This window comes from Macaca thibetana, chromosome 18, assembly GCF_024542745.1.
Source record: "Macaca thibetana thibetana isolate TM-01 chromosome 18, ASM2454274v1, whole genome shotgun sequence".
Classification (NCBI taxonomy): Eukaryota; Metazoa; Chordata; class Mammalia; order Primates; family Cercopithecidae; genus Macaca; species Macaca thibetana.
Genome location: NC_065595.1, coordinates 47,950,472 through 48,094,650, shown reverse-complemented (window position 1 = coordinate 48,094,650; position 144,179 = coordinate 47,950,472). Strand labels below are relative to the sequence as shown.

Here is a 144,179-nt window from a genome sequence, read left to right as displayed (position 1 = left end):
AAATCTTGAATGGATGAGGCAAAAAGAAAACCCAAGAAACTCATCACCATGTTGTTCCTTGGTTCCTGAGGTCCCTAGTAGACCTGCCCTTTCCCCCTCCATCTTTTAGAGTCTTCTTATGTTTGTTTTACATATAACATCCAGGGCTTTTAGTTGTATTTTGCGGGAGGAATAAGGAAAAGTACATCTACTCCATCTTCCCTGAGGCAGAAATCAGGATGCCAAATTCTTTGGGTTTTCCATCTCAGATTTTAATATGTAGTAATTTCAAAGATTTTTTTCCCCCAACCCTTCATTCCAAAATGGTGTCTACAGAGCTTCAGAGTATCAGGGTTGAGGGCAGGTGTATTGGCTGTTCGTCACACTCTACTGCCAGGAGGGAATTTATTCTTTAGGACAATGATATATATGGCAACTGACATCTTCCCTGAAGCCCATGATCCTACAATAACCTCTGGTCAGCAGGTCCATTCAGGTCAGTCTGTCTTTCTTATAGCCCTTGCCATTCAGTTCTACTTGCATTTTTTTCAACTCTGTTTATTTTTTAACCTTTTGGTAATATAGAAAAATTCGTACTACTTGTTTCTTTTTGAGATGGAGTCTTGCTCTGTTGCCCAGGCTGGAGTGCAGTGGCATGATCTTGGCTCACTGTAGCCTCCACCTCTTGGATTCAAGCAATTCTTCTGCCTCAGACTCCCAAGTAGCTGGGATTACAGGAGCGAACCACCATACATGGCTAATTTTTGTATTTTTAGTACAGACAGGGTTTCACCATTTTTAGTACAGACAGGGTTTCAACTCCTGACCTCAAGTGATCCACCTGCCTCGGCCTCCCAGACTGTTGGGATTACAGACGTGAGCAACTGCGCCCGGCCCTACTTTTGATAATATAGAAAAATTACACTATTATGGGGCCCAGAAACTTGGGAATTTATTTGGATAGCATGGTAAGGGTGGAGAAACCAAAATTATATAAATAAGCCTAAATTTCAGGCCTGCTCATAGTATATGGGGGATGTGAAGGCCTACATATTGAATACACTTTCTTTTACTGAGACAATAGCAACTGGAATTACCAATCAAAAATTTAAAGCAACACTTAGATTATGAAATAAACACAAATTTTATCTATCACCTTTAAACACTACAATGGTTTTGCATATTATAAATTATTATTATGCAGTGTGTCAGTTAGGGGTCCATAAAAAAAGCAAAACCAGCACGAGATCTGTGTGTGTATGTGTGTGTGTATGTATATGGACCTATCTCTGTCTTTATCTCTGGATTGGTTTACAAGATTGTGGGGACTGATTAGGCAAGACTGAAATCCACATAGTAGGCTGTTGAAAAGGGCAGGCTGGAACCCTCAGGCACAAGCTGAAGATGCAGTTCACAGATAGAATTTCTTCTTTCTCCTTTTCTTCATTTTCCTCCCATTCTCTTCCTCCTCCTTGTCATCCTCCTTCTTCTTTTCCTTCTTTAAGAATTATTTTTATGGATACATAATAGTTGCATGTATTTATGGGGGTACATATGATACTTTGATACAAGAATTCAATGTGTATCGATCAAATCAGGGTAATTGGGATGTTCATCACCTTAAACATTTATCATTTCTTTGTGTTAGGAACATTCCAATTCCACTCTTTTAGTTATTTTGAAATATGCAATAAATAAGGCAGCTCAACTGATGGAATCAAGCCCACTATGATATCTAGGATAATTTTTCTAACTGAAAGTAAACTGATGATAAGTTTTAATCACATCAACAAAGTACTTTCATGGCAACACCCAGATTTGTGTTTGATTGAATAACTGGGGAGTGTAGCCTAGACAACTTGACACAAAACTGATCATTACATGCAGCAAGTATTAAATGTATTTTAATTGAATCACACACAGCACTATCCCTTATATTGCAATTGTCGCCATCTCTCAAAGTAACAGCTAGAGTGTATCTTAGGGTAAAGAGTTAGCATAAATTCATGCATGCACTCTTTGTTGTGAGAGCTATTCTGTGCCTTGTAGGATGTTTAGCAGCATCCCTATCCTCTATACACTGGATGCTAGTATCTTCCCCCACCAGTTGTGACAACAAAAATGTTTCCAGACATGTTGAAAGTTCTTTAAGGGGTAAAATCACTGCTGGTTGATAACCACTGAGCTAGATATACGTGTGTGTGTGTGTATATATTTCAAGAATAATACGAGTTGTTTAATGTTGTAAAACATCTCCCTGCCACTAGAAATACCACGAATTGGAACATGAAGAGAAATAAGAAAATTGTCACTTTGCAAAAGCAGGAAGCAATATTTTGTCCTGAAAACTAAATCTATTGCCACTGGTGAAGAAGAGTAAAACAAGATGATTAATCTGCCTTTTTTCCTAAGTGCTTTGCTGCTCAAAGCCTCCTAGCATGTAGAAGATTTAAAGCTACCTTTTTTGCTTTTTTCTTGTCGAATGAACACTGTTTTAATTTATTCAATAGTTTGTTTTCTTGACCTCAATTTAGCAAGCCGGTAAATTGAAGATTTTACAGTTATCAAAGAATCACAACAAGTACAAAAAATTTGCCTCCTATTTAAATGTGGTACTCAATTGATTTTGTGCAGTCAGGTGTCCTTGACAGTAGAGAAGATTCTGAAATGCTAGCTTTTAGATGGATATGACATGCCAACATCACGAATGAACAATGAAGATAGGTTACTGTATTAGTCTGAGTTCTCCAGAAAAACAGATCCAGTAGGATGTGTGTGTATATATATATATGAAGAGATTTATTTTATGGAATTGTCTCATGATTATGGAGGCTAGTAAATCCAAAATCTGCAGGGTGGACTGGCAGGCCAAAGACTCGCAAAAGGCCAATGCTGCAGGTCCAGTCTGCAGGTTGCTTGCAGAATTCTCTCTTGCTAGGCTAAGGTCAATCTTGTTCTATTCAGGCCTTCAGGTGATTGGATGAGGCCCACCCACATTATGGAGGGCAATCTGTTTTACTCAGTCTACCCAATTCAGTTGTTAATCTAATCCAAAAATACTCTCATAGAAATATCCAGAATGTTTTACCCCATATCTAGGCACCAAGACCCAGTCAAGTTGACACATAACATTATCCATCACAATTGCTCCATAGTTATTTTTATTCTTTGTTAATGTAAAGAACATTGCATTATGGACAAACATAAACTATGGAGTCTGAGAGAGACTTCATTTTCCTCTGCTGCTTTTTAGTTATGGGATATTGAGCAATTTACTTGATCTTTCTGAACCTCAGTTTATTGATCTGTATAATAATATTCCCTTCTTAGGGTTGTTGTTGAGAACTACATATGATAATGCATATAAAGCATGCACATCCCTGTTGGACTTTGGGCTATATATATACACACACACACATATATATATGTTTTAAAATAATTTTTAATTTTTTGGATACATAATTGGTGTATGTATTTATGAAGTACATGTAATGTTTTAGTACAGGAATGTAATGTGTAATCTTCACATCATGGAAAGTAAAGTATCCACCTCATCAAGCATTTATCCTTTGTTTTACAAACAATCCAATTATACTCGTATTTTAAAATGTACAATTAAATTATTATTGACTATAGTCACCCTATTGTGCCATCATATACTAAGTATTATTCATTCATTCAATTTTTTAAAATCCATTAAGCAGCCTCACCCCTCCCTATTCTCCCCACTACCCTTCCCAGCCTCTGGTAACCATCCTTCTACTGTCTCCATGGGTTCGATTGTTTCAATTTTTAGATTCCCACCAATAGGTGAGAATTTTGATTTTTGTCTTTCACTTAAGATACTGATCACCAGTTCTAACCATATTGTTGTAAATGACTGAATCTCATTTTTAATGGCTGAATAGTACTCCATTGTGTATATGTACCACATTTTCTTTATCCATTCATCTGTTGATGGACACTTAGATTGATTCCCAATCCTGGCTATTGTGAACAGAGCTGCAATGAATATGGGAGTACAGATACCTCGATATACTGATTTCCTTTCTTTTAGGTATATACCCTGCACCGAGATTGCTCGATCATATGGTAGTTCTAATTTTTAGTTTTCTGAGGAACCTCCAAACTCCTTAGTGGTTTTACTAATTTACATTCTCACCAACAGTATGTGAGAGTTTTCTTTTCTCCACATCCTCACCAGCATTTGTTATTGCCTGTCTTTTGGATATAAGCCATGTTAACTGGGGTGATTTGATATCTCATTGTAGATTTGATTTGCATTTCTCTGACAATCAGTGATGTTGAGCACATTTTCATGTAACTATTGCCATTTGTATGTCTTCTTTTGAGAAATATTTATTTACATCTTTTGCCCAGTTTTAAATTGAATCATTTGATTTTTTTTTCCTATAGAGTTGTTTGAACTCCTTGTATATTCTGGCTATTAATCCCTTTTCAGATGAGTAGTTTGCAGATATTTTCTCTCATTCCATGGGCTGTCTCTTGACTTTGTTGATTGTTCCCTTTGCTGTGCAGAAGCTTTTTAACTTGATGTGTTATCATTTGCCCATTTTTGCTTTTGTTGCCTGTGCTTGTGGGGTATTACTCAAGAAATTTTTGCCCAGACCAATGTCCTGGATAGGTTCTCCGGTGTTTTCTTGTAGTAGTTTAATAGTCTGAGGTCTTAGATTTCAGTCTTCAATCTATTTTGATTTGATTTTTTGTATACGGCAAGAGATAGGGGTCTAGTTTTATTATTTTGCATATGAATATTCAGTTTTTCCAGTTGAAGAAACTGTCCTTTCCTCTATGTACGTTCTTGGCACCTTTGTTGAAAGCAGGTTTACTATTAACATATGGATTTGTTTCTGGATTCTCTATTCTGTTCCATTGGTCTATGTGTCTGTTTTTATGCTGTTACCATGCTATGTTGGTTACTAAAACTCTGTAATATAATTTGAAGTCAGGTAATGTGATTCCACCAGTTTAGTTCTTTTGCTCAGGATATCTTTGTCTATTCTAAGTCTTTTGTGGTTCCATATAAATTTTAGCATTTTTTTTCTATTTCTGTGAAGAATGTAATTGGTATTTTAATATGGATTGCATTGAATCTATAGATTGCTTTGGGTAGTGTGGACATTTTAACAATATTGATTCTTAAAATTCATGAATGTGAAATATATTTTCATTTTTTGGTCTCCTCTTCAATGTCTTTCGTCAGTGTTTTACAGTTTCCAAAGTAGAGATCTCTCAGTTTTTGGTTAATTCCTAGATATTTAATTTTATGTGTGGCTATTGTAAATGAGATTACTTTTTAAATTTCTGTTTCAACTTGTTCATTGTTGGCAAATAGAAATACTACTGATTTTTGTATGTTGATTTTGTATCCTGAAACTTTACTGAATTTATCAGTTCTAATAATTTTTTTGTTGAGTCTTTAGATTTTTCCAAATATGAGATTATATCATCTGCAAAAAAGATAATTTGACTTATTTTTTTTCCAGTTTGGATGCCCTTTATTTCTTTCTCTTGTCTGATTGCTCTAGCTAGGACTTCAGTACTATGTTAAATAACAGTGGTGAAAGGGGACATCCTTGTTGTGTTCTAGATCTTAGAGGAAAGGCTTTCATTTTTTCCCTATTCAGTATAATACTAGCTGTGGGTCTGTTACATATGGCTTTTATTATGTTGAGGTGTGTTCCTTCTAAAACTCTTCTTTTTTTTTTATCATGAAGGGATGTTGAATTTTATGAAATGCTTTTTCAGCCTCAATTGAAATGATCATATGGTGTTTGTCCTTCATTCTGTTGATACGATACATCACATTGATTGATTCTCATTGAACCATCCTTGCATCCCTGGGATAAATCCCACTTGGTCATGATGAATGATCTTTTTAATGTATTGTTGAATTCAGTTTGCTGGTATTTTGTTAAGGATTTTTGGATCAATATTTATCAGACATATTAACCTGTAGTTCTTTTTTTTTTTTTTTTTTCTGCCTTTGGTATCAGGGTAATTCTGGGCTCATAGAATCAGTTTGGAAGTATTCCCTCCTTTTCTATTTTTCAAAGACGTTTGAATAGGACTGGTATTAGTTCTTTCTTAAATGTTTGTTAGAATTCACCAGTGAAGGCACTGAGTCCTGGGCTTTTTTTATTTTTATTTTTATTTTTAACTGAGAGACTTTTTATTACAGCCTCAATCTCTTTATGTTATTGGTCTGTTCAGGTTTTGGATTTCTTTCTTGTTCAATCTTGGTAGGTTGTATGTGTGTTTAGAAATGTGTCCATTTATTCTAGATTTTCCAATTTATTGGCATATAGTTGCTCATAGTAGCCACTAACAATCCTTTGCATTACTGTGGAATCAATTTTATGTCTCCTTTTTCACCTCTAATTTTATTTATTTGGATATTCTCCCTTTTTTTCTTAGTCTGGTTAATGGTTATCAATTGTGTTTGACTTTTCAAAAAAACCAACTTTTTGCTTCATTGATATTTTTTGTATTGCTATTTTCATTTCAATTTCATTTATTTCTGCTCTGATCTTTAGTATTTTTTTAATGCTAATTTTTGATTTGGTTTGCTCTTGCTTTTCTAGTTTTTAAAGGTGCATTGTTAGGTTGTTTATTTGAAATATTTCTTCTTTTTTGATGTAATCACTTATAGCTATAATCTTCCCTCTGAATATTCCTTTTGCTGCATCCCAAAGGTTTTGGTATGTTGTGTTTCCATTATCACATGTTTTAAGACATTTTTCAATTTCTTTCTTAATTTCTTCATTGACCCACTGGTCATTTAGGAGCTTATTGTTTAATTTCCATGTATTTGTATAGCTTCCAAAATTCCTCTTTTTGATTTTAATTTTTCTTCCATTGTGATCAGTGAACATGCTTGATATTATTTCAAATTTTTAGAATGTTTTAAGACTTGTTTTGTGATTTAACATATGGTCTATACTTGAGAATGATCCGTGTGCTGAGGAAAAGAATGTTCATTCTGCAACCTTGGATGAAATGTTCTGTAAATATCTATTACGTCCATTTGGTCTACAGTGCAGATTAAGTCCAATGTTTCTTTGTTGATTTTCTGTAGGGAAGATCTGTCTAATGCTGAAAGTGGGGTGTTGAAGTCTTCAGCTAGTATTGTATTGGGGCTATCTCTCTCTTTAGCTCTAATAACATTTCCTGAATGTATCTGGGTGCTCCAGTGTTGGGTGTGTATGTATTTAAAATTGTTACTTTTTTTTTGGAGACAGAGTCTCAGTCTGTTGCCCAGGGTGGAGTGCAGTTTCACGATTCCAGCTCACTGCAACCTCCGCCTCCTGGGTTAAAGTGATTCTCTTGCCTCAGCCTCCTGAGTAACTGGGATTACAGGCGTGTGCCACCACACCCAACTAATTTTGTATTTTTAGTAGAGATGGGATTTCACCATGTTAGCTAGGCTGATCTCAAAGTCCCGACCTCAGGCGATCTGCCTGTCTCGGTCTCCCAAAGTGCTGGGATTACAGGCATGAGTCACCGTGCCCAGTCAATTGTTACATCTTCTTGCAGAATTGACCCATTTATCATTATATAGTGACCTTCTTTGTCTCTTTTTATAGTTTTTGTCTTAAAATATATTTTGTCTGATGTAAGTATAGCTACTCCTGCTCTTTTTTGGTTTCTGTTGGCATGTAATGTCTTTTTCATTCCTTTATTTTCAGTCTATGTATGTCTTTATAAATATGTGAAGTGTGTTTCTTGTAGGAAACAGATGAATGGGTCTTGTTTTTTCATCCATTCTGCTACTCTATGTCTTTTGAGTGGAGAGTTTAGTCCATTTACATTCAATGTTATTATTGATAAGTAAGAACTTAATCCTGCCATTTTGTTATTTGTTTTCTGGTTGTTTCTTTCTTCTTTCCTCCCTTCCTGTCTTCCTTTTAGGGAAGGTGGTTTTCTCTGGTGATATGATTTAGTTTCTTGCTTATTTTTTTGTGTATCTGTTATATGTTTTTAGTCTGAGGTTAGCATGCTTGCAAATACTATCTTATAATCCATGATTTTAAGCTGATAACAACTTTAAGCTGATAGCAACATAGCACTTTTTACATAAAGAAACAGACAAATAAGTAAAATGAAAACAATAAAAACTTGCCTTAACTTTGCCCCTTCCCTTTTTAACTCTTTGCTGTTTCTATTTATATCTTACTGTAATGTCTGTGTCTTAAAAAGTTACTATTTTTGATTGCTTCATCAGTTAATCTTTCTACTTGAGTATTTTACACACCACAGTTATAGTGTGATTGTATTCTGTGTTTTTCTGTGTGCTTATTATTATCAGTGGGTTTTTTTTTTTACCTTCAGATGATTTCTTATTTCTCATTAACATGTTTTTTCTGATTGAAGTACTTATGTTAACATTTCTTATAGGACAGAACTGATGTTGATGAAATCCCTCAGCTTCTGTTTGTCTGGGAAAGTCTTTGTTTCTCTTTAATGTTTGAAGGCGATTTTCACCAGATATACTATTCTAGGGTAAAAGTTTTTTTCCTTCAGCACTTTAAATATGTCGTGCCACTGTTTCCTGGCCTATAAGCTTTCCACTGAAAAGTCTGTTGCCAGATGTATTGGAGCAACATTGTATGTTATTTGTTTCTTTTCTCTTGCTGCTTTTAGAATTCTTTCTTTATCCTTGGCCTTTGGGAGTTTGATCATTAAATGCCTTGAGGTAGCCTTCTTTGGGTTAAATCTGCTTGGTGTTCTACAACCTTCTTGTACTTTGATATTGATATCTTTCTCTAAGTTTGGGAAGCTCTGTTATTATCCCTTCGAATAATCTTTCTACCCCATCTCTTTCTCTACCTCCCCTTTAATGCCAATAACTCTTGCATTTGCTATCTTGTGGCTGTTTTCTAGATCTTGTAGATAAACTTCATTATTTTTTATTCTTTTTTCTCCTCTGTGTATTTTCAATTAGCCTGTCTTCAGATTCACTAATTCTTTCTTCTGCTTGATAAATTCTGCTATTAAAAGGCTCTGATGTGTTTTTCAGTATGCCAATTGCGTTTACCAGCTCCAGGATTTCTGCTTGATTCTTTTTAACTTAACAATCTCCTTGTTAAGTTTATCTGATAGGATTCCAAATTCGTTTTCCATGTTCTTTTGAATTTCTTTGAGTTTCCTCAAAACAGCTGTTCTGAATTCTCTGTCTGAAATGTCATATATCTGTTTCTCCAGACTGACCCCTGGTCACTTATTTATTTCATTTAATGATGTCATGTTTTCCTGAATTGTGTTGATACTTGTAGCATCTGTGTCTGGACATTGAAGAGTTAGGTGTTTATTGTAGTCTTTGCAGTCCGAGCTTCTTAGTAACCATTCATCTTGAGAAGGCTTTCCAAATATTCAGAAGGACTTGGGTGTTGTGATCCAAGCTGTATCTGCTTTAGGGGGGATTTCAAGCCTGGTAATGCTGTGGTTCTTGCAGACTCATAAAGGTACTGTCTTGATGGTGTTAGACCAGATCTGGAACAATTCTCTGGATTGCCAGGCAGAGATTCTTGTCTTCTTACCTCACTTTCTCTCAAACAAACAGGGTCTCTGTCCGTTCTGAGCTACTTGGAGCTGGAGGTGGAATAACACAAACATCCCTGTGGCCACCACCCTAGGACTGCCCTGGGTCAGACCTGAAGCTAGCACAGCATGGGGTCTTGCCCACGGCTTGCTGTAACTACTCCCTGACTAGCTACTGCCTGTATTTGCTCAAGGATCTGGGACTCTACAATCAGCAGATGGCAAAGCTAGCCAGGCCTGTGTCCTTCCCTTTGGGGCAGCAAGTTCCCCCAGGCCCTGGGTGAGTTCAGTGTGCCATCCAGAAGTCAGGGATTAGATTCAAAAACTTTAGAAGTCTTCCTGGTGTTCTCTTGTACTGTGGCTGAGCTGGGACTCAAACCACAGGACAGTTTTTCCCATCCTTCCTTCCCCTTTCAAAAGGCAAAGGAACCTCGCTTGATGGCCACTGACACCCCAGGCCCACAGGGAGTACTCCCAGACTACCGCTAATGTTCCCTTAAGGCCCAAGGGCTCTTCATTCAGCTTGTGGTGGTGCTTACTTGCCTGAGACTCACCCTTCGGGCGATTGGGCTTTGCTGTGGCAAAGGGCAAGTCCAGAAATGCCATCCATGAGCCAAGTCCTGGAATTGGGGACCCCAAGAACTTGCTTGGTACTCTACCCTGCTGTAGCCAAGCTGATACCTAAGGTACAAGACAAAGCCCCCTTTTCTTTTCTCTCTGCTTTTCTCAAGCAGGAGTCCTACCCGGCAGCCACCACAGCTGGGAATGTGCTGAGTCTCACCTGAAGCCAGCAAGTCTCAGAGTCTCACTCAAGGTCCTTGATGTAGCACCTAGGAATCATTGCTGGTTATTTAGGGCCCAAGGGCTCTTTAGTTAGCAGGTGATAAATGCTGCCAGGACTGATTCCTTCTCTTCAAGACAGAGGGTTCCGTTCAGGTTCAGGGTATGCCTAGAAATGTCATCTGGGAGCTAGGACCTGGAAAGGTGCTCTCATGACTCTGATTGGTGCCCTATCTTGCTGTGGCTGAGCTGGTCTCCAAGATGCAAGACAAAATCCTCCCCACTTTCTTGTCTTCTCAAGTGGAAGAAAGGGGTCTCTTTTGGAGCTATAAGCTGTGCAGCCTGGGCTTAGGGGAGGGGTAATGCTAGCACTCCTTTAACTGTCCAAACTAATGTCCCAGTAGTCCCAGTAAGTTATGTTTCCACCTTCCCCCCAAGTCCACTGGCTCTGGGCCCAGGTCAGACTGATGAACATAAGGAACTCACCTAGGTGTTGTGGTCTTTGTGGCCTAGATTGCCTTTCAAGTTTATTTCAGGCCCCAGAGCTCTTTAGCCTGCAGTGGTGAGGCTTGCAGGAACTCAAGTTTCCAGTGCGATTGGCAATTTCCCTCTAGCTGGGGCTGGTTGAAATGCTTCCTCTGTGGGCAGGGATCAGCTGAGTTTGGTCCAGTTTTGCTTTCTGCTATAACAAGGGCAGCAGTGAGTTCAATGCCTCACAATTGCTGGCTCTCCCTCTCCCCAGTGCATGTAAATGCTCTCCACACTATGCTGCCACTGCCGAGGAGTAAGAGAGGGGTGGCGTTGGCAATTCAATATGGTTTTTAATACATTTTCAGTGCCTCTTTCAGTGATGTGAAGTTAAAACCAGGTACTATGAGTGCTCACCTGATTTTTGATTCTTATTAAAATGCTTTTTTGGTGTGTGTAGACAGTGTCCCTGAGGGGTGGAGGATGATCAGTGGAGACTTCTATGTCACCATCTCGCTCTGCCTACCTCTGAGCTATATATTTTTACGGTTAATAGTTACCTTTCCTTTCTTGAAGGTTGAGTCAGGTCCCTTCATGCATGCAAGAATTCCCTCAGTTTTAAGTCCTGGAAAATTTACAAGATGTGTTTTCATTTTAATGCTGGTCATAGGACCTGGCCCATGGTATGCATGAAGTACAAGCTGGATTTTTGTAAGGTAGAACTGGGTGTCAATGCTCTTTTTTTTGGCTATATCTAAGTTGGTCAAATGAAACATTATGGATCTCAATGGTGATCTTTTAAGAATTGCAGATTTGCCATATTGATTTGCCATTAGTTTCAATTCATCAAATTCATTTGACTTGTAAAGTTCAATGAAAATGCATTGAAGAGAAACAGTTTGATAGGACAATTAGACTTGCCTTCAGTTTGTAGGAAGCTCAAGAAATTCAGTAAACTTTGTGAAGAGCCCATTTCAAGACAATATTTCAGCAAGGAAACTGCTTAACAATTTCTGACAATACATTTAATCTTTGTTTTTATTGCTATTATTCCCATCCTTTATGCTTTTTAGAAAGTATATATATTATATTTACCCTGTAAAGGTTCTATGGAGATGAAAAGGGTGCATTGTATCAAAAATTAATTTTGAGAGTCAATATGATGTCTATTCTCCTATTTACTAGGCTAACCCTGGAGCTCCACTCAGAATGGATATTGAGCCTTATCACCTTTGTACTCAAAAGCACAACACAGTCTTGCTAATAAAGGACAGATCAAAATGTCAATAAACTGAAGTAATAACACTAATAGTTAATATTTACTGAATGCCTCAAAATATTCTTGACAACGTTTTAGGAGCTTCACATAAAATTGACTCAATGTTCTGGTTTGCTTGGAACTGAGGGGTTCTCTGAGATGCAACACTTTCCATGGTAACCTCAGGTAAACTCTGATGGTTCGTTATTGTATCACATATCACCTGTGTTGACACCAAGCAATCTGTAGAATAATTAGGGTTATTAAATAATCAAACATTGGGTCTTATTAAAATATTGTCCTCAAATAATAGGGTGCTGGAAACATTCATTAACTTTCCCCAGGACCACTGAGCTGAGTCACCAGGTCTTCAATAAATTACTTACAGCTCAGCCGCACATCGTACTTATTCTAAAATTGACCACATAATTGGAAGTAAAACACTCCTCAGCAAGTGCAAAAGAATGGAAACAGAGACAAACAGCCTCCCAGACCACAGTGCAATCAAATTAGAACTCAGGATTAAGAAACTCACTCAGAACCACACAATTACCTGGAAACTGAACAACCTGATCCTGAATGACTACTGGGTAAATAATGAAATTAAGGCAGAAATAAATAAGCTCTTTGAAACCAATGAGAACAAAGACACAATGTACCAGAATCTCTGGGACACATTTAAAGCAGTGTTTAGAGGGAAATTGATAGCACTAAATGCCCACAATAGAAAGCAGGAAAGATCTAAAATTGACACCTTAACATCACAATGAAAAGAACTAGAGAAGCAACAGCGAACAAATTCAAAAGCTAGCAGAAGACAAGAAATAATTAAGATCAGAGCAGAACCGAAGGAGATAGAGACATGAAAAACCCTTAAAAAAATCAATGAATCCAGGAGCTGATTTTTTGAAAAGATCAGCAAAATAGACCACTATCCAGACTAATAAAGACAAGAGAGAAGAATCAAATAGACACAATAAAAAATGATAAAGGGGATATCACCACTGATCCCATAGAAATACAAACTACCATCAGAGAAAACTATAGAGACCTCTATGCAAATAAACTAGAAAACCTAGAGGAAATGGATAAATTCCTGGACACATACACCCTCCCAAGTCTAAACCAGGAAGAAATCGAATCCCTGAATAGGCCAATAACAGGTTCTGAAATTGAGGCAATAATTAATAGCCTACCAACCAAAAAAAGTCCAGGACCAGACAGATCCACAGCCGAATTTTACCAGAGGTACAAAGAGGAGCTGGTACCATTTCTTCTAAAACAATTCCAACAATAGAAAAAGAAGGAATCCTCCCTATCTCAAAAATAAGGCCAGCATCATCCTGATACCAAAACCCGAGAGAGACACAACAAAAAAAGAAAAATTCAGGCCAATATCCTGGATGAGTGTTGATGCAAAAATCCTCAATAAAATACTGGCAAACCAAATCCAGCAGCACATCAAAAAGCTTATCCACCACAATCAAGTTGGCTTCATCCTGGGATGCAAGGCTGGTTCAACATATGCAAATCAATTAACATAATCCATCACATAAACAGAACCAATGACAAAAACCACATGATTATCTCAATAGAGTCAGGAAGGCCTTCAACAAAATTTAACAGCCCTTCATGCTAAAAACTCTCAATAAACTAGGTATTGGTGGAATGTATCTCAAAATAATAAGAGCTATTTATGACAAACCCACAGCCAATATCATACTGAATGGGCAAAAACTAGAAACATTCCCTTTGAAAACTGGCACAAGACAGGGATGCCCTCTCTCACCACTCCTATTCAACATAGCTATTCAACATAGTGTTGGAAGTTCTGGCCAGGGCAATCAGGCGAGAAAAAGAAATGAAGATTATTCAAATAGGAAAAGAGGAAGTCAAATTGTCTCTGTTTGCAGATAACATGGTTGTATATTTAGAAAACCCCATCGTCTCAGCCCAAAATCTCATTAAGTTGATAAACAACTTCAGCAAAGTCTCAGGATACAAAATCAATGTGCAAAAATCACAAGCTTTCCTATACACCAGTAACAGACAAACAGCCAAATCATGAGTGAACTCCCATTCATAATTGCTACAAAGAGAATTAAATACCTAGGAATCCAACTTACAAGTGATGTTAGGGACCTCTTCAAGAACTACAAACCACTGCTCAAGGAAATAAGAGAGGACACAAACAAACGGAAAAACATTCCATGCTCTTGGATAGGAAGAATCAATATCGTGAAAATGGTCATACTTCCCAAAGTAATTTATAGATTCAATGCTATCACTATCAAGGTACCATTGACTTCCTTCATAGAATTAGAAAAAACTACTTTAAATTTCATATGGAACCAAAAAGCCCGCATAGCCAAGACAATCCTAAGCAAAAAGAATGAAGCTGGAGGCATCACGCTACCTGACTTCAAACTATACTACGAGGCTTACAAGTAACCAAAACAGCATGGAACTGGTACCAAAACAGATATATATAGACCAATGGAACAGAACAGAGCCCTCAGAAATAACACTACACATTTACAACCATCTGATTTTTGACAAATCTGACAAAAACAAGCAATAGGGAAAGGATTCCCTATTTAATAAATGATGTTGGGAAAACTGCTAGCCATATGCAGAAAACTGAAACTGGACCCCTTCCTTACACCTTATGCAAAAGTTAAGATGGATTAAAGACTTAAATGTAAGTCCTAAAACCATAAAAAACTTGGAAGAAAACCTAGGTAATACCATTCAGGACATAGGCATGGGAAAAGACTTCATGACTAAAACACCAAAAGCAATGGCAACAAAAGTCAAAACTGACAAATGGGATCTAATTAAACTAAAGAGCTTCTGCACAGCAAAGAAAATATCATCAGAGTGAACAGGCAACCTACAGAATGGGAGAAAGTTTTTGTAATCTATCCATCTGACAAAGGGCAATATCCAGAATCTACAAAGAACTTAAATTTACAAGAAAAAAACAACCCCATCAAAAATGGGTGAAGGATATGAACAGACAATTCTCAAAAGAAGACATTTATGCAGCCAATAAACATATGAATAAAGGCTCATCATCACTGTTCATTAGAGAAATGCAAATCAAAACCACAATGAGATACCATCTCATGTTAGTTAGAATGGCAATTATTAAAAAGTCAGGAAACAACAGATGCTGGAGAAGATGTGGAGAAATAGGAACACTTTTAAACTGTTGGTGGGAGTGTAAATTAGTTCAACCACTGTGAAAGACAGTGTAGCAATTCCTCAAGGATCTAGAACCAGAAATACCATTTGACCCAGCAATCCCATTACTGGGTATATACCCAAAGGATTATAAATCATTCTAAAGATACATGCAGATGTATATTTATTGCGGCACTGTTCGCAATAGCAAAGACTTGGAACCAACCTAAATACCCATCAATAATAGACTGGATAAAGAAAATGTGGCACATATACGCCATGGAACCATGGAATACTATGCAACCATAAAAAAGGATGAGTTCGTGTAATTTGCCGGGACATGGATGAAGTTGGAAACCATCATTCCCAGCAAACTATCACAAGAACATAAAACCAAACACCACATGTTCTCACTCATAAATGGGAGTTGAACAATGAGAACACATGGGCACAGGGAGGTGAACATCACACACTGGGGCCTGTCAGGAGGCAGGGGACTAGGGGAGGGATAATATTAGGAGAAATGCCTAACATAGATGAAGGGTTGAAGGGTGCAGCAAACCATCACGGCATATGTATACCTATGTAACAAACCTGCACGTTCTGCACATGTACCCCAGAACTTAAAGTATAATAATAAAAAAAATGAAAATAAAAAGAAAATTACTTACAGGCAGCAAATTCTTTAAAAGTGATTTTTAAATTACAAATTTGTCTTGTTTCCTCAAAATATAAATAGGATTACAGAGCACTAAATTTACTTTTTTTCTTGGGAATATAGTTACTATTTGTTGAGGTTTCTGAGGTCTTTAAATATATTCTTTCATTTAATTCTGAAAACAAGCTTTTGGAGTAGAAGTTACTATTCTCACTTATAGAGGAGTTAATTGTGACTCAGAGAAGTAATATAATCTACTTCAAGTCACAAATAAGTGGCAAGGCAAAGAACACTGTCATTGCACCACCTTTGCCCTTTGTGGGTTTACAAATCTGCCTCCCAAATAACAGAGAGAGCCGATGTGAAGAGGGTATATTTAACATGCACAAACCAGAAGTTCTTCAACCACGATCCCACTCCCAAGCTTCTCCAGATTAAAGGAAGGCACTGTTCCTTGGTGTTAGGTTCTGCTAAGGATACTCTTGCTTTCTGCTCTGGAAACAGGACTGGGCATGCTCTGTGTTCTGTATCTTAACAGCCAAGTAGCTTGGGGTAAGAAGGAGATGAGAATCTCAGCTTCTATCCAATCAAGATGGCTCCAATTTCTGAGTGTTCGGGAGGATGTGAAATGTCCCAGCACTCTTCACTGCTACAGATGCTCTTTGGAGATCTCCCTTTAATTAATTTACAGTCTTTGCTTTCAGAAGTGCTTGAAGGTTGTAGTCACTGGATCTGTTTGCCTACTTCTTAGCAAGTCTTCTGGGTATGTAACTCATATGTAGAAAATGTGGTGTGGTACCTGTGCAAATGTGCCACTCAGATCTCCTGCAGAAGGCATAATTGACTGACAATCCCAGCTACTTGTTCTGAATCCATCACTGCATTTGTGTCAAAGCCACAATTCCCACAGTTGACTCCCAGCCAAGCCAGTGATTGAATGTGTCAGGGATACTAAGACAGGCCTATTTCTACTGTGAAATTTTTGGAAGCATAACTTTGGTTTTAGGACTTCCCATTGGTCTGCTCCAGAACTAAGAGTTTTGCTGTAAGTTGAGTAACTTCCTATCCAACCCTTTGTTCCCTTTCTCCTTCACAGGAGTCAAAGCAGAACAGCATTTTCAAGGTTCTTTCTGTTTCCACTGGTGCCCTTTTTTTTTTCCCTAGTAGGCATTTCCCCCAATACATCTATTGCACATCTACGGTTTTCTCAGAGAACCCAAACTAACACACTGCTACTTAATGCCCACTGTCCTCTGTTTTGAAGACTTAGCTAAAATTCTAACTTGAGACAATAGAAAAAATCCCATTTAATGTCTTGCTACTTATGCTGTAGTTTCAAATTCTGGAATATTTGATTTAATGCCAGATTTTTAAAACGAAAACATTTTTGGGTGGTTGAATGGGGGAGTAAACTGGAATCAATAGAACATTTGAGACAAATAATTTTAGTATAGGTTCCTGAGATAATTCTCCAGGTTTTTAGTTCAGTTTACTTGTATAAATGGAAACTCAACTATAATGGAAATGGCACACTAACAGAAGAGGGTTGATTTGGGACTGAGACCAGCCACTTGGCTCCTGGATTTATCTCTTTCCCTTACTAACGATAGTTGTGAATGCATCCCTCCATCTCTCTGCATTATGCCTTCTTGATTTGGAAAATATGAAATTATTTCATTATACCCAAGAAGAAAGTATTATGACTCCCATTTTGCAGATGACAAAACTAAGGCTGAGAAAAAAGAATTTAACTTGCCCAAGTTAACCTAGCTAGGACACAATAGGATAAAAATTTGGATAGAAGGGTTGGTGGCTATATAGTGTTTGTTCTTTTCATCTATTTCAAACTGCATCCAGTAATCCTTAAGGTGTTTCCAATTATTAATGTTATGGATTTATACACTTGAAATTAAAAAATAACACTTTGTCTAAATACATATTTTACCTGTGCATGGATTTTCTGTTATGAAAGGAACCACCTTATTGGACAATTTTAGTTTATTTTTTATTGGCTGCTTTACTGAGCCTCATCAAATGTATTTGCTTTGCACAGCTACAGTGGATTAATCTTGAATAAGTAATTTGGAAATGTTTTTATTCATTTCTATGGAAACCATCTATTTGGATTTTCATATATCAAGATCATAGAGATTTGTCCCAGTCCAATTGCAATCTTAGTTACAGCAGTGTTGGCTTACATATTAAAGGCATAGTTTTGCTCTGATGGTCCTTCAGAAATCTGTAATTGGTGTGGAACACTGACACTAACAGAATGTGTCCTATGAAGTCCTACGAGTTAGACTTCTGCAGATTAGTGGAATCTTTCTTGATGGAACAAGCCCTTTGGAATTTATTAACATCATTTCCCCTCTCCTATTAGCTATTCCCTTCTCACACAATCCATTTGATGTGCCTTTGCTGGCATTTTAAAGGGTCAAACCTCTATCTGGGAGTCAAACTGATATCTGAGGTCATACATACCAGAAACATAGTTCTTGACTGTTGTATTAGTCCGTTCTTGCATTGCTATAAAGAAATACCCGAGACTAGGTGATTTAGAAAGAAGAGGTTTAGTTGATGCGTGGTTCTGCAGGCTGTACTGGGGAGGCATCGGGGAGCTTTTATTCATGGTACCAGGCAAAGCCAGAGCAGGCATCTTCACATAGGTGGAGCAGAGAACCCTCTCTTCTCTCCTGGAAGAGAGAATGGGGAGGTGCCACACACTTTTAAAGAACAAGATCTTGTGAGAACTCACTATCAAGAGAACAGTAGCAAAGGGATTGTGCTAAACCATTCATAAGAAACCCACCCCCATGATCCAATTACCTCCCACCAGGCTCCTCCTCCAACATTGGGGATTGCAATTCGATAAGACATTTCAGCGGGTACACAGATCCAAACCATATCAACTTTTTACTGTCAAATAGAACTTTTCTTTTGAAATTTTAGGATGAACGATATTTCCTTTATATATTTCTTTTCTGCAGAACAAACCCCTATCTTTTGATTCTCAGAATATGTCATACTGCCTCCAACATGACTTTACACCCTTGCCCCACCAGCTTTAGGGCTCTTTGTGCCAGGGTCTCCTTTGCTGAGGGGGCTGTTTGTGGAAAGGTAGGTGTTGGACTCATGCTGTTCAGACCTCCTGGAGGGTGTGCACTGTGGTTGAAGAAAGCATACTGTAGGGGATAGCCTCGATATCTAAGACTCATGTTAGAAATTTAAGCTGGCCAGGCACAGTGGCTCACACTTCTAATCCCAGCACTTTGGGAGGCCAAGGTGGGTGGATCAAGAGGTCGGGCGTTTGAGACCAGCCTAGCCAATGTGGTGAAACCCCGTCTCTACTAAAAATACAAAAATTAGCTGAGCATGGTGGTGTGCGCCTGTAGTCCCAGCTACTTGGGAGGCTGAGGCAGAAGAATCACTTGAACCCAGGAGGCGGAGGTTGCAGTGAGCCAAGATCACACCACTGTACTCCAGCCTGGTGACAGAGTGAGACTCCATCTCAAATAAATAAATTAATTAATTAAATTTAAAAAGAAAAGAAAAAAAAAGAAATGTAAACCTAAATTTCCCAGCTATAAATCCTGGAGAGTTTATAACAAATATTCAAGATTACCTGTGTCCATCCATCTCTCTCATCTATCTTTCTTGTTTCTTTCAAGTCAAATAATTATACAACATTATTTCTTAAAACATTGATTACCTACAACTGATTTATTATCCGTAAAACATCTAATTTGCCAAAATATTACATTACATCTCTATCAGTTCAAGGTCATGAGCTATTTAAAAAGTCAACCCAGAGGTCCTAGGCTTTCAATGTAGAAGAAAGGCCATTTTGATGAACTTTGTTTAGTCTTCCTTCATGCTATGCCGGATAGTATTATAATTATATAAGCTTTCATTTGGTCTATCTTTATATTTAAATGCTGTCTTTTATAAGCATAATTCATTTTTAAAACCAATCTGACAAACTTATTCTTTTACTTAAGACTAGTTCCTTTTTCTTTAATGAAATTACTGGTATGTTTGGTTTTACACCTCCCATCTTACTATTTGCTTTCTATTTTGTCTGTATTAATATTCTCTTTTCTCTACTTTCTTGATTTTTTGAATTAAATATTTACATTATTTCTTTTTCATTCTGCTCATTTATTAATTTTACACTTTATTCTTCTTTTAATATTTGTCCTAGAGAACACAACATACATCCTTGACATTACAAATTATTACTCTGAACTCTTTCCTAATGTTACTAGAAACCTAGAACCTTTGAGCTTTATCTTTCCCTCCTGCCTTTCGAATAATTCATGTTATACATTTTAGGTGCCTATAAACTTAAAATTTCACAAGAATTCACAGTTTTTATACAATCTATAGTTATTCACATGTTCACATATTTATCCTTTCCTGTATTGTTCTTTTCTTTTTTCTTTTGAGACAGAGTCTCACTTTGTGGTCCAGGCTGGAGTGCAGTGGCGTGATCTCGGTTCACTGCAAGCTCCACCTCCCGGGTTCACACCATTCTCCTGCCTCAGCCTCCCGAGTAGCTGGGACTATCGGCGCCTGCCACCATGCCCGGCTAATTTTTTTTGTGTGTGTGTTTTTAGGAGAGAAGGGGTTTCACCGTGTTAGCCAGGACGGTCTCCACACTTGGCCCCTGTGTTCTTAATTTTCTCCTGTTTTTTTTCCATGTTTCCATCTGTGATTATTTTCCTTTGCCTGAAAATCTTCCTTTAGTATTTCCTTTATGCAGACCTACTGACAATGAACTCCATTAGTTTTTTTTTTTTTCCCCCTTGAAATTGTCTTTTTTTTCAGTGATGAGAGAGTATTTTTACCAGATATTGAATTCTGGAGTGGTTTTTGTTTTCTTGCAGCACTTCAAAAATGTTATTCTAATGTCTCTGGCTTCTATCATTTCTGTTCAGAACTAAGTTGAAAGTCACGTTATTGCTCCTTTGAAAATAATATATTTTTCTCCAGCTATTTTTAAGAATCTCTGTTTTTTAGGAATTTTACTGTACTTTTATACAGTACATTTCAGAAATGTACTGTGTGGTTTCTTTGTCTTTATCCTGCTTGGTGTTTGTTGAGCTTCTTAAATCTGGGAGTCAATACCCTTTAATGGTTTTGGAAAATTCTTGGCCAATATCTCTCTTCTTGTTTTCTTGAACAATAATAATACATATGTTAGACATTTTGAGCATGTCGGAAGTCTCTTCCATTTCAATCTATATATTTTTTCTATTGTTTGTTCTCTCTGTGCTTCATTTTGTATACTTGGTTAATCTCTCTTCCAGTTTACCAATCCTGTGTCTAATTTGCCATTAATGCCATCCATTGAATTCTTAATTTAAGATACTGCGTTTTTTAGTTCTAGAGTAACTACTTGATTTTTAAAAAATAGACTCTAATTCTGTGGTTAGAGTCTTCATCGTTTCATTTATACTTTCTACTATTTTCTATTTAACATATTGATCATAGTTGTTTGTTTGCTGATTCAAACGTCTGGATCATCAGTGGGTCTATTTCTCTTCATTGTTTTATTCTGTAGATTATAATTCACATGACATTTTTTTCATGTGTAATGTTTTTTGGCTGAATGCAATGCTTTTGTGTATGGAATAACTGTAGGCTCCATATGGTTTTATCTTCTATCAGAAAAGGAGTCCCCTTTTGTGTTACGCTGATAGAGTGATGAAGTGATTATCTTAATTCATTCAGGGATCGAGCTTGCTTGAAACTTAGTAAGATTCAATCTATACTCGGTTTGTCCCTCTTCCTAGGGTAGGCCCTCCCAGGCTTTTGGCTGAGAGTCTAGTGTTTCCTCAGTCCTGCAGTTTGCAGGAGATTCAGATTTTCCCTTTAGAGGAGTTCAGCCTAACATGTATGTATTTATTTATTTATTTAGAGACAGGGTCTCACTCTGTTGCCCAGGCTACAGTGCAGTCATTATCTCGGCGCACTGCAACCTCTACTTCCCAGGCTCAAGCTATCCTCCTGCCTCAGGGTAGCCGAGAATACGGGCATGCACCACTATGCCCAAGTAATTTTTGTATATTTTGTAGAGAAGGGATCTTGCCATGTTGCCCAGGCTGGTCTTGAACTCCTGGGCTCAAGCAATTTTCTTGCTTCCATCAGCGTACTTTTTATCCTCACAAATCATGCTATTTTAATATTGGCAAATGTCTTTATGGGGTGAGCAGTCATGCATTTGAAATAGTTTTCTTCACCTGAAAATCTTTAATTTCTAAGCACTGTGAGATTGTAGGAGCTATTTTCTGCCTTTTGGAAGTTTTTGGCCTAGCTTTTTATCTTCCTGGGCAGTACCAGAACTCCAAAATTCCCTTCAAGGAAAACTGGCTATGTGCTTAAGGCTGCTCAAGTTTTCATTTTTGTCAGTCCAGTTTTGTGTGGCAGCTAACACTTTTGCTGGTTTCTCTTTCCAGTAGCATAGCCTCTTTCTGAGCCAAGGTTGATCAACTTTTGGTCAGAATTGGAAAATGTTCCTAGAGAAAAAATTAGTGGCACTATTCAGCTCATGTACGAACTCTGTTCCCCTCTGGAATTTTAATTAATCTAGTCCTAATTGCTTTTATAGATCTCTCATGCCTTTAAAAATATTAAATAAAATACTGTTCATCTTTTGCTAGTTGTCTTGTCACAGTGGAAGTCTTGGCCTGCTCTGGACTACTATATTCTATCTGGACATAAAGGTTCTTCCCCTCACACTTCATTATTCAAACGATCATTCAATACACTAATCTGGAAATTATATTATTTTTGATCTAGCACTTTGCCATGTGAAAATGGCTGTGTTATTACTTACTCTATTTTCAAGGACTACCTTACAAACACTAATTGAAAAATGTCTCTCGTTTTCTCCCTATTTTTCATGACCGACTTTGTATACAGCCTTTGCCTCAGTCTTCCTTGAGTCCCCTAGTTGGACATAAACTTCTTTCTGGAACTCCTGCAACACCTTATTTATATGATTTTATTGCACATATACTTTATATTATGGTTACTTAGGTATATTAAGAGCTTCATCCACACTGGAAGTAATCAATAAATAAAAGACTGACTATAATACTGGGGTTACATTTTGGGGATACCAAGTGAGTCTCTACATACTAATCCTCATTGTTTGCGAAGAGACCACCTAGGAAGCAATATTTGTGAATGTTTCCTGAGCTAGAGGCAAGAATCACACCAGAACCATCCATTTGCTTTTTGGAAAAAAGATTTTCATAATACTAGGGTTAAAATTCTGGTTTTTCACCGCCACTAAATAAGAGAAACATGGTTAATATGACAAAGGCAACTAGTCTTCACATACTTGCAGATCCTTGTATCAAAAGCTATCATAGGGCTTATTATATTGGTAGTGCGTCCAAAATTGGTGGGTTCTTGGTCTCACTGACTTGAAGAATAAAGCCGCAGACCCTCGTGGTGCGTGTTACAGTTCTTAAAGATGGTGTGTCGGGAGTTTGTTCCTTCTGATGGTTGGACGTGTTTGGAGTTTCTTCCTTCCCGGTGGGTTCGTGGTCTCGCTGGCTTTAGAAATAAAGCTGCAGACCTTCGCAGTGAGTGTTACAGCTCATAAAGACAGTGTGAACCCAGAGTGAGCAACAGCAAGATTTATTCCAGAGTGCAAGAACAAAGCTTCCACAGTGCCTAAGATGGCTACAGTGCGTTCCTACTGCTGCCTCAGGCAGCTTCCTTTTATTCCTTTATCTGACCCCACCCACATCCTGCTGATTGGTCCATTTTAGAGAGAGCTGATTGGTCTATTTTACAGAGAGCTGATTGGTCCATTTTACAAAGAGCTGATTGGTCCATTTTGACAGAGTGCTGACTGGTGCATTTACAATCCCTGAGCTAGACACAGAGTGCTGATTGGTGCATTTACAATCCTTTAGCTAGACACAAAAGTTCTCCAAGTCCCCACTAGATTAGCTAGACACAGAGCACCCATTGGTGTGTTTACAAACCTTGAGCTAGACACAGGGTGCTGATTGGTGTGTTTACAATTCTTGAGCTAGACAAAAAGTGCTGATTGGTGCATTTACAATCCTCCAGCCAGACATAAATGTTCTCCAAGTCCCCACCAGATTAGCTAGATACAGAGTGCTGATTGGTGCATCCACAAACCCTGAGCCAGACACAGAGTGCTGATTGATGCATATACAATCCTCCAGCTAGACATAAAAGTTCTCCAAGTCCCCACCTGACTCAGGAGCCCAGCTGGCTTCCTCTAGTGGATGCTGCTGGGACCTCGTTCAGAGCTGCCCATCAGTCCTGCACTGCCCACCCACACTCCTCCGCCCTTGGGCAGTTGATGGGACTGGGCACCAAGGAACAGGGGGTGGCACCCGTTAGGGAGGCTGGGGCCTCCTGGGAGCTCTGCAGCTGGGGCATGGTGGGCTGCAGGTCCCGAGCCCTGCCCCATGGGGAGGGGGCTGAGGCCCAGTGAAAATTCGAGCACAGCATGGGCAGGCCAGCAGTGCTGGGGGACCTGGTGCATCCTCGGCAGCTGCTGGTCAGGGTGCCAAGCCCCTCACTGCCTGGGGCAGGGGGTGCCTGATGTCTGCTCCCAGTGCGCGCCTGCAGAGCCCGTGCCCACCCAGAACTGGCGCTGGCCCACGAGCGCTGTGTGCCTCCCCAGTCCCGCAGGCGCCTCTCCCTCCACACCTCCCAGGAAGCAGAGGGAGCTGGCTCCGGCCTCGGCCAGACCAGAGAGGGGCTCCCACAGTGCAGTGGCAAGCTGAAGGGCTCCTCAAGCACCACCATAGTGGACGCCGAGGCGGAGGAGGTGCCGAGAGCGAGGGCTGCTAGCACGTTGTCACCTCTCAGTAGCAGTTAGGGTCTAGAATATCCATGTACAACTTACATTTTCAAGATTATGCACATAAAATTTCTTAGTCAGAAATGACTCTGCTACTCCAGGAATTCTAATACCTCTAAAATCAACCACCATTTGAGCAACTGAGCACTGCTGTGAGCCAAACACTGTGGGGAAACACAACATTCAGACGTTGCCCCTTCTACACCAAGAGGCATAGTTAAAACAAGGCATAAATATTACAAATAAAACAACATCAATATTAGAAAATATGTGACAGAAGCTAAGTGAATAATGCAGCTGGTAAATATTCTAAGGACGTAGAGGAGATGATGACCATTCTACGGGTGGTCCTGCCAGAGACCTGGATTATATCCTCTCACGGGACGTCATATAGCCTCATGTAGCTTATGTAGCCTCAAGGGACTTTGGCTTTAAAGTTCCTTTTCTTTTCTTTTTTTCTTTCTTTCCTGTAAGTTGGATTGATATAACCAATTGTGTTGGAAGAGAAATGAATAAACTTAATATGTCTTTCCATCCCAGCTGGCTTTAATAGTCTCAGTTGCTTTTAAGAAAAACTTGTAAGATAAGTAAAGAACTTCCTGGCAAAGTGTATGAATGCCATCCGGCCTGGTGTGGAAGCTTGGTGGTCTAAGTCTATTCATTTAAAAAGTACAATTCACCACAGCTATTCTGGAAGAGCCTGCAGGCGGAAGGAGCTGCAGTGTTTCTCATCAGAAATGTTAAATGAAAAAAAGGATCAGAGATGAACCAAATAAACAATGTCTCTGGAGAGCCAAAACTTAGAGATTTCAAAGTGTTATGGTGAAATTATATTAGTAGTTGGGTAGAACATGAACTGTAGAGTGAAACTGGTGAAAGGAAATCAGAAAAAAAAAACAGACATAAGAATGCTGTTTGAGGACTATCTGTGACACCAGGACGTAAATCAAAATTTGCCAATGTTTAAATATTCATTCAGCATATTAGTCTGGGTGTAGTGGTTCATGCCTATAATCCCAGCACTTTGGGAGGCTGAGGCAGGAGGATCACTTGAGCCCAGGAGTTCAGACAAGATCGGGCACTTTCAGGGTGATATGGCCATAGACTGAGCCCAGGAGTTCAATACCATCCTGAGCAAGATGGTGAGACCCTGTCTCTACACAAAATTAAAAAAAAAAAAAATTAGTCGGGCTTGGCAACTCGTGCCTGCAGTCCCAGCTCCTCAGAAGACTGAGGTGGGAGGATCCCTGGTTTGAGCCCAGGAATTTGAGGTAGCAGCTATGATCGCACCACTACACTCCAGCCTGGACCACAAAGCAAGGCATTATGCCTTAAAAAAAGAAAATAATTACTATAAAGACCACCTCATCACATGAAACCAGGGAACTATGTTGTTGTACTACTCAATTGCATAGAATTCAATTACACAGGATGCAAAAAGTGCAAACCAAAAACTGGGAAGAGTTCAGACCCCAGAAGATAAAAGTAGTGTTAGATGGTGGACTAAAGATAATTTTCTTCTCCCCCTATACTTCCTAAACATTTTGTAATTTTATTATATTAATAATTTTTAAAACAATACTTTTATTCAACAAATATTTAATGGCTTTATGGTGGACTCAAAGACGTAATAGATATTATTTCTACTTTCAAGGAACTCTAAAACTAGTAAGAGAGTAAGACATATAATATCTAACAAAGAGTGTGAAATAGATCAAGCCAGAGGAAGTCAGATAAAAAATATTCATGTAAGACTATTGTGATCATGAAGGCTTACTCAAGGCAGGAGAGTTTGAAACAGACATCGAAGGACAGGCATTTAATAGATTATTGTTGAGCATGAAATGGCATTCTTTGTGAAGAAAATGCACAAGCAAAAGGGGAAAGATGAAAAAAGCATTGCTATATTTGTGGAACAGCAAAGATCCACATTGCTCAATGAACAAAGTAGTAAAAAAAAAAAAAAAAAAAAAAAAAGTGACTTGAAAGTGAGGTAGAGACCAGATTTTAGATTGCTTGCATGCTAGGCTAAAAGTTGGACATGGTCATTGCATTCTAAGAGCTAATATGTGTATATTACAAGGTGTACAGTATTTTCATATACTTTACATGTGGTCTTCATAATAATGTTTTGGAGAAGAGATTATCACCCCATATACAGATAACAAAAACTAAAGTTGGAAAAACTAAATCACCCTCCAGAATCACAGAGCAAGTTTCTTCTCCTGTCCGTATTGTGCCTCCTAGTTGTTCACTCACACCAAAAATATATTGCATTTGTCATAATGCATCATAATTGATCACTTTTTTCTCTAGCACATCTATTTATGTGTGAAAAAGGCAGCCACCAGGAAATTCACATGACTTAAAATAATTGATTTAAGTTTTTTTTTTGTAGGCAGCCAAGTATGATGGCTAGAAAATGGCGTTAGAATAAAGCCTTGGTACTAATTATAGCTCCACTCTCAGCTGTTTAACATTATCTATTAACTATTTAGTTTACCTTTTCTGAGCGTAAGTGTCCTTACCTTCAATAATGCTTATCTTAGAAAGTTGTTCAAAGTAGCAAGTGGGAAAATGTAAAAAATGTTCAGCCTAGGACCTGATTCATAATAAGCATTAAGTTAATAGACATTTTATGTTGTTGTAGAAGATACTATTAAAATAACAACTTTGAATTATTAACTGAATCCCCTTCTTTTTATTTCTTTTTCTTAATTTAGTTCAGTCAGTTCTTAATGTTCCAGATTTCATGATGGTAGATATCATCCTTATGCTTCTAGATATAGCACTCCCTTAAGCATTTCTTATAGCTCCAGTCTAGTGGTAATGAATTCCCTCAGTTTTTGCTTGTCTGGGGAAGATTATTTCTTCATTTTTTTTAAAGGATAACTTTGCTAGGTATAGTACTCTTAGTTGGCAGTTTTTTCTTTCAGCGCGTTGAATATATCATCCCTTTCTCTCCTGGTCTGTAAGATTTCTCCTGAGAAACCCACTATTAGTCTGATGGGAGTTCTCTTATATGGGGCTAGGATGCTTTTCTCTTGCTGTTTTTAGAATTCTCTCTTTCTCTTTGACTTTTGACAGTTTGACTATAATCTGCCTTGGAGAAGACCTTTTTGGGGATTTTTGGGTACCTGGGGATTTTTGAGCTTCTTTTATCTAAATCTTTTGTTCAGGAAGTCTTTAAAATAAATTTTAAAGAAATCTATTGTTTCTCAACCAGGCATGGTTGTTCATGCCTGTAATCTCAGCACTTTTGGAGGCCAAGGCAGGGATATCACTTGAGGACAAAAGTTCGAGACCAGCCTGACCAATATGGTGAAACCCCATCCCTACTAAAAATACAAAAATTAGCTGGGTGTAGTGGCACATGCCTGTAATCCCAGCTACCCAGGAGGCTGAAGCATGAGAATCACTTGAACTTAGGAGGCAGAGGTTACAGTGAACTGAGATTGGGCAATTGCACTCCAGCCTGGGCAACACAGCAAGACTCTGCCTTGGAAAAAAAAAAAGAAATCTATTATTTCTTTATGAATTTTATTTATAAAAATCTATTTTTATCAATATAAACTTTTATAGACATGTATTAATATTTTTGTTATTTATATAAATTTGTATAGATTTATAATTATATATTATAAATATTTTATATATTCATAAATATATATAAAGATAAAGATAAAGATATTTATAAAAATCTGTTTCTAAATAGATTTTTAAACAATTTAAAAAATAAATTTAAAAGAAGTCTATTATTTCTTTAGATAGATTATCTATGCCTTTGCCACTCTCTTTACTTTCTGGAACACCCAAAATTTGAACATTTGGTCACTTTATGATGTCTGGTATGTAACATAGGCCTCTTTCATTCTTTTTTTTTTAATTGCTTTTTCTTTTTTTGGTCTACTTGGGTTATTTCAAAAGACCTGTCTTCAAGTTCTGAAATTCTTTCTTCTGTTTGATCTAGCCTATTGTTGAAGCTCTCAGTTGTATATTTTATTTCAATACATTGAATTCTTCAGCTTTAGAATTTCTATTTGGTCAATTTTTTATGACATGTACCTCTTTGGTGAATTTCTCATTCATATCCTGAATTGTTTTTCTGATTTCTTTATATTGTTTATCTGTGTTCTTTTGTATCTCACTGAGCTAGTTTAATATCGTTATTTTGAATTCTTTTTCAGGCATTTCATACATTTATTTTTCATTGGAATCTATTTCTGGAGAATTGTGTTCCTTTGGAGGTGTCGTATTTCCTTTTTTTTTTTTTTAATGTTTCTTGTGTCTTTATGTTGATATTTGCACATCTGGTATAACAGTTGTTTCTTCCAGGTTTTGGATTGCCTTTCATAAACAAAGACGTTTTCCTGTAGATGTATGTATGGTATTAGTTGGGTAGGGTACTTTAGTTTTGATTCTGGGTATGTGCAGTATGTTTATGTTTATGATTTCTTTGGCTGTAAGTAGTGTCAATGGTGTCTGTGATTTCCTCAGTGACTTAGGCTGAAGTTGTTAGTGGAGGTTGTGGTGAGATGTTACTTAGGATGGGGAGGCCAGGTGGGCCAGTCCTTGGGCCCCTGTAGTGGCAGTGGTGAGCTAAGTATACCTGTCCTTGGGTCCCCCTGGTGGCATACATGGGCACTGGTATTAGTGGGTCTAGAAAGACCCACTAATTCTTGGGCCTCCAGGCTACACGATGGCAGTGACAGCAATGGGCTGGGTGGCTGGGCAGGCCTCAGGTTGCTGGGCAGTGGGTATGGCATACATGATGGCAGTATCAGTAGTAAGATAACCTCAGGCTTTCAGATGGCATGAGCTGGTGTCAGTGGTGGCTGCTATGGCTGGGTGAGGCAGTCTCCAGGCCCCTGGTGACATGTGTGGGTGGTGGTGGTGGTGGTAGCAGGCTGGGTGGGCCTGTTCTCCGGCCTCCAAGAAGAGTGCACAGATGTCAGTGGTGGCAGATGAGGTGGGGTGATTCTCAGGTTTCGATGGTATGCTTGGGTGCTGGTGGCAGGTTTTGTGGGACTGGTATTATGGTGAACATGTGCACCTGAGGCGACTGATGGGTCAAATGTTCCAGATTTAAGCAACGTGATTGGAAGCAAAGAGCCTGCTATCTCCCTGCAACCAGATGTTCACCTTTCCCCGGCTTACCCCTACAGATCATTGTGTTGTATGTAAGGGATTTGGAAGGCCACAGAATAAGAGTCAGCTTAATAAGTAAAGAAGGGAAAGGGAGATTACAATCAAGGATCACTTTATTACTCTATCTGAAGTGATATAATTCTTCTGTGCTTGAGGAATAGACAGTCCCATACATTAATTTACTTCATTGTCCTGTCTTTAGCATCATTAGTGAACTAAAATACACTAAAATAATACTACTGCTGCTAATGTTGAGAATTAACATTTACTGGGTCCTTAATATAAGTTAAGCAACAACCTAGAATAGAATAGAATGAACAGAATAGAATAGGCCACTCAAGCTTCAAGTTACAGAAAATTTTTCTTATTCTAAACTTTGTGTTGGGTTCTTGAAGCACATTTTTACTATGCATATCTAGAAATGCACTTTTTGTTATTGCACCAAGCCTATGGAGTCAACAAATATAGAATACCTTTGCTATGGCCTGAATGTTTGTCCCCTCCAAAACTCATATTCAAATTTAATTGCCATTGTAACAATGTTAAGAGGTGAGGTCTTTCAGAGGTGTTTAGGTCACAGGGTCTCACCTCCGTGGGTGGAATTGGTGCTGTTATAAAAGGGCACTTTGGGCCTCTCTTGGGTCTCTCACTTTCTTGGTTTCCACCATGGGATGACACAGTAAGAAGGCCCTGGACAGATGGCAGAAACTTGGTATTGGACTTTTCAGCCTTCAGAATTGTGAACCAGTAAATTATGCTCATTATAAGTTACCCACTTTCAGGTATTCTGTTCTACCAGCACAAAATGGACTAAGATAACCTCCATAAAGACACCCCACCCTATATTTCGTGTATATTTATTCTACAATTCAGAGCAGCACTATATAGCTACAGCTACACAAAGCAAATATACTATGCATTTGAATATTTTATTCCTCCATAGACCCTTCTGCTTCTTCTTATTGGCATAATATTTCCCACCGAAGTTTTCATATCCTCAAGGTTAGGTGCTTCTAGAAAGTCAGGCATGATCAGTCATGATCAGTCCTTTCTGTGAGAACTCAGTCTATCAAGGTTCTCATCAGTGTGTATTAGTTGGCTTCGGTGTGCTTTACTAATCCTATTTTAGCTTATTTATTTGTTTTTTAAAACTCTTTTGACCTGAAGAATTAAGTTTAATCAGAAATCTGGCATTTATAATGATGCCCTTTGGGATATATTCAGTGAATACTTGATACTTACCATGTTGATAATGATATAGTTTGTTAAGTGATATAAGTGTCAAAGAGCTGGGAAAATATGAGTCTGACTGACTAGGATAGAACAAATGCAGACACTAATTTCAAGCTCACAGACACAGCTTAATTAATTTAAAAAATCTGGTCTGTAGTTTTAGCCAGTTTTAAGACGTATTCTTAGAAAAAATATCTTTTTTTGCCCCCTCAGTATATTTCCACTTTACCCAAAATTCCTTCAAGTATTAACTAACTAAATATAAAACATGAAAGTACCGTCTAGCGAGGGACACCAAGTAGGTGGTTTCTTGAGATTAGGGAAAAGATAAGCATGTCTTCTTAACATTTCATGATATTTAGTCAGCACCGGAGCCTTGGGTATTTCAGGGGATTTGGAGAAGCACTTCAGCAACCAGCCTTTGGCTCAGGAGACGGGTCTTCTTTCAGTGTGCTACTCTAGTATGTGGAGGAGAAGATCCAATGGAAGGAGAAATAAACTCCATTACCCTTTCTCGTGGAATACTAGGGAGGATCAAAAGATCCTTTAATTCTGAGTTTAATCATCACTAATGATAGATTTGTCTGGGAAGCATTAAAGTAAATTCCCCCCAGTTTACAGGCTTCCGAGCCTAGCTCCTGATCTTACATAGCTCTTTGCCTGGAAGGTTGCCCAGTTACTACCCTCACCTACAAGCCTTAGCTCCCCCTATGTCTCCCATAGCCCCTTTAATTGCCCTGTACAACCACTTCATCAGATCTTTAAAAGAGAATAAAATTAAATACTATGTATTTGATCATTGATTTAATAAAATGTGTGATTCACTATCCTTTAAAAAGTATTTGTTAACACATATGGTACTTCTAATAATGTGTGTAAATATTTAGTTATTTGATCTCAGGTAAGTTATGTCTTATTGTAACACCCTTGTAGTGAAAACATCAGATTCCATATGATTTTTAACTGACAACCTTTTCCAGAAGTATTCCATAATTTTAGCACTGTCCATACTGTATACATTTACATATTGTGAGAAAGCCAAATACACTTGTAAATCATAGCTTCAGAACGAAAATATTTAGGCATTTACATATCACAAACCTTCAAACAGTTTAATGTAGAGATTTATACATATGCTATGTAAGTAGGATATGAGAAACAGTTGAATTAGTACATAAAGTTTTTATTTAAAGTTTTCCCCTTCCAAGCAAGCTTCATTTACACATTCTAATACTGTACAAAATTTACATTCTCTGTGACTTATTTATTCACTTTTCACTTTCTAGTAACTTATGTCTTTCTGAAATACAGAAAGCTTTACTTATAGTTCTCATAAATGCTTTTATTTATTTTGGCGAGAAATAAAAAATAAAATTCAGAACAAGTCTAAGGAAAGCAAATGTTCTTGTATAAACTGTGACTTTTGGAAGAAACAGTGACAGTTGACAACAAAAGGTTCTGAAACAGACCTCGTTCTATTCATGATGTCAGCTGAGATTTTCCCACAGAGTACTGTAACTTTTCTTTCTATATACTCATATGTTTTCAAGGAAAAAGAAATGAAAGTTGATTGCACTGGATATACATATATTTATATATATATTTTTACAACGGATCCTTTGGATCTGAACATACAAATAAATACAAAAACAATGAAGATTGCACTTTACTGTAGAAACGGCATTGGATTCCAGTATACCCATTTATCTTGACGTGCTCTGCCATGAAAGCTTATCACCAAGGCATTTTTCATCTGTGGGATTTCCCTAATTATTGTTTTGAATGACACATTTGTTGAAGGATTCAACGCCATCTCTGGATGGTTAAAAAATATTTTAGGCTTTTATTTACTCCTAAAGTTGTTGTTCAAGCTCTGAAGGGCGTGAAAATCGAATGTGCATTCCTGTCAGTTTTGTCCTTTTGGTTGGCCACACTGAGACTATCTCATGCTATCCTGACCTTCTGCTCCTGAATTCCTCATGCTCCTCAAGACAACTAGCAATTGCTCGCTTAACTGAGTTCAAGCATCTCTGGTGATAACAAACAAAATATGATGAATTGGGGGAATAACGATCGTAAGTCAAGTGTCTAGAGCCACCCAAAGGTGAGGAAGAGGAGAAGTATTTTGTCAGGTGCTATAATTGGCTCCTGTGGCTCTTGTAAGTTCTGTGTTTTAGAAACAGAAAGACAACTGGAATTGTACTTAACAGAAATTATTCTTTCTTTTCATCCCTGAATTCCTGAAAACAATCTCTCATTTTTTTTTTATTATGGATTAAATTTGGGTCAGACATATCATATAACAGAATCTCTAAAATAGTACGTGACTGAATTTGTCAATCCTGTCTTTTGAAGTAAATAACATGTTAGGAAAAAGCACAACCTCCATGAACTGAATAGTGACATAATGTGTTTTGTTTTAATCTTTCAGATAAAATTGAGGATACAGAAATGATGACATTGTCTAGCTTAGAACCTAGGGTAGAAAGCATTTATTACAAGAGCCAACATGTTTCTCTTTTCTGATCCCATGAGGTGCTATAAGGGCAGAAGGTGTATGAAATGAAGTTGTATAGAAACGAAAATGCCTCTCTTTAATCTTATATGATTTTCAATAACAGTGTTGCCAATGGAGTCTGTGAAGTAGCCAAAGGTTAAGAATACAGAATCAAGTGGCAATTTCTGTAATGCAGTATATTTTGCTGGCTCAAATTTGGAATCATTCTTGAACACAATATCCCCGAAATGTCAACATAGATCCCATGCAGGTAGACTACAATGCACAATACTGATCTCAGGTCTCTCTGGGGCCAGTCTTCTGTATCTTATCTTTCTCCTTTTGAAAGTTAAGATTCACATGAAGAGTTTTTGTAAAGCTGGGATAAGTTAAAACCAGTCTGAAATGGAGGAGTCTGTCACCACAGGAAGTTTGGTACAATCTGGGTTACAGACACAGTATATGTTCAAGAACAGGTGTCTTCCTTTTGTAGTTACTTGTAAATCATCAGAAACCAGGGGTGGGTTTTGGCAGTTGTACCATTAGAATTCATTGTTCCTATTATAATAGTGATGTCGCGTGCCATTGCTTCCTAGAATGTGATACCGTTCATTCCAGAGTTTCCTGGTGTTATTTATTGTATGGCACACAAGAGGGCAGAATAACTGTCACACAGGCAGGGCCTGCCAACGGTTCTGCTACATCACCTTCGAGTTCTGTCCAGGTTCCTTTCTCTGGACAATAGCATATTGTAGATGACTTGTAGGCCCCCTGTAATGACAGAGGAGGGAGAATTTAGAAAAGGAAGTCGGAGAAGTGCAGCGGCAATGTTACTGATCACATTTATTAATATATTGAAAAGAAAATATCTGTTCTCCATTCTTGCTAAATAATTCCAAATGAAAGCAATGGATTTTAAACTGTTCTATTCCAAGGTAAAAGTTAAGATTGATAAAATTAAAAACAAAATTTTGTGTGTGTGACTAACAATAAAAGTCAAATAAATACCTAGAGGATCCTGGATGCTCAACAAATCCTAAATTGGCTGGGCCCAATGGCTCATGCCTGTAATTACAGAGCTTTGGTAGGGAGGGCAAGAGGATCACTTGAGCCCAGGGATTTGAGACCAGTCTGGGCAACATAGCAAGACCTCATCTCTACATATACACCAAAAAAGATAAAAACAAATTGGGCCTGATAGTACACATCTGTAGTCGCAGCTGCTTGGGAGGCTAGGACAGGAGGATTGTGGTTACAGTGAGCTCTGATCATGCCACTGTACTCCAGCCTAGGCAACAGAGTAAGATCCTGGCTTAAATAAATAAATAGATAGATAAATAAATAAATAAAAATAATATACTAAAAATAGAAGTTATCCAGCTGGTTTAAGTTTAAAAAAAAGAACAAATTTACTTTAAACATTCAAATAGTTAAGACAATGATATTTCAGATTGTTGTCTCACTTTTCCATTTTTATTCTGCTACTGTGAAGAATGAGAGCTAGGATTGAAAACCAGTTTAAAGTAAACTGGACATGAAAGTTTGTCAACTTTCTCATATATTGATTTATTTATTTTCAAGAGGTCACATGAGAAATAAAATGTCCTTAATCTTGTTTTCTTTGTCAACTTTAGAGGCTAGTGCTTGTGTAACATTTCCCTCCCGAAACCAAGGCAGCTTTGTGTTTATCATAGGAAACAAACAGAAAAGCCAACCAACCTAATAATTATTTTTCTGAAAATGCCCCAATGTCTACTTCCAAATGTATATATTCTTGCAGCTAACAATTTGTACAAGCAAACAAGTGCATATATGAATATCTAGTTATATATGTCAATACATATTTGCCTACATATAACTAATAATGTTTTAAAGCTCCCCAAAACATTATGTCACAATCTTGTTAGAGGCAAAAGAAATAAAACTAAATAATATTATTAAAACCACCAAATTAATCTTATAAAACGAACACAGGTAATTAGGAAAATATACAAATGTTCATCATTTTAAAAGTGAATATGTAATCTGCTAGACCCGATGTGTCTCCTGATGTACTGTAATTTGAACTACAAAGCCACCTTCTCAGGTATTCTTGCGAAAAAAGAAGAAAGACGTTAGCAAAGGAAATAAAAAAAGGAAAAAGAAAAAAGCTGAATTTAATTATGCCCTTATCTCTAACTTCCAGTCTCTAGAAAATATGCAGACGGAGGACTATTTCAAATGACTCCACAAGGAAGTCATTAACCAATTTCAGAATGTAGGGTATTCTGTATAACTGACCCTCTTTTGTCAAAAAGTCAATGGCATGAAACAAAAAGAGGCTGGGTAATGTTCTAGATTGCAAGAGATATAAGAGAAATAATGATGAAATATAAGAAAGATTTGTTGGATCCTGATTTGGATATATCAATTTGAAAAATACATCTTTTTTTTTAAAGTCATTGGCAAATATCTGAATATAAAATGGTTATAAATGAATTATTGTTAATTTTTTGGAGAATGTATTTACGTAAGTTAACAATTTTTAAAAGGTAAATACTGAAGCATTTAGGGTGAAATGATATGACATCTGGGATCTACTTCATATTGCCTGAGCTAAAGATTTTAAAAGAGGGGATAAATGAAGTGTGGCAAAATGTTGATGGATGTTGAAGCTGAATGATGGGTTAATGAGGGCCCATTCTAATCTCGATTTTTGTGTATGTTTAGAAAATTTCATGATAAAGAGGGAAAATAAGGGGAAAAATCAATGGCAAATCATATATCCTAAATAGACTTCATGAATATTGGAGAATGAATTTCCATTTTTCATGCCTTACTAGTCAGAAACCTTTCAGACTCTCTTAATGAACTGCAGACCATTTGTAAAATCACCTCAGTTTGACTTTTAGTTGGGAAGCCAGAATCACAAGATCATAGAGATAGGAGAGAAAGAGACCTGCCGCACCTTATCATGCTGTTGATCAGCCAGCAAGCCAGTTCAGCAGCCACCAGGCTGATCCTGTTTTACTACCTAAAGCAACTGACTGCTTGCGTGTAAGTATGATACTTTTAAAAGGTACATGTGTGGAAGATAACACATTTGGAAGGATACAGAAAAAGTAAGCACAAACAAAATAAAGGAACATGCAGTAAATGTGGACACATACCATACTCCAGCTGTAGCCTCCCACAAGGTAAATGCTGTCATCAAGCACTGCACAGCCAGGGCCGCTTCGACCCTCCAAAATGGGAGTTTGGAGTATATTCCACTGGTCACCTTTCGGGTCATAGCATTCCACAAGCATTACATCAAGGTGGGAGAAACCTAAGTGACAGAACAAAGTGGAACAACAAAATAATAAATGCTCAGGGTCCCAATTCAATGCTAGGCCTTCTTTTAAAAACAGGTCTCAAGCCAAAATAGATAATTATGGTTTTGAAGATACAAAAGCATAAATTCACTGAGATTGGGAGAAATGTCAGAAAGACCTAAAAAACCCCAAAGAAACTCTAGTTGTTTTAGATTACTTCAAAGCAAGAATACCTGAGCAGATGTCATTAGTAAAGGTTGATTATATGTGGATAGATCTTATTAAAATGGTTTATTAAAACCTTATTTAAAAAGGTTTAAAATAATAGTTTAAGCAAGCATTTTACAGGGCACTTACAATATGCTAGTTTTCTTTTCTAAAGACTTTATTTAAATGAACTCATTTAATCCCTTCCATCATTCTATGAGATAGTCCCTGTCCTTACTTTCATTTTATAGATAAGGGAACTTGGGGACAGAGAAAGTCAATTACTTGAGTTAAGTCACAAGTCAGTAAGTAGACAGGTTGAGATTTGAATCCGGGAGAGGCTTCAGAACTCAGACTCTTGCATACTAAATTGTATTGCTTTTTCTCAAATGAATATTTAACTCTCACAGAATGTTTTGATAAATTAAAAATATGTTGTTCAGCATCTTTTACCTTTTTCACAATTTGACTATGTTTATAAACAACTCCGATGATGTAAATGGTTTCTAATATTTACCAAGAATCAAGGTTTAGAGTAGGAGGCTGAGTACCTTTCACTGAAGAGCTTCTCCTACCGCTTCTGATAGGGTTCCCAGTGTCTGGGGCAGTACCTAGGTCACTGAGAACAGCTTAAGTTCCTGGACTCTACGGGAGCCCTGCCTTTAATTTAAAGGGTGAGAAATACCTAGTGGGAGCTTCATACTCACCAAGCAGATCAAACCCTTAATGTTTTTATTTATTTTATTTTTTCCTGTAGTTAAATGCAGGCTATGGATATTTGCTAGCTGACAATCAGAGTGTGTATTTTAAAGTAACCAACATACTGGATTCTTTAAAATAATTGAGAAGATGAATCAGAAAGTAGAGAAATTTTTGTTCTTGAAGAGGTAGACAGGTTATTTTGGTTACTAACTTCCTACAGAAAATAAATCACATAGATGGTGAAACAACAGAACAATGTACTCACTGCAACTCCAGAGTATATTCCTTTCCTTTACCATTAAGATTATTGATGATGATTTTTGAAACATATACACTTAGAATGGGCACTTGGGCAAATTCCAAGTTCTGACCTTAGAGGCATCATTTGAAGATATATATGCCTTCTCTGTACCAGTGTTATACATGGGGACTGTAATCCTCATAGAAACCACAAAGACAAGATTAATTATCTCTCCTTTACAGACATGAGGTTAAGCGTCTTGAGTGAGACCACACAGCTAGAAAGTGCATAACTAGAATCAAACCCAGGCTTAGATGCAATGTCTATATCCTCTCCTCACCACGATGCCTCCTTGAGCTAACCCAGTTTTGATGTGTGTGCACTATTTCTCATTTAGATTGTCATTACCTAAGTCTTTCTGTCCAAACCCAACCTTAAATGTGAGAAGATCCTAGAGCATATAGACAATATCTTGTGCAGAAGAAATGAAAAGAAATCACATTTTAACATAAAAGGATACAAAGTTAATATAAAACATGTCGACATAAAGGAATGGTGTGTGACTTGAAATGAAAGGGCACCATTGAAAGAGATAAAGAATAAAAAGGGAAGAGTCACAGTAGTAAATAAAATCTTTTCCCACTGGAGAGAGCACTTAAGCTGAGCAGCAGACATGCACTAGGCTGTTGGCATTTCTGAACATGAACTTGACTGAATGAACATGAACTTGGAAGTATCTACGTAAAAATTACACCTGTTCACACTTTATTACATTTACAGGTAAACATGTATTAGGAAAATAGAAAAAACATCTAGGTCTAAACCATCTAAAAAGATGTATATACTATTAAAAAATAAATGCACATATATGTGTTATCTACCATACTTAGATAGCCTGTTTCCCATTTAGCTCAATTTCAGGGATCATAGACTAACAGAGCTGAAGGAGATTTTAGAGATCATAGAGCAGTTTCTTCATCTTCAGATGAGGAAACGGAGGCCCAAAGAAGTTCAATAATGTTCTCGATATCATCGGTCTCCCTATTTTCCTGTCACATTCAGTGTTACATGCTTGCACATAATGTTATATATGTACACATAAACTACAAGAAGTTGCAGTCACATACATATCTGGGGCAGGAAAGGTGCCAAAACATATCTCTGAAAATGCTATGCCTTAAAATTTTTATTGAAAAAAGCAACAGAATTTGATAATCATAAGTGGTTTGCTATTCAATTCTTTAAAAATTCTAAATTTAGACACAAAAATCTGATAAATATTACCTTTTAAAAAATCACATGTTAGCTTTGTGCACTTATGACTAAAGTTCTTTATGATTACTGCAAAAAAAAATTTTCTGGAAAAAATTTATTACTACCACTTTGGTGATAAGAAATAATTTATTTCAGTGAATTCATTGTTAAAACAAATTGTTTGTGCTCTTCAGTTATTAATGCTCCTGTTTCTTATTTTCTGTAGACATCATTATTCATTTCTTTTATGTGTATGGTAACTAAAAAATAATCCTATCTGCAGAAAAGCCAAAATAAATGCTTGCTCAAGGGTACTGCCAATTTACACAGAGTAGATTTTATTAGATCAACATGTTTTTTACTTGATTAACTATCATTATCTAAGGAGAAACCCCCTTAGCAAGAAATATGAGATGCAAATGTTATTGTGACTAAAAAAACAAAACAACAAAAAAAGACCTTTCAAATGATTTCCTCCAATTGCATACAAGCGATCATTCATTACAGCCAAAGTGTGAATTGCGCGTTTTGTGTTCATATCTTGTTTTCGAGCCCAGACATCCATTACTGGGTCATAGCAATATAGCCATGGGACATATTCTCCATTGTGTACACCCCCTGTGAAATAAACACAGACATACAAGTCAAGAGAGTCCTTTGGAACTGAACTTTGTAACAAAAAGTGGAGGAATTACTTGCCTGAAATGTATATTTTCCCATTGTGCACTGCTCCCGCATGAGCCGCCAGAGGCTGTGGCAAAGAGGACACATAGCGCCATTCATTTGTTTCTAGGTTATAGCACTCCACGCTGGACAAGTAGCCGGTTTCATTCCTTCCGCCAATAACGTATAAATGTTTGTCCAACCGACATGCGTAGAAACTGGCTCTTCTACAATGAAAACAACCCACGGTAAATCACAAGAGGAGCTGTGAAATGTTACCTTTTGAAATAAGGTAAGCACCAACCCAGGTAGTCAGGAAAAGGGGTGCATTCTGCTTCAGAAAGGGTTGCAAATCTTTAAAAATTACACATATACCTTGTAAGTCTGAGACCTTCTACAGTAATCATATGTATTGCCCTTTCTGGTTAATATTCTTGATATTAAAGTAATAGTAGAGGAGAAATTCACCAACTCTTTGTTTCAGCCCTTTTTATCTTGCTTTTTATACACTGTTAAGTGTTCATTAATATTTGGGATATTCGGTACCTTGTGAGGATATCGTAGCTCTGTAAGACAAAGTGAAAAATGAAGTAGATAATGTAACAATAATAAATTATCTCGACATTCACTTTCTTTATGGTCCTTCAAGGGTCATTGTTCCCAATTTATAAGAGAACTACATCATCAAAATTTTTCTTCAATTATCACTTTTTTTTTTACCCTTAGTACTACTACAAATAGAATAACTTTTGTGAACTTCATATAACGTTCAAATTTTGCACTTATATAACCAGTTACAGGAATTTCATCTAAGTAGCTTTTTGTATTGATTCTTAAAAGGCTATAAGATATTTTAAGTCCCTTTTTAAGAGAGGCTATTGACTATATTATCCCATTATGCCATCAAAGCAAAAGATACAAGCTGTGTTGGAAGGACTGTAGATAGAACAATCCTAAGATATGCCATCATTTAGGAGTGAGATTTGAAGATACTGAGGACCTGAATTAGAGCTGTAGTAGAAGAAATGGAAAGGGGTGATGCAAAAGATATTTTAAAGTTAGAAAATGTAAAACTTGGCAAGTAATAAAATATGGGAGCTCAGGGAGAATAACGTTCAAATAGCAGTCAAAAATTTGGAGTTAGGATGACTAGTTTGAAACTTTAAGCAAGCTTTTGACTGTTTGCTTCTTTTTTTCATTGATACTACTGGAATAATATACTTCACAAGGAAAACATGTGATCCAATATTGAATAAGTATAAACTGTTAAGTGCCGTGTCCCTCAGATAATGTAGTTTATATTTAATGAATTAATGATCTCTATTAAGATAGATGCCAAGATTCTTGTGCAATGTCGATTGCAAGACAAGGAGTGCTACAGGTTTTTATCAAGTAAACATGTTGCTTCGAGATTTTCCAGGTTGTGTTTAGGAAGTACCAAAACATTTAGGAGGTAGTGTGTAGCATGGTGATTAACGATTTGGCTTCTTGAGTAAGACTGCCTGGCTAGATGATGTATTAGGTGTGTGGCCTTTGACATGTCACCCAACCCCTCTCAGCCTCAGGTTCTCATCTGGAACTTGGGGACGATAATGGTCTCTTTCTCACAGGGCTATTGGCAAATACATATAAGTGCTTGTCATAGTGTCCAGCATTTTGTTCATGTTCAGGAACTGTCAGTTAATATTACCCAGATAAAAGGTTTTTAAAAATTGACCATCAAGATGTTTGCATGTAAACGTTTCCGAATAATGTTTAAGTGACAACTAAATTCTTTAATATTCGTTTAGATGATTTGTTACCATACAGGCATGATATTTGTTATGGATGGTAATGTATTCATTTTTTAATAGTCCTGAAATTATCCTAATAGACATCATTGATAATTTTAGAGCAGTATTTTAGCTATGTTTGGTTTTTTTCTAGATTTTCTTGATATATTTGAAGGAAATATGTGCCTTGGATAATTCAGAAAGATGATGAAGAACAACAATAATGAAAACAGTGGTAGGAAGAAAAGTAGGAATAAAATAAAGAGAAGATGAGTCAGATTTCATGAAGTAAAGACTTAACTGGGTCCATGTCTTCTGTGGGGTTCGTGAGGCTCTGAAATTGTAATAAAATGCTGTAGATAGATGTTTTTGCACATGTGCATTTTTTGGAGGAAGCTTTTTTTTTTTTTGAGACAGAGTCTAGCTTTGTAGCCCAGGCTGGAGTGCAGTGCCATGATCTCGGCTCACTGCAAGCTCCGCCTCCCGGGTTCACGCCATTCTCCTGCCTCAGCCTCCCGAGTAGCTGGAACTACAGGCGTCCGCCACTGCGCCCGGCTAATTTTTTTGTATTTTTAGTAGAGATGGGGTTTCACCGTGTTAGCCAGGATGGTCTCAATCTCCTGACCTTGTGATCAGCCCGCCTTGGCCTCCCAAAGTGCTGGGATTACAGGCGTGAGCCACCGCACCTGGCCAGAGGCAGCTTTTAAATGTGATCATCAAAGGGATTTCTGATCTTAAAAAAATTGAGATTTTTCTGGTATGAGGGACTAAAAACTCATCTAAATATAAAATAAGATTTCAAAGCAGTTGCAAAATTAAGTGCATACAGATAAACTACTGATTCCTTCTATTTCCTCAACCAGACTTCAGTTACTTTCTCACTGAATATGATAGGTCAAAGTTATTCTACTAGTACGTTTACCTTTTCAAGTTTAAGTGTTTCATTGAAAAGACTGACACATGTCTACAAAAATCCGTCCTAAAGTAACACATATTTTTTTTTCCACCATTGACACTAGGGTAGTTCGGTATACTTCTTCCATGTGATTCTATAGTAGGTCTAGGGGCCTCTGAAGCAGTACATTTTCTTTTTCACTAATGGGCCATCTTTAAAGAATTGGGACTATATGGGTTGTAAGCTGGTCATGGTGAGTACTGTGCAGCATTAGTTTAGAAGAAAAGATGCCAATTAGTATGAAAACCTTCTATTTAACTGAGTTTAGATTTTGGAGAATAAGAGGAAGATCTCCCTTTGGTGAACTCATTTTCTTGTCTAAAATTCAGTTTTTTCACTTTTTATGATCTGGTTCCTTCCTCACCGTGACACCTGGTCAGCCTGTCAGAACCTGCTCTATTTTCTAGCCAAGGCGTTCTTCATGTGACACTCCGTGTGTACTCCTAGCTTTATCCACACAGTGTCACTGTTAGGATCTAAATGGGAAAAAATCAGCAGGTTTCACTTCCTGAGGAAAAGTGCATTTTTAGGTAGAAATTCCAACAGTAAAGATTCTGAATCTTTGACTTATTCCCTTGCGTGCCCAAAGTGAGAGTTCCTGAAATGCATTTTAGAAACCTGATTGTTAATGGTCTGCCAGCAACTGTGAACATTTGCTCTAGGCTAAAATCTTACCATATCAGGTCTCTCTTGACAATGCTCCCTGCCCCTCTTCGCCACATGAAGAACATACAAGGTTTAGGCTATTTTATTTTGAGAGGAAAGTAAGTTCAAGATTGTTAAAGATTTTTTAGTGAGATTACACTGTTTCTATTTCAAATTGTTCATCTCTCCCTCCTTCAGCCTCCCCTGCCCCCAGTGCCAGAAGCAATATTCAGTATTTGTGAGATAAGTTTTAAAAAGATTAATAATAATGCATACAAATATACTTTAAACCTGGCTTATTTTACAGATCTTTACAAGTTCTTTCTGGCCCTTAGAGTTGTCAGTTTATATCCTAAAGCATGAGATTGGATTACTATATCCTTACCCAGCTTGAAGTTTTGACTTTTGTCATTGGATTAAAAACAATGGATATGTTAAAAAGAATATTGTCTCCCATCGTTTCTTGTAACACAAAATATTACTAGAAACAAAATATTTAAACATTGACGCATTTTTTTGACATATGAAATTCTTGTCTTTTATTTACTCTGTGAAATAGAGGCTTTGTTCTTAACGCTTCCCAAACTGCTTTTTCTTCTATTTTTTTTAGATTAGCTAGGGGGTAAGATATCCATAAGAATAATACTTCAAACGTCAAGTTTTACTGAAAAAAAAATTAAGTTACCAAAACATTTCTACTGATCCAAGTTTTTAATTTTTCCTCTCCTTACTGAAGAATTAAATTCTAAATCTGAGAGCAAAACAATTCATTGGCACTACATTTAAATTTATATTTTCATCTATTCATTTCTGACAGTAAATTCATAGCCAGCAGGTATGCAATTCATGAGCCGACTCATGGTTGAGTGAGTCTGAAGGCCATGGGCCCATTTCCCTGCTAAACTGGGAAGGTGTTCTGCACTTTTTCTCTATTCTTTTGGAAGGGTTGGCTAGGTAGGGTATCCTGGGACTCAATCTGTCAGCACTGAGTGGGAAAAGGCAGTTCTCACAAATGCCCCGTCAATCTTACAGCTCCATCTCTCCTGTGGGCTGGTTGACCCAGGCAACAATCCATAACTTAAAATGAAATTTTTCTATCGTTACCAAGCTTCCATTCAAAATAGCAAGCACAGCTCTGTAAGGGTAGGTTACCCCGGAGGTGGCTTACAATGTGTTTTCATTATTCTCAATTGGTTTGGTGATTTCTCAGCATAATAATTTTTCAGCAGTTTGGTAGCAGCATAAGGGAAGGGGGTAGGCGGGAACTTCCGGTTTCATTCATGATCTACACAATGTAAAATTAACTAAATGTTTTAAGCAACTTTTCTGATCTGAAGAGTGTCTCATATATTTCTAGATTCTTTTTCCTCTTTTTTTGAAAACCACCAATTAATCTACACTAGTAACTGATTGTACTTGCTATTTTGAATGGAAACTTGGCAACGACAGAAAAATTTCATTTTAAGTTATGGATTGTTGCCTGGGTCAACCAGCCCATAGGAGAGATGGAGCTGCAAGATTGACGGGGCATTTGTGAGATCTGCCTTTTCCCACTCAGTGCTGTAAGGAGCTCTTTATTTGGTCTATCGAGTTGATTGTTCTAAATCTAAAAAAAAACTTCTTTTACTAGGGACGTGACATGATATACCATAATGACTTAGAAAGAAACGTTGAACAGTCCATCCTGTCAATGGTGGCTGCCGGGCGCCGACAGACCGTGGCAGGTCTTTTTATCAGGTCAATGAGCTGCTAAAAATTGTCTAAGGAGGACCCTGCCATGATAGGCCATAGTGCCTCAGAGGAAGTCATTACAGACTATCAAGTAAACAATACACATTTTCAAAAAAATTACTAATTAGGTTTTGCAGCAATACTTCCCATCCTTAGGGGCTCTACAGTGGGATAATTGACCACAACGTGAGTTATGCCTCCCAAGCCGAAGGCATGAAGGTTAATTATCATGGTGTACAGCCCCCAGCAAAGGGGTCCGTGGTGAGGAGATGATGACATTTCAAACATGTATTGATAGTTGTGTTTTAAGTAAAACTTTTTGGAATAGTTTTGATTAAAGGGCAAAGTGATGCAGCTGTAATAACAGCAACCAGGAAATAACCTCCAAAAGAGAGAAACAGGGTGCACTGCAGAAAGATACCAGGAAGCTTCAGATTCATTAAGTTGGTCAAACTATTAATTGACTTAGAATTAAGTCAGGTACCTATGAACTAGACATTCCTAAAAGTGTCTGTGGTCCTTAATGTATCATGCATGCCTCATCATTTTCACTGTATAGCCTTTAGTCTTCTAAGAGAGTTTTAATATATTTACCTGTATATAGAGTAGAAAGTTAGGGGTCTTGAGTTTCATTAGAGCATGGATTCATGCTGTCTTGCTGCAATAAGTACATTTTTCAATAAATGGTATTGTATGAAAATTTCTTTTAGCTTGGAATTTAGGATTAAGAATCCAATTTAATCTCAGGGTAATCTACTTGAGTGTTATAAAAAGAGAGATATTCAGGTGAGAGATCATGTAAGAAATAGAAAAGAGAAAGAATGCTGATGATTCCTTTTTTTTTGAGATGGAGTCTCACTCTGTTGCCCGGGCTGGAGTGTAGTGGCGCGATCTAGGCTCACTGCAACCTCCGCCCTCTGAGTTTAAGCGATTCTCCTGCCTCAGTCTCCCAAGTAGCTGGGATTACAGGCGCCTGCCATCGCGCCTGCCTATTTTTTTTTTTTTTTTTTTTTTGGTATTTTTTAGTAGAGATGGGGTTTCACCATGTTGGCCAGGTTGGTCATGAACTCCTGACTTCATGATCCACCCGCCTTGGCCTCCCAAAGTGCATGCTGAAGAGGCAATAGGATGCAGCTTACTGTCTATCACACTGGAGAATTTGCTCAAGAGGATGTCTAGATATTATTTGAAAAGAACCAAGTGTTCAAAATCTAGGCTGTGAATTTGCATATGCAGATAAAGACATGGTGTCATGCCTGAGGAACAGCTAGGAGAGACAAACTATGTGTAAATATAGTAGCCATCTTGTCCTTTGGTAGCCAGGAGACTTGGCTGAGATAACTACTTGGTATGCAAAAAATGAGATGACACGTTGGAAGACTAATTTTTTTTTAAACCTAACGAATGACTTGTTCTTGAATGTATGGATTCAAAGACATTTGGGGAGGTAAATGCAAACAAGACAAAATTTACTATTGAAATGTTAAATTTCAATATTTCATATCTAATTATCTAAACGTCTAATATTTAAATATTGAATTTTAATATTGAATATTGAATTTAATATTAAATAATTTAATATTGAGTATTGAAATGTCTGTACCAAAATGCACATCATTGCAAGTATAGTGTTTTATATTTCAATTTTAGGGTTTAAATATGTTATCACCAAAAAGAGTGATATAGCCAGAGAAATTTTAGCTCTGTTTGCAAAATACCAGTCAATATAATCAAGAAAGACAAGTCATACATTTTTTTTTCTTCCTACATTAGGACAAATAATTGACTTATTTTTCTCTATTGAATTAACAAGGAAGGTCATGTAAATTGGCTAGGCCAAGTTTTGTATTTTGCCTCATATGTCTTTCATTGACTCTGTTTAGCATTCCTTCTCATGAAAAATCACCTAGCACCCATGCCCCCTGTAAAGTCGTCACAAACACTTCAGGTGCAAGAAATAAACACTTACCTTTCTTGCATGGGTGGAAGTTGAATCCAGCTGTTAAATCGAGGATCATAACGGCTGACAAAATTTGTACTGTGTTTGCCTGTAAAAATGTATTTGAGACATTTAAAACTGAGATTCTTTTGCTGATTTGCACATGTAGTAGTATTTTATAAGACGTCTCTGTTCTCAGGTTTAACAAATAGATGAATTAAGTAGAGGGAATGCCTACCACAGCACAGGCGACGAGTCAATGGAAAAATAAATGTGCCGCCTCAAGTGTTTTTCCTCTTTCCTTCTCTTTCCTTTTTCTGTTTTTGCAATGAGTTAGGATAAAACTAAATCAACCACAAGAATCAAAGCAACTATATTTACCAAACTGGCTTTTATTACAGTGTTAGGATAAAAATATCTGGGGTGTTATTGGTGTTTTAATGCTTTAAACACAGTAAGTTATTGTCTGTAAATTATCAGTTCCACTCACATGTGCACGGCCTCTCTATCAGGGGGATTCTCTCTGTTCAATAATACAGCCACTACAAAAAGAGCCTGATTGGGAAAGTTAGTTTTGTTCTACACATACCATGTAAGTTCTGTGTGTGTATTTGGGGGAAGCACAGTTGCTGTGACATATACACAGGTGTATGTGCTGAAATGGGAAACATGAGTCCTCTGAGCTGCTTAACTAGCTTATCCCCTCTGTTGAGCCTGAGAAGCATGGTAATGCCTCCAAAGTATTAAAATGAATCTTATTTTATATATAAGACAAGAAATGGAAGCAAAATAATATATTACATTCTCTGTGTAGCACCTGAGATGATAATCATCTAGAGAACTTGAAGCCTTAACTCTAAGTCTGCCTTTATTTATATATGTGTAACTATACATATAACATTGAGAGATGGGTACCCAACTTCACTACAGGACTGAACAGATAGGGGTGTGTGAGTGTGTGTGCATATACTCACACAGAAATGTCCACCCAATACAATTATTACCTTGATATATACAAATATATATCAAGCACCTAGCACCTACTGTGTGTTTTGTGTGTTCTAGACTCTAGAAATACTTTGGTATGCAAGATAGACATAGTCCGTATCCTTATAAATGAATAAACAAATGTATAATATCAAGTAGTGATGCATGCTATTAAAAAGTGAAGCCAGGAATGATAAAGGGAGGCCAGCTTAAGTAGGAGAGTCACCTGCTCACAGTCTTTTGCAAGTCATGCAAATATCTACAGAATGAGCCTCTCAGGCAAAGGGGCGGGAAAGAATTAAGTCTCTGGGCTGGCAGTAAGTTCAAAAACAGCAAGAATGCTGGGGTGACTAGACAGAGGTCAGAAAGGGGTCAAGGGCCAGAACATAGTGTGCCTTGTGGGCTGATGCAGGATTGTATAGTTTGTTATAAGGACAATAGCAAGTCACTGGAGAGTGTTGAGCAAGTGAAAAACAGTCTAATCTATCACACTGGCTGCTGTGTAAAGAGTAGACTATAGGGGGCCGCTGTGGAAGAGGGGAACTGTCAGGAGACCACTGCAATCATCAAGGTAAGAGCTGTGGTGGCTTGAATGAAGGTGGAGGTGGTGAGAAATGGTTGAGTTTTAAATCTGTTGTGCAGGCATAGCCAAATAAAATTTCCTGCGGGCTTGAACATTGGTATGAGAAAAAGTGAGTCATTCGGGATAACTGCTAGGTTTTTAGCCTGGATAATTGAATGGAAGGTTTGCAATTTGCTGAGGTGGGGAACACCAAGGAGGAGTAGCTAGGGAGTTGGGAAGAGAAGTTACGAGCTCTGTTTTGGAATTAACCTTAAAAGACCTATAGGATCTCAAACAGCAAGTGTCTGGTAGGCCACTGGCTAAATGCGGTTATGGGTGCAACTTTTGGAGTCATTAGTCCAGGGTTATTTAAAACCATAGGGTTGAGTGAAACCATTTATGGAGAGTGTATGAAAATGAAAGACAATGGGTCCTCAGAGTGAGCCCTGGAATAGAAGAAGCAAAACCGACAAAGGAAAAGAATGCTCAGAAATAGGGGGAAAGGTGTGGTATTTTGAAAGCAAATAGTGTTTCAAAGGAAGGGAGGTGAGCAGCTGAGAGGTGACTATGGGATTTGGCAGCGTGAAGGTTGCTTGTGGCCTCGACAGGCATTGCTTCAGTGACCCGGAGGGGATGAAAGCCTGAGTGCAGACTACTCAGGAAAGACTAAGATGTAAGAAAGTGGAGGTAAGAGGAGAGGCACTGCTGCTTAGGACTTTTGCAATAGAAAGAAGGTTATAACTGGAGGATGCAGCCTTGAAGGAAGGTTTGTTTGGTTGTTTTTAAAGTTCGGTCACACTGGAAAGTCCTGAGCAGGCAAGAAGGAATGAGGAATAGACTTTAGGATTGGGGCAGAAACAATAATAGGGGGAAGACAGAATATATAAGTTGCAATGGAAATAAGTGAATAGATTGAAGGTAGTAAAATGAAGAGTTTATCTTCTGAGTGCTTCTATTGAATTAAAAAGTAAGGCCATCAACTGAGAGTGAGGATGGTGACTTTGAAGAACGAGGCATTTGAAAAGACTGAGGAATGAAATAGTTACCTTGGAGGGTAGAAAGGTGCATTGACCACAGATTTAGTGGAGCTGAGTAGTAGCCAGTTTGGCTGTGTGGTTTTCTCTATCCACATTTAGTTGCTCAGGGGCAGGGGAGAGAGGGAAGAGGGTTAGGTTTAACCAGGACTAGTATTGCCAGGCAAATACAGAGGAAGGAGAGAGAGAACAAAAGGCAGGTGTATGAGGAGAGTGTTTGTAGGGATGGGCCATAGAAGCTAAGCTCAGTAAAATGGGAAGTAAGGTCACGAGGGGATGATGGTCAGTGTAAAGGTGGCATTACCGGCAAAACAGTGGATTACTGCCACATAAAGAGACAGCAAATGGTATAATCTGCAGATATCCTTTAAAGTGCTTGGGGTTTTAAGGGATTGAGAATGGCAATAAAGAGAAAACAGAGAAGCTGCTTGCCTCTAATAATATAACGTGTGTGGGGGAAGTAGATATACACTGGCTCCCATTAGAAAGAGTGGGTAGGAAAGCAGTACTCTCAGAAGATAGCCAGGTTTTGGCCGGGCGCGGTGGCTCATGCCTGTGATCCCAGCACTTTAGGAGGGCGAGGTGGGCAAACCTTTGAAGTCAGGAGTTCGAGACCAGCCTGGCCAGCATGGTGAAACCCCGTCTCTACTAAAAATACAAAAATTAGCCAGGCATGGTGGCGGGCTCCTGTAATCCCAGCTACTTTGGAGGCTGAGGCAGGAGAAGCACTTGAACCCAGAAGGTGGAGATTGCAGTGAGCCAAGATCACACCACTGCACTCCAGCCTGGGTAACAGAGTGAGACTCCATAAAAACAAAACAAAACAAAAGAAAACAGTGCTAGGTTTTGATTAGAAAAGAAGTTAAAGGAACCACTCAGAGGAGAATTTAAGGATTATAGATATTTTGCTGATGTGAGATCATGAGTTACAGGAATCATGTGGGAAAGTTTGGATGGTTAGGTTGAGTGGTAAATTGAGTTTTATTTGGGGACACACAGGAAGAAATAAGAGTACCAGGGGGAAAGGAAGACTCAGAAGATTTGTATTTCACATAAGGAAGCTCCAACTCAAGAAAGAATTATGTCTAGAGCTGGTTAATAAGTGAGTTTTTGTGAAATCTTCAATCATTTCCATGTAGAAAAAATATCATCATTCTTAGTCAAGTTCCAAGGTTAATTCCCAAATTCAGGTGAAGATTAATGATATTCATAAGAAAGTAGAACCTACCCACTATGTATAGGAATGTTTCTCTAGATATTTGGTTTAGAATTTCCATTTGGAAGATGATATCTGCCTCCTCCTGGCAATGGGGCCGAGAGTGCCTTCACGTGCTGAGCAGTGGTGGTAGAAACTAGCAGTGTTCACTTTGGGTTGTAATGGTAGTGGCCTTGATTCAGAGAAGAGGCTAAGCAGAAACTGGTGTAACATGGATGTGAGATGAGAAAATGGTTTCCAGAGGCAGGGTCAGTGATGCAAAAGAGTCTGGGTGTGGTGGCTCATGCCTGTGGTCCAGCTACTCAGGAGGCTAAGGTGACAGGATTGCTCAAGGACGGGAGTTCAAGGCTGCAGTAAACTATGATTGCACCACTCCAGCCTGGATAATAGAGTGAGACCCTGTCCCCAGAACCCCCAAAGAAGACGCAAAAATAGGGCAAGAATGGAGGACTGGGAAGACGAAAAGAAGGAAGGCATTCTGGAGGTGGCAAAGGAGGTGCAGAGAGGATAATGAACCTCAGGAGAAATGAGTGTGGTAGAGTGAGGAAGGTGAGATGAAATGGGGTTATTCTCCTTCCTTGTGGCTACTATGGAGATGCTACCAGCAGCCTGAGAGTGGCGGCCATATGCTATGAAATTTTGGATTATCTTCACACATTCTGTTTTTTCCTCATCCTTTTCATATTTTTTTCTCATTTTCCTCCACTTTTCTTTTTTGTGCTGGTGCCCTGTCACCAACATTGTTGCTTAGCACTGGGCTGATGGGATGAATGGGGCAAAGGGTGGCGGTTTCCAGCCAATGTAGAGGAGAAGGAGGTGGGAAGAAAAGAAGTTCCCTATGAGCAGTTGTTTTGGGAGCCAGTTATCAGGAAGTGACAAATGTAAACTGGGTTTCTATAAGCTGGGGCACTGACAGAGTCTATGCATATCTATTAGAAGAGGATCATGCATTCCTATCACTAATGACATGAAGAGAGTTGATAGGAGTTAATAATTATATCTGAGTAGAAAACCTTATGTGTATATTTTGATTATATTTCCCGTAACTAATATATTTGCTGACTTCAAGTTGTGGTCATCAATAGATCATCAATAGATATAATTATATTTATTTCAATGAGTATATGTTTGTGTTTTATGAGCATGTATTGAAATTCGCAATTTTGTACTTCAAGGGCACACATCTCAGTTACCATTGTCATAAGAACTAATGTTTAACTTAAGAAGATTTCATCTGTGGGACTGACATACATAACATCTGAACCCACGGATTTAAAAGCTTTCTTCGTGCCAGCAGTGATGTTAAAGCATGCTATATATTATCATAGAATTACTATCCTTTATATGTTTTGGTATTAATTGCATGAGGTATTATAATACAAGACGCTCATATTTTAGAGATGGTTGAGTCTCTTCACAGTTTTTAAAATGAGGAATGATGAAGAGTTCCTTGTGAGTGAGTGGGAGCCACTTTCCATGTGATCCAATGTTGATTTAATTTCACAAGATCAAGATCAAAAGCAAAACATGACTGTTACACATCTAACCAAATACATATGGTTATGTGAAACACAGTATATTACAGTGGCTAAAGACGACGGCTCTGAAATCAGATAGACCTAGGATGAAATCAGCTCAGCTTCTTGTAAGCTATGTCTGCTGGCAAGTCATTTAACCTCTTCAGGCTTAGTCTTCTCATAGTAAAACTAGAGCTACCATGGAATGATTTGCAGGATGCTTGTGAGGACTAAGTGAAATGATGTAGGTGTGTGCTTAGCAAAGTTCCTGGCAATAAGGAGTACTCAATAAGTACTACTAATAATACTAATGAAGTTAACTATTGTTGACCAGATGGATGGAGTATGGAAATGATTCATGGGATTGTGGCGGATGCTCTTGGTCCTTAGCCCAGATTCCTTTACCAGACCGGTTCACCCATTCTCTGGCTGCTGAATGCTGGCTGTTCATGGTCATGGCAGCTCCTGCTGCTGAACAGGCCACCTCATTGCCTTCCCTCATGCCCCACCTGGGGGAAGACTTTAGCCAATGACTGACATGAAGTGCATAAGACTGGCCTGCTTGCCGTAAGGCGTAACCAGTTCTCCTCTACTTAGGTGAGCCCAGCCCATGGTCCAGCCTCCTTTGCCCAAATCTATGCTAAATGACTTCACTTGCCAAATGAGTCAGGACACAATGACTCAGCCTTTCATGTGGAAGCTTCCAAAATTCTAAAAAGGGATCTTAAACCCACACACACACACACACACACAGAGAGAGACAGAGAGAGCACTCCCAGGCCTGTATTAAGGCTAAAGGTAAAATTAAAATATAGTAATTAAAGTTATACTAAAATTTAGTTCTGTGCATCCTAGTGGTTAAAGCAAAGAGAAGAGACACAATAGTCACATGGTTAGCATTAGTAATAATTTTCAAAGGCACACAATGCCTCAGTACTTTGGTCTAAAGAATTTATCCTCTGGGGCTTCACAGGGAGCCCATGAGTGGCAATGGTGAGAACCATCCCTATGGTAAATGCAGTTGTGTGCTGTTTCTAGTCATTTCTCACAGCATATTCACTGATGGCTTTAAACCCAACTGCTGTTCCTCTCAGGGCCGGGAAAGAGAAAATCAGTGTAATCCAACAGCATGATTTTATGGGAGTCTGAATTAGTTCAAAGATAAAATCTTGATTCTCTAGACTAGAGGAAGGAATATGTCCTTTCAACTCTCCCCTGTTCCCTCCACCCAGTTCTCTCAGATGTGTCTTTGATTAGAAATTGAACAGCAAGTAGCTACAGGTTTGTTTGTTTGTTTGTTTGTTTATTTTCTTTGCATATGCCTGTGGAACAGGTTTTCTGTGTTGCTGCTTAAGGTCTGACTTAAGACCTTAAGTCAGGCAGATTCACAGTGTTTTGTGAGAATGAACTGTGGCACCAAGACTGCTATTTTAACAAAGGCCTGTTCTACCTGCGAAGCGCAGTAGGCTGAAGACGTTCCTGTTTTCTCTTGTCATGTTTTAGTTTTAACCTGGCCTTCAAAAAGAATGTTCTGCAGATTATTCGCTTAGGTAAACCCAGTGGCTGCACACTGTGTGTTTGCTTACAAATGCTCCTTACAGTTCGAATCACTTCTGAAGAAGGATAAGTTAAATAGTAAATGAGGAGTTTACAATGCATTGTGCGCATGTCAGGGTTTTCTGGTAACATATCGAATCTATCATTACAAAAGTAAGTTAGGGGAGAGACATGAAGTATCATCCTTGCTCCTGTTCCAAATCTGTTTCTCACAGAGCCCAGGAACTGTCTTCTTTCCAACACTAGAAAATGTGGCACAACAAAGCTGCAGGTCTTGAGAAAGAATGTCCCCCTCTCTTAAAAGAAATGTTCTTGGAGGGTGGCCTGGATTGTTTTCCTTGAAGATTTTCTAGAATGAACAGCTGTAACAATTTTCTATAATTTGCCTTGGTGCAGATGCTGAAAGAGAGCATTCACAATAAAATATATGCAGTATATGTAATTTCAGCTGGATGTTCTGGGGTTTTAAAGTAAAAATGTGTACCTGCAAGCTGTTTTATAGTTTCTCAGTCATAATTATCTCTGTTACACAGAAGGCTACAACTGCAACTCCTCCTTCATGTGCAAGCTTTCCAAAAATATCTTGATAATTTTGCATATTCTGCAAGCCACAGTGTTCTTCTTGTGTTCGATTTGGGAAGTGCGTTAAAATGTTTAATTTCTCTTTGCAATAAGTTTATGACGTAATCACATCAACGGGGAGGATGGTGGATAATCTATGGAGGAAGCGCTTGCAAAAGGTACAGCAACTGGAATGGATGTCGAGTAATACCTGCTGCAAAATAACTTCAGCTAAAGTTATGTGCAGCATGACTGGACATAATGCTTGTGTATTGCAACCCACATTATTCTATTGATAAAATGGGAGAAAGGTGTTGGAGAAGATGGTGAGGATTCTTAACAGCTGCAGCTTGCTCCCTTCCTCTAGGGAGTTTGTGCTCATGCTTGTAGCATTCCTCAGGGGATGGATAAGGAGAGGGGCTGGGGTATCACTGCGAAGCCAAATCCCCAGACAGTTGATGAGTGATCGCTCTGCTACACATGTCCCCAGTTAGCTCAATGATTGACCCTCTCTCCAATTGTCAGCCCCATTTCTTGACTACTTCATTTGTCCCCGTTGCACAGAAATGTATTTTCCACACTAATTACAAAATGGACTGCTACTGATGCCCTTCATTACACACATAGTTGCTGAGCACCTCCAATTAAGTTGTTCAATAGTTACCATTCGGATTCCACTGGTCCTCTCCACCCAACACGAACAAGAAGTTTTCCACCTCCACAACGCAGTGGTGGGCACTGTTGTATGGCATAACTGAAATTAAGAAAAAAAAAAAAAAGACATATGAAATTTTCCATCTCAGGATTTGCTACCTTGGCTCACTGGCTATTTGTTTCACTGAAGTGCATAAAATGTGAGACTGACTCAGAGGAAGAAGAACGCACAGGTAGCCAAGCCACTAGTCACCAATCCAGGGATCCCTATGCAGTGACTCAGTGGTGTGTTCCCAGTGGTTTCAAACCCAACCCCTTTTGACTAATTTTACATAATGTTATTCCAGAAATTAGTCAAGAACAACCTGTCATGCTGCTTTCAATTCCTAGGTTCTCCTAACCTGCCTGATGATGTGGATGGTGATCTGAACGACTGACACTCCTAAATGGTCAGGGCTGGGGTTACTTCTTGGAAGAAGTATCCCTGAATACACTTGGAGCCATTAAGATGCTCTGCCTAACTTGGTTTGCTGGCAGTCTTTCCATAAACAGACTCAGGGTGCTTGGTAGCTTTCTATTCCACAGCAATGAACAAGCTGAATTTCCATACAGTTTTAAGTTTTTAAATTAAGGTCCTGCTGATTTAATGCCTCCTCCAAATGTATACGCTTAATTTCCTGTACAATGTCATTAGCAGCACAATCACACATTTTCTATCTATCTGCTTAGGAGCTCTTCTGTAACAAAGATGAAAACTGTCAGGAACATCACAAATATCTATTCTCCTTGCCTCTCCCTTCTCTCTGCCCAAATGTGGTGGATGTGAGGAGGGGACATTATTCAGAAACCCACTTATGCCAGCTTTCTCTGTATTTGTTCTGATTTACATTTCCTTTAGGGAGACACAAAATACCAGAATCGGATGCTCCTGTGTCCTTTCGTGCTGTGCAGTGTTAGTCTCTGCTACAATAATATCCTATGGTAAATGTAAACGTATAGAGCATTCGTTATATCTCCTACAGTGGTTTGGGCCCAGTAGGAAAAATGATGTCCTTGTTCAGCTCATCATATGGGCACCTTAAATCTAGGTGAGGACAAATGGGGAGGTGATGTGCATGTTCAGGCAGGGAACTTTTTCCTTGACACGGATCAACAGAGCACTTAAGAAACCAGTGCAGTGGGAAATCAATATGAGTCAGGGCCAACTCTTACTTTGTGCTCCTCTGCCAATGCAGAGAGAGAGAAAGTGAGGAGACCTATCTCACGCCTGACTTATTTTGGGTGCTATATAGCTCTCATTTCATTTTGTTTTTATTATCTTTTATTTTTCTCAGGAAGCATTTATGCTGGCTAAGATATGTAAATAAAAAATAAGAAACAGGCACAGGTTTGAGACTTACAACACAGCCTCTGAAAGAGCAAATCAGATCATGTAAGCTTCTTACCATGGGATTTTAGGAGTTTTGTTTTGTTTATTTACCTACTGACTTATTTATTTGTACTGTAAATATGCATTGTTTTTGAACTTATACCCACAAGGCAGAAGGCATTGGTAGGTAAACCTCCAATCTGGGGGATAATGTAGAAATTGGGTGGGCAGTGGTTTGTGCGGTCCATGAATCAGGTCAATTGACTTTGAGAGTCATCTCAAGAATGTCCTTTAGCCCATCAATCCTCAGTTTCTCTCTTTGAAAAACACTTTTACCTGTGTAGATCCTGCAGCCTTCACTACTCAGAATTCATTGTGGCAGAGTATACGTGAGGCTCATTGAGCAACAGAGGTGGAATATGTTTGAAAGATTTTCTTCCCTTTAATTAGTTCATCATTGTTTGGAGCATAATGCTGGTTCCAAAATACCAAAAACAAAACGAAGCTTCCGTTATCATATTGTGAACAACCTGGTGCCACTCCAGTTGACGGTAACGTCCTCTGGCCAGTGGTAAACTTACTCAGCATTAATTGTCAGCTGTATGCATCAAGTCACATGAGATACAGAGCAGTCATAGAGGCCATCAGCTGCAACGAACTTATTCTATGACCACAGCTCTTCAAATATTTCTTTTAAACTTTCAGTCAGTTCAACATTTTGCCCAGATCTTATAAATAACGAAAAATGGTATTATTATTTTTTAAACCAGAAGTCCAGCTTCATAATAAAGTACAGTCTCTGAAAATAAAATGACACTTGTGTTTTGTTCTTGCCATTCATTTGCTCTCATTCAGGCAAGCAGAAATTAAGTAAAGGAAACAATACATGATTTATTTTTAAGCCTCTTTTTCATTTGATTACCCCTATTGTTATGCTTTATGCAAACAAATGAAACTATTGCACTAAGCTAACTATTGAACTCTTCAAAATAAGAGAAAAGAAGGTCTTTGAAGTCCTAATTTAAAGGCTACTTGAAGGAATTCTCATCTATTTACACATTTTTACCCTTGTTTTAAAACCTGTCTGCTATATTTCTTGGCTGAGCATTTCAGTATTCTCATTCCTGAATTATTGTCTTTTCTGAATTATTACTGTGGATTGAGAGGCTATAAATATACTCAAATGCTCGTTGAAATTATTCTGAATATAAAACTCTCCCAAATTTATTTTAAAAAATCTATATTCAATGTTTGAATTTTGCAAAAGACCTAATTTCTTTGACTTCTGATTAAGCCCAAAGAAAAGCAAAATAAATAGGGTAGTGAACAAGAGCAAACAATTGTTTAAAATGGCCTTGGGTACTGCACTTATTGATTTTCTTTTAAATAACAGATACATGCCTGCTTCTTTCCAGATTTCTCCAGAGGTGGACAAGTGTCTCGCCCTCACAAGCAGGTAGTGGGGGAGGTTTGTACTCCAGGTTCACATACAGCCCAGTGTGAGTTTTTAGCGTGTCAGTCAGTGAGTTAGAGGGAAAGGGGAAAGAGAAGCTAATCAGGATGAAATGAGATTAAAGGCTGTCTAATTTTACAGCAACTGTGATCCATCAGCCACTGTGAAAGTGACAGTGGAAATGAATGATGGAGACAGACAGGTGGGGCTGTACATTTCACTGATTTATCCTCAAATGCACTGGGCCTTATTTTATTGAGTGAACATGACCGCATTTATCATGACTGTCATCTAAACCCACTTCCCTCCATTTAAAAAGGTCACTTTACTCGGAGTAGGAGAGAGGCACTTTCAAATCAGATTTAAAATCTAATAACACGTGTTTATAAGGCCCTTTGCGAGACTTCTCAACTTTATTAAACAAACAGGTAGTGCTAGGAGGAAAGAAAAAAAAAAGCCAGAAAATTGGAGAAGAAAACACTTTTCATCACCTGAAGGGGCACTTCATTTCATCTCTAAATTTCAAGCAATTTGTACCATTTTTCCCTTCCACTCCAAGCACTCAAAATTCTATTCTAGTCTTGGGAAATTAAATAAAACATTTACATTTAATACTTTCAATTAAGAAAGTAGGAATCAGGTAATGCTATAAAATAAACTTGGAGAGGATATTGTCACAGTATTTACTCTGCAGAATGACTAATCATCACACAGGAAATAGATGTTAGCAATTGTAACAAGCTGAATCTCTCCCACAATTAACTTATGTACCTGTTAATTGTTTCCCCATAACTTTAAGGCCATAAAAATCTCATTTACACAGTCTTTTACCCCTCCCTGTACCAGAGCAATAAAATGTCCTGAGATCTTATGCACAAAATTGGTCTCTGTGGATGGGAAAACGGAGTGAAACTCTCTGGGAATTCTTTATTATTTTTTGCAATAATAACCAGCACTGACCAAACATTCACTATGTGCCACATATATGTACATTAAATACATAATTATATTTATCTATATTATGACTTTGGAAATACAAAAACAGTTGCGTTCTTGCTATTCATTTGTTCACTTTTGGCCAAGCAGAAATTAAGTGAAGGAAATAATACATGATAAAATATACTGATAGTATATTTACCTAAATTGGCTCACATCTTTCATTTAATACGACTAATCGTAAAGGAGGCATTACTCATTCATTTCATTTTTTAAGAAATACTAAAAGGCCTTGAGAGGGTAAGTCACTTGTTGAAGGTCAGACTCAGGTACCGAACGGCAGAGATGGAATCCAAACATGGGGATGTCTGGACCCCGACTCACGCCCTTATCCATTTCACTCTACTGATTTTCAATAGGTATGTTCATCCATCCAGCAAGTAATTACTGAGTTCCTGAATGTTCAGTGATGGTGTTTTTGAAATTTGTGTATAATTTTTTTATATTGAATCGTATTTTAAACGTGTTTATTACTATGATATTTGAATGAATCCTTAAAGCAAGAAGACATTCCTTTAAATGATTTCCTATAAATCTGGATATTCGAATAGCTGGTTTTCTTAAAGCAGAGTACATTTGTTTGATAGAGCCAGAAAAAACACTGAGAAAATCAGCCAGTTAAGGGTGGGTAGAGTCTGTTGGCAGATTTTTTTTTTTTTTTTTTTTTTTTTTTTAAGCAATGAGGACATATTTCAACCTTGAAATTTGAAATATCTTGGTTACAGAGGCTGTTTTCCTGGCCTATAAAATGTCCAGGGGTCTTGTTTGTATTCCTGAAGGCCTTATTGTACTAGAGATCCACACTACTGTGTCTCCTCACATTTTACATCTACGGAATGTAAACCTCTTCCGCAGAAAGCATAGGTATCCTTTGCAACCCCCAAATTTTCATGAATATCCAAACAAGAGATTGCATAGGGCTGTGCCAAGAATATAGACTTGCTAACTAGATGGTTATTGAATGTTTATCAATTAGATGTAACATTTGTGAAGGCCTTGATATTTTTAGTCTCAAACACTTAACTGTCAGATATAACAAAGTTCTCAATTGTTTTGAAAAAATAATTAATGCCTATGGTAAAAATACAATCTTAAAAAAAGGACATACAGAACAAATAAGTCTTCCTCTTACCCTTGGCCCGCCCTCAGCCTTTCAGTTCTCTACCACAGAGGCAATCTCTGTTACTATGTTCTTGGGTTTTCTTTCCAGAGACATTATACATCTGGGTCATTTTTGTTAACACAAATGGCAGCAGCATACTAGAGACATACTGTTTAGTGTCTTGCTTTTTCACATTTAATAATACATTCATTCATTCATTCTTTGTCCATTAATCAAGTATGTGTTTTTGTGCTACTCCATGCCAGGCAATGTTGTACCTGCAGGGGAGGTCGTGGTAAGCAGCAAACCAGGCACACACTAGTCAGGGGAAGCACATAATAAACACAGACACAAAGAAATAAGCTCTTTTGTTTCAAATGATAAGTGTAAGAAGAAAAATAAATCTGGGTCGGGGAGAGGGAGTGGCAAGGTTAGTGAGTTTTACCAGTGCTCAGGGAAGGCCTTTCTGAGTAGATGACTTGTGAGGAGATGAAGTGAGTGAGGGAGCTGTCCAGGGTGTAGGTGCAAGAACAGCAAATGCAAAGACCTTGAGGCACAGGTTTGAAATGTGTGAGGGACGGCAAGAAGACCAGAACACAGGGATCTGAGATGAGGATGAGGAGAGAGGCCCAGGGCAGACCCGTGCAGTGTGGAAGGACATGGTCAGAAGATAATGCTGGCATTATTGTCCACTGAAATATTTTAAGTGGCTGCACAGTGTTCCATTTGATGGGCATTCTATCATTGATTCCATTTCCTTCTGATGGTTAATTCATTCAACAAACATTCACTAAACACTCAATAGGTGCAGGCGCCTTTCTGGTTGCTGATAATACTTAACTGAACGAGGCAGACAACATCCCTGCTCTCCTAGACCTTATATGATAGAGAGGAAGAACAACACAGATAAAAAAATAACAAATAGAAGCACAGCCAGGTGATGACAGATGACATAAAGAGAAATACAATGGGACGATGTGCTAGAGAGTGAGTGCCTGTCTATTATTTTAGTTGAAGCAGTTGGTCCAGAAGTGGGAATGAGTTGGTTGTGCCTGAGAAGCAGGTTGTGCCTGAGAAGCAAGTTGGTTGTGCCTGAGAAGCAAGTTGGTTGTGCCTGAGAAGCAGGTTGTGCCTGAGAAGCAGGTTGTGCCTGAGAAGCAAGTTGGTTGTGCCCGAGAAGCCTGTGTGTTGTGAGCACCTTGGGTGAGGGCCCAACAGGCATGGGATGAAGTCAGCAGGCAGACACAGGCTGAAATGCAGGTCTTTATGAGCCAGAATAAGCATGGTGGATTTTATGCTAAGCATGATGAAAAGGCATGGGAGGGGTTTAAGTGGCAGAATGACATAATCTGATTTATGTTTTAAAAATATCAGTCTGGCTCTTATTGAGGTTGTAGGAGGAAAAGAAGGAAAAGAGGGGGACCAAGCAGAGGTTCCTTCTGTGATCTAGATGAGAGAAGATGGAGGCTTGGCCGGGAGGGGACAGTAGGGATGGACAGAAGGTTCATGCTTTGAAGGTTGCTGCTGTTACAAGCAGTGCTGTGTTGAGTGTCCTTGCAGATACATAACACACGTGCATAGTTTATCTGTAGGATTGATTCTTGTAAGTGAAATTTCTGGGCCAAAGAATAGGTACATTTTACATTTTGATGGATATCATCATATTGTACCCATTTTTACACTTGTATCTTTGCCAATATGGTGAGTGAACAATTCATGTCTAGTTAAAATCTAAATCTTTATTTATTTGTGGTACAGGTGCAGCAAGTGTTCCTACATTTAAAATCCATTTGTATTTTACACATTTTTGTTGAGTTTGAGTTTTTGATATAATTTGTTACTCATAATTACATAATTTCTGTTTTTAAGGTATTCTTTTCTAGGAATAAACAAAATAAATGATATTTTGGAAGCATCATACTGCTAGAATATATATTTGTGAAATATTTACTCATTGAAGCAAATTCAAATAGCAATTACATGCTGTTGAAAACAAATAACCTGAAAGAAAGATGCTTCACTTTAATAATATTGAATATTCCTTGCCATGGGATCTTAGAAGGTTTTTTTAAAAAAAACAAAAACAAAACAAAACGAAAACTTCTGGCTGGGCACAGTGGTTCATGCCTGTAATTCCAGCACTTTGGGAGGCCAAGGTGGGCAGATCACGAGGTCAGGAGATCGAGACCATCCTGGCTAAGATGGTGAAACCCCGTCTCTACTAAAAATACAAAAAATTAGCCAGGCATGGTGGCGGGCGCCTGTAGTCCCAGCTACTTGGGAGGCTGAGGGAGGAGAATGGCATGAACCGGGGAGGTGGAGCTTGCAGTGAGCCGAGATCGTGCCACTACACTCCAGCCTGGGCGACAGAGGGAGACTCCGTCTCAAAAAAAAAAAAAAAAAAAAAAAAAAAAAAGAAAAAAGAAAAATTCTGCAATTTTAAGTAAATGCAATTGAGAAACATAAATGTTTTAAAATGTGCTAGTTAGTTTAATCCTACCATTCAGTCTTACAGCAAAGATCTAGCAACTTGGCTAACGCATTCCTGGAGATAGCAACAGCTACACAGTAAAACATTTTACACATTACGAAGTGCTTGATAGATATTATTGAATAAATAATCCATAGAAAAAGCTCTGCTACTTTTTTTCTTTTATATTTCGACTCTACTATAGTTTCAAACTACAAATAAATGGAAACATTTTGTATATTTGGGGGATGATTTGATCATTATGGACAGTTAGTCTGGAAAGTTTAACCCTGTAAGAGTTTTTATGGTCTGAATCCAGTTATGAGTTGGCAAATGTTCTGAATTAACCCAAAGGTGGCCAGCACTTTCTCCCTTACCTCCTACTTGTTCTGCACATACCAAGCCAGATTTTCATAATCCCTGGAGATGAATTTACTTAAGTGAGTTTAAGGTGTATGAATCTAAAAAAAACTGTGCATTTAGGAGGCTGTGCAAGAACCAAGAGAGCTTGTCTCTCATAGTTCAAAATTGTATTTAGGGGTCAGTTTTCTTGACTATGAAGATTATTTAATCACTCCCTCATTTGTGCAATGATTGGACTAAATGCATGCTTTTACTGTGTCACTTGCCAAGTGATGAAACAGTGTATTAAAATGGCTTGCTTTTGGCTTGTCACCCCCAAAACATCTATGAGCCCCTGAAGGCCAGATGCTATCATCTCCATAGCTTCATGCCTAGCACAGAACCCAGCACATAGTACTGGGCCAGACTCTGGCATCTCTATAGCATTTAGGCCTAACATAGTAATCAGAAATATTAATGAATCAGTAAATGTTGATTTATTGATCAATGAATAGCACAAATGATTGAGTGCTAGCTAAGAGACTATGGAATTCACTTTTTTGGAAGGTGGAAAAAATTGTGATGGATGCCAGAAGATGCGAAGGAGGGAGGAAGTGAAAGAAGAAAAGAAGAAGAAAGGGTGCCTTTGGTAAGGATTCTATGGCTTCTAGGATTGATGTCACCATGCAACACGTATGTCAGTTTTAAGCAAAGGAGGTTTGTAAGCTTTTCAAAGGCTGACCATATATTATTTCTTTCCAGAACTATGATAACACCTAATTGTGCCAAGGGCAAAGGTTTTCAGTAAAACCTTGTTGATTTACAGTTTTAGTTCTGAACACTTAACTTGGGGAAGTGCTGATAAGCAGTGAGATTCATGAGATTTCACATTGTACTTCTATTACCTGTTTAAGCAAAACTGACCTTCAAAGTCTTATTTTTATCTTAGTTCAAATATTTTCACTAATATATTCCCAAATTATGATCATGTTATTTTAATATCAACTGTTTTACTTTGAATATTTCCTGGCATGCTAGTAGGAACTTAAATATAGTTTTACTTTTACTTTTGGAGAATAAAACATCTTTGGGAATGAAAGCTGCCCTCTCTTTCAAAGGTTAGTTTTTCTTCCTGTTTCACAAAGTGTTGTGTGTTTCAGACACATGTCAATGAAACACTCTAGAGCTTTGATGATTGCCCTTTTCCAAGTGTCAACACAGTATCTTCCACATCATATTTTTCTGGGAGAAAGTACCACTCTGATACTTTTTATTGTTCTACACCCCAAAAGGATCATGTCAAAAATAGTAAACCTTCTAAACGAATTAAAGTAGTAGAGCAACATATATTCTTTAAGCATTTGATAATAAAATCTTTGACAAAGGTTAAGGGAGTCAGGGCGATTTATAAGGTGGATGATATGGCAACAGGATAGCAAAAATGATTGTTATGTAGTTTAAATTATCTTGGATGATGGCCCCATAGTTGCCCCAAGTTATTGAGGGCAGAAGGAAGGAAATGGGTGTGGCCTACATAATGAGGATTTATAAGAGGCATTTTCTGATGCAAAACCCTCATACTCAAATATGGGAAAGTGAACTCTAGTGGTTCATTTGAAAACCTACAAGGTATCAGAAGGTCTAATTGAGAATCATATTTCGGGCCAGGCACAGTGGCTCACGCCTGTAATCCCAGCACTTTGGGTGGCCAAGACAGGCAGATCACCAGAGGTCAGGAGTTCGAGACCAGCCTGTCTAACATGTTGAAACCCTGTCTCTACTAAAAATACAAAATTAGCCAGGCGTGGTGGCATGTGCCTGTAAATCCCAGCTACTCGGGGGCTGGGGCAGGACAATTGCTTGAACCCAGGAGGTGGAGATTGCAGTGAGCCGAGATCGCACCATTGCACTCCAGCCGGGGCAACAGAGCATGACTCTGTCTCAAAAAAAAAAAAAAAATCATATTTCAAGCAGCTAATTCATTTCATTCAAAAATATGTACTGTGTACCTATGGGTTAGTATGCTAACCTCTGAGTATATGAAGATGAATTGTATACCATTCCTTCATCCCAGAGCTCACCGTGTAGACAGAGAGAGAGAGAACATGAGAACAGATAAATAGGATACAGAGTACTCCAGGTAGAAGAGTAATAGATGCTCTAGGGAGGAAATGACTAAAACTTCAGTGAGAAAGTGAGGCTTAAGCTTAATCATAAGGCTGAAAAGAGATTTTTCCAGGCTGTTGCGGCAGTAAGTGTCATTATCAGGAAAAGGCACATAGATTCCACAAATATTTACTGAGCACCTGCTAAGTGCCAGGCCTTGGGCGAGGCCCTGTGATATAATTTTTAAATATTAGCTTAATTTTTAAAAAATGAATTATTAGAATTAGATCAATGTCTGAAATCTTCTTATAAGTTCTAGTGTTCTATATCACTGTATCATGACTACAGTTAACAATAACATATCATATAGCTTCAAATAGCTAGAAGGAGAATGTTGAATGTACCCAACACAAAGAAATGATAAATGTCTGAGATGATTAATGTGCTAATTACCCTAATATGATTGCTATACATTATATGTAGCAAAACATCACTGTGTACCCTATACGTTATTATTTGTCAATTACAAAACAAAATAAAATTTTAAAAACGATTGTACTATGGCCGGGTGCGGTGGCTCATGCCTGCAATCCCAGCACTTTGGGAGGCCTAGGCAGGTGGATCACTTGAGGCCAGGAGTTCATTCCATCTCTACTAAAAATACAAAAATTAGCTGGTTGTGGTGGCACATGCCTGTAATCTCAGCTACTCGGGAGGTTGAGGCGGGAGAATCACTTGAACCTGTGAGGTGGAGGATATAATGAGCCAAGATCACACCACGGCACTCTAGCCTAGGCAACAGAGCAAGACTGTCTCAAACTAACTAACTAACTAAATAAATAAATAAACAAATAAATAAATGTTAAATTATTACAGAATCAACTTTTTAATTGAGGTCTGAGAAAATGTGTTGGGAGACAATGGTGCAAATAAGAGGAACGTGCTTTTATCTACACTGTCCTTTTGGACAGCGGGTCTGCTCTACCTACTCAGGTTTCCTTCTGGACCACTCTCTTCTTACACAATCCGGTGATCACAGCCTCTGCTGTAATTAAATCTTTCCTGACATGTGGAGCCACCTAATCATTCTGGAAGCAATTGGTAGCATTATCAGAACTGTGAGCAATACCTTTGTTCCCACTAGATAATCTGTCATTGCATTTGTTCTAGCTATCTCGGTGTGTTATTGGTGCCATTGCACTTATTTGACTTTAAAGCCGATTTCACTGCAAAGATTCAGAAGACTCTGTCATACAGTCCTCCAACGGCCATTTCATGGTGTGTGCAGGTATATGTGTTATGTCCAGTAAGTACTAGAGCAGTTGGGCCAGGACATCAGGATTATATTGAGTCAACAGCTCGTCACACATAAGGGAAATGAAGGTGCAGTCCGTGATCTTAGCAGATGAGCCCAAGGTGGATGCTCAGGGCCATGATGAGGCCTAGAGCCATCTTTCCAGGAGGTTCTGCAATCTTGACTGCTGGGAAAAGGTGAAGAACCGAAGCAGTGCAGGTCAGAGCATGTAGAACAACATGATGAATCCCTTTACCCCTTTTTTGGCATTGTTTTTTAACTGGCAAAACTAGACATTCACTGAATACTAAGTAATATTTTTTTATGAATGTATTTATGAATGATATGAATATTTGCCACTTCTCCAGTCTTAGAATATAGACCGAGACCCTAGTGCTAAGACAATCTAAAGCTACATACCGGACTTGATAACTTGGCCCCTAAAACTGGTTTGAACTGGTTGTCTGTGTGTCCACACACACGTATTCAGTCTATATGTACAAAGATATGGAAGACAATTGGTGAGTAGTTTTTTTTAAGTAGATGTGGGAATACTGTGCATCTTCCATCAACAAGAGAAAATAATGATCCTCTCACCCTCCACCCTAAAGACAAGGCAGAGAGTGGGACAATTCTTGAATCAGATGTGTGCATGTCTCCTGGAGCTTGACAGGCACAGGGAGACGTCTGAAGGCAAGAGGCTGGGGGAAAGCTGTCTGTCACGAGAGTGTGAAGGAGAGCTGGGGGAGAAGTCACCTGCACTTCTGGGTTTGGTGGGACGATGGTACCTGGCACCTTCCTGCAGGCTAAGCTGGTGCAGTGGAGGCTTGCTTGGCCAGAGCTGTTTTGAAAGGACACCCCCTCCCACCACAAGAAGATTAATTGGCAGTCGAAGGTGACCCTAATAAAAGCTATGTGGTGGGTATAGCCCATGGGGCAGTAGGATGTCTTCAGAAAGAGGCTCACAACAGAACTTATAAAGACAGCTCATCACCAGAGAAACTCAGCTCTGTATCAGTTGCCTCCTGAGGAGCAGGAAGCCAGGTCCTGGAAACCAGGCAAATAAGAGCTTTTCTCCCTTTACCCCACACCCTCCTCTAGCTGTATTCCTGGTGAAACCAGAATACACAGCATGGCTGATTTCTTTCAGGGCAGGCCAGCCTGGCTCACTCTCATGTTAATACAGGTGTGCAGGAAAGAGTTCACATGGCAGGCCTGAGGCTGCTTCCTCAGAAAGGGCTGCCTGCAAAACTAGTCTTTGGCTGGCATCTGAGAACTTAAGACTTCAGGAGCATTCCCACTACCTCAGCTGATAAGAGTAGCTCTCTGTACCCAAACTGTTGGTATAAACAGTGTGATTTACGCTGAACACTTCCTTTTCTTCTGGTAGTCTGGACTTTTGGTACGTTCTAGAAGATGCCTACCTGACCAGCCCCCAGTAAAACCCGTGGCTGGAGTCTCTAACCAAGCTTCCCTGCTAGATAGCATTTCAAGCGTGTTGTCACAATTCGATGCTGGAAATGAATGTGTCCTGTGTGACTCCACGGGAGCAGGACGCTAGGAAGCTTGAGCTGGGTTTCCTCGGGACTTTGCCCTGTGTGCCTTTAACCTTTGCTGGTTTTGCTTTGTATCCTTTTGCTGTAATAAGTCACAGCTGTGCGTATGGCTATTCCATAATCCTGTTAGTTCTCCCAGTGAGTCACTGAACCCGGGGGTGGTCTTGAGAATTCCTGATACAGTAGGAGATGGAGACACTTTAAATGTATTTAGTGGATGATTTAATGGTCCAAAGTGACTGGGTCCACTTTAGAACTTTTCAAGGTACAACCCGCAGGGAGAGATAAATCATCCAACAGAGAGGGTTTGAAAATCGGTGGCTGAAAAAAATCAAGTTGTTTTTGGCTGGCCTAGTATGTGAAGCTCATTCAGTAAACTGATTATGGATGGATGGATGTATTTCTGACAAACTGCTTCTGGGCTCCCGAGGAACACTTTTTAAGAAAGCATGGCTCCAATTTCCTCTGGTTGGAGCCAATGTGCGTATCTCTCCTGAGAATCCACTAGTGCCCAACACCATCCCACCAGAGGTGCTAGAGGATTTGTCAGAGAAATTGGCATTATCGCCCTTTTTATGCCCTAGGGACATTTGCAATGCATTTGAAACACTGATACAGATCCATATGAGGCCATTTGAAAGGAATAGGGTGGTGGTATAGAAGATTTATGTCAAAACAAAATCTAGAGATAGGAGAAATCACTGGGGTTTGGCTTAGTTAGGTAGCAGCATGCCCTCTTCAATCTCTCCCCAGACACTACCTTCTTCTGCTGTCTTCACAGGTCCCCTGCTGTATCTTTAAAAAATAAAGAAAATGCAAACTTCTTTCATCCTGCTCTCCCTTCTAGCTGCCCCTTCTAGAGCACCCCATTACCTGACCCCCCAAGCCAGGTTTGTACACACAGCAGTAGAATGTGAGTGACTGGTCTAGGGAGGGTTGCATGATCCAGCCAGGTACTTGCAAGGCGTTTTCACACTGGAGCTGAAAGGAGAGTCGTTTCTTTTCTGACCACAAATCTTGGAGCTGCTTACAGTAATGGAGAAGCAGGTCTGAGCAAAGAAGGAGCTCGTGTTGTGAGAAATGAGACCTTCAGAGAAGCCATCCTGATGGGATTTTGAAATTTGGTTTCTTAGTCATTCTTAGGCCAGTACTGCCTTGCCCTCCCAGTCATGTGGCCCAGTAAACCCCCTATATTCCATAGACCTTTGCGACAGCCTCCTCACGGGTCTCCTTGTTTTCATTCTTGTCCCCTTTTGGCTTATTTTTCACAATTTACTGAGAAAGGTCCTTCCAAAACCAGAGTCAGGTGATGACATTCCCTCCTATTCAGTCATTTCCTTACTTCTCATTGGAATACATTTTCAAGTTTCCAGAACGGTCTGCAAAGATCGCATGGCCTGGCCCTGGCTACCTTTCCAAGCTCCTTTTCCACACGCTGCCTCACTGACGGTGCTCCAGCCATACTGACTGCTTTGCTTCTGCAACACTCCAAGCACATTCCTGTGTCAGGCCTTTGCACTTGCTCTTCTCTCTGCCTCTGACATGTTTTTCCTTTGAATATTCTCATGGTTCACTCTATCATTTAATTCAGGTGTCTGCTGGAAGAGAGACCTTTCCTGACAGTGCCATTTAGAAAGCCCTTGCCTATCATTCTCTGCTCCCTTACCCTTCTTTTGTGATCTCGATAACACTTGATAATGCCTACCTTTAGAATTTTTTTTTTTTAAAGACAGGGTCTCATTTTGTTACCCGAGATAGAGTGCAGTGATGTGATCATATCTCACGGCAGCCTCCAACTCCTGGGCACAAGGGATCCTCCCACCTTAGCCTTCCCACGTTGCTAAGACTACAGGTGTGTGCCACCATATCTGGGTAATTTTTAAATATTTTGCAGAGATGGAGTCTTGCTGTGTTGCCCAGGCTGGTTTTGAACTCCTGGCCTCAAGTGATTTATTTCTATGCTAGTGTATTAACTGCATAAGTAAGACAAGGATTGTCTTGCTCACCACTGAAATTCTAATGTGTAGAAAAATGTTTTGCACATAGTGGATGCCCAATAAGTGTTTGTTAAATTAAAGACAAAATAGTTTAAAGTGATATAGAATTGGAGTTATGTTATTTGCAAATAACACTATAAATTTTAAATAAAGAAAAACAATTTGGTTAAGATGAAAAGGTAATTAAATAAGTATGTAGATTTATATACTTGGTTCAGTATTACAGATTTATGTACAATTTGCTTTTTTAAATGGAAGACAGTGTATTGTCATACAAATCAGGTTTGATATCATTTACCTGTGTCAGTTTAGGAGCCTAAAATGTTGATGATAATATCTACCTCACAGAGCTATTGTGAGAATTCTATTGAATTGGATAACTTACATAAAGTACAAGGCTCACTACAAACAAACTGCAAAACATTGTTCTTTCATTGTCCCCTTTCTGTAGTTTCTTCACAAATATTCTCCAAGCAAAACATCTCCAAATAAACAGTGTCTTTGAGATACTAACTACTTAACAAAAGTTTGCTGAAGCATGGATTTACTACAGAACTGAATCATAATACTATTTTGAGTTATAAGGGGGCAGGAATGTTTGGTTTCCAGAAGATGATGATATCTGGACATGTGGATAGGATGAAGTGCCACAGGTACCCGTATTTTTCAGAGTTACATTGGTTTAAACTTACTAGCTAACAGCTCATATTTGCATGAGAAGGATAAGGGATGTCATTTAATTTTTAACTAACATGTATCAGACACCTACTATGTGCTGTATATGAAACAGAAAAGAATGTAAGCATCTCTACCAGGAGCTCATGTCTCAGAGAGAGATAATTTATATGCACATGTAAATTTAACATAAAGCTGACTGTAGTTAATGATGTAATAGAGGTCCAAAGTACAGAAAAAGATGAGGCATGATAATAGTAATCGCTTTTTTCAGTTGTCTTGGAAAATAGTAACTACAGGTGGATTTGTGTTGGGCCATTGAAGGAAGAGTGAGAAGTGGACAGATGGAGAGGGTTTCAGGGAGGTCCCACCAATGTCATCTGTGTGCACAAAGGCATGGTGGCTGGAGTGCAGCTTTGGGTGCCTAACAGTTGGCTGGCGTGTAGGGGAGGTATAAGGAGCAATGGGATGTAAAGTGGAAAAATAACAAGAGCCAAGATGGTGGAGGTCCCTGAATTCCACAAACTCTACTGCTCTCAGTAGAAAGGCCTGGAAGACTTTAAGGAGGGGAGTAAATCCTGAACTGTATGAGCAGCAAATAGGCCCCCTCCTTAGATCTTGGTCACATTCATCACCTGTGCAGAATCTGCCAAAATAAAAAAGCCATCATCTCAAAATGTGGAAATCCAACAAAAGAAAGGTCTCTAGGGAAAAAATATGAAGCATATAAAACTCTTCAAGTCACAGCCCAGAAAAAATAAAGCACAGCTGCATGTAAAAGTTAAGAGGCAAAGAAAATGTGGGACAGCAAAAGAAAAAAGACCATTAATTGGCATGTGACAATGGGTATATGTAGTATTTGGGGAGAAGGAATAGGCAAGAACATCTTTATGTAATATAAAGAGGAAGAAAAGGAGTAATAACTAAGAAACTAGATATTATTATAAACAAGACTTTAAAATACAATCTATTCAATACAAATCTATTCAATGTATTGTGTTTACAGTACAGATTTATTCAAATACTACTTCTGAATAGATTTGGATTCTGTTTTTCCTGGTGATAAAATGGGGAGCAACATCACTCTTACCCTGCAAAACGTTGGCTGTTCTATGCAGTCACTCAACAAGTTTGAGTCACAATTTATCTCTTACTCTTTAATAAAGTAGTTAATGAACTGTCCTCTTCCCTCAGGAAGAGTATCTGAGCATCAAGGGCTAGTAGCAAGACCTAAATCCATTAAGCCTGACTCTTTTTCACTGTTCCTCACACATCGTACCATCATATCCTTATTCCCTCCTGACTCCGTTTCGTTTTCATAGCTCATCTTTGCAGTAATTTCCTGGCATACACACTCAACTCTCTTGCCTCTTGCTTTATTCTTCAGAGTTGTATAGCTGAACCAAATCTTGCCTATATTCAGTCCCATGTGAACACCCACAGGGCTGAATGTGACTAGATAAATTTATATCACTATGTGAATAAGCCTCATTTTACATTCATGTTATTGTTGCCTAAAATTCCTATTATGTTTTCTTAGTCCATTAATTATTCTATTCTCTCAAATCGAGGGACTCATGGGCCAAAATGGGCCTACCATTTGTTTTTATTAATAAAGTTTTATTGGAACACAGCCACTTTCAACAATTTATGTATTGTCTCTGGCTGCTTTTGTGCCACAACCACAGAGTTGAATGGTTGCAGCAGAGACCTAATGATCTGCAAAGTCTAAAATATTTCCTATCTTTCCCTTTACAGAAAAAGTTTGCCTACCTTTGTCCTAAATGACTATTTCACATTTGTTCTCTCTCCTCAAGTCTCTAACATCTGCTCCCTGATTTACTTTTAGCTGATAACCTTGTTTTCTATTTCACTAAGAAAATACAAACATTTAAAAAAGAATTCCCACAGCCTCCCTGCCTCATACCTACCAAATGACCTGCATCAGTAGACCTGTACTCTGCCTGCCTTTTGTTAGCATGGATGGACCTTCCATGCTCCTTTCTAAAGTCAAGCCCTCTATTTGTGTACTAGGTCCTCTCAAATACTCAAGGATGTTTTTTTCCAGCAATTTTATCATGTCTTGCATCATTAATTTTCCCTCTTTATCAGATCTCTCCTATCAGCAGGGAAACATGCTGCTATATTGGTCCCTTTAAAAAAAGGACATCTCTTGAGTCAATATCCCCTTCTTTCTACCTATCCCATGTCTCTTTTCACCTTTATATAAACCGTCCTCAAAAAAGTTGTCTTTGCTCAAGATTTCTAGGGTGTCTTTTCCCATTTTCACTTCAACCTGTTCCAATGAGGTTTTCACTTTCATAATTCCATGGACACAGTGTTGTTAAATTAACCTTCATGTTGCTAAATCTAATGTCACTTCTCGACGCTCACCTCATATCATCTACCTGAAACATTTGACCTAGTAGATCACGCCTTCAAATGTGTTCTTCCAGGAGATCATTTTCTCTGGATCCTCCTTTTACCTGATTGGCTGCTGCTCCCTGTTCATACTCCTTGCTGGTTGCTCTTCATCTCCTCAATCTGTAAACTTCAGCGTGCTCCAAGAGCTTGCTTGTAAATCTTTCTCACCTCCATCCACACTTAATACTTTGTTTTTGTTAATAAAGTTTTATTGGAACATGGCCACTCCCAACAGTTTATACTGCTTTTGTGCCACAACTGCAGAGTTGAATAGTTGGAGCAGAGACCTAATGACATGCAAAGCCTAAAATATCTACTATCTTCCTCCTCCCAGAAAAGGTTAATAAAGTTAACCCCAGAGTATGACTTTAAAAACCGCAATCTAACTCCACCTGGGTATCAAATAGGCTCTTCAACTTACCAGTGCCCCCAAACAAACCCCTGACTTTTCTCTCCAAATATTCCCCTTCCCACCTAAGCCATTGTCAACTCTATCCTTCTACTTGCTCAGGACAAAAGCCTTGGGGTCATCCTGACTCCTCTCTTTCTATTATGCTTTGTAAAATAAATGACTTATTTCTCTTGAGATAAAAAATATCCTTTAGGTGATCATGGTGACTCACGCCCATAATCCCAGCACTTTGGGAGGCTGAGGTGGGAGAATCCCTTGAGCCCAGGAGTTTGAAACCAGCCTGGGCAACATGGGGCGACCCCATCTCTATTATAAAGAAAATAACAACCTTTAGACATTTTTCTTTGCCCACTCATTAATACATAAACATGAATTATGGTGTATATGCTTTTCTAATATGCTGTCTTCACCTAAATATATGGTAAGCTATTTTCATTTTAATAAATGTAGATGTTCATTAATAGTTTTTAATAGTAGTATGCTATTTCTTTTGGTATGGCTAAACTAATATTTATTCAACCATCTGTAATTGTAAAACACTTAATTTTGGTTCTAATTTTTTGCTGTTATAAACAACACTGAAATGAATATCTTGGAACATGTGAATAATTATTTTCTTGAAGTAAATTCCTAGAATTGGGACTGCAGGAATCAACACCATTAAATTTCTTTTAAAAAATCTACCTTTGATAACATTTACATATAAACAAACATATTTTTGCATGTTCCTGGATGAGGGTGATATACAATATTTGTTGATGAAAATTATGTAACAAGTAAATTATTGATAATTTAGTAATGCTTTTTTACTAATTGCATTTGAACTGCAGTGGTGAACCCAGTGTACATAGAAGACATTATACTTTCAATTTATAGAGAATGTGCCTCTGATTGTGGATTCAGGAATCCCTTATGTGTTAGCTCCATGGCTGTCTATGAATTTAAAGGCTGGCGACCACAACTTTGGTGATTATTTAAAGAAGCAATTCATTTAGCATATGATCACAAATGGAACGCATTTCCTCTTTCATCCAAGCTGCCCACTTCCTGATAGAACAAAGTATTACAGTAGTAATACTAATTCTGGTACTAAGAAGGCAAGTAAAAAGTTCTCATTAAAGCAGAGTAATTATAGATACATAGTTGAAATAAAGTAGGATTTTAACTGTGGGCTATTTAAATTAACTTCCTAGATTGAATCTTTTTATGTACTGTGAGAGCTTCTCTCTGGAATTCATGGCAACCACTTCAGCGTTTCTCAGTCTCTTGGAGAAATGTAGAAGGAAGAATGAGGTCTGTTAATTGCCATGGTTGCAAACACCCATTGCTGCTTCCTGTTCAAACTCGCCTTTCGTTAACTGCAGCAATTTTGAACTGAGCCACTAGATGGTGTACACTGTTCTTTGCTTACCCCCCAGAAAAAGCATCAAGAACTGTGCTCAGGTACAGGATTTCAAGGCCAACAAAAACAAAGAGGAAAACTTACAACACTAAGACCAAAATTAAGGGTCTCTCTTTTAAAATTCTGGTGCTCATCTTTTTTTTTTTTTTTTTTTTTTTTTTCTGATGCAGATTACACTGAGTTGGAGAATGTCAATGTTATTTTCTTGACTCTACTCTTCCTTAGTATACCAAATATTTGAGCTGGACCAAAATCTGTTTCAACCTTTCACAGCAACCTATTTTTGAATTTCATACATGAGTCCTGAAGGCACTATAAAATAGTTTCTCCTTTAGAAACTCATATGTACAGACACCTAGCAGGCATACCCTATGCTAATATTGTTAAACATACATGTTTAAAAATAGGTCAGGTTTCTCAATATCTTGAAAAATCTGCAGATAAGTCCTGTGGTGTTGACATAGCAGAGATGTAATGAGCTAGAATTTAGCTCTGCCCTTTAGTCTATAAGCAACTTTGATCCATGTTTCAATATAAACTTGCATTTCTATATAGGGTGTATATGTGTTTGGAAAAATGATATGGTTTTCTTTGAGTTTCAGGAAATAATTTCACACCGGAGTCAAACACATTAAATTCACTTTTCAAAATGGGTAAATTGCTTTAAGAGACAAACATTTTAGAGAAGTTAAAAGAGAAAGTCTTCCTCCTTACCTTAAAGAGGTGTCTCAGATTTTTATAAATGCATTGGTATTTACCAATGGATGGTTTTTTTTTTAGTAGCTTCAACCTATCTTTTACTTTAATGAAATCACTTTTTTATATAATAAATTATTTTAAGTTAGGAGCAAACATTTTAATGACAAAGTTGAAAAGATAAAAAGTCTTTAAGTTACCTTAAGGTGCCCTCTCAGATTTTTGCAAATACACATATATTTCAATACGGGTGATCTTTATTCATTAAACAGTTTCAACATACCTTCTAATCTTTCTTGTCATCTTAACCTAGATCCTTTATGAATTATAGCTCCTCACCTCAAGTAGCAGTTAACTTTCTAATCCTTAATAGTCAAAGATGACTGTAGCAAATCTGTATAATCATCCTTTATGGGGAAAATAATTTTCAAACCAGTCAGGGCTCTTGAGCTGACAAGAGCTGCCCAAAGTTTATTTCTACTACACAGTAATGAGTTGAAAGAAATGTCTATAGGTGGATCTTCAATTGGAAAATCTAAAAAGTCAGTGAAATTACTAAAAGGCCTTAATGGTGCTTCTGAAAACAGACACTAATTTTATGTTCTCATTCTTTGAATTACATTCATCTGACATTTAGAAGTCATTTTATGGGAAAAATTTTTATTAACTGAGAAACAAGATTTCTTGGATTATAATGATAAACGATGACTATATTTTTAAAATATAGGCAACTCATGATTATTCAATGACCAGTGCTCTGGTTTATATATTATTCCAATATTATTATTTCTTCAGTTACCTCCTTTCAACCTGTCTTTTTGTTATTTAATTCTTCAGAGAGTGGGCAAAGCCAAAGGGCAGTGGTAAATACAAATTATCAATCATGTATCAGCTGTAGAAAAACACTGGCTTTTTTGGTGAGAGAACAGAATGATGAAAGTTAAAATTATTATAAATTGTGAAGCTTTTAGCTTGCTAGCCTTTTTTTTTGAGGCGGAGTTTCACTCTTGTTGCCCAGGCTGGAGTACAATGGCACGATCTCAGCTCACTGCAACCTCTGCCTCCCAGGTTCAAGTGATTCTCCTGCCTCAGACTCCTGAGTAGCTGGGATTGTAGGCACCCACCACCATGCCCAGCTAATTTTTTTTTTTTTTTTTGTATTTTTGAGTAGAGATGGGGTTTTGCCATGTTGGCCAGGCTGGTCTCAAACTCCTGACTTCAGGTGATCTGCCCACCTCGGCCTCTCAAAATGTTGGGATTACAGGCATGGGCCACTGCACCCAGCCCTAGCTTGCTTCACTTTTAACAATCAATTTTATACCTTCACTTCATATAGCTGATATTTAAAAATTGATCAGTTTTCCTTTACATTGTTTTATACCTAGTTTATATTTTTATTTTTTTCAAATATGACTTTTGTAGATATAAGCCTTTTACATTATGACTCCTAAAAGCTTTAGTTTAATTTTAATTTTCTATTATTTACATATTCTTATTTGTCCCACTATCCTCATCTGCTAGACAGATGTCTAGACTGGGACTATAAGAGAAAGGCCAACTCAGAACAAGATTGAAATATCCTCTCTCTCCAAATTGGAGGGCTTTACCAAATAATGGGCAAGATGTTGAACTAATAGCTCCAAAACCTCTGGTCAACCTGATTGTACCATAGTAAATAAGGTGAATGGAATGAGTATTTTTATTCTCTTTGGCCCACGTTTAGTTACGTGAGAAAACGTTATAAATACCTGTCATTGATGTAGTATGTGAAATCTTAAGGAAAGAATAATCTGTTGCAAGTGCAATTTGATGGTAGATTTAAGTAAATAAGTCAAATAAAAAATAAAGCATGTCTAAGTGAGAAAAGCAAGAGGAAGAAATTCCTCATGGTTGCTTGAAATTTAGAGTATGTCATTCACATATCCTCATGGGAGCCAGATGTTGAACTGTAGAATTAGTCTATGATTCATACGAAATGCCTCAGAAAACACCAAGGGCTACTCTGAGACTCCCAGCTGCTCTTTCTTCATCTACCCCTGAAAAGTTGGTATTCATGCATTTCTTCATTCATGTAGTCAATGAATGATTATTACTGAACCCTATTCTATGCCAAGGATTGGGCATACGTAATCCTATTTTCTTGGAGTTGGGTATTTTGTCCTCTTTCCTCTCTATCTCTTCCCCCTTCCAGATCTCAATGATGCTATTTGCTTAAATGCTGACTTCTGAATTGGTATTTCTACTCTTTTCTCCTCTGTCATGTAGACCAACATTTTTTAGTTCTTTCTGTAGAACTTCCCTTGAATCTCTCTCAGTCTTTAATATTCTTCCTTTCTTCATTGATATACTCACTAAATATTTGTTGAACACCTATCATGTGCCACGGGCAAGTCTGAGTATGATGAATATAGATATTTTGACTTGACATACTGAAGACTAACTGCATTCCATCCTCCTCTAAAAGTTCATTTTCTTGGTTTCATCTTTTGACCAAAGGCATCAGCTCAATTTGGCCAACCAAGCCAGGCTGTCTCTTACTTCTACAGCCCAGCAGTTACCAAGTGATGTCTAACTCTATTTATAAAATGAGTTTTACATTTGCTAGTGTCTCATCGTTTTCATAGCTATTGCCGTAAATCAGACCCTTATTATCCCTAGTCTGGGTTATGAAATAAATGATTACCCTGCCTCCAATCTCTCCTTTTCCAATTCATCCTAAATTCGCTTTTTAAACACAGATTTAATTATGTTATTTATCTGCTCAAAGATTTTTGGTGACTCTCCATTGACTATAGAATAGGATCCAAATGCTTTTCACATAATCTTTTACACCTGATCTCAACCCACCTTTCATGAGTTCCCCAACTCTGAGCAACTTCCTGAATTTAAAATGCAATGTCAAATTCTGCCTTGCTCACATTATCCTCTTTCTCCTGGCACAATAAGAACCCATCACATTTGTATGTTGTTTTCCAGTTTACAGTGAAATTTCCCATGCACCTTCTGTGAGGTAGGCAGAGATATTTCCCCCCAAAATTAAAGCTGGAAGAGTTAAGGTTCTGAATGTGTAGGTGACATACTGAGCAAGCTAATCTTGCTTATGATTAGCAAGAGAGCCCAGATACTAAACATCAGTGGGCAGTAGCACCAAAAAACAGATTAGGATGAAGTGTAGTATTTTACCGCCAACATGAATTCAGAATACAGATTTCCATTAATATTTGGTGTCATATATTGTAATCTAAGGGTTTCTTTTACACAGAAAGCAAAGCCCATTTTAAAATTCCATGTATCTTTTGATTTATAACACTAATCAGAGTTTAAAAAATAGTTTCAACATTTTATAGCTATTATGATAAACTCTGCCTTCTTTTTAAACTTTGTGTATCTTTACAGTGATATAGATATACTGACAATATCGATACAGTCTAGCTTCCATAAACATTTTGTAAAAATGGTACCTGCTACTTTCATCACAATTTTCACTATATCATGCTATAATTTGATGGAAACATGCACTTTCTTTTTTTTTTTTTTAGATGGAGTTTCACTCTTGTCCCCCAGGCTGGAGTACAATGGCACAATCTCGGCTCACCACAACCTCTGCCTCACGGGTTCAAGTGATTCTCCTGCCTCAGCCTCCCGAGTAGCTGGGATTATAGGTATGCACCACCACAACCGGCTAATTTTGTATTTTTAGTAGAGACGGGGTTTCTCTATGTTGATCAGGCTGGTCTCAAACTCCCGACCTCAGGTGATCCACCCACCTCGGCCTCCCAAAGCCTGGTCAGGCGTGAGCCACTGCGCCAAGCTGGAAACCTGCACTTTCAACTAATGTTAAGCTAATGCCTGTTTTGTACACCAATGGCAGGCACTTAATAAAACTGTCCATAGGAAAGAATACATTTTAAAAATTTAGAATTTTTGAACTTGAAGTATACTGTGTCTATATCTTGTAAGTCCACGAATGAGTCAAAGATGAGGATGAATGTATGAATGGATACTTCTCTCATTATTAACAAGTATAAGCATTTTGAGGCCTCACTATATAACATTTTATATATGTTAAAAGAGTTGATATAATGCGTCTGACTTGATCCCTGTATAAATAAGATGTGAAGGTAAACTGACTCGTATGTCATCAGTTTAAAGATAGCTAGGGTTGCTTAAGCTGCTCTTGTCGTTTAGGCACTATTCATTCATTTATTCAATAATTACTACATGTGTTTAACACAGTGGCTAAAAGATTTTCCAAAGGCATGATATCCTTGCTTTCAGCATAGGCAGGCAGACATTTAAACAACTATGTCACAAAACAACAAGCTTTCTAAGGTACCTATGGACAGGGAACTGTGACAACACAGAGGAGATAGCAATCATTTGTCAGAGGTGGGTCAGGAGTTATCCTGGTGCTTGGTCAGAAGGATGTGCATAGCCAGGTGGGTGTAATGGGATGTTCTCCCTTCACAGCCTGTACCTACTTCATTCTCAGCCAATGGCAGTATATGTAACTGACTAATTTATGTGTTCTGTGAAAATTGTGGAGACCTTAATAATGTGGGCCTTGTTGTATTTGTATCCAGAATTCCTGCACAAAGCATAATTGTGTGTAGAATTAAACAGGACTGAAAAACATTCCATACAGAAGAAGAGGCATGACCGCTGGCCTGGATGTCAGCAGCACATTTTAGAGGTCTGCATGTATTCAGCAAAAACTGGAGGAAGATGTGTGGGATAGGAGAGACAGGAGAAAGTAAATCTGAGAAGGAGGTTTTAGGAGCCCTGCTAAAGAGTTGGATTTCATCTTGTACATTCTGAAGATTCATTGAAAGATTATATGCTAAGGCTTGACAGTGAGAATGGGATGAGGAAATGGATGAGAATGGAAGCAGAAGATCGTAGCGACAGCACTTATGATGGGTTGAGGAAGGGGCTGGAGGAGAAAGAGGGGTCAGGGATGACACATAGGATTTCAGGTTGGAGAGATGAAGATGGTATTTCTCCCAACAGAGAACAACAAAGACAGAATGGGTTCAAAGGCAAGGTAATTTTAAGGCCAACTGGAGATGTTTGGGTTTCTATTTGCAGTCAGAAATACAGTAGTCTGCCTCAAGAGAGAAGTCTGGGAAGGAAACTCAGACTAGTGGTCACCCAACAATTCTTATGGCTGCTGTCACAAGGACGAATGTTCAGGATGAGAAGGGGGCTTGGGATGACATGCTGCCAAACACTAATGCTTCAAGAGTAACTAGAATTAAAAAGGCATCCAGGAAGTTACATGAGGAAGCACATTTTTCACAAAGCTGTGCTTTCCAAGTAGATGACTTAGCCAGAGAGATGTGACTTTCACTGAGATGAAGGCCATCTCACCACTACTACAAGTACGAAATGAATTGTCTCTGGACCAGAAGTCATTGACAAAGAAAATACTCTGCATTCTTCATGATTTCAATGCCATGCCCATCAGCCTTCTTCACATGTTCACAATGGTCATTACTCTCCTCTTCCTCAAGTCCTTCCTCTTCTCCTTTGGTAGCACGTGTATTTTAAGATCATCCTTTTCACACTGGTTTCATCAAATGGAAATATGGGAGAATAATGAGAGGGCAAAGTGGCAAAATGAAAGCACAATTGCCAACAAAGTGTATTTTCTACAGAGAAGGCTCTTGACTTCCACATGGGCCAGAAGCTTGGCAGTGCTCTGAGGCTGGCGGTTTTTGAGCACTCCAATAATCATGCCCTCAATTCCATGCCTCTGGACACTTTAGATAACCACAGCAGCAGGACACAAAAAAAGGGGCAAAACCCACATTTGATATCCTACTGGGAGAAAACACAGGCTTCTATTTGTAGTCTGCAGAGAAACCTTCACCTTTGTGCACTGTTAGAGAGGCTGGGCATGCAGCAGTTGTCTGCCACTCTGATACCCCTGTGCCACCTGTCATAAGAATAGGTAGAGCTAAGAGATAAGACATAAGCTCTTCCTAATGGGAGCTATGTCAGGGATACAAGAAAGGAAAAAAATGACTTTCAAACTGGAATTTTTAAAGTTAATAATACTAAAAAATGATTCATTATTGATATCTACACTTACTGAGCATTTGTTCAGGCTTTATTCCCATGAAATTTGTATTTCTACCTATTTTCTGTTCACTCTAGAGAAGGGATCTTCTCTCCCAACCTTGATACGTTATTTTTCAATGGATAATTAATCAAACTCTTCTTCCAACTCTTCTTTTTCGCGTGACTGGCTTTCCTCAGGTACCAATCTGAAACTCTTCATGTGGTAAAAAAGGTTATATTTAATTCTCCAGTGTAAACAAAGTTGGGAAAAATTTTACCAATCATGTCTCTTCAAATCACAGCCATAGTGAACCCACCTACCTGACTCACCCATTTAAATCCACGAATACCCACGTGACCTAAAAATTGTGACCCTTCTCCAGAATCCTCCTGGCCGTGGTTTTCTGATATGGTTTGGCTCTGCGTCTCCACCCAAATCTCACCTTAAATTGTAATAATCCCCTGATGTCCTGGGAGGGATCTGGTGGGAGGTAATTGGATCTTGGGGGCAGGTCTTTCCCATGCTCTTCTTGTGATAGTGAATAAGTCTCATGAGATCTGATGGTTTTACAGAAGGGAAGTTCCCCTGCACATACCCTCTTTCCTGCTGCCATATAAAACGTGACTTGCTCCTCCTTGCCTTCTACCATGCTTGTTAGGCCTCCCAAGCAATGTGAAACTGTGAGTTAATGAAACCTCTTTCCTTTATAAATACCCAGTCTCAGGTATACCTTTACTAGCAGTGTGAGAACAGACTAATACATTTTCCTTCAGCATTCTGTGACCATCAGGAGTCTCCAGCTCAAACCTGTGCCATCTGTCAAATATGCAGTGACTTTACCAGAAACGGCCTCAAGCCCAATATGCTGTGAGCAACAACAACCAAAAAACGAGAGAAGCTTAACCAGAAGGAACCTGGGAAAATGGAGAGGAGATGTCACAACAGAGCTGAGCTCTTCAAATAAAAACTCTTAGAGCCCAGCAGGGAGCCATGGTACTGAAGACACCATGGTCTCAGTTCTCACCACGAATATGCCACTTGTACGTTCTGAGACAGGTGAATCAAACCTGTCTCCATAACCATGAATGTGTGCACAACACAACACTGTACCATGAACACTACCTTCAGCTGGCAAAGAAAATCATGGGAGAGGAAAAAAAAGTAATCCATCTTAAAAATCCAGCCAGGTACAGTGGTTCACACATGTAATCTCAGAACTTTTGGAGGCTGAGGCAAGATTTGCTTGAGCCTGGAGTTTGAGAGCAGCCTGGGCTACATAGTGAGACCCCGTCTCACTATTAAGAAATTAGCCAGGCATGATGGCACACACCTGTAGTCTCAGCTATTTGGGAGGCTGAGGTGGGAGGATCGCCTGAGCCTGGCAGTTGGAGGCTATAGGGAGCCATGACCACACCACTGCACTCCAGTTTAGGTGCCAGGGTGACACCCTGTCTTTAAAAAAACAACAACAAAAACAAAAACCTAACAGATGTGGTCATTTTCACTGTAGGGAATGGGCCTAGGATAACACTGGTTTTCTCCTCCTTCAATGGAGGACAGGCTTGTGCAGTGGAATCATGTCACTCCCCTTTGCTTCCATTTCAATTTGTTTATTTGCTATTGGGTCAGTTAGACACAATAGAAAACATAAAGCAGCTAAGGTTTTAAGGAGCTTGGTTAAGCCAAACTAGATATTACAGTTCCAAAGAACCAAAAATGTATCTGTATTTTGACATTTTAAATAGTTGATTTTGATCTCTAATGAAAGGTAGTGAATCCAAGGATGCTGGCATCTTTTGATTTTGACCCTACAGATGCACTCTCCACCCCAGGTCCTTGCTCTGTGCTTCCACTCTGTTCTTCCACTGACCAAATTAGGGGCTCTCTTGCCTCTGGCTTCTGGATGGATATGCTTTCAGAAGACTGAGGGAGGTAGGAGAGGAAGGTCAGGGTATTTACTCTTCGCTTTCTTTTTCTGGGTCAGTGCAAGCTGCCTTCCTCATCTTAATGAAGTTCCTCAGTTGGCCCTTTCCACAGAGCCCTCTCTGTGTCTGGTTCTGGTGATCCTCTCTTCCCTTGTGGACATGTATTGAGAGCTTAAATTACATACTCAGAGTAACAATGTGAGGTCAATAGCATTACTATCTCCATTGCGTTGGTAAGAAAACCAAGGTCAAGGATGTGTCCAAGCTACTTTGTGCTAGAGTCAAATTATGAGCCCAACTGAACAGTGCCCCTTTTACTAGCACCAGGGATTGGAGAGGGGGGTACACTCGTTCTAAGATATTCTTGCCTTTTGACCACAGCTCTCAAAGTAGCTCTCTTATTATTAAACAGTGTCATCTGTTTCCTATTGGAACCCTATGTTATATACCAAGCATGCTCAATTTTAATATGGCACTTTGTGGGTTCTCCTCTCTGCATTATTTGCAAACAAAGAGTTAATTATTTTCACTTCAAAGTGGCCATAGTGATTTAAAAGCTTCCAATATATAAACACTTTTCTGAATAAATCCAGTTGGAAAAAAATATATCATGTTAGAAAGAGATCAAATAATGTCAGTTACAGGTCAAAGAACTCCTAATAAGGTTTCATAGAACATGGCTTAATAGAAAGAACACTGAACTAAAGTAGGTCAGAAGCCAAGGGTTTAAGTCACAAATTCATCAATTATTGCATGACCTTGACAGGTCACTTAACCGTTCTGATCTTAAGTTTCCTCATATGTCAAATAGTGATAATAAACAGTGACCTGTTTATCTCCTGGGGTAATTATGGGGGAACCAATAAATGACAGATTTGAAAGTGCTTTCCAACTGTGAAGATTACACAGGGATATTACCCAGAGTGGTGATGAGGATAACATTTATCCAATAAATAAATGTGTAAACCTCCATTACCCTAGAGAGCCCTCAATACATGTCCTTACTGTTATCCTTAAAATCATAGCAGCCAGATAAAAGCAGTGCAGTGTTGGGTTTCAGAGGCGGGCTCTGAAGCCAGTTGCTTGGACTGCAGAACAAAGTAGCTTGGACACATCCTTGACCTTAGTTTTCTGATCAACACAAAAGGAATGGTAATGCTATTGACCTCACATTGTTACTCTGAGTATTTAATGAGATAATTTATGTTAGAAACAGAGCACAATGTCTTGTATATAGAAGTTCTTTGTCTATGTTAGCCTCAAGCCATTAGAGGTGCAGAGAGAGCACTTCAATGCAGAGTGTCATACAGTGGTTGAGCATCCAGATTTCAAATTAAAAATTTCATACCTTGGAATATTAACTTACATATTTACTAACTGTTTAAGTTTGGACAAATTATTAATCTTTCTAAGTTTTCAGTTTTTCCATCCTCATCAAGCTAGTTACATCTGCCTTATGAACTAAATGAAACCATGTTTGTAATGTGTTTGACATGATGCTGGACACATAATAAGTGCTCAATTAAAATGTCCATTACCATGTTTAGCATGGTGTTGCTAAAGTAAAAATTCCCCTCCCTCCCCCCCACTTTTTTTTTTTAGAGACAAGATCTTACCCTGCTGCGCAGGCTGGAGTGCACTGGCACAATCAGAGATCAGAGCTCACTGTAGCCTCAACTTCCTGGGCTCAAGGAATCTTCCTGATACAGCCTCCCAAGTAGCTGGGAGGGGACTACAGGCATACACCAACACACCTGACTACTTACTTTTTAATTTTTTGTAGAGACAGGGTCCTGCTTTGTTGCCCAGGCTGGTCTCAAACTCCTGGGCTCAAGCAATCCTCCCACCTTGGCTTCCTAAAGTGCTGGAATTATAGGTGTAAGCCACCAAACCTGGCCTTTCTTGCCTTTTTATTCCTTACTTCTTTTGCATATGGAGTCATCAAATAGGCTCATTTTATGTAACAGATATTTGCAGTTCAAAGAGAGTATTAAGAAGAAAAATCACACTACATACATTTAAGAGCTGGACATATCTTTGAAAGGCTGTTGTTGTCTCAGTACAACCAGCAGATGCTCCACTGGAGGAACCCACGGCTAATGAGCCAATGTCTGGCCCCCTTTGGTGCTTGCCCATGGCCCTGGCACAGCATAAGAGTTAATTCCCTGATTAAGAATTGTCCAGTGTCTGTGGAATATGTCCCGTGAGCTAGGCATGGGGGAGCTGTCAGTCATGGAGGTAGACATAATATCTGCCCTCATGTTGCTGACATAGAAAGTGTTTCTTTTATAATCAGAACAAAGTCTGCCTCTGAAGTTAAAGATGAAGGTCACAAAATATCCCCTGAGAATCAGTACAGCTTGTGACTTTAGGTGTGATTTCTGGAATTAGACTATCTGAGTTTAATTCTTGGCTTTGCTTCTTAGTCATGGTGTCGTACAACTTTACCTCTTTGTGCCTTGGTTTCCTCTACTATGAAATGGAAGTTCTAGTAGAATTTGCATCATATGGTTGATGTGAGGATTAAATGAATTAATACATGTAAGTGGCCCAGTCAGTCTAATATGTTAGAGTTACTACTATCAGTATTGCCTTATTACCAAGTGGTGTGATTTGTGAGTGAAATAGTTATGGCCTTAGATTATAGTGCAAGGGCTAGCAAATATGGCCTGCTGGCCAAATCCAGCCCTCTACCTATTTTTATAAATAAAGTCATACTGGAACACAGCTATGCTTATTTACTTAGGTATAGTTTATGGCTGTGTTTGTGCTATAATGGGAGAGCTGAGTAGCTGTGACAGAGACCTTATGGCCACAAAGCCCAAAATATTTACTACCTAATCCTTCACAGAAAAAGTTTGCTGACTGACCCCTGGATAGACAACTACTATTAACATATTTTTCTTGGCCGGGCATGGTGGCTCATGCCTGTAATCCCAGCACTTTGAGAGGCAGAGGCGGGCGGATCACTTAAGGCCAGGAGTTTGATACCAGCCTGGCCAACATGTTGAAACCCCATCTCTACTAAAAATACAAAAATTAGCCAGGCGTGGTGGTGGGCGCCTGTAATCCCAGCTACTTGGGAAGCTGAGGTAGGAGAATCAATTGAACCCGGGAGGCGGAGATTGCAGTGAGCCAAGGTCGTGCCACTGCACTCCAGCCTGGGTGACAGAGCAAGACTCTGTCTCAAAATAAATAAATAAATGAAAATAAAATAAAATAAAAACATATTTTTCTCAAAAGAAAAAATTGGCACAGCAATGATTTATTCTGGGAAATATGTGTATATTCATGCTTCTGCATTCTTTCAAGGGACATATTACACACTGTGATAAGTGCAACCGAGAAGGCCTCGGATGGGTCTACCATGTGCTCTTTTCATCCTCATCAGTTCTGCTTAAAAAAGCATCATGCATGAGGATGATGCTACTAACCCACTTTCAGCAGAATAAACGTCCTGTTATTTTCCAGTAGTGTTCCTGGATTTGCATTGTTCCATCTTCTCTTTCAATGGATTTCCGTTATCCACAGTCACATATGCTTATAAGGGGCAAGCTGGTTGGGGTGCAGCGTGTGGCTTGGAGAAAGAATTTCCCTATATGAGAAGGCAGCTGAGCTATAAAGGGGAGTGAACTCCCATCCTTGGCTTTATGCAGCCCGCAATAAAATCAGGTGTTGGCTACCATATTTGTGAATGACTAAATTTTATTTGGTAAAAGGAACAAAAGCTGCTTCTGAAAAAGGTATGTATTTTATAATTCTGGTCTTTTTAAAACAAAGTATGGGGAACTTAACAATTTTCCAATGGCCAAGAAAGGTTATCCTGTCTAGCAAAAGTACTCAGTAGTGCCCGCCTCCTGGTTTTACATTGTATCCATATCTATTCAGGCTTTTCCGTTTAGGGCTGACATCAGATGGAGTAAGACATAGAAGATGAAGCCCCAGTGCTGAGATTAGCAGATGAACTGGGCACTAAAGATACATATAAATTGTGAGAACCATCCTGGATTATCTTTGGAATTACATCTAGAAACTTATTTACATGTATTTGTGACAAACACAATATAGCATATTGAATCTTTGCAAATTGTAATGATAGATTGAAAACGAATAACCACTACACATGCCCTTAATTTATGTGCACGTACGTCCTTTCATTATTGTTGAGGTGGGGGAAATGATTTGGGTTTTTAACAAGAATAAGGACAAAAAAAGGATGCTTTATCATTTTTTAAACTGAAAGCTCTAAAGTGGAAGAAGTAATTTAATCCCATGAAATGTTTATGTACACACAAGAGCAGCTACTGATATTTGATGAAGTTAATGATTATGGTAATGAAAAACTTCAAACAAATTTATGAATGAACACAAAACAAAGATCTGAGATTTACCAATATGTATTAGACAGAGGAGTACCCCCATGTCGTTAGTCCTCAGAGAACCAAGAGCACAAATACAGTTTTTCTCTCTTTAGAAAGTTACATCTTGGCACACAGACCTTACCATTGTGATTTTTGCAAGTGAGGAAGTATACACAGAAAGCAACGGTAGAAGTTGCAACTCCCCTGGAAGTGATCGCCTCATTCTAAAATAATTTTCATCTAGAAAATAATCTAATATGATATTCTTTCTTCAATCTTTAATTAATAACAAAGAGGATAGTAGAAGGTTCAACAAATATACATGTATATTTAGGATATTGGTATACACTATTTGTGCAGAGGATGTTCAGTTTTATTCTGCATGAAATGCTGAAGTAGCCTGTTCGTCTTGCTTCACCTTTGACTCTTTACAACATGCACTCTGTTGTTAACTACAGTCATGAGAAATAGCAAAGACTGCAGGCTCTGAAGCTTTATTTGGGTACACATTTTGGCTCTGCCATTTACCATCTGTGTGACCTTGAGCAAATTACTTAATGTCTCTGTGCCTCTATTTCTGCATCTTAAGTAGAAAAATAATAGTGCCTACCATGGTAGAGGGCTGATGTCTGAATTAAATTAACAAATGCAAGTGAAGTGCTTAGAATTTTGTTATACCTTTTTCTTATGTGTGTCATTCTCTAGGTGTAATGAGTTGAATTGTGTCTCCATGAAAAGTTATGTCAAGTCCTTACTCCCAGTACCTGTGAACATGATATTATTTGGGAAGAGTCTTTACTGATAAAATCATTAAGACGAGGTCATACTGGATTAGGGTAGGCCCTAATGCCAATGCTTTTGTCTTGTTGTAATGGTAAGGATGTATTTTTACCTGGTCAAAAAAAAAAAAAAAGGATGCATTTTTGCCCATCATCCTTACCATTACAACAAAACAACAGCATTAAAGTCTTTATAAGAGAAAGGAGAGGAAGATTTAGACACAGAGATACAGAGGAGTGACACAGGGAAGAAGCCCATGTGAAGAAAGAGACAGAGATTGAAGTGATGAAGCTGTCATCAAGAAATATCAAGGAGGACTGGAAGTCACCAGAAGTTAGGAAAGAGGAAGATCAAGTCTTCTCCCCTAGAGTCTTTGGAGGAACCACGGCCCTGCTGACACCTTCATTTCAACTACTTTGCAGAACTGTGAGAGAATGAATTTCCATTGTTTTAAGCCACCCAATATGTGGTCCTTTGTTATGGCAGCCCTGGAAAATGAATCCTACAGGTAACCTAGAAGTTGGGGTTTGTGGAAGGAGAAAATGAGAAGCCAAAAGTTGAAATCTCAGTACCTAGAATGAGGCTCACACGTAGTTTGTTGGGTGTTCTTTGACTTTCCTTATTTCGTGGGGGTCACCTATTTGTTTCCTTGCCTATAGGGAGATGGGCAGGGTGAGGATGGCAGGCAGTGCCTCTGTGGGAATGTGAACTCTCTACTACCTAGAGCTGTGCTGTTCACACAGAAGCCACTTGCCACAGGGGGTTACTTAAATTTAAATTCATTACAAAAAATAAAATTAGAAATTGAGTTTCTCAGTTATACTAGTCATATTTAATACATACAATAGTCACATGGGGCTAGTGACTTCCATGTTAGACTGCAAAGATACAGGACATTTCCATCCCTGTGTAAAGTGCTATTGGCCTGCGCTAGATGATATTTACATTGTAATAGGATTTGTTTAGGAGACAAGGACAGTAAGCAGACAGGTTGGGTAGAAAATGGAAAGATGTCATTGTCATAATATCATTGGTTTTAGGACCCAACCTAATCCAATAGGATTCATCTTGACTTGCTTTTGTCTGTAAGAAAGCTATGTCTAAATAAGGTTACATTCACAGGTACTGGGAGTAAGGACTTATCTCTTTTCATGGGGACACAGTTCAACTCACTACACTTAGATGCTCTTGTAATACAGACAAGCAACTCCATAATTCATTAAGGAAAAAGGAAGAGAGAATATGGTAGAATTGACACTTCAACAGCTGCACACAAGGCAGGTCTCACTTGTTGAATGGTCTGTTGTTTTCATCTTAAAGTCATGTACATCACTGCTTTTTTGTAGTTTGAACAAAGGGTATTTACTATATTCAATTCTTTTAGACTGAAAATCAGTATAGCCAGAAACTGGCTTATATCTAATGACAGAGATCAGCATGGAGAAGTATAGCCTGCTTCACCTTGATCTGCTGGAGATGGACCTCGTAGAGAATTGGTTAATGTTTGCTCCCTTAACACTGTGAAGGAGGGAAATGCTGCAAAGCAACAAATGAGATCAAGAAATCTGTGAGCTACGATCTCTCTCCTCCTCTTCAGATCTAATCATACAGATGAATAAATTGCTATGAAAATACCAAAAATAAAACTAAAAACAATGACTGAGCCATTAAAACAAAAATCTCATGTACTCTGTGTTCAGGTAGCAAGAAATTTAATTCTAGTCAGACCAGTCTCCTGTGATTTTTTCCCCTTTCATATAAGATATTTTTAATGCTCAGAGGCATTATAATAGAAAAGCATGTATTTTTGTCTGGTTTATACCCATCATCCTTACCATTACAACAAGACAAAAGCATTAAAGTAAAATTAATCATGTCAAAAGATTTTAGCAAAAACAAGTGAGACCATGCATAAAGCATCACTTTGTCTAGTGTGAAGTCACGCTCTGATTAAAAACATATAATGAAAGTGAAAGTGATACATCATTGCCTTAGCAGTAGGGTTTTCTGAAAGTGCTTTGCGGTTCTCAACATAAAAATGTGGGAACATTTTGGTCTTTGAAACTCACAAAGATTATTGTTCTAGCTAAATAACTAGAATTCAATCTCAATGTTTTAAAAAATAAATTAAGACTTAATGACGAAGCAAGGCAGGTCGGTAGGATTCATAATTAGAACACGCTGTGAGGAGCGGTCGTCTGCCTTGACAACCAGGCACAGAGGTATGAAAGTGTCTGCTCAGCACGCCCCTTTCACAAAACCATCCTTAGCCCAGCTAAATGTGGCCAGGTCCTTAAGGTATCAGCACAGCTCTTTGCTCCATCGGAGACACTTAATGACTAGAAAGGTTTGCTTGTAGAGTAATCATACACTCCCCAGCAATGGAGTCAATTTATGTATGATCCACAAAACCAAAAATTCCAAGTGGCTGGCTATTCCTAAAATGTAGGTTTAGTTAATGATGTCACCATAGAGTCACCTCATGGATTTGAAAAGAAACAGTTGACTTATTTGTACTTTGCCTTCATTACGTCTTTATTTGATGGGGACATGTACCCATAATAATTGCTGGCCAAAATTATCTATTTGTTTTGTTGTTGTTGTCGTGTTGAAAGTCATTTCGGGCTATTGTCCTTAGCAAACTAATGCAGGAGCAGAATACCAAATGCTGCATGTTCTCTCTTATAAGTGGGAGCTAAATGATAAAAACTTATGAACACAAGGAAGGAAACAATAGACACCGGGGTCTACTTGAGGGGGAGGGTGGGAGGAGGGAGAGGAGCAGAAAAGATAGCTATTGGGTACTGAGCTTAATACCTGAGTGAGGTAATAATATGTACTGTGACATGTGTTTATGTATGTAATACACCTTCACATGTACCCCCAAACCTAAAATATAAATTGAAAAAAAAGAAAGTCGTTTCAGCTGTTTTTTTAAATGAGGTCTCTCTAAATGTTGAAAACCATCCTGTTCTACGAGATCTATGTGTATATATCTATATAAATAATTTATATATATACATATTTTCATAACTGTATTTTAGATGTATAATAGTTTACATACAATAAATACTAGAAACAATGACAACTGTATAAACTCAGACATATTAAAACTATCTGAGGGAAATAAGACTTTAAAAAATTCACTCAAAATGCATCATAATAATATTCAGAGTGTTTTTCTAAACTTCCTTTTAATAGAAATGGTTTTGGCTGGGTGTGGTGGCTCACACCTGTAATCCCAGCACTTTGGGAGGCTGAGGCGGGTGGATCACCTGAGGTCAGGAGTTCAAGACCAGCTTGGCCAACATGGCAAAACCCTGTCTCCACTAAAAATACAAAAATTAGCTGGGTGTGGTGGCACACGCCTGTAGTCCTAGCTACTGGAGAGGCTGCGGCAGGAGAATTGCTTGAACCCGGAAGGTGGAGGTTGCAGTGAGTTGAGATTGTGCCACTGCATTCCTGCCTGAGAGACAGGGCAAGACTCCATTTCAAAAGAATAAAAAGAAAAAAGAAATGGTTTTACATCCTGGTAATGAATATCATTCCTGACAATAAACTATGTAGAAAGTGATAGAAAGATACATGGAACAATTGTATTCTGACTAATAACTTCCCCTCACGGGAGAAGTGAGAATATTTTGCATGTGACAAGAAGAGTGAAACAAATGTTTGGGAACATAAGGGTGCACTGTTATAAACATTAGGGGCCAGTAAATATTTTGATTATCCACCTTCTGAGACCTTGGACGGATTGCACTTTTCCAGCTACTTTGAAATTAGATGTGGCCAAGCAATTTGTTTTTGCTGATACACCGTGTTATTCAGGGCAGAAATTTCAAGAGTCAGTGTGACATTTCCTCTTCTCTGCCATGAAAATGGTCATATGTCAAATAGTGGAGTCTATCAACCTGAGGACTAGAATGAGAAGATGTGGAACAGGCTCCCAGTTAACCTGCAATAGACATGTGACATGAAAAGAAATAACTATTTACTTACATAAACCACTAAGATTTGGGGATTGCTGTCACCGCCTAACCTGACTGATACAATTGCTGTTAAAAGGAATGTCCAGTGGCTGATAAGGAAACTGAGATGGAAGAGTGGAAAGATAGAAATGGATATCACGGTGAGAAACATCACTGGGTACAAATGTTATTTGCTCTTACTTGGAAGGCTAATCAGTTATTTAATGAACTTCTACTTCCAAGGGAAGAGGTTGAAAACAGAATGTTGATTCTATGTGTTGGTTGCTGTTGGATGGACTTGGCAAGATTTACAAAAAAAGAGATGATCTCAGAAAAAGCTGGCCCATTGATGAGCAGTATTGAAAGGAAACAGAGTCCAGAAATCTAGGGTGTGTAGCCTTGGAAGATGGATGTTTTTCAATTTCATCGGGTAAGGTAAGTTAAAACTCAGCTTAGTGAGAGAGAAAAAATTAAAGGTGTGACTTTCACTGAGTTGGGATGTCTTAGAAGAAAGTTTCAATTAAGGCTGAGACAACCACCAGTAAATTCTAAAAATTCAGAGAAAAGAGTTAAAAGGAAACTCTCCCACTGAAGTCTTACAGATACAGAAATATAAAGAGTATTAGGTGGTGGTGGTATGTATGTGAGAGAGAGACAGAGAAAGAGAAAGGGAGAGAAAGATGAGAGAGAGAGAGAGAGAGAGAGAGAGAGAGAGAGAAGGGCACAAGAAAACAAAGGAAAAAGCAATCTGAGAAGTTTACCAGAAAAGAAATGTAGCATGGTCACCGACCTTGGAGTAGCTGGAGACATAAGAAAACAGCTAAGTTTTCTTGAGAGTTAATTGCCGAAAGAACTGCCAGCCTTGAGTAAAAGAAGCTGTTGACAATTTGATGCCTAAAACCACTATGGTCCTCTAAGTGTTTACAGACATGGAATGTACTTAGCAAATTCTTCCATTCCCAGGAAGAGCATATTCATCAGGGTCCCTTCAGACATGGCCAATGAAGATAACGGGAAAAGAAGGATCTCCCATGGGGAGAAGCAGGGACCATGGGAGAACAACAAAAAATAATGAACAGAATTGGGCAGGACCCTAATCAAGGTACACAACCCACCTCTTGGACAGGTGCCCTTCAAAATGTCTATTTGGTAGAATTGCCAAATGGCTACAGTCTTTCCAAATGAATGTGTTCACTGGGGTGATCCTGTCCCTATTCCATCATGGTGCATTATGTGTGAGGGACTAGATAATTAGTCTCTTTAGTTTATTCATTCCGGGTCAAGAGGAGTCTCAAATCAGCTTGATGTTGGGATGACTATTCTTCTCACTCAGAGATCCTCCACAGTGAGCTTGATGATTTGGGGTAATCTCCCCTTGGAGGAGAGGCGAGAGTGCTTTGAGCACAGCAGAAGAGTACACTGAATATTTGATGTCTAGTAGTATAATTAGGATAATCACATTGTGTTGTTTGAAAATTCTCTGGTTTTCCTGCTTCTGAACCCTGGTGAGCTTGCACTTTCCTGCTTCCCTGAAATGGGGTGTAGTTCTGTGACTGAGAAGAAATAATGTATGTCACTTTTAATCACAAGTGCAAGACCCTGCAGCTCTTTCTTCTCCCTGCTGCATCCATGGTGGAAATGAATGTCAAGATGGAGCCCCCATATGCCTGGATCCCTGAATGACTCTGCAGAGCAGATGCTCTCTATCGACCTGTGTTGGACATGTAGAATAAGCAAGAAATCATTTTCTCTTGTTGGTTTAAGCTCCTGAGACTTTTGGAGTTGTTTATTACTGCAGCATAATCTAGCCCATCCTGACTGATACACATAAACTTCATGCTAGACATAGAGATTTCGTTCTGAATCAAACTGTGTCTTCTTTCTCAAACTTTAGATGAGCAGAAGATTCAATATTTTGGTTTTCTTTATTTTGTTAAAAAATAATGCAAAGTTAGCAAAAATACAATAAAAATGTATTGAGGAACAACTCGATTCCAGATCTTGAGCCTGGACATTTATTTGTATTGTCTGATTTAATTCTCACAATAACCCTGTGAGGTGAGTATAATTATTCTTAATTTGCAGATGAGATTAAAAGATCAGAGAGTAAGCAGTTTCCCAAAGTCACAGAGTCAACACATATCTTGTGTGTATTTCAATTCAGGTCTATCTGTCTCTAAAGATGTTACTGTGTGTGTGTGTGTGTGTGTGTGTGTGTGCACATGCTGTTTCATTTTTGACACTATGTTGCTTCCAAGACACAGTTAAAATGTCAAGAAGTTGCATTGAATTGTGGTCTGTCCATAATCTTAAATGCAAATTTTGTCACTTAAACATCATAATTTGCAGTTTAGTCCATAAACCAAGATTATATTATTGACCTCTAAGAGTAGGTTGTTATTTCAATTAGCCTATTCTACTCTATTCTATGAACATGGTACTACATCAAATACATTGGATCCATTTAGATTTTCATGGGTGAAATGGGTGAGCACAGATTAAATTCCATTCATCTGTTTGGACTTTTTGACTAATGGCACTTTTTGGTGAGATGAATTGGTGTGGGATCTGGAGCAGCATAGTTTGATGGAAACACAGATACCAGTGTTCCGTTCCTTACCCTTCCACTAAATCACTGTGTGACTCTAGGTATACAGCACCTCCTCTCTTTGCATAACTTAAAGTAAAAGCCAAAATGAAAAAATTGTGAGCCCGCCACTGAAGTTCCTGTACGACCTGGTCTCTGCCGGTGTCTTTAGCTACATCTCCTATCTGTTTCCCCCTCACTCTGAGTTCAGCCGTGCACCTTCTTTTTGCAGCATCTTTGCCTTTACTATTAACTAACCTGGAACAATCTTATCTCACATCTTCACCGGCACACTGCCTAACTCCTTCTCATCCTTTAGTTGTCAGTGCAAATGCCATTTCTTTAGTAATATTCTCCATGACTCCTTGATTAGATCAGGACTCTCCATTGCCAGATCTTATAGATTTTATACCCTTCTCTCAGAGCACTATCACATTTTCTTATTATATATTGCTACCTGGGATTATATATTAATGCTGGTTTCCCTCTCTAAACTATTAACATGGTGATACTTGTTTTGGCTCAGTGTGGTATCCTCTGTGCTTAGCACAATCTCTGTTACATAGGAGATACCAATTATATTTGTTAAATGAATGAAATGAGTGTGTAAAATGAGAGGGTTGGGCATGGAGATCATTTAATCTTTCAGTACTCACATTCAATGGTTTGCCAGACTTAGTCTGTAATTTGCCCAGGAATGACACACAGCAAATTTAAACAGCCTGCGTGACTCATACCTCCTTCATTTCAGATTCAGTAGCACATACCACAGCTTGTGTCTAAAGAAGGTATCAGAATTATTTGTACACATGCTGTTCTCTGGAGAAAAAACAATTGCTATATTCAAGAGAGGTGTAAGCCAGAAATAAATGAGAGATGGCCAAAGAAGGTCAACCAGTTTTTCTAGGTACCCAGCTTCCTTGAAATACAGTATTTGGAGTGACCACCACACATATTTTCTTAAAAATCTATGAGAAATCCACTAATGCACTGGTGCATGAATACACAGTAGCAAATAATTCAAGATATATAGCAATGTGCAGCCATGTATCTCAAATTAGAATTGAGCTCATTGAAGGTAAAATTAGATGCTAACATATTTAAAAAGTCCAAACACAATTGTCTCTCCTTCTTTGTCCAAAGCCATGGAAACGATTGCTCCATGAACTGAAACAAAAAATTCCAAGCTAAGAGACACCAACTGCTATGATACTCTATGTAATATTTATATCACTGTGTTTTCAGTAATACTGAAAACAAAAATTAGAGGGGTATCCCTACTTGCAATTCTTAATTCTTGAATCTGTCTTGATAATTCCTTGAAATAGTCTCCATGTGATAAGGTTCTTGGTTAATTCTGCAGCCCCATCACTTATGAGTCCAACTTCAGACTTTCCTATAGATACACAAATTTATTTCAGTTGCCAAAAGACACTATACTCCCTCTTGCCTTTTGGCATTCTCAATACTGAGTGGTCTTAACTAAAATACTTCCCCATCTACCTTTTGTCTAGGTACTTCCTATCCATTTTTTCAGAGTTACAGATGGTTACTTTTAGGAAAGCTTTCCTAACCTCTCATGTCTACATCAGAGGCTCCTTTTCGTGTTCCCAATGCACCCTAGAATTTCTCTATGTATCTCTTAGCACCCTGTATTATAATTACTTCCTTAGGTTATTGAGAGGAGAGATTATCTTGTGCATGTTCTATCCTACCATCCAACACAGAGTAGGTATTCAATAATTGCTTATTGCATAAAGGAATGAGGTCTATAAATAAGTCTAAATTCTTCCTAGGCACTTTCAGAGTCATTTTCTGAAGTTCTCCTGCAATGAGAAATGCACTATCTATGAACTCTACCTACCTGTCTAGAAATAACATTAAATTAAATGGTTTGTGGGTTTTAGTTCTTGGTAATAAAGATAATATGAATAAAGGAAACGCACAGGTACAAAGCCCTTAATTTACCTTACATTTTATTTTCTTCAAAACAAATAATGATAAATGATTATTAGGTTTAGACTAATTTTACTTTCCTCTCTTTATATCCTTAGGGAAGAGAAATGAACTGAAATCAAGAAACAGAAGGGCCAAGGAAAGAAGTCCATTTGAATGTATCAGCATGCAGGTATATTAATTATTCCCTGAATAAGCAACAACTAAACCATTCTGCATTGCTTGGCTACTGAATATGATCAAACCTATATTTATCGTTTAGAACTGAAGTTCAAAGTCTTATACAAGCTTTGTTTGCTTATGACTATTCCATCACCACTTATAGAAAGCATATTTTTTCAAAAGTGTGAAGAATCCACGAGTTTTCTGATCTTTGTGATTCCTCTTAAAGAAAGAAATAACAACCAGACCCAGGACTCCTCCTGTTTGGATGGGATCACGTTAAATGTCGTTCATGGGCCAGAGGAGACAACCTAGGAAACCACCACCCAACAGTTTCCTTTGGGTGTTCACAACTGAACAATAGAGAATTCCCAAATCCTTCCACTACAAAGAAGAGAAAAGAGTTGTAAATCAACAGAAGGGGAGAGAAACAAAAGGCATTTCCTCTACGTTTAACAGAGAGAACTTAAGAGTTATCAAGAGAAGGAACACGCCTTTCTACTTAGCTCCATAATTTTCATTCTAACGTTATTAAAAAGAAGTCATCATTGGTACATGGAAGGATAAATCTGTACTTTAAAGTCCCCTTTTTTCTGTTGTTGGTCACGAAAGGCAACAAAGGAATAACTAATAAATAGAATGTCTTATTTGAAACGTTGGAAAAAGGATGCCAGTTCCTGGAAAATACCTTGCCCATTAGTAAAGAAATTGGTCCACAGGGAATAAAAATGGAATGGAGAGCTCTCCAATGCTGCCCTGTGGGGAGAAATACAAAGGGTCTCCACATGTGGACTTCATAAAAACTTTGATATATAAGAAATATGTTATCCAAAGTACACGGTAGCCCCAGAAATTGTTCTGTTTAATCTTTGCACAGAGGATTTAGGGCCTGCAAAGTGCAAGAGGCATGATTTTTGCATTGGCCGTTTTAGTATTCATGTCTCCTGTACTGCTTTCTAATAAGTTAAGATGAAACGGGAGACTGCGTGCAGGAGTGAGAGATGCAAGAAAAGCAGTGCTGAGAAATAAAGATGAACAAAAGTGCATCTCTACTTCCCTTTTATTATTAACAGGCGAGAGAACAACAATGCCAAACTTATAATGTTATTACTTAACACTCCACATTCACAAAAAGATGTTGCATCATTTTTACATGTTATTTCTCCATACTTTTCTGATAGAAGCTTTTTTTATAATCAGTTTTTATGATGATATATGAAATGATTTTTTCCAAAAAGGAAGATAAACATGCAGTCTGTGCCAGCATGTTACCAAAACAATCTTTTCGGTGAGAATAATTGTTTCCTTTACTGTTTGGGAAAGGAACAACTGATTGGCCTGCTATTTAAATGTTGTTTTCCTTGTGTTACATAGACCCACTTTTTCACTCCTATTCCCCTCCACCCCATTCAACTCACTATTACTTAAGTGTACCCCTTACACCATATTTCCGAAATATAAATAACATAACAGGATAAGATCTAAAGAAAACTAGCCTTCCTCTTAATTCTTCTGTGTTATAAGGTGTGTAAATGGAGTGGCGGCTCCCATGAGTGAGTATATGTGCACCTGCCTGTGGGCTGGCCTCTTTCTAAGAGGAGCATGTCTGTGTGGCACACTGAGAAATGTTTGCTCAACGTAAGTGGGCAAAGTATGCTGAGATTCAGAAACTCCAGCCACCCTCATGTTTTAGGTATCTGCTAGGTAATTTGTTAGTTTGCATGGAGAAAGTCATCCAACAAATAAGTAGACCCCAAACCAGGGGACTGTCTCCTACCTTTAGCTGTCATCTTCCATTCCCTGACAAATTAGCTTAGTATTTCTTCTGGGGCAAAAAGAATGGCAGTGGAAAGTTCTCCAAACCCTTAGGTTTTATTAAATTTGGGAAGAATCTGGGATTCTGATGAGAAAGATTTCTTCATTTATTATTACATGGCCCAGAGCATAGCAATCTATCAGTTACCTTTTTCAGTTTTGCAGAATAAGATATCTTAATAAAACAAAAAGCAGAAATTATCTAGGTAAACTGTCTACATTTCTTCAACAAATGTAAAAAATATGCCTTCACTTGGGGCCACATAGTCATAGCCTAGCAGGTAATAAACTATATATTTTAAAATACAAGTCCCAGTGAAATGAACATTGTTAAGTAGAGTAAACATTTATTTCAAAGCCATAAGTATGTCTGAGTATAGAAAAAGAGTTCAAGATCTTTAAATATGTTCCCATTATTAGAACTTTACACACACACACACAATTTATTTCCTTCAATTTCAAATCTAATAGTGTCAACAGATACCTTTTTCTCTTTACTTCTTAATCCATACATTATTAAATCTAACATATGAAAACTATGGAGAATATGCTCCCTACTCCAGGGCAGTGGGTTGAAGTGGTATGTCTGTTGCTGTGTTACTTGTCTGCATGGAGAGCTTGCACTGATTCACTGATGCCTCTAGGAATAAAGGTCAGTCCTTATGCTAATGTTGATAGTGATGTTACAATGATAGCAGTAGTACCTGCAATTTTTTGAGTGCATTCTATGTGCTAGATGATTTATAAGCACCATTTTTATTTTAAAAATACTACAGTGACTTGCACAAAATGAAGAAACCGTGACTCCCAATATTTATATGATTTTCTCAAGGTCCTAGATCTGGGTTTGCAACCATGTCTGTCTGATTCAAAGTTCATGTTTTCTTCCTACATCCCTCCAAGCGGAGAGTTAATTCAGGCAATGTGAAAACTTGAAGTAAGGTGACCATATGTTCCAGTCTATACCTGTTATCCTAGCGTAATTAATAGATTCCCCTTTCATGCTCGAAAATGCTCCAGTATGGACAATGTTTGACAATCAACCTATCTTTGAGCAAGGTTTAAAATCCACGTAAGACTTTTCTAAGGTATTGTTCACAATGCTGTAATTAATCTTGTTGTCTTTACTGAAGGATGTCAAGCAAGTAACAAATTGGACCTAGCTTGGTGTATTTGGGAAAACAAATGGATTTATGAATGAATATCATTTACTGGTTGAGTGTATTATCGCTCTGTCATCTCTCTTTGAGAATCTTTTGTCCTTCCTCTTTTCTCTCTCCTCCTCCTAGTCTCCATGTTTCTTTCTATGCAGGCTTTTGCTATTGGTCAAGTATTAAAAAATAAATTCCTTGGTTTTGCTTTAGCTTTTGTTTCTGATGAACGTTTAAAATTCAGCTTGGCCGCTCATTCAGATGTTTAAACCACTAGTAATGGTAGTTTTGTCCAAAAGACAAGTAAAAATCATTTTAAGACATCAGTAACTTATTTTTCTTTCTTTCTTCTCCTTAATCTCACTGCTACTATTCCACTACTTCTTTACTACAGCCGTAGCGCATTGGTGTCCAGGGAGCTTTCTTGTTGCAGTTCCTGGACAATGCTACTGCAGGTTTCGCTGGGGGACGCCAGCTCCAAAATGTATTATTTCAAGCACCACCACACATGTCTCTGTTCCTCTTCTGCTTTTATGGGTAAACTGCTGTCCAGTTTCTATTATTTTAAAGGGCTTTCAGGAAGAGGAAAGGAAACGATTTTTGAAAAATAAACATGATAAAATATGTAACTGTTTAAGACACATGCAGTAAGAAAATCTAACATTCGCTTTTGTTGGTTTCAAATGTATGGCTTTGATTTATGGATTAAAATTGCTCATTTATTATTTTATCTATACAGCTCTAGGCAATTTTGACAGTTAAAATTTAGTTTTATTGACCAGTGCAGCCACTGTGCCCACGAGGGGACTGGTGCACACAGCCTGCTGCACTCAAGAAACGATGATTTTTGATTCCATGAGTGAGTCCGATTGGGAATCATAACCAATATAACAATAAGTTCCAAATCTCAGTGCCCAAGGCAAGAGGTTTGCTGTAAAACACAATTGCCCTTTAAGAAGGGGAGGAGAAGAATCCCGGGTAGAAGTTTGCAAGCACAATTTCCTGCAGCTGGAATAGGCCACAAATACATCTCTCCATTCAAACTATGCAGCAGTATAAGGGGACGTTTCTCTAAACACCCAGTTCCACAGACTAAATATTAATGAGCAAAAATGCCTGAAAAGCAAAATGAATGTTAGTTACAGAGACAATGAACTAAACAACCATTTTGATGTGAGAAAATTTACTAGTGAGTGCCACAAACCAACCTTTTGCTTTTCAATGAACAACAACAAAAAGAACAGAAGAATTTTGGGGGGAAGATCTTTGCTCCTCCCCCACACCCTCCATGGCAGCACATACAGAAACATAAACCAGTACAGTGATTTTAGGCTAGGCCTACTCGACTACCAAATTGGCCACCTCTGCAATGTTAATTTAGTCTTTTACTCTAAATCCCCCGTGATACATAAACAAACCTCCAAAGGGGAACAAATCAATAAAATGTCTAATTTGATTAACCATGTTTTCAAATTCATCAAGACAGCTCTAACCTGAAATAAATAGGTGAGTGAATAAATAAATAACGCACTCACTTGTGAGTATTTTCCACGTCTTCTTTTCATCGTCGTAATACTGAACCAAATTGCTGGGGAGCCGGTCCGGTCCAGGAGGCAGCCCTCCAACCAATAACAGCATTTTCTTGTTAGAGCGAATTCTTCACCCAAAACAAAAGAGGAGATGAATAACCACATTATTGTAGAGTCTTTTTAGTGGCAACGAAATCATAACCATCAAAGAATGTTCCTTGCTTGCAGATATCTATTTCATTTTTTCCTGTTTCTTCCCCCATTCATGTCTCAACAATTTTTTTGAACCAAGCAGAAAAATGATCAGAAGAGCTGCACATCCCCATACTCATAGAATAATAAGCTCCCTTTATGCAATTTGTTAGAGGTTCATTCTAGAACGACCTTTTTCTTATATTATCCCTTTAAATCATCACTCTTTACAGCTGAGTACACATGAAATGCTCTGGAGTTGTACTAAGGTTAAGCATTAAAGTTGCATGTCAAAAATCGTATTAGTCAAAATCATTATTATAAGCCATTCTCCACTCAAAGAACCTTGAAAAAATTAAGGTTATGCAGGGAGTTTGTGAGCCAACTCTTTAATCACCCAGGGAACTTCAAATACCAGTTTGGTACAATTAGTAGCACAGGGCTAACTGGGGTGGGTTAACCAGTTTGAACATGCATTTTTTTGTTTGTTTAATTTAGCTTAGACTTCTGCCTTCTTCCCCTTCCCCCACTCCCAGCTCACCCTCCCCTCTGCTCTCCCCCTCCCCTCTGCTCTCCCCCTGTGCACCACTGGCGATATAGCAGCACCAATTGGTAAAAATGAGACTGTGATGTTGTTGTGAGCCTCCCCAGAGTGGAGCCCTGCCAATGCTTGCCACTGATCCAGCGGCATGAACCTGCTCAACTGTGCAAAGTCACTCTAATTCCCTCCCTCTGTTTTTCTACCTTCTCCCCCAGGGGGCAACCACTGAAAGGAGTGACTACCCACCCATCAAGAGCTGGCAATTCGCTGCTATTAACCGTGACTGTGATTCCCAGTCCGCCTGGCAGTTCCTGAGAAAGGCCTGCAATGTCTCATATGCAGTAAAAGCTGTAAGATGCACCCTGGCCGGCACACTCGACCTGATGGATGTACAATCCTCAGGAACAGTAATGGATTGAGCACACTTGTGCTTGAAGCAGGGAGAGGAGGCCCAGACCCCCACAAAGGGCCTGCTGATTTAACAGTCGCTTTACATATAATTGAACTTTTCATGTACCTGAAAGGCTCAAGGTGGTGGTGGAAGAAACGGAACAACAATGATTGAAGGAAAAAAGTCAATAAATACAAAAGGGTTCCTCTTAGTGATGATCACAAGCCATGGCATGGCTCTGAGTCTATGATTACATATTCAGCTCGTTCTGATTCAAGAATGCTTGGCGAAGTATGCCCTTGTGGAGAAGCATTGTTTGTTGGTTAAGAACCTAACATTCGGAGGGTTAACTTAACACAGTTAATGACATCTCCCTGTGAAGGAAGGGAACAAGAGAATTCCTTTGATGAAACTCTGGTGCCATTGAATGCATTATTATGCCTCAGTGGGAAAAATACCTTCTGGAGAATTGCCCATATTAGACACTCATCGATAGAGGGAGCTGTACTTACAGAGGAACGAGTAATATGATGGCAACTTGCAGTGTTAATTCTGCCACTCTGTGGATATAGTTGAGCCAAAAGGTAAACAAACCCAAACTCTGAATTTGAAGTACCTTCGAACTGTACCCATATGCCTTATAGACTAGTAGTTGGCAACTAGTAGTTGGCAAACAACTAGTAGTTGTTACAACAGCAAAGAGCCCCCGTAGTTGGAGGATTTCAGTGATTGGGGTGTTTTTGCAAGAGGGGTTAAGAAAAATCAGTGCAGTCAGTACGTCTCTTTCATTTAGAAAACATACATGCATAATTCACATGCTATATAATCTCCTAAATACATGGCCACAGAGCTGATATATGAATATTTTTTTCTTATTGTAGTCTTTAGTCCAAATAATCAACCACTCTGTGTGTGTAAGAGAAGTCAAGATGAAAACAAATACTCTTTTTAGGTTGCTGCAAATGACCATGTGTAGACAGACCTGTTCAACTGGAAGTCATGATTCTGTGGCTGTCCTAACATCATTTGTCCACATGCCACCAGACTGCAGTTGGGGGTAGATCAATATCAACAGGATGGACACAGAGGAAAGAACTCACTGAAGTGGTGGTTGTGCAAAAGCAACATAAATAAATATGTTTTTTTTTTTTTTTTTTGAGACGGAGTCTCGCTCTGTCGCCCAGGCTGGAGTGCAGTGGCCAGATCTCAGCTCACTGCAAGCTCCGCCTCCTGGGTTCACGCCATTCTCCTGCCTCAGCCTCCCAAGTAGCTGGGACTACAGGCGCCCGCCACCTCGCTCGGCTAGTTTTTTGTACTTTTTAGTAGAGACGGGGTTTCACCGTATTAACCAGGATGGTCTCGATCTCCTGACCTCGTGATCCACCCGTCTCGGCCTCCCAAAGGGCTGGGATTACAGGCTTGAGCCACCGCGCCCAGCCTTAAATATGTTTTAGTATATAAATAAATTAAGTGCTTAAAACATGTGCTTAATGGGGCCCAGCGTGGTGGCTCATGTCTGTAATCCCAGCACTTTGGGAGGCCAAAGCAGGCAGATCACCTGAGGTCAGGAGTTCGAGACCAGCCTGACCAACATAGTGAAACCCCATCTCTACTAAAAATACAAAAAATTAGCCAAGTGTGGTGGTGGGCGCCTGTAATCCCAGCTACTTCGGAGGCTGAGACAAGAGAATCTCTTGAACCCAGAAGGCAGAGGTTGCAGTGGGCTGAGACTGTGTCATTGCTCTCCAGACTGGACAAAAAGAGCAAAACTCCATGTCAAAAAAAAAAAAAAAAAATTAGCTGGGTGTGGTGGCACATGCTTGTAATCCCAGCTATTTGGGAGGCTGAGGCAGGAGAATCGCTTCAACTGAGGAGGCAGAGGTTGCAGTGAGCCGAGATCATGCCACTGCACTCCAACCTGGGCAACAAGAACAAAACTCCATCTCAAAAAAAAATGTGTTTAATGGATGGCAAAGGGAGATGAATGCATGACTCACACATGTTTGTAAGGTCATTTCATTCATTGATAAGAGGAACTTCCCTGGACAAGTTACACTGGTGATTCTCCACCCTGATTTAGATGGACCATCTCTGCTGATAAGGAGAGGATCTAATGTCTTTGTTCTCTCTGCCCAGATTGCCAGCCATTGCCATCTGTCCTCTAAGAACTGGACTGACTACAAATACAAAAGCCAGTGAACGGTGGGCAAATGGTAACACCCTCCACCCCGCCAACAGTGACATGATTCAAGGGCTAGCTAGCATAGCAGCAAAGAAAGATTCCACATAACTAAGGTAAATTTCTAAGCTACTCAGGCCTCTGCAGACACTGTAATAAAGAATTACGTGGAGGAAAAGGAAATCCTACTTACCCTCAATGGCTGTGTGTTTTCTACAAAGGGTCAGTGCTTTGAAGCCATTATGTATGGCTTTCTTAGTGAATCAAGATGCCTTCCAAATCTTTTGCATTGTTATATTTACATCATCATTCATTCAATTTGTCATGACATTTTACTTAGAGTATTTTTTCTCTAAATCTTGTGTTATTCAATTTTCCAAGCCAGTCTCAATATTATTTAATTCTAAATAAAACTTGAAGCTCTACTTTGTGAAGATGAATCAAATCGAAACCCAAAATAAGACAAAACATGTAAGAAGTTGGATCATAAAGAGGAAAGAACACATCAAGTAACAAAACACATTTGAGTGGTTTTCTCACTATTTTCTCCATTGACTCTCACAACAGCTCAACGTGGTAGATATAACTCTCCATTTTACAGAGAGGAGAGAAAGTTCCCATAGCTGTTATAAGAAAGTACACATTTGGACATTACGGAAAACTATGAAGATTTCTGAATCCAAATGAAGAAACCTAATGGAGATTACTTTACATTTCTTATTGCTTAAGAATAATACAAATGAGAATAACCATCACATATTTTACTTTGATATAAATGCAATGTCAACTATTCAATTACTCCTAGAAAGCAATACACGTGAATAATTCCTGTGGAAAAGCTTCCATTCTTTTTACAATGTGCAATTATAATAGTGACAATGACAATAACGACAGTTAATAATGAATGTGTATTGAATACTGAACTTCTGATTATCATACTATTTATTTGATGTGTGTGAACTTCAATTTGAAAACACCATAAAAAAAGATACCTGTGAACTAGAAAAGTAAAATGAAGAGAAGCTGAACTACTGTGCTGAAGGGGGTTTTAATTATTCTTTTTTAAATAATTCCAGCAGAGCTTTACAGGTTTAATTTTAGATTAGTCAAAATTTATAAATGTAGCCTTATTGCAATCACTAGAGTTTCTTCTCATGGCAACATATTATACTTTTTAGAAGCTCTATACATAGGGAACCAATTTAGCCAAAATTAATATGTTCTCTTCATACCTTTTATTATTTTAAAATATTCCTTTCACTCTTCATTTTACCCATTTTGCCCAACCCAGACCAAAGTATGTATTGAAAGACAAGGAATAATAGAAATGTAAACAAAACGTTGAGTATATCGTGGTTGATAATATTTGAATGTCTTTGATTTGAGTTCCTTGATTCTTGCATAGAAAAATGTAAGGTTGCAAAGGCGATGGAATCTGAAGGTCTCCTTTGTTCCATCCCAGTAACTGCCCAACATTTACCATGTGTCACATTTGGGCGTGTGTGTGCGTCTGTATGCGTGAGTGCTGGCGTGCATACCACGCATTCCCGGGATGAATGATTGAAGGATGACCTACACCTCCTGGTGTAAACAAATTTTTCATCATACTGGTGTTCTAAGTACTGTAAAATCTCATTTATTTTTATTTCAGTGATTTGGAACTTCAATAATTGGGAAACAGGCCAGATAAAGTTTTCCTTTCCATGATACATGAGAAAAGTTTTCATGAACTAGATTGCAAAAAAAAACGTTTAACCTATTTAAGAAATCAGCTGATATGCTGGCACTTTAAATTCACCAATGCACATTTAGGCAAAATTCATTTTACAGGTAACAAATCTCATTTATGAAAGAAGATATTCTGCAATGTTCTAAGAATCATTAATTCATAGAGTTTGAAGAGAACTTTGAGGCAATCTAGTTCAGTGATTCCCAGACCCTAGCAAGTTACCAGGATCAACTGAGGGCATTAGAAATTTTGGATTCTAGGTATAGATTTTCACTTCTCGTCTCTCAGAGATTATGATTCAATAGGATGAGTCTTAAAAAATCAATGCCGTTTCACAGCCTTCCAGTTGATGCTAACACATAGCCAGAGTTGGAGCCACTGACTTGGTCTAGGCCCCTACATCATGTAGAAATCCTTCTAATAGTTTTTTAAATAAGTAATTATTCTTATGTATTTGGAAATTTGAAATGAATCTTAGATTTTCAAATACACTCTGTTGTTAAAAGTTGTTGGACAGTTGTGTTAGATATATTTTTTTCCTCTTATGCTGAGCTGAAAAACCTACCTAGGTTTCCTAGAGCAGTGGTCCTCAACCTTTTTGGTACCAGGGTCTGGTTTCATGGAAGACAGTTTTTCCATGGACCAGGGGGATGGTTTCAGGATGATTCAAATGCAGTACATTTATTGTGCACTTTATTTCTATTATTATATTTCTATTATTACATTGTAATACATAATAAAATAATTATACAACTCACCATAATGTAGAATCAGTGGGAGCCCTGAGGTTGTTTTCCTGCAACTAGACAGTCCCATCTAGGGGTGATGGGAGACAGTGACACATCATCAGGTATTAGATTCTCATAAGGAACACACAAGCTAGTTCCCTCACATGTGCAGTTCACAGTAGGGTTTGCGCTCATATGATAATCTGATGCTGACAGGAGGCAGAGCTCAGGTGGTAATGCAAGCGATAGGGAGCAGCTGTAAATATAAACGAAGCTTCACTCGCTCGCCCACCACTCACCTCCTGCTGTACCACCCAGTTCCTAACAGGCCACGGACTAAAGAACACTAAAATACCAGTTTTCTTTTAAGGCTTTCTAAAATCACAGTAGTCTTTTAGCAGTCACAGGGCAATGTTGGGCCCCTATTCAGCTTCTAGCTGATTATCAATATCGATCTTTTTTTTTTTTTTTAACAAAAACAAGTGTTTTCAAGCCAAGTTTTTCCTATCCTATATTTCTTCTAATTAAGATATTTTGAACAGCTATGCATGACTATTGTTTAACATTTTTTGTCCTCTACTGATATAGACACTTTGCTTCAATTCGTTTACAGTTAGCAATTGTTAATTGAGTTCCTACTATGTTCCAGGTAGGGTTCTAAGAATTGGAGATAATAATGGGAGCAAGAGGAGTAAATTCCTTGTTCACTGTGGTACTTAATTCCACCCTAGTGGGGACATCTATGGAAGCCATCACAGTCTTTGAGGCAAAGTAGCCTAGTTGTTAAGGGTGCGGACCTCTTAGCTAAGGTGAGATGCCTGGTTTCAGCTCTTTTAAGTGAACTTAGGTTGGCCTTTTTGCCCCTCTTATTTTTATTTTTTTGAGATGGAATCTTGCTCTGTTGCCCAGTCTCCTGGAGTGCAGTGGCGTGATCTTGGCTCACTGCAACCTCTGCCTCCTGGGTTCAAGCAATTTCTGGCTAATTTTTGCATTATGTATGTATTTATTTATTTATTTGAGATGGAGTCTCACTCTGTCACCCAGGGAGGATTGCAGTAGTGCAATCTCGGTTCACTGCAAGCTCTGCCTCCCAGTTTCAGGCCATTCTCCTGCCTCAGCCTCCCGAGTAACTGGGACTACAGGTGCCCGCCCCCACACCTGGCTAAGTTTTTGTGTATTTAGTAGAGATGAGGTTTCACCGTCTCCACTTGGTGATCCACCCGCCTCGGCCTCCTAAAGTGCTGGGATTACAGGCATGAACCACCGCACCTGGCTTTTATTTTATTTTTTTTTTTTAAGTAGAGACAGGGTTTCACCATGTTGACCGGGCTGGTCTCTGACTCCTGACCTCAAGTGATCCCCCGGCCTCAGCCTCCCAAAGTGCTAGGATTACAGGCATGAGCCACTGGGCCTGGCCTCTTTGCCCCTCTTTAACCTTATTTATAAAATAGGGATAACACTAACAAGATCTAAGGCACAGGCATCTTTAATTTTCAGAATTAAAAGACATAATATATGTAAAGCACTTAACACAGTGCTCAATAAATGCTAATTATCATTACCACAATCATCATCTGCATAGTTATTGACATCATCATTATCCTCCTCATCCTCATCCTCATTATCATCAGTATTATCTGTTCCTTTATGTAATTTGCAGGTTTGACAAGCAGGTGGCCTATGTCCCCATCCCAGTTTTATAACTTAAAGATAATAAAGAGTTGTACTTCAATGGTTTTGTTATTTTAATTATGCTAACTCGTTCTTCCTGAAATGATACTAAATCATTGGAATTTTTACTTTAATTCTCTGCATAGGGTCTTTGGGAGTGTATGACCATTTTTTGAAACATGGAGATTTGATTGAAAAAAAAAGTTTAAAAGAAAAAAGGAAAATGACGACAACAACAACAACAAGAAGCAGTTTTGAAAAAGCAAAGTGATCCAGAGTACATAATCATTATCCCATCTTTCAGAAGCCAAGTTAATTGCAAGTTAAGAGTCATCAGACCTGGATTTAAATCTTCTACCTTTTCTTATGTTTATCTCCTTGGATTGACTCTAAACCTCCGTTGCTTCATCTGTAAAGTGAGAATAATGGTACCCTCTTACAAGAATGTTGTAAGGGTTAAACAAAGTCATCTAGGTGTAATAGGAAAATAAATGCCTTCTGCTTGTAACAAAAACCACCTTGTAGAGCCAGTCCCTGCAGCGAATGAAAGGCCCTTTGTGCTGCTGACACCTTGAAAGATGAATGTCTCTGCATACTGAAGGGGGAAAATATTGATACTTTCAACATAATCCAGTGGGAAGGGGCTGTGGAAAATGGAAAGAAGTCTCGACTCTTTCCCATGTCCTCCCAATTCCAGTGGACTTTACTAAACTCTTGATAGGTTAGTATTGCATAAAAGCAGTAAATGGGCAGTTGCACATCTGATAGTACAGCAGCAATGTATGGGAGTGATTTGGGAGGTAGAAAAGGCCAGGAAAACACAAGCTCCAGGGACTCACAGACATGAGGATGGGTGTGTGAGTCAGTTCAGGCTTCGGTAACAAAAATACCATAGACTGTGTGGCTTGAACAACAGAAAATTATTTCTCACAGTTTTGGAGGCTGAAAAGTGCAAGATCAGATTGCTGACAGATTCTGTTCCTCGTGAGGGCTCACTTCCCATTTATGTTCTCACATGGTGAGGGGGGCAATGAGAGAGAGAGAGAGAGAGAGAGAGAGGAGAAAGAGAGAAAGTGCACATGTGTGTGCTCTCCTCTCTCTTCTTACAAAGCCACTAATTCCATCATGAGGGCCCCACCCTCATGACCTAATTACCTCCCAAAGGTCCCATATCCAAATACTATCTTATTGGTGATTAGGGTTTCAAGGTATGAATTTTTAAGGGGCAGACCCAAACATTTAGACCATACCAAAATAGTTTTGGTTTTCCACAGGCCATAGGATTATAGGGGTTCATAGTAATTTCTTTACCAGATCTGTTACACCTCCAGCTGAAATCTGGGTTACATAGAAACAAAATATTTATATAGTTCAAAACTGATAAATGATAGCTATTATTATTATGTGTAATTATTAACTTTACAAAGTACTCATTTGAAAATTCATCTTTGGAAATGGAGTTTTTATTGCTTAGAAGCCTTGCAGATACCATATGTTACATTGTATATAAATAGCCAGAACGTTGATTGCATAAGCAAGTTTAACAAAAATATAAAACCACTGGACTTCCTACAATGGTATTGACTCAGATCTCATTCATAAAATATAATCTACTTACTCTCTTTGCTGCCAGCTGCCTCTGTTAGGGTAGTCACCAAATCTTACGATATCCAAGTCGCAAAATTTCAAGGTATCCCTGACTCTTCCATTTTCTTGCTATATTGTATAGTTTCTAAGGCTGTAATATTTCTTAAATCTTTCCCTTCATTCCAGCCGAGCTGCCATCAGCTGGATTCAGCTGTGTCGGTTCTCCCTTGAGCTGTTGTAAAGTGGTAGCCCTGCTTTCTGGGCCCCTATCCCCATCTAATCTACACTACATATTTTGTCAAATGAATTTTAGCAAAGCCAAACATTAATAATCAACTACATCAGTCCTCTTCATAAAAACCATTGAATTCCCAATTACTTATTGCAACCTCTCTTTCCTTTCTTTTTTTCTCCTATTGGTAAATGTTTTCCTGGAATTTCATTTGAGGGATAAAAGAGTTTGTGGGTCCAGATCTGGAGAAATGTGAAAGGGGAATTTCAGATGGAAACTGCTCAGATCATGGGGAAGAAGTAAACAGAGGTAGAGCCCTCCACTGCGAGTAATTGGCCTGGCCAGAAGGAAGCTTTGAAAGTCAGCTAGCCTTCCCTAAACTTCCAGCCTGAATGGTACCCAAAACTCCCCAAGGAGAGCTGCTACCCTTCTCTTAAAATTTTCCAGCAAAGTAAACTCCCTTGAGAGTTTGTTCCAGCTGATTTGCTGTTGTATTTAGGTTTCTTTATCATAGCTGTTCTTGGTAATTACACAGCAGCTTTCATCGGAAGAGCCTTTAAATAGACCTGATAATGCCTCTCTGAGGTAGGTAAACACAAAGTATCATTATCCCCATTTAACAGATGAAAGACTAGAGGAAAAGGGGCTTGAGCAGCTTTTCCAGTGCTGCAGGATGGGTTTTATTTCCTCCATTTCACACAGGAAACATCTCCAGGGTTTTCTCACACAACTTTTCTTGGCTCTCAGGTGTGGCTGAAATTGCCTTACTTCCCAGAGTCTGACTTTGGGCTCCCCTTCTTCCTCAGACGTGGAGTCTGGCTATGTGGTGACTGGAGAATGGTCAGTCATGTGCCTTCCTAAGATGGAAGTAACCTTAAGATTTGTTTGATCATATCATAAAGATAATACATGCTCACTGAAAAAAATTCTGACTATACTTAAAAGCAAGAAGAACTTACTACATAGTAGGTGCTCAATAAATGCTTGTTGTATAAATGAAGATATGACAAATAAAAGAAGGAATAGAGTCCGGCGTAGTGTCTCATGCCTGTAATCCCAGCACTTTGGGAGGCCAAGGTGGGCAGATCACTTGAGGTCAGCAGCTCGAGATCGAGATCAGCCTGGCCAACACGGTGGAACACCGTCTCTATTAAAAATACAAAAATTAGCTGGGGGTTGTGGCATGTGCCTGTAACCCCAGCTACTCAGGAGGCTGAGGCAGGAGAATCACTTGAACTTGGGAGGTGGAGTTTGCCGTGAGCCGAGGACACATCATTGCACTCCAGCCTGGGCAACAGAGTGAGACTCCATCTCAAAAACAACAACAACAACAACAACAAAGAAGGAATAGGTGGGAAGACTAAAAGTCACTTGTAATCCCTATCCAGGAAGATGTTATAGATTCTTTACATCCTTTTATTCCTTACTTGTTTCAAGGTTCAGTCGTGGGGGTAGAGGTGTCAAAAGGCAACTGGGAAAAAGGAAAAAGTGACATTTCTGAACCACAGGGTGGAAGACTCAGAGAACTGTATATTGGGGGAAAGGACGTTCATATCAACGAACTCCCAAATCTAAGCTGCTATTTTTACTATGTACTGCCCTAGAACCTCCACCTTTTATCCCTGTCTGAGCATGTCCAAATAATGAGTCTTTCTCTTCGTACATTATCACATTCATCATTCTTCTTTGGATGTCTCTGCTTATCTTTGCTCTTTAGTTCTAGTGTTGTCTTATAGAATAGGAGCCTACCTACCATGACAGAGTACAATGTTTACCAAACTTCAGTTACCAGTACAACAAAGGACTTTCATTGTTTTTGCCATAGCTACACACTTTGAAATTATTTACTAAATATTTTATTTAAAACTCCTCACTTAAAAAAATGCTTCCTTAAAAATCCCAGGCTATTGTAGTGGTTCCCAATGTGGGCTGTGGGAACTTTTATAAGCTATCAGAACTTCTCAGGGACTCTGATTCAATGATCTGGGATGGGACCCAGCATCGTTTGTGTGTGCATGTGTGTGTGTGTGTGTGTGTGTCTTTTAAGCTTTCTGACTGATTCTATTAATAACATGCAACCAGTATTGAGAACCATGTTTCTAAGCAATTATATTTACTAAATCGTGGGCTTCATGGGTTAATTATTTTATCTCGAACACACATTAAAAAATAACAATACCTAGCTTGTTATAAATGTTAAAATGATTTCTTGTGTACCATCTGAAATTGTCTGACATTCTACCAGTGGCAGATAAATACTACTTGGGGATGCACTATAAGAAATGGAAGAAACCAGGACTTTAATATCTGAAGCTCTGAAAACCTGTTACATTCCAACTCTGCCACTTCCCGTCTGTGTGACCATGTGAAGATCAACATCTTTGCTGGCTGTTGCTTTACACACTGCAATTTTGATTAGCCATCTTACCACCCCTTCACTTCTCATCCCGCCCCTGTGGCTCACACCGGTCCTCCACAATTCTTCCAGAATGTTACTGTGTCCTCTAGCATGCAGTTAGAGGAGTTGGCTTATGCTTTTACCACATTCCTCTAGGCACCAAACTTATAGACTGGCTGGTGATGGCAGCGGCAGATATAACAAAAAAGTCGTAAGACCTTTATCTGAATCCATGAAATGTAGCCCACCCCCACCACCCAAGCCTTAGCTCATAAGCCCCAAGGATCAGGACGAGTTTATCTTTATACTGTACATAGCACTTGACACTTCTTTCTTGGTCGTTTGCTTCATGAGGGACAATGGCTTCCAGCCAAGTTTATACTCACTGCATTTCCCCCTCCTTCCCCACCTCCCAGATTAAAGCTTCCTTTAGTAACTAGAAGCAGCTGAATATCTTCTTTGCTTGATTACCTATATAATCCCTAATTCTAATACCTAGTACTTAGCACCTTTCTTCTGAAGAGCATAAATTGCAATGGAAATAGCATCTCATTAATCCTCCCCACATCCCTGTGAGGAAGTTGCGTGGCAAGCATTAGCTCTCAGACTAATCCTCCTGCCTGCAAGTGCGATGCAGGGTCCTGCTGCTCTCTAGCACAGATGCTTGCTACTGAGCAAGCTGGTGGAGACAACCAATATGTGCGTGACAGGAGAAAGCTCTTCTCTTTGTTCAAGAGAGAAGTGGTTCTGTGCAGCCTGTCACAGTGGAGTCATTCAAGTTCTGTATAGCCTAGTGACGAAAGGAGATAAAGCATCACTCTGAGGCTAGTGATGGACTCGTAAGTAATGCCTGCATGTAAATTCCTAATAAAGCCCAATTATTAGACTACGCTGCCTCCTGAGAGCCAATCTCATTACTGAGACTTCGTCCTCTCTTTTTATCTCTCCCTCCCATCTGGCTGGCTTTTGGAAGAGATAAGAGTGACTTTTTGACCTAAGGAAACTTTGGCACCTGCTGCAGAAGAAAAAGTGCAGAAAGACGCCAAGGTCGCAAAATAAGAATGAAAATTCAAGTTCAGAAGGATGCAACATCTTTCCAGTAAAATTTTATCTCTGAGAGAGTGAGACATAATGGTAGAAATGAATATTTTGACAGCAACATGACATTCTGAAGAAAGAAGTTCAGTCATTCAAGATGATGTGGGACAACAGCCTCCTGATCTAAAGTCCAATTTCATTCATTACTTTAACTCCAGGGGGAGGTTCCTTGTGGGGAAACTGTGAGGCTCTTTCTGAGGAACTGGAGCCAGCCTCCTGCCAAGCAGGCTGTTTCCAGTCGGAGAGTCACTGCAGGAGTGGCCATGCAGGGAGATAGTGAGAAAAGTTAGTAACAGGATAGTTTTCTCCAGGCTTCTCCTGGAATATTCATGGCAACAAACAGGTGTCCATTTTCAAGAAGGGACTTTCAGTGGATTCCTTCTAAAAGGACTCAACATTTATTTTTAGGGAAAGAAAAATGCTATGAAATCATCCCGGGGTAAAGATAAAAGAAGAAGGTTATCCTTAGTTTGGGGTAGGTCTGCAGCAAGGGAGGGAGGCAGGCCCTGGTGGGTGTGTGTGCTGTGGAGACAATGAAGTGTGGCTTGTGGAATCCTGCTTAGGGACACCCTGCTGCTGTGGGTGAAATGGAATCTCTTATCTTCCTCTGCTTTTCCTCTCCCTCCTTGTAGGGAGCCAGTTCTTTCTCTTCTTCGCTGTATCACCAACCCTCGAGGGACAATGGTGCCACAATGAACCCTAGGTGGAGGGCTCCATGGTGTCTAGGAAACCCTCCAAGGTCATCCCCTGCTGGAAAGGGAATGCACAGAAGCCTCTGAGACTCACCCAATCAGCTAATCTGGAGCAATATTCTTTTCATTATCAGATCTTTGACATGCAGCAACAAATTATTCTGAAAAGTTTACCATATTCTCTGAAGCTGAATTGTGGATGCTATACTGTGTGGCTTGAATTATTTCGCAAATTCTCTAGCATGGTAGGGACCCAAATTTCATCTCGGGGAAATAAATCCCCCAGAATTTGGTCATTCCAGCAACTTTCCCTATGACTCATTTCCCTTTTTCTCATATCAATTAATCAAATTTCTTTTAATTTTGCAAAAATTTTTCTCGAACTTATCTTTTAATAAATTACTCTCAGTATTTTCTCCTATCTTTTGTAGACATGTAGCAAATTCAAAAAACAGAAGCAATGATTTGTTTAGTTCCATGATTTTCAAAATGTGGTCCAAAATCTACTGGTAGCAAAACTACCTATGTCGCTTGCTAAACATGCAGGTTCTTGGGACCTCCTTTCAGATCAATTTATTTAGAATCTCTGGGGTGGAGCTAGGGAAGATATATTTTATTTAAAAACTCTATGGTTGATTCTTTAAAAAGCTACTGATCTAGGCAAGATCTTCTGGAATTGAGGAAAAAGGATCTGCATTTTTTTCCTCTACTAGCTTTACATTACTGGAAGAGCTATTTATACACTGCTGACTTGGATAACTGCTCAACTGCCTAGATAACTTTGCTTGTATGGATCTAGTTGAAAAGTAGTATTTCAGTTAATTTCCCTGTTTTCTAATTTTGTGTCCTAGACTTGGCCGTGTTATGGATTAAACTGTGTTCCCTCCAAATTCATGTGTTGAAGCCCTAACCCCCAAAGTGACTATATTTGGAGATAGAGTCTTAAGGAGGTAATTAATGTTAAATGAGGTCATAAGGGTGAGGCCCTGATCCAATACGACTGGTGTCCTTATAAGAAGAGGAAGAGACACCAGATCTTTCTCTGCATGTAAGCACAGAGAAAAGGCCATATGGGGATACAGCAGGATGGCAGCTGTCTGCAAACCAGGAAGAGAAGCTCCACAGAAATCAACCCTGCTGGCATCTTGGTCTTGAACTTCCAACCACCAGAAATTGGAGACAATAAATTTTCGTTAAGCCACTTGGAGACTTTAGGGTTTAGACTTTCTTTCACACACACACACACACACACACACACACACGCATGCAAATGTGAAACACTATGCAAAAAAACCTTTCTAAGGTGAAATGATTCCTTCTGATGGAAGGCTTGAGGGGCTCTTTCCTGCATGAGAGGTGTCCCTTTTCCTGGCATCGATTTTTACCTAGACTACTTTCTGTTGGTTTCATTTGCTGCTCCTTAACCCTGGAAAAATCCCGAATCTTGAATTTATTTGAGTGCATCAAGGGTGGTGTTTAAAGATTTCAGTTTTGCGTTGTCTATTTTCACTTTTCAATTTTGAATACAAGAATGCCAATTGAAGTTTGTCCAGATTCCAGGTGTTCTGAAGTGACTGTCTAGAATTGGTACCTTCTCTACATGACTAGAACTTCTGCCAAGGGAAGAAGATGTCTTCTGAAGACAAAAACTTGTAACTAATTTCAAGAGGTTTTCTGCATTCTTGGGATTTGTTGAAAATACATTCTAAAACCTATAAAATAATCACATACTTTTGATAATACCTTGTGTCCGTGAAACATAAAAAAATCCACATTACAATCCATACCATCTTGCTCTCAGACCTGTCATGGTGACTCAGTCTTCTTTCTTAAGTATCAAAGATGTAAATCTTTTCAGAGAAAGCAAGAATTTGATTGTTCATGAAAATACATAATCAAAATAGAAATTGTTCTATTCAGCAGCATAAACATTAAGCCCAAGAAACAATTTGTTGACCAGTCTTCCATATCCACACACTAGAAGCGACAATGAAGTAACGGTACCCAACTTACTAAGAGTAGTAAAAGTAATTTCTCTTCAAGAGCAGCAGTAGCAGCAGTTTTTGTCCCTAAGGAAAACTGCCGGGAGACTGTAGCAAAGGAAAGATGAAACCATATAATCTTGGAATTTAAAAAAATTTCACCTTATTTTCCTAAAGTAATTATTGTATTAACATTGCTTGAAAAAAATATTTCTTATGTGTCTTTAAGAAAATTTAAGTAATTCAAGTAATGGAAATATTTTCCTTGAAATGAAAGATTTGCTTATCATAGTCCAGAATATCATTTAAGAAATATGATGCCCAAGTCATCAAAGCTAAAATGATTACATGAAGAGGAAAATAAACAATACCAAAATCAATCACAGATATTTTTCTCTGCCATACCAAATACCAAGATTTTTAATAATAGTCATAAGTGTCATATAAAATCATCTAGAGAATTTTTCACTGTACATCTGCATGTATTTTCTTTTCATTTTTGCAAATAGTATAACCTATTCCTGCAGAAGGTAGCCCCAGCTGTGATCTAGGTACCATAAGAAGTCCTATGATGCTTACAGGATATTTATAACTTAATCATAAACAGACACATAGCACAACTAAAAAACAAATGGCCAAAGAATTTGAATAGACATCTCTCTCTCTCTCTTTTGTATTTTTTGTTTTGTTTTGTTTTTTTGTTTTTAGAGACGGTGTCTCGCTCTATTGCCCAGGCTGGAGTGTAGTGGACCGATCATAGCTCACTGCAGCCTCAAACTCCTGGGTTCAAGCAGTTCTCCTGCCTCAGCCTCCAAGTATCTGGAACTATAAGCATGCACCACCAGGCCCAGAGACATTTTTCAAAATAGATATGCAAGTGGCCAATAAGCACATGAAAAGGTGCTCGACATGATTGGCAATTAGGGGAATGCAAACCACCATGAGATACTACTTCACATCTATTAAGATGGTTATAATGAAAAAGACAGATGAGTATTGGTGAAGATGTGGCGCAATTGGAACTGTCATAAACTGCTGGTGTGAATGTAAAATGGTGCAGCTGCTTTGAAAAGCCATCTGGCAGTTCCTCAAAAGGTTAAATATTTGTTTAATGTTAACTGAATTAACATATGAGGCAGCATTCCCACTCCTAGGTGTATGCATACCCAAGAGAAATGAAAAGATATGTTCATACAAAAAATTGTATAGGCATGCTCAGGGCAGCATTATTCATAATAGCAAAGAGTGGAAACAGCCCACATGTTCATGGATAAACAACAAAATGTAGTTTATCTGTACAATGGAATATTATTCAGCCATAAAAATAAATAACGTAGTATTACCTGCGAAAACATAGATGAACCTTGGAAATACACTGCATGAAAGAAGCCATTCAAAAAAACCCATATATTGTATGATTCTATTTAAATGAAATGTCCAGAATAGGCAAATCTCTGATGACAGAAAGTAGATTAGTGGTTACCTAGGGCTAAGAGTGGGGAAGATGACGGTGGTGGTGAGGGAATGATTGGTGATTGCTAACAGATAGAGGTTTTCGGGGGAGGAAGTGATTAAAATGTTCTAAAATTGTGGTGATGGCCACATGACTCTGTGAATATACTGAAAATCACTGAATTATATATTTTAAGTGGGTGAATTGTATAGTATGTTAATTACATCTCAATAAAACTGCTCAATGTGAATCTACCATGGGTTTTAAGTGATGTACATACATTATTTTAACATTTAAAATTGCCCTAATGAAGTGGGTATTCTGATGTGCATTTTATAGGTAAGGAATCTGAAAATAGGTTAAGTAAATTACCCAAGGAGAAGCAGCTTGTAAGTGGTAGAGGTGAGATTTAAACTAGCATTTGTCTAACTTTCAGGTGTTAATTACTACACAATACAGCTGTTTAAGATATCTGCATTATAACCTTCTCTCTCTCTCTCTCTCTCTCTCTCTCTCTCTCTCTCTCGTCATTTTGGAGTGAATGCTTACGAAACCTTAGGAGAGGGAGATTACAGGAATTGCCACTGACATGGTGGTACAGTTGCTATAGTAACCAATCCACCAAATTCATCTGTGCTACTGGGCACACACTTCTGCCTCTGTAATACACCCATACTGACTGGGATCTCTCACTGTATCAGTGAACTCCTGTTAATGCATATGAAATAGAAAGTGGTGAGGGCCTAGTGTACCCCTGATAGCATTGAAGTGCTTCCTTTAAAGTTTCCCTCTCTGACTCAGAGGTTATTCCCTCTTTTAATCCCATCATTTTGCATGGGATGCTCTGATGTGGTTGGTTTTGAGGGGTGCTCAAAATCAGAGCCAGACAGCCGTCTGTTGTTTTGCTCTAAGAAGGATTTACAAATATGACTATTTTCTTTTTGGTGACAAATTGACCCTCCCAGCCCAATAATTCCTCACTCAGTGCCAGATTGTGAATTGTGGACCATCCCACCCCGACCCTGACATTCAAAATAGACATTTATCTGATAAAAACACATCTCAGAAATCACTCTGTAGAAAATTTGAAGGGAGCACCCAACGATATGCGATTGGACTGTGTACACACACACAGGCACACACACACAAACACACACACACACATATTCATCTTTCCATATTTTTCAACAATGCCTCTACATTTTCAAGGACTTTTTCTTCTCAGATATTGCTGCTTTCTCTCTTCTTCCTCCTCTCCATTTCACTAGCCTCGCCTGTCTTCAGAGGCACCTGAAGGCACATAAGGCAGGGAAGTGAAACCGACTGTAATTCTTCAGTTCACTTCTCTGCAGCCTCCAGTGAGCCAGTCTCCATACGGTGGCCCAGCTGAGCTCTGAGGAAGTTCAGAGTCCCCGCGCAGGTGCAATTTACCAACCCCCTCACAAGTGCTCTGGGAGCAAAGAAGCCAGACATATGCATGTGAAAGGCTTTGGGAGCAGCAGAAAAGAAAGCATCTAAGCTTAAATTTATGAGATTAAAAAGAAAAGGAACTCTCTTCTATGAAAGGAAGAAATGAAAGATATTTGTAACTCAACCAGCCATCATGTTCCTTTTGAAGAATGAAATATAAATTGCTGAGAGCTGTCGAAAATTCTAATGCTCCCACTTTCTTCTGATGCCCTTGGTTTCACCTTTGGTTCCCTCCAACTTCATTCTCCTGGTGTTAACAGTGTCTGACTATTTCTGTGCTATCAGTGACATCACGAATACGTCCTAGTGTTTTTTTGATAGGCAAAAGTGCATTCAGGTAAATTTTGCTAAATATGTCTTTTAAAATTAATAATATACAAACTTAAAACAGCATTTTATGTTCAGTTTTTCTACAATCTCAGCTGATCTTTCTACAAACCCTGGTAAGTAGTTAGAACTATAATTATTAGCCCATTTTACTGCTGCAGGACTCGACTGAAGTGGAACCAGGCCCATTTAGGTTTATGATTTCAAAGGCAGCCGTGTTTCCACAATAGTATTACTTCTTTTCTCAGTTCAACTGAAAAACATGCTGATTTTTCCATTTTAAAATGTATCTATGTTGTAAATAATCCTTAGCAGGGCCTACAGCTTCCTGTATGATTTGGACAACCCCTCTTGCCACAAATGTAGCCACACACCCTTTTTATTTTTATTTTTATTTTAGTTCCTGGAAGGTGCCAAGCTCTTTTCTGCCTGGGAGCTTTTGCACGTGGTTTTCTCTCAGCTTTGCCTCTCCAATTGCATACTTTGCCTTCTCCCCAGGCCCCTTACTTAGAATGGCTCATCTTTCAGGCTCATCTTATACCTTTGCTGCAGAGAAAGTCTTCTCCAGTCACTCGGATAAGGTTACAGCTGTCTGTTACAAAGTGTCCCAGCCCATGTCACTTTTCTCTTGTAGATTATGTATCGCCAGTGTGATTACTTTGTGTTATTATTTACTCTTTCTCTTTTTACTGTAAATTGCATGCAGTCAGAAATGTGTCTGTCTTGTTCAACTCTGTATCTCAGAACTTAGCTCAGAGCTTGATGTACCATAAATGCTCAATACAAATGTGGGGGATATTCCACAGAACAACTTCTGATTACTAGTAAATTGCAGTACATCACTCTAAGTTTTCACTCTCAGTGTGACACAGTCATCGGCCTGCATTTAAAAAGCTGTCAGAGGTCCTGAAGTTCTCCTTGTTTCTCAGGTGTTTTGCCAGGTCAAATTACAGTGGGAATTAAGATGATTTTGCAACAAATGCAGTTATATGTTTATCTCGTTATATTCACATAACGGGTTGTCCCCCTTGAACTCTGACACTTCTGAAACTACTGCATTACCTAGCACAACAATGGGTTTAAAAAAAACAAAAAAAAAATCTTATTAACTCAGATTACATATACATAGTTATTGAACCGAATGGAATTATAGGCGGTAAGGTACCATGATTGACACTTTTTTCTTGTGACAATATTTTCTTTCTTTTGAGGACTGACTTTTTTGTTTTCTTTTTAATGGAACTCTGTCTATAACTCTATATTATATAAGGTTGGGTATGCCATGATTTAAGTGTGTCTTGATTTGTACTTATCTTGATTTGTAAATATTGAACACCTAATTTCCAGTCTTTAGAACTTTCTTGCCCATCTTCTTTTTCTTCCTTTTTCAGATAGTTCACATTCTTGATAACTTGTTTGATGCCCCTTATTTCCTTGCATTTTTCTTACTTCTTGTTTTTCTTCTTTTTCTCATTACCCTATAATTTATGTTCTCTTTTTATGGTAGGCATTCCCTAGCACCTTTCTGCTTTACTTCTAATGTTGCAAATAGTTCTAATCCTATATGCATTAATATCATTTGTGAATAGATAAACCTCTCTGGTATTTACAGTAAAATGAACACACTCATTATATCATCTTATTACAACAGATAGCCTTTCTCTGGTTAAGTCACCCTCCTACCCATATCAAAATAGTGTTTTTGTTTTGTTTTAATTTAAAGAAATCATCAGTAGTAATTCATGTATTGTGAATTATCTTGGAAATCAATGAAAAGGACATAGAAAATGAACGTATTTTCTGAATTCTGAATGAATGAGAGAAGACAAACATTTATGATCTAACAATTGTTAAAATGATTCTCTTGAAACAAAACATAAACAGAATGAATTTTCAGTTAGAGAGGTCTTATTTTATGTTAGTAAAATATACAGGTATTTTTATAATTCCAGCTTCTACCTGGTTATTTAATCACCTGAAAGCATCACCAACATGAATAGTGTTTTACTGTCACAAAAACAAATCTGACACCCCTCTAGTACTTCAGTGCACAGAAATCCAGGAAAAACAACTTTTGGTTTAAATTCAAGCTTCAAGGTTTTTTTGTTTGTTTGTTTTTTCCCCCATAGTTATTTTTCATAGTTAAACTGAAAGTTCTTATTTTTCTTTCTTTATTTAAAGTGCGTTGGCTCATTCTATTTTTAGTAAGTCAATATTATAGTGCCAAATCTCAGCAACTTCATTATTTAGCCCCTTAATTCAGAACTAATAATTAAGTGCTGTAGACCAGAAGGATAGAATTCTGACTTTCTAATGTCTTCCCCTCATTCTTCATTGGTTGAGTGGCCTAAAGAAGAGATAGATGGCAGAACTTTTAATGACTTTTGTGGTGTGGTAAAACAGAAGTGGAAGGTGTAGATCAGAGTTTGTCTTTTGTCGATGCCACATCTCCAATATACACTCACAATGGCAGGGTATTCCCCTGGTGATAAGGACCTCTGACTCAACACTCTTCAGATAATTGGATAAATTACTTATCTTCTCTGAGTCCCAGTTTTCTAATCTTTAAAAAGGCTGAAAGGGTGCTGTAAAGATTAGAAACACTGGAAGTGATAAGTCAAGCTTTGTGGTAGTTGCTCAGTCAGTGATAGCTACTATTATTGTTGGCAAATAACAGGTTGTGTGTATGTTTGCGTGTGTGTAATCATCTTTAAAATTACCTAAATTTTTATTGCACATTAGCTTTGTTGATTGACACTGAGCCAACCTTAAGTGTCTATCTCAATTATATTTAAGACCAATAGCAATATATAACGAACTTACATTTTTGGATCAAGTGTCAGGCACTGAGTTAAGTGCTTTGGTTACAAATATTCAGAGAAGTCACTGTCTATTGGGGTCTGAGACAGACACATAAGACAAACCTACGATGGGGTAAGTATTCCTCCAGAGGCTGTTCACTTTGCAGAAGGCAGGCAGGATCTATACTCAATCCAGTTGATCCACTCAGAAGTCAGGAATCCTGATAACACATGCCATTTGATCAAAGCAGCTGGAGATACAGACTGACACTCAGAAAAATAATTGTTCACATGTTCATTTAGTTTAGATTAGTTTGCCTAGATTAGTTTGCTGAATATGTGCCCGTTAATCTCAGAAAAATAGTGTGTTAAATATACTCGCCTACTTTGATTTCCTACTCGAAATGATTAAAATATCGTATAAACAATGTTTAAGCCTCTTCTGAATAATGATGACCATTCTACATTAGGAGGTTTTATATCCAGTATGCTTGAAAAAATGAGAAACTCATCCATTGTTTTAATTAATCACTATTTAGCTTCCAAGGATCACTATTCAAATCCTTAAGTCATATTCTGGAAAAATTAACTTCTAACTTAGCATGGTAGAATTATTTAGACTTGAGTTCTTTCCAAATGGAAGGATGAAGACTAATGGGGATTTTTTTCCACTAGAATAAGGGCAAATTGTTTTTGTCCATTTTCTTCACTGATATATCCCAAGTGCCTAGTACATGGGTTGGCAAACCGTGGCTCACAGAATAAATCCAGTCCACCTCTTATTTTTATATTTTTGTGTAGCCTGAAAACTAAGAATGTCTTTTATGTTTTCAAGAGGTTGAAAAAATTAAAAGAATAATATTTCATGATGTGAAAATTATATGAAATTTCAGTGCCCACAAATGCAGTTTTACTGTAACACAGCAATGACCATTCATTTATGTACTGTCAGTTGTGTTTTTGCACAACAGGGGAAGAGTAGCACAGTTGCAACAGAGACCTTGTGACCCCAAAGCCAAAAATAAACACTGTGTTGCTTTTTATAGAAAAAAAGTTGCTGACCCCTGGCTTGGAAAAACAACTCTCCTAATTTTTTTTAAAGTCAGATACATTAATATTTAACCCTTACAAGTTTCTTTTTAAAAGAAAAGTCTTAAGTCTACATGTAACTCTTCAGTCAATTACTAGATTACAGCCTGGCTAGCATTTGAGGAGTGATAGTAAAAAACAGCACACTGTGAATGACAACATAGACGTGCCACATTGCCTGGGTTCAGCTGTGCAATCAGGGAGCAATGCTTAACTTCTCTGTGAATCAGTTTTTTATCTATATGAGGCTAATGATGGTACCCATACCTTGGGCTATTATGAAAATTCAATTAATTAAGGTTTTGTGAAGTGCGTCAACATCACCTGTTACTCAGTAGCAGTTGTAAAAAAGGTAACAAATTTTTTACTGTTTTTTTAAGTTAAGAAAATTGGGATACTTAGAATTTGCTAAGGTAATGAGTGAACCTCATGTTCATAAAAATGGTAAAAATACAAGCATGAATTAAAACTGGAAAATGTCCACTTTTAACAGTAAGTCCTCTATTTCAATACAATGCATTCGTATCCTTTTTAATTGCCTTCTGATTGTAGGATGTAACTATTTGACTCCCACACCGGTTGATGTAATTTTGTAATCAATGGTCCTGTTTCAGATAATAAACAAATTGTATTCTGAATGGTTGAATAATTTCTGATACAAAATTTAACTACCTAACAATTTTTAATCTGAGGGTATCAAATTGATATAAAGGGAAGTAACAATTTAGAGAATGCATGGATACAAGATTAGTTTGCTTTGTTAAGGTTATTATTCAGTTCTTAGAAAGAGAACCAATAGAAAATATTGTCCTACATTTAATGAAACACTTTCTAAGCACCAAAGCCAGGAATCAAAACTGTACATTAGGAAATGTAATGGCATTTTAGTTATTGCAAGTCATTTTAGCAGATAGATAATTAGTACCCTTCATGTTTAAATAGATTTTTACATTAATTTATGAGAAATCTATGAATAGACTATGTTTTGTAGTAAATGAAATCTTAGGTAGTCTCCTGTTGTTTATAAAATATAATTTCTTTAAAACTACACTTTGATATGGAACCCCACACAGGACATAATAGCTAGTTGTTAAATGCTTAAAAAATATGATCATTTCATGAATGTATTTCTATTACAGGTGTTTTCTTGGAGAAGGTTCAGTAAACTTTTGTTATGTGCAATAGTAACGTAGATTAATGTATTGATGAAGTACAACATTGAGCCTTTCTTATTTCATAATCTTAATTCATTCAACTTTTAATAAGCATTTATGTGTTACATTGTGTGAGGTGCAATGAAAATGTAAAACCTTAGTTAATTTTATCCAGTTAATTAATATCTAGTCCAATTTGATTTATTTGGGATAATTGCTAAATTATACATTAAAATTTCAAACTGCAAATAAACTATTTGGGTTACTTAAGCTAAATTTAGACTATAAGTCTTCTGTTATTTACATTTAATGTACTAAACACTGCATATCATGTCACTTTATGAAACTAAATTTTCATGCTTTAGATGATGTTAATATTGACTTGCAGAAAGATTAAATCAAGCTGATTTAATCTATCCATCACCTCACCTCTTTGTCATGTTTTTGTGTTGAGAATGTTTCAAATCTACTCTTTTAGCAATTTTGAAATATGTAATACTTTTTTAATAACTGTGGTCACGTTGCTGACGCAATAGATCACTAAAACTTATTCTTCCTGTCTAACTGAAACTTTATATCCTTTATATCTTGTCATCTTAAATTACTTTTGTGTGTATTTGAATACAGAGTGACAAGTTTCTTGTTTTACTTATTGTCCTTATGTTAAGTTTGGTAAAACGGAATACGAATTTGAGTGCAACCGGTAAACTTAGAAAAACTAAGCAACAAGAGGGAATCTTTTAAATTAATTTGAGCATTTGTATAAAGATTTTATACTTGAGTTCCTTTACTTTTCCAGACTTAATAAAAATGCAAAATTATTTAATGATCTTTAAAATGCTTAAATTGTGATTATATTAATATCTCTACTTTCTATAGATAATATATTCTTTAACAAGTCAATTCTGTTTTGAAGTTATTCTATTTGCTTATACTTTGTACTTACTCCAAAAGACTGGTCAATTTTACATTTTCATCTCCCTCTCTGAATTTAATAAACTCTTTTATATTTAGAGTTTAAAAACTACAGGTGGATAAAAAGTAATAAATACAAGGTCCTTCTATTCAATTGTCTTCAATAAAAGTGATGTAATCTCAAAACCAATTGGTTAACACATTTATCCCCCTGTTAAGCGACACATAAGGCTGAGGGAACATTTTTATATTACACTGATGCTATAATAAATGGGCTGACTTAATACTGCTGGTTGCAACTTACAGCATTTTTGTCTACTTTAAAGTTAGCTTCATGGTTATTTTGGCATTCTTCCTGTGAATTAAAATTAAAATAATGTAATTAGTCTGTAAAATTCAAAGTGCTACATTTACGAATAATGGAATAAAACCCAAATTATATTATTTTGAGGTCAATGACAGGTTCGCATGAACTATTTTCTTTTCTATATCTTTCTCTTTTAAAAGAAAATACAGCTTTCTTCCTACTGTAGAAGTATCAGATTCTTCCAGCATCCATGACACTTGTAAGCATTTAGTGGTCAGACACCACTACATATCCTTCAAATGATGTGGCCCAGTGAAGCTGGAAGGTGTCGTCACGGAGCCAGGCAGCCTGGTATCTCAGTCATCCACCAGGACAGAGCCAGCAGGCCTTAGCTGGTGTGCTGAATCTTGACTAAAGTGGGAAATGGATTTTGCATTTTGAAAGTCAACTCTTCTAACATTGAATCTTAGGACATACCTATTAAATAAAAGTGCATTGAGAGCTTCAGAAATTATTTACTGGATCAAATTTATAAAGCTCCTCTGCCAAAATTACTTTTAGAATAAGTTAAATCTTAATTTGATTATTCCTCTGGGTTTCTGAATTTATACCGCATTATTCATATTTTTAAAAGTATGAGTAAATGTATGTGCAGAACTATAATGTGTTGTCTGAATTACTGACTATGTATGATATACGCTAAATGAAGTATACTTGTAGGTCATTTAAAAGTGGTAAATATTAAAATGACAGAATATTAATCACCAATGCCCACTGCCCATCACACTGAGTTTGCCATTTGGATGTTTAGACAAGCGAAAAATTCCAATAAAATAAAAATACTTTTCATGTTTTTTTCCTCATTGGCCTCTTGTGCTCACTGTTAAAAGCACAAGCGGATTTAGATTCTTGTTTCTTCTATTGTCCTATTATCATCTTTTGACACCACGATTCATTAACTCATCTCCCACGGATGTTAGAAAAATCAACTTACAGCGTTTTGTTACAAGTTCAAAATTCCTCATGCCTACTCTTGGCCTCTCCTTAATACTAGAGCCGCCTAAAAAAGTGTAGAGAATATCTTCCATTTCTTGAAACTTTAGTTACCTAGGTCTGCTGGAAATACAATGAAAAGTACACACACACACACACACACACACATACACACACACACACACCATTTAATTCTATAAGGCTGCACAAGGTGGGCCCCATCCTTTAGACATCATTCTGATTGGGAAAATGCCCTGCTAGATTTTCAAACCATTTGCTTTACTAATGTAACACTTTGGTGGTTAGGCTGGAGTAGCCTAGCATCTGGAATCATGATGTTTTATCATGAGAAACTGAGAGGATACTGTTTCTCTTTTCTAAAAAGAGAAAGAAACCCTTTGCTAGGGCTCATTAAAAATGGTTTTAAAATTGGAGCCAATAAAACACGATTGTCAATTCCTACAACCTTTTTATCTCAGCAGCATTTTTAAAAGGCATCATTTCTCTCTCCCCTGAAATCCTACTTGCAACACACACAGCCACGTTTCTAACTGGCAACAACAGGAGCAGCAACAACTCCCCAACTTCTTTGTCACTGGTGAGCAGGCACACAGCCCAACTGGAGCTAGAAGCCTCTCCACTCCCCCATCCCAATTTTCAACTGCACTCTTCTCAGAAATGGGAGTTACTAGGCAAGATTCACCCCATCACCCTGAAATCTCTTGCTTTACTCTCCTTTAAAAGTGAAAAGGAAAGGCTTTCCACAACATAGAAAAGTTTGCCTGGGCACATGATACCAGCATTTCCAATAGTGACCCTAATAGACAAAGCATTTTGGAGCTCTGACATTCACAGGGAGCAGATCCCAGTCATGAAGAAACAACTTGAGTGTGTGACAGCAAGACCATGAAAGCCTTCCTTTGCAAGCATCGCCTGGGCTCTTCTGCTCACCCAAGGCAGAACTGAAGAGGGGTGGAGTGGGCATTCCTCACCACAGGATCCCTTTTCTAGAACAAGCCCATCTTGAGATTTGTAGGTAGAACTGGCTTAGAGAGACTGCCAAAGCTACACTTCCAACTCTCCTGGCCTTTGGCCCCACCTGCCTGTCAATTTCAGTCTGAGTCCACAGTTCCCATGTTTACACTCTGGAGATATCTAGAACCTCGGCTTTGGAGCGCTCAGGGATGCTGTTAGGCCAGTTCCCTATTGACCTTTCAGGGACTCTGAAATCAACTTTCCCCACACACTCTGAATTGTTTGCGTTTGTTTTCATCCTGCCAGAGCCACCCGCCCAGCCCACCCATCTCTCCCCTCCTCTCTGCCCCCTCCCCTCCCTCCGGCCTCTCTGGCTCTCCCCCCCACCCCCGCCACCCCCGCCCTCCTCTTTGTTGTCTCCTACCTGCTGGCCAGGCTCTGCCTGCAGTGCTGCCTGAAGGGCATCAGGTGGTAGTTCATGGCGTCCAGCAGCAGCTTCTGGCAGACCGGGTCGGTTCGCATGAAATCCACTGACTGGACCCGCTCCACCAGCTCCGGGGCCGGGATCAGCGCGAAGCGGAGGCGCTTCATGAGGTCAGGCGCGTACTGCATGCGGGTCTCGCGGTCGTGCTCCAGCCACAGCACGGACATCTGGAAGAGCGCCAGCTCCGACTCCACGGGGGGCGGCAGCGAGTCCAGCAGGGCGCGCATCTCCTCGAAGTTGAGCAGCAGCACATCCTCCACCAGGTACTTGTTGGCCAGCTTCTTGGTCTCCTCCAGGCCGTGCAGCGCGGCGATCTTGCACACCTGCTTGTAGTTCTGCACCGAGATCTGGTCGTTGAGGAACTGCACGCAGAGCTTGGTGACCTGGGGGATGTGCAGGATCTTGCTGACCGACAGCACCTCCTCCACCGTGTCCAGGGACAGGGTCACATTGGCCGTGTAGAGGTACTCGAGCACCAAGCGCAGCCCGATGGACGAGCAGCCCTGCAGCACCAGGTTGTTGATGGCCCGGGGACTGGTCAGCAGCTTGTCGTCGGGGGAGGAAGAAGGAGTCCCGGGCTCTTCCTGCGGCGGCTGCTGCTGCTGCTGTGACGGCTGCTGCTGCTGCGGCGGCTGCTGCTGGTCCTTGGGGGCCCCCAGGCCGTCCTGGCCGCCGACCCCTCCCCCGAGAGGGGGGTGGCTGGAGAAGAGCGATCGGAAGTACTGCGAGCAGGAGGCCAGCACGGCCTTGTGGCAGTGGAACTGCTGGCCCTGGGCCGTCAGGGTCACGTCGCAAAACAGCTGCTTCCTCCACAGCAGGTTGAGGCCGTGCAGCAGGTTGTCGCTGTGGCTGGGGTCGAAGGTGGAAGTCCTGTCCCCGGATCTGGACATGGCGAGCTGACTCTGTGCACCTGGCTTTAAACCCTCCTCCAACCTGGCAGACAGGGGTGGGGGATGGGAGGGAGGGGAGCAGGGTGGTGGATGGGGTGGGGTGTGGTCGGGGTGGGGAAGGGTGTGGAGGGGAGGGGAGGGCGAAGAACAAGAAACAAGGCTCAGCTTGGCTCCCTCCTGGCGTGCTCCGGACCCCGACCCTAGGAGGAAAGTCCGAAGACGCTGGATCCGTGAGCGCCACCAGAAGGGCCCTGTCTGGGGTCCCGGCGCCGGTTCTGCTCCCTGCGACTCCTCTCGCCACCTCCCACACACTTCGTACCTCACTTTCCTAAAACCACCTCAGCTGTTGGCAGCAACAGCAGTGGCAGCAGCGACGGCAAAGTGGCGGCTGAGGCCGAGGCACCTCGTGGGCTCGTGTCCATGCCGGGCCGGATGAAGGGAAAGGCTGGGGAGTGGGGAGCCGGGGGTGCCCTGAAAGCGCAGAGGCGACCGACGGTGAAGGTTTCAGGTCAACTTATGCCCGAAGCTTTGCTTTTCGCAGTTGGCCCAGTTTGGGGGAGGGGGTAGGAACAGGGGCCCGGCAAGCGTGCGGGGTGGGCTAATCTTAGCTCTCCAAAAGCTGGGACCCCCTTCGATTATCCATGCTGCCCCGAGAAACTCCTAGGCTAGTAGTCTGAGGGAGGAGATAAAGCCCTTTCTTCTCCCGGGAAAGTGCAGCGGAGCGCGGTGAGGACCCGCTCAGTGGACTCGGCAGAGGCGGGAGCTGTCCTTATCAATTCGAGCTCATTTCCCTCACCCTGGCCCTGCCCGCTTCCCTGCTTCGCAAACTGTTGACTTCCCCGTCACCACTCAGTTTGGCTAATTTTTCAGAGACGCCTTTAAACCTGGCAGGAGAATCCTTCCACCACCCCCACCCCCACCCGGTGGCCCCCTTTCCCCCGTCTCGCTCATTTCAAAGCGCAGAAGTTCGGGCATCTATCTCCCCTTCCAGTGCGGGGCAGCACCGAGGACCCAAGGGGAGGAAGTGGGGCTGCGAGGACGCGTTTGGAGCGGGAGCCGGGAGGCCGGGAGGCCGGGAGGGATTCGTGTGCACGGTTTTCTCTCCCGGGCACCAGGCGCAGTCGCTTTAACTCCAGTAACTATGAGAAGTTCAAGTTAGAAGGCAGGTGTTGGGGGGAGGGGTGGGGGCTGTGGAACGAGTGGGGGGGCGGGGGCGCAGTGGGGTGCGGGGTCTCTGCGCCCCACCCAGCATCGTGGCCGGCAGCCGCAGCTGCCTTCTGACCCCCTCGGTAGAGCCCCCAGCGGCCCCCCACTCGGGCACCCCCACTCCCCCGGCCCTGGAACTACTTCTGTAAAAAGTCTGAGCCGCCGGCATCTAGGCGGAGGAGGGCAGGGTGGGGGAGGCGAGGCGAAATCGATACGCCCGGTCCTTAACCTGTAATTGCACCTTCCAGGGCTGAGCAGAAAGGGACCCTCTGCTCGCATCCCGCCCGCGCACCCGCCCGTCCGCCCGCCCGGGAGAGCCGCCGCCGCCGCCGCCTCCCGGCTCAGAGGGATCCCGCCGGACCTGCCCCTTCCACTGCGGCTCACTCTGCCCTGCCTGGCGCCGGTCCTGGATCGCCGGCTTCCTATTTATACCGGACTGAGCTCCTTTCCACTCACTTTACCATCCCGTTCCAGGTGGACCCTACCCTCCCTCGCGCTCCCTCCCTCGGCAGCACCCCCACGCCCGCCCCCAAAGCTCTGGCTTGCCTGAAACATCTTAGAGTCTCTCTCCCTTTAAGAGGACCCGGTCATACCTCTCTCTAGCTCTCTCCGCTTCGTTGTCTCCCCCCCCCCATCTTTTCCTATTCCCCTTCCTTCTTGTTCTCCTCCCTTGCCTTTCCTCCTCATCTGCTTATTTCTTGCAATAGGAGTTTTATTCTTTATGAGCGTTTGCCATACAACTACCCCCCCCCCAACACCTCTGAAAGACTCCCTCCCCGGCCCTTCCCCCTACAACAACCCAAAAGACAGAACAAAATACACACAAGGCAGACACAAGGCCAGAAACTTACCTGCTCTCAACCAGCTGCAAAGTCAAGGCTCACTTAAGCTCCCCCCAAAAATCAATTGTCCTTCCTTTTTAAAGGTTTGCTCTCTCCTTGGGAGGGGGAAAACACCTTCTGGTTCCCAACTCCAGGCAGTCACTCTTTACAATTTATTTTGTCGTACATCATTTGATCACCATGAATTAGCAACAGCAAGAAAATGTAGGAGAGGGAGAAAAGAGAGAAAGAGAGAGGGAGAGAGAGAGGGAGAGAGAGAGAGGGAGCAGAGCTTTCTGCAAGAGAAGAAGAAGAAAAAATGTACGTGTGACAAATTATGCTACCAAGAAACAACACATCATTATCCTTGGGCCTGGGGCTCAGTGAGTCGTAACGAGAGTAATAGGAAATCCACGGTTGGGGAGAGAAACGGTCGTGCTTGGCCGGTAGAGAGAGACCATACAGGGGGATGGATGCTGGAGAGACTCGCAAAATTATGGCTCAAGGCTATTGTAAAAATTGTCGAGCGTAAATGACTGCGATTTCAAACATCTTTGGAAGAAAGAAGGGGAAAAAGCGAGCCCCCCCTCCCTCCCTCTCCCTCTCTCTCCCTCTCTCTTCTCTCTCTCTATAAAGAACCGTCAAGTTTTAGTGCGCATTGCTAATTAGTCAATTTCTCTCTGCCTTCACAGGCTGGCGACTTCGCTGCTGAGCTGAAACTGCTAATTTCTGTGACCAGCTTTTTTCTTAGCTGTGATCTGGATGAATGAGTAGCTGTCTCACAGAGATGACAAAAATAAACTCTAATCCCCCCCAAAATTTCCACTACATCTTTCTCATGCATAGATTTATGATCTTCAAGCGCTCTGTGCAATATGCAAACTTTTTTTGTGTCTGTATATATGCTGTTGTTTCCAGATTTCACTACATTGGTATGCTGCTTTTCCCTTCCCCCCACACCTCCCCCTCACCCCCAGCACTATGAAATGCAGAAACAGTCTGATCTCAAAGTATACTAAGATATCACTTTATTCTGTTTTGTTATTTGGGATTTGGGTCTGATCTAGAAGATACTAGCCCTTGCCTAAAAGGTGAGTGGCTGAGGATACACACCAGGGTGGTGGGAGTAGAGCTGGTAGACAGAATAGAGGACAGCCCTTTGCTTTACATTTGCTTCCCATAAAGCACTATGCAAGGTTTATGATCTTATTTGAAAACATATTTTCTCTATCATTTTGTCTGGTGAAACAACTGCCTCTGAACTTCTCTGTCAGCTCTTCAACAGATAAGGGTGCAGAAGTCACATTTTTTTTTTTTTTACTGAAAGATTATCATATTGTTGGATTTGTATTTCAATTAGGAGTGTTTATTTTGCAGGAGGTAGAATCAAGTGCTAGGAAACCCAGCTGCAATTTCACAAATGTAACCTTTCAACTTTGGAACTCATCTGATATATAAGGGCAACCACCTAGTGCTCACATTTTTGACCCTGCTTACCATGCAAAAGGAACCCCAGCATGTTTCTGGAATTTTAGCTGTACTAGAGATTCATGTGCATTTTGGTAGAGGACATGTTCTCCAGACTTATCTCATGATGTATTGCACCCTTACATTTATAGCCCTGCATTTCAGTCATCAATGGGGGTTGGAGGTGTCCAAGAAAGAAAGAAAAAAAGAAGCAGAAAAAGGAAGGCATGCCCTTAAGTAAAATGAACGCGAAGAAAACTGGACATGAGCTAAATTGAGCTTTGTTTGCTATTAAATATATGAATATGATTCATTCTAATTTATATGTGCTCTGATGAGTAAACTTATTAAAATACATATCAGGGCACCACTGCAAGACATCTATTCACACCCCCCATCATCTCTTTGATTTGTGAGAGATGGAAAGACACCTGCTTAGGAAAGGGAGGAAAACTAACAATTCTGAGGTTCAGAAATAGAGATTCCCCATTTACAATGATAATGTTAACATGCACATGGGATATTCACTCTTAAATAAATGAAGAAGGATCAAACTGAAACATTTAACCCTCACAAAAGCCCCCCCCTTTTTTTGTCAAGGTTCTAGATTATCTGAGAGTAAGACTTCTTTATTCAGATCCTGTTGAGATGCTGCATTCTCATATTTATGTTTATAATGGAAATGCCCCAGTACATGATTAAATCATATAAAAGAATTTTGCTGTTGTTGTTTAGGGCAGAGGAAAGAGAACAGATTATCCAATTCTCCCGGCCCTATTATTTGTTTTGATTTTTTTTTTTTTTTAATTTCCCTTGTTTGGGTGTTGAACAGGAAGATCATGTGACTCTAAGGTAGAACATTTTTGGAGTTCTGTGTCACTAGCAATTAAAGCTATTAAGTATGTGGAGTGTCATAAAACTCTCATACATGTAAAGTGCAATTTTTATTTATGCTTTTGATGTTGATCTTTTATGGACTTCTCATGAAGTATTTGGAACTAAGCCCAAAGGCAATAATAGTATTTGATCACTTAAATTATGGCCACCTTCCTGTTTTATCATGAAAGAAAGTATGTTCGTAGGCCTCAAAATAGCTTAGTTTCAAATTTCTATTTTTCTATGGATAGGATATATTGGTCACGAATTATGATTACCAGGCTCTTTATTGCTTCCAAATAATATAAAAGCCACATTTCAAACATATTAGCTACCTATAATGTTAATGCTTATTTAACAACTAGGGTTGAAGGGGAAGAGAATGGGATTGGGAGCTGGCAATTCCAAAAATGTCTGTTGAAGTGGATAAAAACATTTTCTTCTGCATTCTAAAGTTATCTGATCATGTTTAAATTTCAGAAAAAAATACAATTCTGGTTATTTTCTAAGCAATTAAAAAAGAATATCAATAAAACGTCTCTTCATAATCTGTGCATAAACTAGCATATATGTCCTATAAATCTCACATCTCCAGTATCTTATACTGGCTTTGACTGAAATTATTGCAGAACTCACAAATGAGATGACACTATTTACAATAAATCTCGTTATGAAAGATTCAATTTGCAGCAATCAGATGCAAGCTACTAAGCGATTGTAAGTATTTGAATTTTATCCTACTTCAGTGTTCAACATACAGAAATTGCATCTGTGTGTTTGATCTGTCCTGCTGAGCACTATCAGCAGCTTGCATCTCTGCCACTATTGTTTTTAAAATGGCAGGAAGGACGTGACTAGTCAGGAGCACTCAGCAGGATGGATTTCACATGGCATAAGAAGAGCCAGAATTGTCTTTTTTTAAAAAAATTAAATATGATTGTGTAGTCGCCTAATGCAAATCATCTTCATACTTCCATAGAATTATCAAAATTATTCATTAGTGAATTTGCATTTAAACCATGTACAATGGAAAGATTCTGAAACCATAGCCACTGAGCAGTCTACTAGAGCTGCCATTAGCTTCTAGTGGTCTGGTCAGCCTTCAAGGTGGCAGAGATCCAGGCCTATCAGTGGCTCCAGTTGCTCAGGATCGTCTCACTGGACTGGAGGCGCTGAAGATTATCTTTAGAGCAGTTCTAGAAATGTTTTGCTGCTTGACATATAGGTGCAGCCACACTGAAACTTTATTTTCCTTATTCTTGACTTTTCTGCTTGGGATTTATGAGTTATCATCAAATTGCATAAACATCAGAGCCTGGTCTCCCCTGTGTCTTTTGGATAGTAAACACTACTTCAATGTGATCTGACCTTTAAGATTACCATTATTGTGGAATGGATGGATAAAGCAAGAAATTATTCCATTTTACACTTGGAATAAAATTGAGTAAAGAAGGACCACATAGCTCCTTCAAAGTTAGGGAGCAGCAAAATCCAGACACAACTCACAGATTTCTAGTTATTTATTTATTTATTTTTTTAATCTTGAGTAGATGGGTCAAAGATACCACAGAACCATCAGCACTGAGAAGCTTATTAAAGAACACAGCATCTGAAATAACAATAAGAAATGGTGCTATTGGCTAACAGTTAGGCAAAAGCCAATGGTTTGATATTGCTCTGCTGTCAAGCCCAACTCTGTGGCTGGCATTCTAGGTTCCCAGTGTTTAGCTCTAGCTCCTCTGGGCAGCCTGTTCTGGACACGCTCCACTGTTAAACCACAGCACCTATTGTTAGGCTGTGTCCTTTTGAGAGGCCTTCGTTCTCTACAAATAGAAATCCCACTTACCTCTCAAGAGTAAACTCAGATTTCTTTCCACTATAAAACCTTTCCTGGCAACCTCCAACAGAATAACAATGGCTACTACTTATTGGGTTTATTACTGCGTGGTGGACACTGTTCTAAGTCCTTTAAATGTTTTATGTTCTTAATCCTCTTGCTAATCCTATGAAAGAGTATGGCAGATTGCAAAAATAGCTCAATGTCTCCACCCTTCCTGGTATACATACCACATTATAATGTGGCTTTGCTGCTCCTCTCATCAAGAGTGGATTCGACTTACCCAATCCTTGAATGTGAGCTGGCCTTGTAACTTGCTTTGACCAATGGAATGTGCCCCAGAAGCGACCTTGTGCCAATTCTGAGTCTAAGCCTCAAGAGGCCTTGTGTGTTTCAACTCTCCCTCTTAGAGGCCTGCCAGATGTCATGTGATGAAGCCCAGGCTAGCCTGGTAGAAGATGACACATCACATGGACAAAACATTCCCCAGATTGCCCAATAGCTGAACTCTGATGCGTGAATGAGCCCAGCTGAGACAGGAGAACCAACACACTCCAAATGACTGATCCACAGAACCCTGAGTTAAATCAATGGCTGCTGTTTCAAGTCATTAGCTTTTGGGGTAATTTGTTCCATAGCCAAATTAGCTGCTGAAGAAAGGTACTATTATTTTCATTTTACTAATGAGCAAAATGAAATGCAGAGAAATCAGGTAAATTTTTCAGAATCACACAACTTTTCAAAAGCAGTGCTTAGGTTCAAACCAACACAGCCTGACTCCAGGGATTTACCATTCTACTGCACTGGCCACAAAAGAAATGCCTGCCTCTAGGAAACATTTATTTATTTCTTCATGCATTCATTCATTCATCAAGTATATATTAAGTATCTATTGAATACCAAACACTGTGCTAAACATCAAGGAAACAATGATGAATAAAACTGCATTCTTGTCCTCAAGAGGCTTACATTCTAGTAGAAGAGACAAGCAGGTAAATTAGCTTCAGCAAGTGAATAATTATACTTGATAATTGCTCTGATAAGAGTATGTATAAGGAATTATTGAAGCAGAAAGAAACACATCTCTAACTTCCTCAGAGTACTTATTGTCTGTAACACTCTTTCAACATTTATTATTTACTGCTTTGTTAATTGCTTATTCAGGGAAATCTGTTACCATCTTAACTAGATTATAAGCATCAAGGGGAGAAAAAGCCCTCTCTCTGGTAAAAATCTCCCATAATACATAGCTTTGTGCCTTGCCCATAGCCGTAATTCAGTAAATATATTGATGGACTATTGCAGGTGAATTTTCAAATGTCTCAGAGAAAGAGCAGAGAGAACAAGGGAAGAATTTAACAAGCAGAGACTGTCAGGTATTTGACTAAACTAGTATTAGTCAATCTCCAGATTATAATGATCTACTGTCTTAAAATTAATAAAATATTTATTCTATTGTGAAATTATTACTCACAGCACATAGCTAAGAGTTTGATGGGACCTCAGTAAGTGCTTCATCCAAATTTTTTACCTATAGCCACAATCACCCAGCAAAGCCCTTCAAAACTTTGAAGAGAGTAGTTGCTTTAATAGTAATTAAACTACTCAACAAAGGTAGCACAGAGCTGCAATTCTGTACATGGATTCTGGAAGCAGATTCCCTGGAATTGAATCCTGTTCTGCCACTTTCTATTGGTGTGACCTTGGGCAAGTAACCTCCCTGTGCCTGCTTTCTTCATTTGAGAATGGGATAATTATAGCACCTATCTCAACAGATCTTACGGTGTTTAAATTGTTGTAAATATTTGTAGGTCCTTAAAACAGTGCCAGACACATAGTGAATGCTTTGTGAACATTTGTTAAATAAAAAGTAGACAGATGTAGCTAGAGAATTCTCTTCCTAGTTTTCCTTTTTTTCTTTTCTACAGATTATGCCTCGTGCTTAACAAATATTGAATGATGAAAAGAATACATCTACTTTTCTTAGGGTTGTAAGGATTCATGATGCTATTCAAGAGGCAACTAGTCACTTTAATGAAGGTACTACTATTTTTGGCTTTGCTCTCTAGATATTTTATGTCTATATATGCTGTTTACCTGTAGTTTTAAAAACCATCACACTTTTCCCTCTGGGGACATTGGTGTTTCACGCATGTCTTGAGTAATTAAGATTTTTAAAAATTAAGGATATTTCGCCTTTCTGGCAGTGATGATCTCCCCATGAGAATATGCCTCTTGTAAAGGAAATTCTTCATCCTTCTTCAAAAAAGGAGGAGAGGAAACACAAGAAGTGCCTGATGCAGCGCTCCATTTCCTACTTTGTGGATGTGAAATGTTCAAGATGCTGTAAAATCGCCATGGTCTTTAGCCATGCACCAATGATGGTTGTGAGTGTTGGCTGCTGCACTGTCCTCCGCCAGCCTACAGGAGAAAAAGCAGGATGTACAGATTTTCCTGCAGGAGGAAGCAGCACTAAAAGCATTCTGAATCAAGATGGATGGAGAACGATCCCAATAAACACAATTGGGTATTAAAAACTAAGGATATTTATTACTAATGATGATTTAATAACAGGTTGCTTAATAGATGCAGGACTCTGAAAAGTAGCTTTTTGGCACTAGGCCTTCATGACGACGACTGAGATGAGAGAGGGTGTTGTGATTGGCTTCTGTCTCTGACATTACCTGGGCCTCTAGACAAATCACTTTCCTTTTTTCAGGTCTCAGTTTTCCCATATGTGAAGAGAGAGAGCATTTCCTTCATTTAACTACTGTATAGGCTTGCATTCAGGAAAAGTGAACTGAATGTTCCCCAAAGTATAACTGGGAGCTCTCCTGGTGATTTGCAGGATAAGTTGGAGGTTAAACAGGAGAATAAGGAGGAACATATTCTTCTCCCCTTGAAAACTTCCCAGAGGCTGGAGGTCAGAAGAATTTACCCAGTCATCTTTGTGGAAATCATCACAAACAACAAGTAAAACATGTCAATGTATTTTGAGTGCATTGGCAGAAATTATATTACTTATATTCACAAATTATTTTATATGCATCAAAAGTTTTCAAAGGATTGGAGTTTATTGGAAAGTATTTTTTATATTCTGAGTGCTCATTTTAGAAGGGTATGAAACTCTCTATAAGCAAGATAATGAATCTTTATCATAAAGAGTTATCATCCAAATTTGCAAATTATTAAAATCACCTTCTCCACCCTTAAATTTTTCTTTCATTTGTGGCAATAATTTTGTTCTTTCTCTTACCAATTCTTAAAAATGAATATATGTATTGCTATGTTGCAATATTCAGCAGCCCATTGAAAGTTTTACAGTTAATGGAAATAAATGATCTAAATTTCTTAGTCAAATATTTATATGTCCAGATAGTAATCAAATATCATTATATCTTTACAAGGATCTATTACCTTGACTGCAGTGCTAGATTCCCTACAGGTGACCTGTTTATATCTTGTGGTATTTATTTATTATTGCTCTTTGCTTCTTTGATGTTAGTGCAAATCTCTCCAACTTTCCATTTAAAAAAATATTTCTCTGTTTTTCTGTTTATCTTTATTCTCCTTATTCCTCCACTCCACCCCAGTACACCCAATCCTATTTCCATTTCTATTGTTTATTTTATAATACCATATTTCATAGTATACCAGTAAAGTTGTTCAAATTGTTTAAATTCTGAGTTAACATAGTAATTATTGAAGTATTGTCTGAAAGTTTGGATAAACTTGGGGAGTCCATTGTCTAAGGTGACAAATCAAGAATTCTGATGAGTATTTCTTTTTAGTTGTTTAGAGACAACCCAGGAACTAAAGGATATATTTTCTCAAAATCAAATAGTAACATGTAGTCACAGCTAACACAACACGATACATCTGCACTGAAGTCTTTTCATTTTGTCTTTATATCGTAATTGAGCTTAGAGGAAAACATGGGTCAAGATAAGGACGGATTCAAGTCTTCTGTAGGGTTTTAAATTCCAACTGCTAGAGTATTTGGTCTTGTTTTATTCCTTTTTATGTGTATTAATTTTCTTGACTTTCTAACAGTAGTGTCAAAAGCAGCTAAATACTTGCAGAGAGAATTTCACTCCCTGTGAAAGAGAAACACTCTAATTGTGTAAGATGCAGATTTTTACAGCTGTCATCTTTGAGAGATGCTTTTAATGTAATTGTTTCCATAAACCTGAAATACATATATTATTGACACAAAATTCTATGGAGTCTCTGAAATGGGTAAAAATTGTCAGTTGAATCTTATATGTAAATGTTTATTTGCCCATTTAATGAAATGTATTGTAGCTGTTTGGGGGAAAACTAAAATATGATGATTTTATTTAGGTAATATGTACAGTATTTAATTTTGAAGGTGAAATTGTGTGTGTTTGTGTGTTTGTTGTTGTTTCCCAAAGTTAGTATTTCTCAGCATGGGTAGCTGTTAGTATGTGCTAACTTCATCTTTTGAAACTATTATTAGTATAAAAAATTTATTTAGTTGTTTTCTAAGATACAGAGTACTTTTAAGATAAACATTTAAATTTTAGAACATATTTAGATTTATAGGAAAATTGAGAAGAGAATACAGAGTTCTCATATACCCATTGCCCAGTTTTTGTTAACATATCTCAATAGTATGATGCGTTTGTTATAACTGATGAGTAATATTAATTAATCATTACCAGCTGAATCATTATTCACTGAATGCATAGATTATTCAGATTGCCTTTGTTTTTATGTAATGTTCTTTTTCCGATTTTAGGATCCCATCCAGGAGACCACATAACATTTAATTGTCATGTTTCCTTAGGTTCATTTTGATTGTATATTTTCTCAGACTTTCCTTGTTTTTGATGACCTTGATGATTTTGAGAAGTATCAGTCAGATAATTTGTAGAATGATCCTCAGTTAAAAGTTGTCTGATGTTCTCATGATTACACTGGGATTATGGGTTTTGGGGAGGAGGACCACCATGGTAAAGTCTCTTTTCATTACCTAATATCAGGGATATGTGTGATAAATATGACCCATCACTGCTGATGTTAAACTTGTTCACCTAGCTGATTTAGTGTTTGTCATGTTTCTCCATAATAAGATATTATTTTCTTTTTATTACTCTTTCCATATTGTACTTCTTGGAAAAAAGTCACTATGCACAGTCCAATCTTAAGGAGTGGAGAGCAACTTCTTCAATTCCTTCTGGGTGGAGTATTTACATAAATTACTTGGAATTCACCTGCAAGAAAAATTTGTCTATTCCCACCCCCATTTATTTATTTATATCAACAGAAACTCGTGGATATTTATTTTACACTTTGGATTATAATCCAATACTGCTTTATTTTCCTGATTAAACTATTCCAGCTTTAAAAGGACATATATTTCCTTCTTTCCTTCCTTCCTTTCTTCCTTCCTTCCTTCCTTCCTTCCTTCCTTCCTTCCTTCCTTCCTTCCTTCCTTCTCAAGAATATACTGCAGGCTCATCTTGTATATTTTATACCCCAATCTTAGAATCAATCATTTCTTGAAGGAACACTGCATCCTGTTATTGGAGAATGGTATTGGAAATAAAACTCTGGCCATTAAGTGTGCTCATTGCTACTGAGGTGTTGTTTCGTTTAGATTCTCTGAGCTGAAAGATCACGGAAATATGTGTGTATACTAACCCTATATCTACACATATCTATACATGTTTACATATGTATAACCATCTATATTTAAATTAAGCTAAACGTGAGATTATACTCATGTCTCCAACCCTAATACATTATAGGCCAACTTTATTTTAACTTAACAGGTTTATATGGGAAAGACATGAGAAGGAAGAACAGGCAACACAGTGTTCCTACTTTGGAGTTGATGAGTCCACAGACTACACTGAGCTTTCACAGGACATAATGAAGGAATAAACTACATCCTGTAGTAACAACTTTCAACTTTATTATTTACTAGGGTTACACTTCAAATACTTTTAGTGTAACATGCAGAAAATAAATACTTTGCAACTGAAATCCATTATCTTCAAAAAGAGAGTTGTAAGGATCTTCTAGCTTTAGAAGAAGGCCTCAAACACAGACCTATTGGGAGAAAGCTATAAGAAAAGGATCTCAGTTGATGCTGATTTTACTTTTATAGGTCATGGCTTTTGACAGTCACTGAAAATTTCTATAAGGGGGTGATTGTAGCTACAGTGCACCTAATGGCTCACTGACCAGTGGGAGTAGGAGGGAAGAATTCAGGACCTAGACTAGAAATAAAATGGACTTGAGGCTTACTTTCATCATTTATTGGTAACACAAGTATCCCAGTGTCTTTAAACCTTAGTTTTTTTCATAGAGTGGATAGTATTAATTCCTACAAAATTTATTTTAAGCGGCAGTGTACTAATTAAGAAAACTGTGAAGTGTGAAAGTAATTTGTGAAATAATAAAATAATACAAAAGAATTATTATTTATATTATCTTTAGTGGGAGGAGATCATACCCATTGGATAATTGGAGATGCCATAGCATAGTGGGCAAGAATGTGAACCCGAACTATGCAATTTACCAATTGTGTGAAATAAGGCCACAGACCCTTAATTTCTCTGATTCACTTTTCTTATAGGTCAAATGGGGTTCATTTATCCTATAAGCTCATTGTAAGGATTTGATGGGAGAATACCCTGTACCTGGAAAATACTCAATGTTGGTTTAGTAAAACCCAAATAATTGATTCACAAGACAACTGAGAAATAAATCTATCTACATGTTAACCTTCCTTGGATTTCAGTTTAATCATCTGAGGGGTGGAAAGGGGATTGCGTGGTTGCTAATGTCCTTTCTTTCCATCTATAAAGTTCATATTCTGAATCTCTCTGTTTTTTGGAAATGCTGATTGGTGCATGGGATATGGGATCCTAGTTCATAACAGGGCCTGGGTAAATTCCCTTGATATAAGTGGAGGGATTGGCCCTCCCAACTTAGCTATGAGGGGCCACAGAAAAACTACACCCCAATTGAGTGATTAGAGGCAATTGTCCACTAGATAGGCACTTCACTCTTATGGGCCCCCTCCAAGGGTCTAGGAGGGGCACTCGCAATGTGTAAAATTTACAAAAATGAGATTTTTTTACTGTAATCAACTAAGAGTGCCATTTCCACTCTGACTTCCCCTCATGTCAGATGGCTTTGGAGGAGTTGTGAATACTTTGAGACATAGCTAAAGGGAAGTTGATTCGGGAATCTGGTTTGGATTGATGTAGAAGGATGCATTTATGTGGTTCACAACTGCTTCCATGTAGAGTTAAATTGTTGCAAGCTGACCTGATGTAGGAAGGACTACTAGGAATATTCTGACTTCCCACTGTGCTGACTTACATAGCAACAAGACATGAAACTCTAGAGAAACTTTGGGAAGCTGGAAAAAAAACCTTACTAAGCTATTAATAATAAAAACAATTAAATTTTTTTCTTAGTTTTTTTTTTTTTTGAGACACAGTCTTTCTCTGTCACCCAGGCTGTAGTGTAGTGACATGATCACCACTAACTGCAGCCTCGACTTCCTAGACCTCAGAGATCCTCCCGCCTCAGCCTCCCAAGAAGTTGTGACCCCAGGCGCCTGACACCACACCTGGGTTTTTTGTTTTATTTTGTTTTTGGTAGAGATGGGGTCTCCCCATGTTTCTCATTCTGGTCTTGAACTCCTGGGCTCAAGCAATCCTTCTGCCTCAGTCTTAGAAAAGAAATTTTGATCAATCACATTAGAAGACAGATTAACTGATTTACTTTTCTTCCTCTAGAAAATGGCATTATAAAACCTTTGTCAGTTTGCTACTTTAATAATATGAAGCCAAAATTTCAGGGAAAGGAGTATTGTAGAGGTCTGTCACACAGTTAATTAATGTTACATTATTTTCCTGGATTTGGCAATGTTTATGGTATTGTTAGCTTTAAAAATTTGTAATGTTATGCACCATAGAATGTGTACTTGCCCCTGTATCTACCC

At 38.8% G+C, this 144,179-nt stretch overlaps 1 protein-coding gene across 1 annotated transcript; it reads right to left on the bottom strand.

The window, feature by feature from the left end:
* Positions 1-32,295: 32,295 nt before the first annotated feature.
* On the bottom strand, positions 32,296-130,026 carry KLHL14 (kelch like family member 14). Its single transcript, XM_050768274.1, has 8 exons — positions 129,036-130,026; positions 101,714-101,835; positions 55,126-55,215; positions 47,058-47,136; positions 40,022-40,212; positions 39,782-39,940; positions 36,775-36,932; positions 32,296-34,396 (listed from the first exon to the last, which is right to left on the bottom strand). The coding sequence occupies exons 1-8, from the start codon at positions 129,983-129,985 to the stop codon at positions 34,256-34,258; spliced, it is 1,890 nt and encodes a 629-aa protein (XP_050624231.1). The 5' UTR covers positions 129,986-130,026; the 3' UTR covers positions 32,296-34,255.
* Between the last annotated feature and the right edge of the window lie 14,153 nt (positions 130,027-144,179).

Bases quoted from the DNA above. Each gene is read 5' to 3' on its own strand.
- KLHL14 (XM_050768274.1), bottom strand. From the start codon at position 129,985: ATGTCCAGATCCGGGGACAGGACTTCCACCTTCGACCCCAGCCACAGC. The intron at 40,213-47,057 runs GTAAGTGTTTAT...TTTTCATTGTAG, and splicing joins CTTCCACCCATGCAAGAAAG to AAGAGCCAGTTTCTACGCAT. The intron at 39,941-40,021 runs GCAAGTAATTCC...TTTATTTCACAG, and splicing joins TGGGAAAATATACATTTCAG to GGGGTGTACACAATGGAGAA.